The sequence below is a fragment of the Cololabis saira genome, chromosome 9 (assembly GCF_033807715.1).
Source record: "Cololabis saira isolate AMF1-May2022 chromosome 9, fColSai1.1, whole genome shotgun sequence".
Taxonomy (NCBI): Eukaryota; Metazoa; Chordata; class Actinopteri; order Beloniformes; family Belonidae; genus Cololabis; species Cololabis saira.
In genome coordinates this window covers 22,652,265-22,766,142 of record NC_084595.1, presented here as the reverse complement: position 1 = coordinate 22,766,142, position 113,878 = coordinate 22,652,265, and the positions used below count along the sequence as shown (strand labels likewise).

The window sequence follows — 113,878 nt, the reverse complement described above, 5'->3', positions numbered from 1 at the left end:
GTGCTAGAAAAACTTAATGTAAATTTAGTTATGTCACCTATGGTCGATTAAGACATTTCTTTTTTTATACTTTATTCTATTTCACACTTGTTATTATACCCATAGCAGGTAAATGTTATTTTTGTACTGATGTTTGAAACAAAAAAACTTTCTGACATCTTCATATTTACAAAGGACGTTTTTGAAATTATAAGCGTTTCGTCTTCGTGTGGATACTTAATCACAATAGTTTTAGATTTCTACAGAAACTCTCCTGATTGGAGGTGAACATGAATTGGGGTGTGGTTTTGTTTGGTGGGGGGTGAGGGTGAACTGAAGAAAAGAAATAAACTTAAAAGTTTCTTTGATATTTTCATGGACAATTAAAATATTCGTGTTATTTTGATGTTTTACGGGTTCTTTATTGGTCAATCCATGTTTTAATGCTATCTCGTGCTCCCTGATCTGTTGTTTAGCAATTTAAGCCTGATCCTGGCATCTTGGAATATGCCTGAAACATGAGGGAAGAAAAAAAAAAAATCAACTGATGAGAAACCTAATCATCCGTTATTTTCAGATAGTGAGCTTACCATCTCAAACCTTAAATCTGGACTCAGACGACAACTCCAGAGTCAGTCAAACTGAGATTAGCCCTTCAGCCCATCTGGTCATGTGCTCTCGTGGAACAGGTTAAACTGCTTTTTTTTTGTCCCTACAACTTGTTTTCTATCCTTTTTGTTTGTGTAGAAATGTTATTTCTCTGACTATTCCTCATTTCTGTTGGTTCTGCTGTTGATTTCCTTTGATTACATTTGAGCGAATGATATGTGATCTCTGACTGTGATCTTAGAAGATTTTTTTAATAAGTTTCCTTACTCCTTTTTTATACGTTTCCTTGTCAAAGGTCATGAATAGCTTTCCTGGTTTTTATAATGTTCTGGACTGCTCTCAACCCAAATGTAGTATTTTCAGGACTCACTAGTTTTGTTTGCTGGATCCAGACCAGTAATTTGGCTCTTTGAAAAAGTGAGCATCTTTTCAACAAATGTCTTCTGACATGGTTGTTTAAGAAATACGAAATTCCTCATAGCATCAGTTGGGTTTAAATAACTTTTACTTAGATATTTGCTTAGTCAAACCTAGTTATCTTTTTTCCACAAAGTGTATAGTTACCTTTATCTGGTATCAATATGTTCATTTATTCCCCAAGGACATGCAACAAATACACATCATACATATACTGTATTGTAAACACACATCTGTCATATTAAGCAACCTTTGAGTTGTACAATAAAGAAACAGCAAATAACATGTAACATAACACTATAAGCTCATACAGTATATTTCTAAATATTGACACTAACTTTGCTGGTCATTTTCAAATGAATATGTATTTGTCAAACAGGCCAAATAAAAGATTTGTTCAGTCAGGCTATTTCAAGCTCACTTTTATAATTAAAGCACAGCACGGATGTATATTGACTTCTAGAGCATGATAGAGGTCATATGCACTAACGGTGTTATATTAAAGAAGTCATTATCAAGTTGGCCGCGTAGTCATCTCCACAAACCATTAGCAACCTACAAATGGTTTAATTAGCAAAACACGCTGAGCTGATGAGATCTTAGCCCTCACATCGGTTTTGTTCCCCCTCCGTTTGTTCTTTGTAGCTCGCTGTGGCCTTGTACCTCTCTTTGTTCCAGCCCACCCACTCGCAGTACAATCTAAACCATGGTCGTCACGAAGAATAAACCATGGTCAGCATGTGCTGAATATCCTCCGATTTAAAGCAGCCAATACAACACAGCACGCAAAGTTAGAAATCATGGCTCTAGTGTAGCAAGACAAAGAGGACCAATTGTGCGGCCCACGGTATTGATTAGGAAAGCGTGACAATTAAGACTGGTTGCAGTTGCCGGCAAAAGACCCCCAATTAGTACTAAAATGACCCCCTGGCAAAAACAATGTCTGTTGAGATTGTGACAGTTTTAGGCAGAGAATGAAATAAAAAAAAACATCAATTAAACACCAGAAGAAACCTTTCATACACATAAACAGATAAACCTCCATTTTCCACATAGTTATGTTCATGATTAATGAAGATGACATAAATTTGAGAAGTTTTATTAAAAGTTCATTTCATGGATGATTTCTACAAATCTAATTTAAATTTAGCAAGTACACCCCGAACCTTTTTAACTCATCATTTTATCAAAGTGAAAACTACAATTATGAGAAACTGCTTTCTGGCGAGCTACACGCAGCCTTTGGAGCTGAGCCATGAACGTGTTATCTTTCACCTCATACAAAAGAAGTACAGACTCAGTGACCGACTGACTTGCTATTTGCCCCTTCAGTTGGACATGGGGCCCTGTATTGTAGGGGCCTCATTAGAAAAACCTGTTCAAGCAGCATCCATTTAGAAACGGCACGCAATGCTCTGAAACCATGTCTGTGCTCACACAGTGATGTCACTCAGCCATCCCTGCGACCAACTGAAATTGATGAATTACTTTAAATATAAGCATGAAAACAGTTTAGATAAAGCAAACAAGACCACGAGTATATACAATGAGCAGGTAGTATGGTCCAATTGAGTTCAAACGTCGCCTTCATCCACTGTCTGTCCAGATTTTAGCTTCATAATCACCTATAAAGAAAAACAACTGAGTTAGTGTGACTATTCCAATGTTTTCCAGAAGACCAAACAAGGCTGACTCAAAGAGCATAATGATTGCATGCACCTCTTTCAGCTGGGCAATTTCTTTGCTTTCCACATTTCTCTGAGCGTTGTTGGTTATGGCCTTCACCCTTGTTGCGTAACTGGAGAGATGGCCGCATTCAGGTGCTATTCAGTAGTTTGTTACCACCACAGCAAACACAATGTTTCTTACATAAGAGATGTGATAGTCTCATCAAGATTGCATTCTGAAGGGGAGATGTTGACAATCATGAGGGTTTTGGCATTTCCACCCAAGGAGTCCTGCATCACCTGAGAAAGATGAGGGGCACAGCAAGTAAGAAATTACAAGTAGTTTATACTGTAGTTAAATGCTGCATTTTTTTTAAAATCTTCTCAGTTGCTTAAAAGTGCATTAGATTGGATGGCTGGCATGTATTTCTTATCATTACCTGTGTCAGCTTGCTGTTCCTGTATGGCACATGAGGAAGTTCTGCAGACAAAGCTGAAATAACATCCCCCAAGGCACTCAAAGATTTGTTGATGGAGTTAGCTTCCTGCAGAGGAGACAAGAGGAGGTCATATGAGACATCTTGTGCGTTCCTTTATCGTCAGGGTAAGACATGAGAATATGAGCAAACCTTCAGCTGGTGGTCCTTAGCACCAGTCTTGGCTGCCCTCTCACTGCCTGCCAGATCCACAAGGCTCAGCTTCCCAGTGCAGACGTTGCCATTAGTTAGATTCCTGCTCTCAACCATGATGCCGACAATGAGATGGGAGCGCGAACTCTCCACGTTCATCTCTTGTAACATGTACAAAACACCAACAATTGAGAATCACAATCGAGAGCCCAGAAATTGAGTACGCTGTAATATGTTGAGCATTTTTCACACGTAGCCGTGTTTCTGTTATTAAATCCTCAGATTCTTTAAAAATATATTATCCTGCTTCTCTAACCCAACCTTTACCTTCACTCTAACCCCTATATTCATAATGATACTCTGCCACACAGCCCAGTAATGATGTACATATCATGAAAAGTACAACTAACAGGATTAATCCAAATCATTCAGCATGACCTTGTTTGGACTGGGAGACTCACTGGTGGCAGAGATGTGTCGGTTGGCGCAGGCCTGCTGAAACAGAGCATAGAGCTCCTGGGCACTGGAGGCCTGCTTTGTCTCTGCTCCTTGGGCGAAAACAACCCCCTTTCTGTTCCTTTTGATTTCCACCCGCTTGGCCTGACCGTGGAGATGAGTCTGAGCTTGGGCCTCGCCGCCTTGGCTCACCAAGAGGTCCTGCAACCTGTCATTGTACAGTTCCAGCATGTAGGCAGAAACCTGAGGTGAAACGATAGAGCGATACAGGAAAAAGGAAAAAAGGAAAGAAAGGGGAGGGGTACGAGAAGAAAGCTGTGTTATGAGGTCGCCATTGTAACTTTGTTCATGGTGCTGTCTGCTACCTTGAAGTAAAACTTAGGACTGTTTTCCTGCAGGACGTTGAATATGGTGTTAAAAGATCTGGGCATGAGCCCAGGGTTCTTCTGATCCTTGTCCCCCACCATGGTGAATGTCTTCCCTGAGCCCGTCTGGCCATACGCAAAGATACAGACATTGTAACCGTCGATAACCGACTGGATCAGCCTGTAAGAGAAATATCCTTTGAGCTGCTCAACTGACAGAAATTAAGTATCTTTCAATCTTCAATTATATGTATGTTTTGGGTCTCATAGTCTGTTTTATGATTCATTTATAGATATTCTGAACAGGATTGAATTTCCTTTGGAAGAATAATTCCCTCTAACCTGTTCGTGTCGTGAAACAAATCTTCCTGAGTGGCTTCAGCACTAAACACTCTGTCAAACTGGAACTCTCTGGACCCTCGAGGGGTGGCAACATTTATTGAATAATCATCTAATTTAGCCACAACAGTGGCGCCCCCCTGTGCAGCTTCACTTCTGTTCATTGGACGAATTCGACAAAACACCCTAATTTTCCCTATAAGGGGAAAAAAAAGAAAAAACCTTAAAAACAATCCAGCAGCTCATACTGAAAATGCAAAAACATGTGTTCCAAAAACATCGGCTTACCTTTCATGTCTTCCACCATATTATAGTACTTCCTCCTCAATGTCCTTTCTGCAGTGTAGCTCTCTATTATCTTCTTTTTCTCCTCTTTTTCTTGCTTCAGCTTGAGATAAAAGCATGATAGCACACAGCTGTGACTACGTGATTCTGATAACATTATACTGTACCTGTCAACCAGGGGACATTCAGGGTTAAAGTAATCAAGCTCTCTGGGTGGACATTGGATCTTTATTCTCCTCTCTGCAGCTTCTATATTTGATTTTCAGCCTTAATGGGTTTAATGGGACACATCTTTCTTTGAGCTGTGTGATAAAACACTAACCTGATCCTGCAGCGAGAGGAGCTGCTGACCGACACTCTTTACTCCGTCTTTGCTTTGGATTGTCCTTTCCTCCAGCTCTGATATTTCACGGTCTGAGCAGAGAAGAAATGTTAACTCTGGCTATGATTCATCAGTGAGCTAAATGAAACGCCTTCACAAGACGTTTCTGCAAAGCTGATCTATAAAGACAAACTTCATGCACTGTATGATTACAGTGTGATAAACACACATAATGCAGGATGCATGTATAAAGTATATACTGTATATATATATTTACCATTGATTACAGGGCTTTCTCCAGATTTGATGCAGTCTAAAGCAATTTTGCAGACTTCATACTCCCTCACTATTTCTTGCAGGTAAGAAAGACTTGAAGCACTTTTTTGTGAACTGTAAAGTGGAAGAAAATCAACTTTCACCCAGTTGTTAATTGTACACAGTTACAGAATAAGCATAGTACCGAAGTTGCCTAAATGCATCCTGCTGTGTTGAAACACAGTAAAGGAGAAGCAATGCTTATTAGCAATCTGGTTGTATGATCTCTAACCTCTCCTGGTTAGTTGCCCTCTCTTTGTCATTGCTGACTTCATTAATGTTGTGCTGGTGGGCCAGTTTGTCTCTGGCTTCAACTAGAGCACCCTGATTGTCCTCAATCATTTGGTCCAAAAAAGCTCTGGTTTCAGGTACTGCACTACAAATTAGACAAGCCTAGAAAAAAGTAGTATAGGATTAACATAACAGCCTTAAATAAGAGTTTACAAAATAAGATACCACTGTAAGAATAATTTGCTTTAAACTGCAAACCGCTGCAGATATAGATATTGAAAAATATATAATTGGCTCTCTTATTGAAACCTTGTGTATGACAATGGGAAGCAGGATGGTGCATGGTGGCTGCGGGACTTGAGGGATGGGGCTTCTTTCAGCTTCCAGCAGCTCAGTGATCTCCCTCTCCTTCTGATACAGGCTCTCCTTCAGCTCCTCTAGACGGGCATTAGCTCCCTCCAGTGGAAAGTCTGAGTCACTGCAGGTCTGAGTACAAATCAAAGTTCAAAAAGACCCAGATATTTAGTTATACAAATAGTTTAGTATGAGAGATATACATATCTGATAGTTTTGCTGCTATCACAGAGTTGTCAGGTAATTTATGTTTTTTTTTTAAGGGCGATCTTATTATGTTGAATAGTGAGTCTAAATGTGAAGGTTTTGCAGTTGGCTTTAGAAGTGAAATTGCTACTATTCAATCAAACCTGCTCAAATACCAGATTTGGATATATATTCCACCCCAAGGAAACGCTATAATAATAATTATTGTTGCTGTATAGTAGTTTGATAATATATCTTTGAATGATCTGTACATATATATATTCCATCCCAAGGAAATGCTATAATAATAATAATTGTTGTTGTTGTTGGTGTAAAGTAGCTTGATCATATATTTTTGAATTAACTGGTTAATGTTTTTATTATATGGAGAGTGGATAAAAATAATATCTGTTTTTATTTATTTTACACTTATAATTACTCCAAAAATCTATTTAACAAAAACTGGCCAAAACCACAATGAGGGCACATGCAATAGTAATACTGAATTTTCTGCACTAGCCAGCTGTTTCCTTTAAGAATGTTTTCAACGTTCTTTTATGAGTGCATAAAACTGGCCTTTGTCATAGTCATTACTTACATTACTACATTAGTAATAACAGCGGATTTATGTCTATACAAATCCAAGGATTCTCAAGTTTTCCTGGTAAGGTTTGAAGCATCTCTAAAGTAAGGCACATGGTGAAGCCATTCACACGATAACTGAAATGTGTGATAGGAATGAAGTTGTGTTAACTTTATTAACACATGTTCCTCCAGAAAGTTAGATCTTTATGAATAGTTGGTTATTCTGTTATCACGGCAACTACTTCCAACCCACCACAGTTTGTTGTTGAGCTGTCACTTCTTTGTTCTCTGAGCTTTCATCTTCCTCCGCAGCATCCTGCTCCTCCTGTGGTGATACCATTAACATCTCTTGGACCTTCCCTATTTCTTGTCTGGTGATCTGTAGCTCCTGGAGTGCTGTCCAGTTTCACATGATATTGTTTTACATTCAAAGGTTCGTGATTTTATTTCATTTTTTAACAACTCTAACAAATGCTACTAGACTCACTGGAGGCCTGGTGGCAGTGCAGTGTATCCAGCCTGTTGGAGAACAGCTCCAGCATTTTGCTCTGATAAAATAGGTAGACAGAATGTATCTGATGATTATTTTGTTGTACTGTTTTGCTCAAATTTGTCCACAAGAGTGTGCTCTAGCTCAGAAGTTATGATGCCTGCCACACGGCTCTCTAACCTTTTCCCTTTGCCACTGCATAGCCTCCTCTGTATTTCTCTTCCTTTCGGCTCTCTGTTCTTCCAGCAACTGCTTGTTTTGTGCTGTCAAGCCCTGCAGTGCAAAGGACCATGCGGTGTGAGGAATACATATTAATACACAGCTATGTATGCTATGTATGCATGTGCACAAAGAAAGTAACAGCAAAAAGAAAACAAAAGAATCACATGAAAACCAGAGGGAAAATCTGCAGTGAAAAAGCACAAGGAGTTAGTAATCTTTGAATTAAAAAGGTTATGTGAGTTATAAATGACTTACTGCAACTTTCTTCTCCCAGTCAGCCCTAGACTTCTCAACCTTTTCCTGGTAAAGGTCTAGGATTCTCCGCAGAGTGTTCAACTTGTTCTGATAGTGAGATCTGACCTTCTGTATGACCCATTCCTTGTAACACACAGATAATATGTATTGTTGTTATGTTGCAGTGTGTATGCTGACTCTCATACTGACCATACTCATTGCTGTACCTGGGTCTCCTGTGCTGTGATCTGGAAGTTCTCCTGCAGGTCCTGGACTGTTTCGAGGTGTCTCGTATTCATTGCTTCCATGTCCTCAGCCATCTGGTGGCATTTTCAGACAAATACACCAAAGGGGAGAGAAAATAAAGCAATCAAAGATAAAGATAATCACATACTGATATCACAATGCTGACTGAATGCCTTGGAGGTACCAGCATCAGGGCAACCATGTGAGTATGAGTGCAAACAAAACTCAGTGTCAGACAGTAAATTCATTGTGTGTTTGTGTGCTCGCTCACTGAACAACGCCACAACAAGTCACATGTCTGTTAAACATTTATGGTTCATTATTTCATGCTGTAAATTAAAATAAAAGTCGATTTGGTTGATAATGTGGGGTGATGTACACTTCCCCTCTGGCATTTAGCTGTGTGACATCCTGCATTACCTCATTTTGTGCACATTATTTTTACCTGAGTGATACAGAGTTCGGCGGACTTGTAAGGGATGTAGATCCTGACATCCTGTGACCTCCCATCTTCTGTTGCCTGTTCTACCTCGTTGTTAACCGGGGGCTGGGATGCAGACGAGCCTGCGGAGACAATATTCTGCAAATCACTTGTTAACTTAGGAGATGCTCCAGCATTGATGGTTACTGACAAACTTTACTTCTCTGATTTCAGTATCATTGTTACGTATATTCCACTCTCATACTGCAATCCAGCCCTCAGCCATCCGTCGCAACTGTGAAATTGTTTGGATACAGTGGTACTTGAATATACAATATATATTACTTTTAATGTACATTTTCAAGTATCATTTACTCCACAATTTCATAGTTTCATACTGTCTTCCAATAACTAAAAGTCAAAATAAATTCAAGAATCACTTCCCCTTTTCTTTTCTTCATGTTCCATGTTGTACCAAATATTTCTGGTTTGGGGTTGTGAAATATGCCTCTAATCCTGCTTTACCTTTTCCTTCTTAAAGGTAGAAATGTATTAGGTTGGACCCCATTCTTGAGATATTGAATGGTTTTGTCGGCTTTAAAACCATCAAACTAATTTCTGACACTGCATATACGTCTAACATAACTCCTACCCCATTAGTTTGGACAAAACTTATTTTCTGACTTTCACGAGTGCATTAGCCAGTTCAGGAACTACAGTCTGCTTTATTGCGGGTCTTTGTTAACCCTTCAGTCAGATAGGATGACAGAATTCTTTAATCAGTTTTTGATTTCTATTTGGAAGAAATTAGTTCACATTGTTGTAATAGTTACTGCGCTGATTGACTCTGAATACTTCCTCCACCGACGCTTCCCAGACACATGATGAATCATTTCTTTAAGCACCTCTGTTGATCTCTTGTCGGCTGTGTTTTCTTTGGTCAGCACTGATCCAACGTCTGAACGCAGACCACCTCCTCATCCACAAGGTTTTCTGATGAACGACAGCTTGAACAGTGAAGCAAATGTGTTATGTTCTAGTCTACTGAACATGCCATATGAATTTTCACATACGAACTGCATTCATTTATATATATATATATATATATATATATATATATATATATATATATATATATATATATATATATATATACATGAATGCAGTTCGTTTTTATGTTATTTGAGATTTTTATTTTTATTTGTAGAAAGTTTAAAACTTCTATCTGAGAAGCTAAACTGCTGCCTTAGCCTATTAGTTCAAAAGAGTTAAACAATTGTTCAATGATATAAGCAAAATACTTTAGCGGTGGAGATGGGACTTGTCACTTTTCTTTTTGGGTGCTAGAGTCCAGAGATCACTCACTGAGGTCTATACTAGGCATGATTTTCTAATTACATTTTGATTTTAACAATCAAACAACTATAAAAAACTGAAGAAAGGAAAAAAAGGCAGGCTAGTCATTCAAGTCTTTGAGAGCCAGTGAAAAAAAATAGGCTTTTGCATTATTTTTGTTTATAAGACATTTATTACCATTTTATTTCAGTTGTATAGATGCGGTTTTGAGGAAAGAAAACACATAAATCTCAGTGAACAATTTATGCAATTTATTTATAATATTGAAAACATTTGATACATCTTCATGGGGATCACGAGTGAGTAATGTGCACTTTAATGTCTTTATATTCACGAAACTTACACTCAGAATGTATCCAGATTCATTTTATGTTTAACAAAGTAGTTAGTACCTGTTTATTTTCATTTCTAATTGCTGCAACATCATTCCCAGCCATGTCTTGAACACTAATTCATATCATAAAATGGCCCAGTTTGAATATTTCCTCATCCTCCGTCTCATACATTCCCTGGCAATCACCCACTGCCCACCCCACTCCTCTTTGTTTCGTTGCACAGGAATGTGGGCGAGTCATCATGCAGTTACTTTCCTTCCAGAAACACCTTTCACAAGAAAAATAAAAATGATGTCAACAATCAAAGGCGGAGAGTTAATAGGTTGTCAGGAAACAAAGATAGTTGTCTTCTTTCTGAGTGTGACAGCAGGCAGAAGGTGAGGCCAAAGGCAGAGGATTCAAAGCAAGGCAAAACTGAAGGGGTTCACTGCGCTGACCTGCTACGTTGTCTTCATGTCGGTCAAACTGTGTGTTTTGAATTAGTGGACATGGCCTCTCCTCCTTCAGCTCTGGTACACTGCCTGGTAAATCTTCCAACACCTGCACTGACGCCGGGACGTGAACACCCTGCGAGGACACCACAGAGTCCTCAGGGCAAGTCGACATGATAGTCGTCTCCCAGGCGACTGAGAAAGAAAACAAGACTTGGATGAGCCAAAAGATCTCAGCATGCATGTTAGGTGTAGGTAAACTGCACACAACTCAGACAGACTGCACACTATCTATGGATAGGGAAAATAATGTTTTTCTTTCGTTCTTTTTTTTAATCAGATACTTAAATGTCAATTTTATACGTATAATAAGACTACACTTTAAATTGGTTAAGCATTTTGACAGTAGCAGCAGTTTCTCCAGTTCTTCTTGAAAGAAATATTCAAGCTACACCATGCAGGCTGGAAAACATCAGTGCACAACCATTTTTAGAATTATTCAAAGATGGTGTGCCAGGTCCAAACTCACATTGTGTCCCTCCAGTACTTTTGCAGATTTTTTCCTCCCAAAATCCATTGTTTTTTAACTCTTATTGTCCAGGTTGCTGTCACTTTGAACAATTTGAAAAGCAAACATTTACTCTGGCCAAAGATCTTGAGGATTTTAGTGAAACTTTAGTCTGTTTTATTATTATGATCATGATCGTAATTATCATTGTGATTGTGATTGTGCTTATCATTATCATCATAATTTGCATTATAATTATTGAATCTATATTTCTCTTCCACACCCAACTTCAGCAAAACTTGTCCTCTGAATGATGATGCCATCACCAAGTTTGTCTTTTGGGATTCTTTTTGAATTGCTCCACACACGCAGATGGAAAGTTGTTGCCAAAGAGAGACCAAAGTTCCACCCTCTGCTCCGTCAGGTCACCAGTCTGGTTGACTTTTGTAAGAATACACTTTTGTAAAGTTCTCACTTTTTTTGCAAACACACTATAGAGGTGATCCGGAGGGCCCCTTTTCTTTCAGGTTACAGTACTTGTCTGATCAAGGTGGTTTGTCACAAATTATTCAGTTTAGATGCACATAGATATCTTAGGAAATCCACTGTTCATTCCAACTTGTGCTTAAAGACACTTTATGATGTCCATTTCCTCTACAGACATTTTTCTTTGCATTGCAGGGAATTCAAAGATGCATAACATTTAAAACAACTAAATTCTGCTCAGATGAGCTAGTTGAAGAATAATTTTACTGTTCAATCCTGCTCACTGGCAGAGCTTACTAGAAGTGAGCCATTGGTGACACACTTTGTTTCACCAGTGGTTCTCCTGCAATGACATGATAAAATTTTCACATTATACATGTCCTGAGCTGCTAAGGTGTCTTGTATCCTCCTCCACCTGATGATATGTTGTTTTGCAAGTCTATGGACAAATAACCTTGATGAATTTTTACATTTTTTTTTTTTTACTGTTGATGATTTCACAAAACTCCCCAAAAACATGTTCATTGTCATTGGGTAGCATTATGTATAAACTTATAAAACTTTGTATGCAGTATGGAAACTTACAAACCCACACAAAATACATCTGCATCCGTTTCTGCAGCAGATTAAGTGGCTAATTAACGCCAAGAGTCCACACATTTGTCGGTCAATGTGTTTGCATGTGTGTGAGTTTTAGTCTGTTACTTAAGGATCCAGCTGGTCTTCATATCCAGATCTCCACTCAGACCATGCCAGGAACAATTTGTTACGTTTGCTCTGATAGGCAGACTGCTTTGCAGTGGAGACAGCCAAGCAGCTGCAACACTTCATCTTCATCTGACTTAACCTGTCTGCAACACATTTATCCTGCCATTCAGATACAGCCAAAAAAAAAAACCAACCCAAAACAAAACAAAAAAGAAAAAAAAAAGATGCCAAACATTTCAGTGAGTAGTAATGTGTGTCCACTCAATCGTTTATGGTCAGTCATGCAACTTACTATGCTTGCTGGCAGGTGCCACTGAGTGATGTCTCCCTACTTTCTTCCCCAGGAAGGTCAGTGAATATGATCCACTTGTAGTTGCAGAAGTGTTTACGTACATTGTGCATATACGGTAACTGCTGGCTTTCACCACTTTTCTTGTGTTTGGTATTGGTAATTTAGCATATGCTGCTGTATCAGTCCAATATCTGCACAGAAAAGTAAGTTAAAAGGATTTGAAGCCCACAAAGATGAATAATGCTCCTAATCTGTGATCAAATAGGATATCTGAGCCTGCACTATGAACTATTATTCAACCCTCAAACTATCTACAGATGTCTAAAAGCTCACACAGCAGATCTATTCTGCCAGTGCAATCTTCTTTTTCATCATCTTCAAGCTACCATAAGCTCCAAGATGCTCAACAGAAAAAGTTAATAAACTTTCCCTGTTTTATTTTTCTCTCATTTAACATTGCCGTTTCTGATCAAATCTTTCATATTACTTAATAGAAACTGGCACAATCCCAGTCCTTTCTCTGAGTAGTCACCAAATTAGTTATTACGTAGCATAAGAAATCCATATAGACAAATCACAGAACATGTTATACTTACAATGGAGCAGTGGAAGGAAAATGATATAAAAAATAAAAAACAACTTTGACTTACAAGGACTACCTGGTTGGTGAAAAACAGATCCGTTTGATGTCATTCAGGGCAGTTTGGGTGCTGCTACACTGACCAGGACAACAAGGATGAGTCGATCCAGATATCTAAGGGGAACCAAACTCTCAACAGTCTTTAAATATTAAACTAGCAGGGATGAGGTTTCACCAGGTACCCACTGGTAAAAAGATGCCCCAAACAGTCCTCAGGTTTCCTGTGTGTAAGGTAGAGATTGTAACTGAACACTTTGTCACACTCAGACACATAGTTCAACATTCACTTGCTTTCGTAAGTTTCTCTTGTTTTCTTGTTTTCTTGTTTTCAAGGAAATCCTACACTTTCCTCAATTGTTAAGGTCAAGGTGACCTGTCTAAATAAATTTCACCCAAATGCAGGAACTGGGAAAATTTTAGAAAAAAGGGGGTTTTATTTTGTTTATTGTGACAAAAAGACATGAAACTAGAAATTGAAATAGAATATATATCACAGCAATGTGTCCATATTCTTTGATAAAGCTGGGGAATTTAATCAGGAACCACTGACTGGTTCTGATTAACACCAATCTCTCATGCCTTGCTGTTCTTGGCCAAGTTATTTGACGAGGATTTGTTTCCTTTTGTAACCAACAGACTCATTTGGTAGATTTGGACTCCAGCTTTAGCAGCTGTTTAACGTACCTTACTTAAAGATAAATCCACCCGTGATGCCACTTTAATGAAAATGGAGGTTTACCTTCTTTTCTCTTTCACAATCTAAACCCGGCTCTGACTGTATTCCACTGAGAATGTTTAAATTGTTGCTTTGTCAAATATGGTAACTGTGGGTTACATAAGCTGTTGCCCATAAAGTTGGAATAATTTTGCTTTCCAAAAAAATTGCTCTTTTTTATTTCTTTTTTTATTTACAATAACATCATGATAAGATGTAATAAATATTGTATTCAAACTTTATTCAGGTCTTAACGCTAAGCAGGCTGTTAGTATAAAGGCCTCGCCTGCTGCCTGTGAAAAATGTCTTCACTTTTTTATTGATCTGCTAGGGCTCTCATCTCACCTACTGTTTATGACTCCTCAATCTCCGTCACCTGCTCTGCTGTTTTTGACCAGTTCAAGCCTGTGACTCTGTCCTGTTTACAGGAGACTGCTGGTGAGTTGAGGCCCTCAGGTTCTCCACAACCTCTGTTCTTGCATCTATTATTAGCAGTCTGTCCTCAGGTGTGGTCCCTCTATATTTTAAACATGCAGCTGTACAACCACGATTAAAAAAACCTGGGCTGGATCCTGCAGCTCTGGTCAATTTCAGGCTGATCTCCAAACTGCCTTTTATTTCAAAAATCCTCGAGAAGATAGCTTGCAGTAAATTAATGGCCTTCCTGAAAGAGTACAATAATCCTGAGGTTTTCCAATCCGGGTTTTAAATCTATGCACAACACTGAATCAGCTCCTTTAAGAGTTTTTGATGATATCTTTTTAGCCACAGACTTCAGTAACTGTGTTATTCTTGTGCTTTAAATGCTTAACTGCTGCATTCAACACCTTCGACCACAAAGTCTTGATCCTTCCCTTGGAGCAGCGGGTGGGCATCAGGGGCGTAGCACTGGAATGGTTCATGTCGTATTCGGCTGACCGAACTTTCTGTGTCAGCCTTGGTGACTCTGTTGACTGTTGTTGATGGTTCCTCTGAGTATTTAGAAATTAAAATAAAGCCTGTGTCCTTGTCTCCTCTCTCATGTGGGATTCCGCAGGGCTCAATCCTGGCCCCTCTCTTGTTCTTTCTGTATTTGATCCCGCTTGGCTCCATACTTAGAAAGCCTGGGATTTTCTACCATTGTTATACAGATGACAGTCAAACTTATGTCCCTCTTAAAAAGAAAGATATTTACTCAGTCACTGCTTTAGTTTAGAGTCTTGACGACATAAAGGCCTAGATGTGTCTGAACATTTTAAACTTTAATGAATATCAAACCAACCATCACTAACCTAGGGGTGAAGGTGGATGCAGATCTCGAGTTTGACGTCCAGATCAGGGCGGTTGTCAAAACTAATTTTTATTATTTGAGGCAGCTGGCCAAAATAAACCCAATTCTTTCAAGGCAACATTTTGAAACAGTAATTCACACCTTTATCACCACTCGGTTGGATTATTGCAATGTCCATTATGTGGGGGTTAGTTAGTCCTCCATCTCACATCTCCAGATGGTTCAGAATGCTGTAGCTTTTAACTGGCACACGCAAGCATGAGTACATTTCCCCCATTTTAGCCTCACTCCACTGGCTGCCCATACATTTCAGGATTCATTCTGAAATTCTTTTATTTGCTTTAAAATCCCTGAATGGTTTTACCCTGCTGTACCTTTCTGAGCTTTATACACCTATACCAGTACTTCGCTTCCTGAGAGAGCCTAAAACTAAGCAGAAGCTCAGAGGGGAGTTGCAGGTCCCAAGCTCTGAAATGACATGCTTCAACACAGGCCTCCTCTCTGTCTGTTCCTAAATCTCTAGTCAAAACCTACCTCTTCTCCTTGGCTTTTGACACTTAGAAAGACATTTATTTATTCTTTATTTTGTTGTTTAATATTTTAGCCTATTTTATTGCTTTGATTGTTTGAATGTTACTTTTACCCATGTTTTATGTCTTTTAGCTACTTTTATTGAACATTTGATATATTTTTTAGCTGTTTTGTTATTTATCTATGGTGTTTTTTCATTATTCTGTACCGCACTTTGGCAGCTGCGGTTGTTTTAAAAGTGCTTAACAAATAAAATTGGATGGGATTGGAAATATGGGCAACACTGTATAGTCAACATACAAAAAATATTTAGTTTTACCTTTTAATTTACTTTGGAGAGCTATAAAACCACCACTACTTTTAGTGCTAAGGGCCTGTGAAGCTTCATTGTTTTGTCTGATGACAAAGTCTGTCAGTGTTGAGTTGACGTTTAAGTTGCAAAGCAAATACATCATTTGTCTGTTAATCACAGCGGTGTGAAGAAATTTACTCTTTGTTGAGGCATGTAGTTGTATCACGTCATGACATGAAATGTCATGACAACATACACCTCAAAGAAACTCATTACCTCATCACACCAAAACCAGACTCTTATAAGGAATCTATGGTGATCTTTGCTCAGCTCTCCATACATATCCTGAGATAGCCAGTGATTGCAAGTGATGAAATGTATTAATCTCTGTTTTTTTCTTTTCTAGAAATACAAACAGTATGTGCTCATCCAAATAAAACCGCAACATCATCAGACTAATGTTTTGGTTGGGGATAATCCAGAGCAGTACGGCATCCTGGGGAGGTGTCATTGAAGAGACCTAACCACCAGTCACATAAATCAATGTTTTAAGGGAACTCTTTTGTGTCGGCGTTCTAGGAAATGCCTGAGAAAAGCAACTGGCCAAAAGTGGAAAGCAAATACAAGTATTTCAATTACTATATACATAGTCTGACTTGCCCAACATATGCCTGTATCTTTGCCAGATGGGAAAAGGCTTCTTGTGTCCCAAATGCGAATGCTGTGATCGGATAGGATAGGATAGGATTCAACTTTAATAATTTCATTTAATTTCATTTTATTCTTTATTTCATTCAAAAAACAAAACAATTTAATACAAACACAAATACAAATGTTCCTAACTTATGAATGAAAAGGGAGCAGAAAGAAGAAGAATCTTATCTGATCTGCCCCTTTCACAAATAACATAAATTAATAATAATAAAAAATAAAAATAAAAAATAAAAAAAAACAACTAAGTGAATAAAAACAACTAAATTAAAATTAAAATAACATTAAATAAAATTACCACCGCCTACGGGTATGTCAATCAAACTCAACATTTTTCGTTATATTTCCTTAACATACAGGCTTTAATTGTTCTTTTGAATGTAATGTTTGATTTGGATTCTTTGTTTTCTTTGTTCAGATTGTTCCATAAATGGATTCCTTTCACAGAAACATCTTGGTTTTATAAAAATCTCTGTTCCTTTTAAGTTATACTTGCTTTTTCTTTTTTCAAATCTTTTCTGAATGTTGATTGGTAAAGTTTTTTTATGAGCTTTAAACATAATTTGCAGAATACTATGGTCTACTAGTTCATGAAATTTCAACAATTTTAACTGAATAATCCCCAAAGGGGAAACTTCATTGCCACCATGGCCACAACAACACAACATAAGACAATCAACAATACACATTAACAATATCTCCACCTATGGACAGCAGTGGATCAATACAACAGCAAAAAAAGTCCAATGTGCAGTACAAGGATTAGTATAGCAGAAAGACATGACATCAGCAGCAGTGCAATATCTGAGGCATTTATATGTCCAATGTCCAATAGTACTATATCGACTACTATCAATAAGAATAATAATAACCTCCCCCCCCCCTCCCCACACACACACACACACACACACACACACACACACACACACACACACACACACACACACACACACACACACACACACACACACACACAAACAATAAAAAACATAAAAGGAGTCATTATGTATCATAACGAATGGCATCAGAAGGCCAATTAGTTTATTCGTGTCGTACATTTCATGTATGTGCTATAAACTTATCAAACAGAGACCATTACGTTTGAATTTGCCAGATGCCAAATATCCCAGTGATTTTCCGTGAGATCAGGACTTTATGAAAGATCATGAGCTGGCAATTTCTCAGCACATGTGTTTCAAAAAGCCGCGTGGCGGCTCTAAATCTCCCGGAGAAAGCTTTCCCAGTGTTTGCGGACGAGCGTGCGTAATGTGCGTCACGGTCGGAGCTCACTGCGCTCCGCGGCGTGAGGCGGCGGCGGGGGCTGGACCCGTTACTAGGTGGGGTTTATTTGGAGTATAAATTCGACCTGTCTGTCGCCGAATCGTTCCTGAAACCACAGTGAGACAAACTTCTCCTTTCTGAAGCTTCCCGGTAAGTCCTTTATCAGATCAAATGTGCTCTCTAATGTTTAGTTTTTACAACATTTGATGAGTTTGCGAGTTGATGCGGCGTCTGTCGGTCTCTTCTTCCTGAAGGCATTGACGCAACGTATGAGGGTGTGGTTGGAAAAGTTTGGATGTTCAGGGGGTCGCACTTTTTACACATTTTGAAGAATCCGGGATATGTGTCATGTGCAGCGGAGTTGTCGTTTTAGTGTCACTATTAAGTCACGTGAAAGTAAAACTAAAACAGAATCCTGTGGTAATGTTAGTGTTGGACGTGGGTGTGGCAGAGCAGTCCACACACTGTTGTAATTATATATAAACGTCTAGTAAATTACAGGGGTTGTTTGTTGAAGAAGAGAAACATGTAGCCTATCTTTTTTATTTTCTTTTTTTTTTAATAATAATACTTGCACCTATATAGCACCTTTTCAAGGAACCAGGTACCCAACTTTTAAGAAAAGCATTTGAATCAGACAGAATAAGAGAGCAAACAACTCTTCTTTCAGTGCCATGTATGGACATCATTTCAGTGACTTCTTTCTCAGTTCTCTAATGTTCTCCTCTCCCTCTACAGACAGACAGCAGCAGTCCCACCATGTCTTTCATTCAAGCCTTCATGCAGCAAACAGTCTATCTGGGCTTGCCCGATGAGTCGGTATGTTACTCTGTAGATATGCTTTGGTTGCCAAGGCCAACCACCTCGTTTTTTTCCTTTTTTTTTTTCTCTTCCTGTGGTATGTCGGAGTGGAAAAACTGAACAAGCAGAGAGGGGAGTGGGTAAAGGGGAGGAAAAAAACGCAAAGTAGAGTGATCAATGAGTTAAAGGTGAAAGGAGGGAAGGGTGTGAGCCTGAGCATGAAGGGAAATGTCTAAATTAATGAAGATAGAGGTCTCAACTGTAAAAGTAGCTATGAAATAAGAGTAATGGTTATACTAAGAAGGGAGGATGTATGACTCACAGGAGGAATATGGGCTCCTCCCTTCTATAAACTTAGCAAACAGAGCAAAATGCTACTTCTGCTTTCCCTGCTCCTTTAAGTGAGCTGCTGGAAAGTTGGGCAAGACAAATCTGCATTGTTTTTTTTCTTTAACTCTCCAGTCACTGTTCTTTAAAGTGCACTGTTATGGGCTGTTTTTAAGGCTTAAAATGGGAAATAAAGAGTAATGCAGTTGTCCCCTGTTTATTTTAAGATGAAGAATGGATTGAGTTGATGTAATAAACAAAGCTATTTGTTTCAGCACGCAAAGAGTTTGAAAATGACTTACAGGGACATCGATTACATACCTCTGAACAGATGTAAAGTGTTAACCAAACGCATAATGATCTGTATTGCCTCCTAGGTCTTAAAGAACGAGGGAACGGTGAATCCAGCACTGAATTTCAGCGCTAGCGGAGATGCAGCAGTCTTGGATAAGGCAATCAAGACAAAAGGTGAACTTAAAAGGCTAAATCTTTTGGGCAGCTGTGGCTACAAAATGTTGCTTACCAACACCAGTGAGAATGTGTATGAATGAATAATGGTCTCTGTAAAGCGCTCTGGGTGCCTTGAAGGGCGCTATATAAATCCAAAGTAAATCTTTTGAGCAAGTGTGAACCTGTCTTTTCCCTGATCTCCAAGATCAATGTTGGTTTTTTGTGTTTTAAAAGGGTTAACACCCTCTGCTGGCTATTTAGTGTATCATTACATTCCAGTGCTTAAAGTTGTAAAAAAAGCTGTCGCCTCCTTCATAACATCTCTTTTCTACCATATGTCTGAATAAACAACTTTAATTTAACAAGAAAACATGATGAACATATTTGAACTATGTCGATATTGTCGTATAGATTGGCAGAACCATTTCCTATGTATTGTGCAGGCGTGGATGAAAACACGATCATTGAAATTCTGATCAAGAGGAGCAATGAGCAGAGGCAGAAAATCAAAGAGGCTTACCAGCAGGCCAGTGGCAAGGTAATAATAGATTCCCAAACATTCTGCCATGAGGATGTGTGCTCAAGGTTTTTATTGCACATAGATTATTACCTATTACATGATCTAAATCTGTCCCTTACAGCCTCTGGAGACGGCTCTGAAGAATGCTCTGAAGGGAGATCTGGAGGACGTGGTGCTGGCTCTGCTGAGATCACCTGCCCACTATGATGCCCAACAGCTGAAATTGGCCATGAAGGTACAAACACTCTCAGTAAAACCTAACTCATAAAAGTCAAACTACTCAGTCCTTTCCAAACCCAAGATACTGGTGAACCTCTTTGGTGAACGCTTTGGCCTCATCACCATCTTTTATTTTTGGTGCATAATGACTTCCACCCACTTCCCCACATTCATCCATTGTTCTTCTCTTAAGGGGAGGTTTAAAATGTGCAACTTTGAATTTAGATAGCAGTGCATACAGGATCTTTCACTGCACTAATCTGTCTTTGTGTCCCTGTCTCAGGGTCTTGGAACAGATGAGGACACCCTGATAGAGATTATGGCTTCCAGGACCAACAAACAGATCGTGGACATAAAGAAAGTTTACAAGGAAGGTATGTGTCAACAAAGTAGAAGCAACGATTCCCCAAACCATATAACCATTTACAACCATTTTAAATGATCTTTGTGCCAAGAATACAAGAAGGACCTGGAGGAGGACATCCGATCTGACACCAGTGGAGACTTCAGGGCTGCTTTGCTTGCCCTCTGCAAGGTACACCTGTCCACTTGTTTTCTGTCTTGTGTTGGGGTTGCCTTTTGGACTTTGTTGCTTCAGTTTGAAGCTACCGGTACTTTTACTGCAGTGAAGTAATGAGTCAAATGCAAGCACATGGCTAAGTTTTGAGGCAATATAACACGCCCTGCTGTAAGCTTACAGCATTTTCTTTTGTTTCTTTTTTAATATACAAAAACTAAAACAAACTGACTCCTTTGACACACGTACACACCTGTACTCGAAGAGCAGAAGCACTGCTCAAACCCAATGCATGTATCTTACTTAAAATAAAGTAAAAAAACTGCAGTTTTTGCTTTTTTTAAATGTTCCACAACTTTATGTTTTGTATAAGTAACAAATGCAGAGGAATGTGAGTGAGCCTGCTGTGTTGCTGCATGTGACAGGCCGGCAGGACTGAGGGAGTCAATGAGCAGCTGATTGACAGCGATGCCAGGGCTCTGTACGAGGCCGGAGAGGGGAGGAAGGGCAAAGACTGCTCCGCCTTTATTGAAATCCTGACCACCAGGAGTGCCCTTCATCTTCGCAGAGGTAATCTACCTTGCTTCCCTTTTGAATAGATTTTACTAGGTCTTACTTTTTTCTTCTGAAACTGAACCATTTTCCCCATGCTTTTCTTAAGTATTTGAAAGGTATTCAAAATACAGCAAAGTGGATGTGGCCAAAGCTATCGACCTGGAGATGAAGGGAGATATTGAAAATTGTCTCACAGCAATAGGTAAGGGCAGTAACTTGTCCACCAGCTTGATTATTTGAGCATTAAACAAGTAACTGATGCAAATACTATGGATTAAAGTGAACCAATATGTATTACTACAGTGAAGTGTTCTGGAAGCAGGCCTGCTTACTTTGCTGAGAAGCTCTACTTGGCCATGAAGGTACAGTACATATAAGCAACTTCCCACAGTGTACACACACTCATTGTACACGCATCCACACAGACGGATAGCAGTATGTCCCAATTTCCCAGCTTGACATATTTATTTATTTTTATTTTTCTTTTAACTATCAGGGTAAAGGCACCCGCAAAAGTATCCTGACTCGCATCATGGTGAGTCGTTCTGAGATTGACATGAAACGAATCAAGGATGAGTACAAGAAGAACTACGGCAAAACTCTCTACCAAGAGATTCTGGTGAGCAGAAATCCAATGATGATGGCAGTAAACAGATATTCAGTCTCTTTTGGTAGTGCGGACTAGCCATGAAGGACAAATACCAAAATGTACTGAGTTGCTGTTATTATATATATTTTTTTCTCCCTTCAGGATGACACAAAAGGAGACTATGAGAAGATCCTGCTTGCTCTCTGTGGGGGTGAAAACTAAAAGCCCATCACTAGGATCCAGCTTCCCAGCTTCAAAAAGCGGATCTCCCATTATGCCCAGCTGCAGCAAAAGCGTATCTATTTACTAGTTTTGTGCCTCACATGCTTTTGAAGAACTGTAATGACAGTTGTCTTTGTGACTGTCATGACATTTAGCTATGAGCCTAAGATTAATATAGTCGGCACTTCCTTAGTGCACGTATTATATCCTGTTAATGCATTTTTATTCCAAAATATTTTAGAAGAGTTGCTACAACAACATTACACAGAACCTAGGCTGGCACAGCTTTGTGCTCTGTTTCTGATGCTCAGAGAGGCTGGCGTCAGTTATTGGAGTGCAGCTGTTTACAGATCACCAATGTGCCCATTATTGGTAGTGTTACACTTGAAGGAGCTTTGACAAGTGCAAATAAAAGGTTTTGTACTGACCTTCTGTCTGAGAACCCTGTTTATTTACATAGACACATACTGAAAAAGTCTGTCTGCCTTTGTTGAATGAATCCACCTATTAATAGCCCGTATTTGCATATATAAAGACATTGGTTGCATGAGTAAACATTTCTTGAAAGAGATATAAAATTACAGTTCTCTAGAGACAACTTTTTGACATCTAACAAGCTAGTAATTCTAATGAAAAACGTTTTTTTTTTTTTTTTTTCTTTTTTTGTATTCATGTTTACATGGGAAATAGTTATGCAAGTGCTTGGTAACTACTTTAATCAAACAGTGTTATGGCTTCCAATATGGACACTTGAGAAATTCCATGGATTTGAGACTCAGTGAAGTGAGCCTGTTAAATACACATGAGTTGGTGGAGACATTCTGGAGAAGCAAAGTATGGATATGTGGGGACTTAACACTGTATCATATTGTAGCAAGTCTCGCTGCCACGGGGCCCGACCGACAAGATGGAGAGACACAGAGTTTTGTGCAGACCCTTTTATTCGCCAAACACAGAACACACGTGCAGCACCCAGCTCCTCAGCAGCATACCAGCAGCTCCTCCGACCCCTCTGCTGCTGTCCAGCTCTGCCTTATGAAGGCTGGCAGAGTGGAGAGGCTGATTGGGCCCACCTGTGCCCTAATCAGCCTGAGTGGCTGCAGCTCCTCCACCCTGCCACACACCCCCAACGCCAAACTCGAGCCGGGGTCCGTCCGGCCGAGCCTACTCCCCCCCCCGGCCCCCTCGGAGCGGGAGAGGAAGCCCGGAACCGCCGACTGCGCCCCGGGCCTTCCAGGCCCGGACCCGTCGGGAGGCCGACCTCGGCGTCCGGCCGACCAGCGGGAACGGTCGGGGGGTCGTCCTCGGCGCCGGGCCGACCGCCGAGAACGCCGCTCTCGGGACCGGGCCGATGGTGGCCCATGGCCAGACGGTGCGTCCAGGACCACCCCCTCCTCCATGATGTGGCCCCACGCCGGCCGCTGGGCCGCCTCCAGGACGGCGTCCTCCGTGACGCGGCCCCGCTCCGAAACTGGTGCGTCCAGGACCGCCTCCTCCTTGACGCAGCCGGACTCCACCTCGGACTCCACCTCGGACTCCACCTCGGACTCCACCTCGGACTCCACCTCGGACTCCACCTCGGACTCTGTCCCAGGAGCCGTCGCCTGGCGACCTGCAGCCACTGCCTCCCGGCCGGTCGACTGCAGCCCCGCCAGCGCTGCCGCGGTGAACCTCAGGCGTGGTGCCGGGGTGGGTCGCTCCGCGGGTCCCACCGTCTCGGGAGCCGTCGCTTGGCGGCCCGCAGCTTCTGCCTCCCGGCCTTTCAGCTGCGGCGCCGCCAGCCCCTCCCGCGCTGCTGGGGCGAGCCTCAGGCGTGGCGCAGGTGTCGGTCGCGGCTCCGCGGCCACAAGCGCTTCCAGCCTAGCAAGCTGATGCCCGCCCTGGTCCCGGCGCAGGGCGGCCAGGTCCGCTATGGCCTGGGCGAGCGCGTCCAGGGCCCGCTCCATGCCTCTCCGCCCGTCAGGCCCCACGTTGGGTGCCAGTGTAGCAAGTCTCGCTGCCACGGGGCCCGACCGACAGGATGGAGAGACACAGAGTTTTGTGCAGACCCTTTTATTCGCCAAACACAGAACACACGTGCAGCACCCAGCTCCTCAGCAGCATACCAGCAGCTCCTCCGACCCCTCTGCTGCTGTCCAGCTCTGCCTTATGAAGGCTGGCAGAGTGGAGAGGCTGATTGGGCCCACCTGTGCCCTAATCAGCCTGAGTGGCTGCAGCTCCTCCACCCTGCCACACATATACATCTCATAGACTGGACTTGAGGGGTCCATTTGATTGTCCAAATATATTGACATATAATGTGAGTATACAATACACTTGAAAAATAATAGCTAACCATTTCTTGGGATTTTTCTTGTTTGCTATATGTTTAACATCTTGACATTGTCATGTTAATATTTTGTACATAATAATGCAAACGGCAATTGAGTTGCAAAAAATCGACATCACTGGGGTAAACAGACAAAAGACGAGTGTTTATTCTTGTCGTATAAATTAAATACACTTTCCCAAAAAGCAGGAAGTTTTTTATTTTTATTTAACTAATCAATGAACAGGGAATATGTCAAATTAAATGTATAAATGACATATGTAGGTCTTTGTTGCATTCTGGAAAACATCCCAATTATTCTGTAAAGAGGCAGCAGAAGAGAAGTGATGGTAAATAGGTCACAGTAACTTGAAATACACTCTTCGTGATATAACAATTTCCATCTAATAAGTGTGGTTTTATATAAGTGACAGCAGTACATTCAGTTGTCATTTTAAGGAAGAATTTAGCAAAACTATGGCTGCAAAGAATAAAAAAACTAACAGGACTGGGTAACATACTGGACAGTGGCGACAGGGGTTGTTACAACCAAAAACGTAATAACAGCCAATAACATAACTGCCAATAATGTAATAATTTTGGCCATTTCAAATGTAATAAAGCCAATAGTGTAATAAAACTTTTGAGTCGATAACTTTTTGCCGATAATGTAAGAAGAACATATATATATATGAAAATATATGGTGAATTCATTTGACACCTCAACGCCCTCAACGAGACACTGATTTTATGAGAGAGAGAGAGAGAGAGACATATCTTGGATGAATAAATATGACGACTACCGTATATTATATACCGCAAAGACATTTTAATTCTGGTTTACCGTTCACTCATTGAATCCATTTTTACATTCAACATCTCATCCTGGTACAACTTGCTCACCATCAAACACAAAACCAGACTCTCACGAATAATAAACCAGGCCAGCAAAATATGCAGATCACAACACACCCCCCTGTCTGATCTCTACAACCGCTCTGTGATCAGGAAGGCCACTCTGATCACAGAAGACCCCTCTCATCCCCTTCACCACTCATTTCAACTACTGCCGTCAGGCAGAAGGTATAGAATTCCACTGGCCCGGAAAAACATTTACAAAAAGTCATTCATTCCATCTGCCACAACCATCCTGAACACTATCAAATAGATTGTTGCACTTTTAACAGGCACCGTCATGTCTGTTTTAACTTATTTACTGTTTTTTAACGTATTTATTCTTTTTATATTGTAACGTGTCCTTATGGGAATGTGTGAATGTGGTTGTGAGCCCTGTCCAAGAGGAATTTCTGTCACCATTGGGACAGACAATAAAGTATTCTATTCTATTCTATTCTATTCTATTCTATATGTCATCCACTAACTGCCAAAAAACTGCAAAAAAAACCTTTATTTCCAAGAGCTGCTGTCATATTTATGTGTTATTACATTATCAGCACCAGTTATTACATTTTGAAAGGTTATATTTAATACCAGGCCAATAACGTAATAACCAGCCAATAATGTAATGCCTTATTACATTATCGGCAAAAAGTTATTACGTTATTAGCTCAAATGTTTTATTACATTATTGGCACATTATTATACTATTGGCTTTATTACATTTGAAATGGCCAAAATTATTACGTTATAGGCCGTTATTACGTTTTTGGTTGTAACAGGGGTCAAGCGTAGATATACTGTATTTATGTATACTTTTTTTTTAGTACTTGTCTTCTATTGAGGAGGAGTTTTGGTTCAGATTAAATCCCTATGGTGGCAGTATTGCACTTTCGATGATGCTTGCTGCTGTAAAACTCAGAAGAAGAAGAAACACGCCCGTTCCTGCAGTTCTCCGGGTCCCTAAAGAAGGATTTTGTCACCAAACCTGGCAACTCACAGCTCGTCCAGCCCTCAACTGTAAACAAACCGAGCTCCTTCTGGGATTAAGGCTGGGCTAAGCAGCATGTATGTATAATGTCCTTCACAGCGGATGTGAATCTACTCTCTATGTGCATTTATACCTAGCAACCCACCAGATAAAACTGACAGGCGGTATAAATGTGTTTTAAAGCTGACCTAGTTTATGCTACTGTTTGTTTAATGCGGGCATTTAGCCGGGTTAAACCTGATTTATGGTCCCGCGTTACACCAACGCAGAGCCTACGTAGGCTCTGCGTTGGTGTAACGCGGAACCATAAATCAGCCGTTAACGTCAGTGTAACTGAGCTGGGTGAAGCAGCGCATCTGCAGGAGTGAACAGCCTTGTAAGGCTGTCTCACTGAGCTGCTCAAGGATCTAGCCACCCGATATGTCATAAAACTAGAATCTTAACCTACTGTCAATACGGTACTGTATTCATCAAATCAATCTAAATGCAAAAAAGACAGAGGTGATCCTTTTTTGGCCCTAAAAATGAAAGGGAAAAGATCAGCACTCACCTTGGCTCCATGTCATTGACAGCTACAAATCAAGCCAGAAATCTTGTGTGTAATTATTGACTCAGACCTGAACTTCAAAGCCATCTAAAGTCATTGCTAGAATTAAGGGGTTTCTGTCCAAACAAGACATGGAAAAACAAATTCATGCATTCATTTTCAGTAGGTTGGATTATTGCAATGGCATCTTTACAGGCCTTAACAACAAATCAATCAGGCAGCTGCAGCTGATCCAGAACGCTGCCACCAGAGTCCTTACAAACACCAGGAAACTGGACCACGTTACAGCGGTCATGAAATCACTACACTGGCTTCCAGTGAGTCAAAGGATAGAGGTTAAAATCTTCCTGCTGGTTTACAAAGACCTGAATGGTCTTGGACCAGAATACATGCTGGATCTGTTAGTTCCTATGAAGCTCCCACACCCCTGAGGTTCATCTGGATCTGGTTTGTTGTGGTTCCCAAGAACCAGAACCAAGCAAGGTGAGGCAGCGTTCAGTTATTCTGCTCCTCACCGGTGGAACAAACTTCCTGTAGACCTGAGGTCTGCTGCAACTGTAGATCCTTTAAATCAGGATAAAAACATTACTGTTTACTGAAGCGTACTCCTAAATTAAATACTTACCTGCTGTACTATACTGCCCTTACTTTTTAACAACTTGTAGTTTTTATTATTTTACCACTTTTCTTATCTTTTTTTTCATTTTATTTGTTATTTACTGTTTAATTGTGTCTTGCCGCTTTTAATGTTGATGTAAAGCACTTTGAATTACCTTGTGTTGAATTGTGCTATACAAATAAACTTGCCTTGCCTTGCCTCAGTAACCCTGATTTGCACATCTTTTCTGTCTTCTATTTTAGGTCATTCAGTTAATCCACTGGTTCATTTGAAGTCCCACCGTTAATCTAAAAGATGATAGAGACCTGACTCATGGACCACTGCAGTGTCTGCTCAAGCAGAGGATTGTTTTTGGAGGTAGACCATGAATGACAAACTTGTCTTCCTGGGCCTGCTGTACTTTGTCCAGGGCATTCCCTATGGTCTCCAGTCGTCTTTGCTCCCAGTCTACCTGCGTGGGGCCGGCCACTCTCTCACCCGCATTGGTTTCACCAAGATCCTGTACTTTCCATGGGTGCTCAAGGTCCTCTGGGCCCCTCTGGTAGACAGAGTCGGTACTAAACGTCGCTGGCTGGTGGGGACAGTGTCTGGACTTGCTCTCACGTGCCTCACCAGTTCCACCTTGGCTCCAGAGGCGCATATTTGGGGTGTAGCTGGAACTCTGTTGGCAATGAACACCCTGGCCTCAGTCCAGGATATAGCTGTAGATGGGGCTGCAGTTGGGTTGCTGAAAGGCCGTGGAGAGCTGGGACTGGGCAATAGTGCCCAAGTTGTTGGGTATAAGGCTGGGTCAGTGTTTGCTGGAGGTGGGCTCCTGGCTGTGATTGATGTGGCCGGATGGAACTGGATGTTTATGCTATTGACATTTGTGTATGCAGGTGTGGCTCTCTTTGTTTGGGGGGCCCCTGTGCTAGATGATGAGGGTGTAAGGGGGCAGCAGGCTGACTGCAGTAGGAAGGGAGGGCAGGGAGCGGATGCCGTGGGGCCATGGAAGGTGTGGAGGAAGCTGCTGGCGGTGCCTGGTACCCCATGGACAATGCTGTATGTGCTCACATACAAACTGGGTAAGTTTGAATAAAGCACCAATACTGTTTTAAATTAAAACACTTTCATAAATATTGGAAAAAAACAATATATTGATTTATTTTTTTCATTATTGAGTAATTGTCATTTATTTTCTTCATCAGTGTTTGAATTATGAAATTTGTCAAAAAAGTAAAAATGGAAATCTTAATGGACAGCCGCACATTTCTAACACATGTTATACGTGCACAGGGATCTTATCAAGGGATTTATTGATTGTTGATAAGCGGTAGGTTTGAAGATTATAAGTACCAGGTACATGATGGGGAGATTAACCTAGAATGATAATTCACAATGATAATTCATAGGTCAGTGCACACGTCCAGTTATGGCAAATGAAACAAGTGTGCACGGCAGCATGGTAATTATCACAGATTAATTGCAAACATAAATCCGATTCTCCATATATATTGGTTATAAATAATGTTTTTCTTTTTTTGGCAAATATTCACTCATTTTGAATTTGCTTGTAGCTCGTTCCAAAAAAACTGGCACAGGGCATGCTTACTACTGTATAACCTCACCTTTTTTCTTTTAACAAGACTTAGTAAGCATTTAGGAATTGAGGACACCAATTATTAAAACTTTGTTGGTGGAATTCACTCTTTTACTATGAAGCCACATTGTTGTAACACATGCAGAGTGTGGCTCGTCTTGCTGAAATAAGCATGTCCTTGAAAAAGAATGCGTATCAGCATATTATGCTCCACAACCTGTATGTACCCTTCTGCATTTATGCTGCCTTCACAGAATAGCAAATGACTCATGCCATGGACATTCATGCACCCGACTATCATAGTTCCTGGCTTTTCTCTGATAACAATCTTGATGCTCTTTTCCCTCTGTAGCCCAGAAGAAACGATGTCCATCATATCCAAAAACAATTTGAAATGTGCACTCATCAGACAACAGCACACTTTTATATTTTACATCAGTCCATCTCGTATGAACTCAGGCTCAAAGCATCCGGCAGCAGTTCTGGGTGTATATATGGCTTTCGCTTTGGGTGGTTTGGTTTAACTTGTCGATATAGTTACTACTACTACTACTATTACTGCCATTTAGCAGACACTTTTATCCAAAGCGACTTACATCTGAGAGAACAACACAAGCAAGAAATCACATAGGAGGGTACATCATGGATGAGTGCTGGTCAGACTGCTTTGAGTCCAGTTGCTTCTGTGGAGAAAATTTTTCCGGATTCTCTGAATCTTGTTTTTATCATATTATGGACTGTCGATAACGAATTCCTTCCAATTGTACATTGTGAAGCGTTCATAAACTGGACTATTTAGCCACACAGTTGTTCACAGAGTGGTGAAACTCTTCACTCTTGCTTAAGAACAATTTTCAAGGATGCTCCTTTTATACCCCGTCATGACACCCGCATATATCCAATTAACATGTTCCAGAATTATTATTATTATTATTTTTTTAGGATTTATAAACTTTCCAAGACTTTTCTTGCCCCTGCTCTGGCTTCTGTGGAATCCGCCGCAGGCGTCAAATTCAAAATGAATGAATATTTGAAAAAAAAAAAAAAAAAAAGTTGATCATTAGATATCTTGTCTTTGTAGTGTATTCAATTCAATATGGGTTGAAATAGGTTTTTTTCTTTTAAGTACATTTTACACAACGTCACAGCTTCATTGGAATTGGAGTTTAAAATACTGATACGTATGTGGGCCTGTCACAAGCTGGTTACTTGGATATAAGGAAGTCTTTTGTGCAAGGTTGTTTGCAAGGGACCTTGAGCATGCCATCGGATGACATTATTGTCATGTGCATCTTTACAGGGGGCAAGATATACCTCTGCTGCTCTACAATTGTTAAACATTCAGATTTTAAATGACCTTAGATCAAACCTACCTGACATTATGAAGGTCGCGCAATGACTTTACAAGCTGTTTAAGATCTCTGGATCTTTAAACCCCTCAGTTTAAAAGAGGATGTGGGTCAAACACTGGTCCTGAAATAGATATTGAATCATAATTCTTGAATTATTCTGGAATAAATCAGCCAATCTGCATGGTTATAGGACACAGATTCTCTTTTAAGAATAAAAAAATGTCATCTGTCCGGATGCTTGACCTGAAAATGTAGCTTATAAGAGGCAGTGAGAAGTTAGATTTCCTGTATCAGTCCATTTTGTCCCCGTGGCACTTCTGCACTGGAGTTGCTGTCCTCACGTAGGGCCCTGAGATCACCACTAGATGTCTCTGTTGGTGTTTCATTAAGAGTAAACTCACTCAGCAATTAATGTTTTTAAGAAGTTGGAGAATTAGTTGTTCAACGCAATTATTTTTTGGTCTGTGCATGTCCTGTGCGCACACAGAGAAACAGACATAAAACAGATAAAGCAGCAACTTTTAAAGTCAGAGTAACACACGAGTACAAACCTCAGGCATTTAAATGAGCTTGCAAGTGTTAGTTTGAATGCATCATGAGTGTGTGCATATAGTTTTGTATAGAAACAGATAATTCCAATAAGAACCTAAAATTTAAAGTAGTTTTGAAATATTCAAGCTTGTGTGTGTGTGTGTGTGTGGGAGTGAGAGTTGATATGACCAGAGTTTGGTGTTTGGCAGCAGAAGGGGATTATGTAAGGATTAGAGCGTCTTTGTGTCTGTGGCGTTCAGAAACTGAAATGGAATACAGCGCATCCTGTGTTTACGTGTACGTGTGTACGTGGGTGGTGGGAATATAATTGTCTCCTCACATTTGCATAGAACCTGTTTGTGTTTGTGTATGTGTATGTCTTTGCTTTGTTTTTGTTTTTTTTAATGGTGTGTGTGTGTTTGAGGTTATGTTTTTTGAGAGTGTTAAGGGTGGCTCAGTAATCGGATAAGCTCCAGCAGACAACACTACTAGACAAAGTATGAAGGCTGGCTGGACCCCCCTAATCTGTCTAGGGAGCACCCCTACCACCCCACCACCAGCACCCAAGACTCTCTCTGCCTCTCAGCACACACACAGACATGTAACAACACTCTAGCGGCTGACGCTCATCATTATAAAAATAAGTACTTCTAATATTTTCAGTACCACAAATGAGCTCTTTTTTAGTAGCACTTGTATGGCCTGTTTCCACCTTTGCAGCAAGATAGGAAAAAAAAATACAAAGGTTGTGTAATATTTTAGATTAGGCCTGGATGTACCAGCATAATTGCCTATGTGAGACAGTATTGTTTTTGTTCAAGGGCTATGTGGGTATGTTTGTGTGAGACCGGTAATCACACACACACACACACACACACACACACACACACACACACACACACACACACACACACACACACACACACACACACACACACACACACACACACACACACACACACACACTCCCTTTCCTTCATTTATCCCTAATGAACTCAGAGTTTGCGCTGTGTCCAACACTGTGGCCAATCATTGGGAGCCTTGTGTTTGAACTGTGACCCCTGTGTCATCTGAGGCCATAAGCATGATGGGAGAACTGTCTGGGCAGACTCAGAGGGACGGATGCAGTGTGTGAAGGGGGAGGAAAGTTAGCAGAAAAATAAGTAAAAAGGCTATGAAAGAGGCCAGTAATGGAGGCCTGGAGTTGCTTAAATGTTGAATACTACTTTACTAATATTTTATTACTGTACACTATTTCCATCCATCCATTATCTATACCCGCTTTATCCTTTGCAGGGTCACGGGGGTACACTATTTCAAGAAACTTAATCTCTGAGTTAAATTTAAGAGAAAATTGTTTATTTATCATAAGAAAATATCATTCAGACTGTCCTGTGGCACAACAGCCCCAAATTTCTGATGATGAAAAAATGTGAAATGGTTGGATGATTTCACTAGAAAAAGGAAAACAACTGTTCCTCCTGACATGGAAGATCCGTACAGCTATTGTTTGAAAGAAGAAGAGGAAAAAAAGCTTGTTTGGATGAACAGTTGCGAGAAAAACCTGTTTGCTGACTCTGAACTTTCCACAAACTTCCAATATATAACATTTTTGAATTATAATAATAGCGTTATGCATGAGCTCTGCAGAAAGGAATGCAAAATGCAGTACATCTCATGATATTGTAAAGGAAGGGCAAACGTGCAAATTTGGGTTTGTGGGTTTCATTTGAAAATGTCAAAGTGATTATCTGACTCAGAAATGAAGTACAGCTCATGGAAGTGACACAGATGTGTCAACTGCAGAACCTGGGTAAAAATACAACTTGACACATTTAGAAGTATCCATATTAACTCTATTATTGATAAATTCTTTGATAATAGAGAGATTAGACCAAAAACCTTAAAACAATGAAATAGCTTTTTTTTTCAAATTTGAATGGATTAATTGAATTTAGTGTTTATTATTTCAAAAGAAATGCAGTTAATTTGTTGTTGTTTTTTCTTTTTAGATCACTACTTCACTCTGTTGTTTTTTTTGTCAGCTTGTTGACATCTGTAACTTGTTTATCTCTAGATCACAAAGGGTGTAAAAACTATTAGTGCTGTGCTAAAATTGCTTCTAAATTCTTTGCTAACCCTCATAAATGTCTTAGTTAGGAGTACTGGTGCTGCTGGTAGAAAAAGTTTACATAGAGCCATGTTCTCGATTCAAAACTTGCAAGGAACTACACTATGTAGAGTAAGGGGGAGGAAAGAAACAAGGAAGTGATAAACATCTAGGTTTGACAAGAGATGTGAATGGTTATAAGAAAAGACAATCTATGGAGGAGTTAACTATGTTGAAAGAATGGGTGAATGAACAGAAAAAGGTTTATTCCAACACCCTCCTATAACATCTCTCTCAGATAATAAAAGCTTGTAAATCACACCAACAAAGTACAGTCAACACAATCAGTGAAAATTGGTGCTCAACGCTGCTCATAAGACCACCATCATCCAGAATAGTTGATGTTGAATCAGTACCTTAACAATGTCAACCAAAACTGGACTTCAGAATATTTAGTTGATACACTTGCACTGTTTTTTTTTTTATCAGAACATTTGGATCAGACTGCATTCGCTCTTGCCAGCAGTTTTTAGTCACATTGGACTAAACTCAACAGTACTTGATTGATTCACATAAGCAGATTTTGTTGCAGTAACAAACTGTTGAAACATTTGAAGTGTTGTAGAGATTGGTGTAGTTGAAATCTCCAAAAATTGCTATGAACGCATCAAGGTGTTGTGGTTGTAGTATAACAACGGATCTGATTACATCACATGCAGCATCAAACGCTTGGTGTGAAGACATACTGTAGACTTGCATCCAGCAGTTCAGTTTCTGGGACATACAGGTGCTCCTTGACAGTATGGTGTCCTGGATTATCTCATCTGCTGTTAGCCAGCACTGCTGTCCCTCCTCCATTACGTTTTAGTGTTTTGCTTGTCGTCTGTCTGTTCGTTCAAGAGCTGTGTATCGGGGAGTAGTTAGAGTTGAAAATAAATTCAGGCATTCTCTTCTTTGTGTAGCACACAGTACTTTATTCTCAACAGTCCCGGTTGGATTTCTCCATGTTATTCCATTTCCTTTGCCAAAGATCTTGCATTCCTAATGGCTATTCAGGAGAAAAAAAAGTTTGATTTGGCAATTCTGTTTCAAAAAGTTGTTGTTTTAATGAAAAAGATCAAGTAGAACATATCAAGATGTTGCAAAACAAAGCACAACATAACCAGAACTACTGCAACAGCCTTCCACCAATGTGGTGCCATTTTAACCTTTACCACATGTATAAAAAGTAGTAATTGAATATAATTTTGGCAACAATTTGGGCAAGAGTTGGCCATATTTCTAGAAAAGGAAAGGGAGAGTGGGGCTTATAAATAAATTATCAGCCACCACATGGTGCAGAGAGAAAGAGGGAGAGCGACAGATAATATGGAAATTGAATGGAAATTGAACTACACACATTTAACCATGCCAATGCATACGATCGTCTAGAGCTGTCTGGAGACCCAGTAATCTGTTTTCAATAGAGCTTGACCTCCTTGGGATTTTTAAGACCAATATTGATATTTGGTGTTGTAAAAATCCGATTCGATCTGAGATATTGGCAAATACATTGTTTTCTTACAGAAACACAACACATCAGCAGATTCCTCTGTGTGTTGTACGTGCTATGCATGAGTCACTAAGAGATAACAAAAATATAAAAATAATATAATAAAAATACATTTTAGATTACAAAATGTATTGAATATATTGTGTTTGAGCAAAATTTGTGGAGTTTCAGTTCCAGAATGTGAGTGTGTGCGAGTCTGTGTGTGAGAGAGAGAGAGTGGAAGTCAACTTAGCAGTTGATCAATATTAGATGGACTGGTCTCTGTTGACTCTTTGTCTTGAGGGAACCTTAAAGGTTGAAAAGTGTACATATGTTTTTTCACATTGGACTTGATATTTATATATATTTATGTAATTTATTTATGGGTTTTGCTGAACTCAAACCAGGCTGTCTCCATTTACCGTACCTTGCTATCAGCAGGGAGTGATAATGTCGCTCCGCGGGCTGACTGTGTCCTCGTTGATCTCACCTGTTCTGCCAGCTCTTTTGTTTAAGCTACTGCACGGACGTCAGGCTTTCACCCCAGTGTCCCCGTCAGCCTCTCACCCTAGTCTCAAGCTTATCCTACCGTGATCCTGTTCTGTGCTACACAAAAAACTTCTCCAAATATTTCTCCTCTTTTTTTTCATCATCAAATTGATAGTTTTTGGCTGAGATGTAGACTGACTAGGCAAAAAAAGAAAAAGAAGGCACATATTTTGTTGAACCATTTAGGTTTCATCTCCATACAGGTTTGTATTGGGAAGTTTTAAACCCAAGTTTAGTACTGTTTTAACAGTCTCCTGAGTTGTTTGCTTGATGCAGACCATTCCTTCTGTAACATATTTTCTCTAACCACAAGATCCATTTTCTGATATGGTTGTTTACGGGATGAGAAGATGATTATATCAGTTAAGACTTAAACAACTTGTTACTACCTGAAACTCATTAATCAGTGCTGTACTTTTCAAATGGAAGGCTCTCTTCTTTTATTAATTAAGTCTAGGTGGTCACTTATGTCTTTCTGGTGAGTCAGTGTGCAGTAGTGCGAAAACAAAATTTTTGTTAATCAATTCCAAGAGCCTGGTGACTGTGACTCTCCATGAAAAAGTTTATACTCATGGAAGGATCGGCTGATGAAAGCCGAGGGCTCAAACACATCCTTCTTCTTCTGATGTTAAATTATGATTTTTGTATCAGCTATTCTAAGTTCTCAGTTTCAGTTTCCATCAATCACATTTTTAATTACCAGGACAAATCGGGCAAAATAATTTTCCATCTTTGACTCTCTGAATGTTGAATGCTTTCATTTTATGCATACTCTGTATTTTTCCTTGGTCTCTTGTTCATTGACCTGTTGCTGTGTCTCTCTACCTCTAGCTCTCACTGTTTTCTGTACTTTTTTTTTTTTTTATATTTTTTTTCTGAAGCATTCAATTTTCTCTTTTTATCCATGCTTGTCACTCAATCTTCTTTCCTCCCTGTTCCACTCTTTCTTCCTTAGACTTTGTTAAAGCTTTGTGTATGTCTAATGAAATCCCAGCTGAAATGGACTATTGTTGCTTTGAGAATATTTATAGAAAGGAATAATCAGCAAGGTTGTGTTTGTTTGCATATTACCCCCTCCCAACCCTCCCCTTAAAAAAATAGTTAAAGGCAGCATTGTGAAAGACCTGAGCTTTGAGTTTAACAAGAGACACATGAGTATGGGAGTGCAGACCCAAGAGTAAACAACAATGGTATCATGGGTAATTCAGCTGCCATTGTTTACGTTATTACGACTGATATGGTTATGGTACAGTTGATGCAAGTCAGAACACCTCAGTACAGAGGATGATAGATGACGGAGATTAAAAGGTAATTGATGCAGCTCTCACTAAAGAGCGGTAGAAACTAACCATTCCCTCCTGATCACAAAAAAGACTATATTGGTAGGTTTTATGATAAAGGTCATTCCTTTCTTCTATTACATTTTGTTCTCTTTACATCTTTTTTTTTTTACAGTTACATAAGTTATTTGTAAACATCTCAAACCAACACATCATCATTATTTGCTGACATACATTTGTTGGTACCTTTTTTACACAGTGAATTAGTGTTTTATACCCTCTGAAAAGAAATTCAATAGTAAACAATTGTCCTGCGTATGCTTGTAATCTTGTGATATAGTTGACTATGAAAAATTATTATTTATTTTACAAGGATATTGTAAATAGGCAAGAAAAATATTACACATGTGATTTACAGAGTTGGCTTACTCACTATTTTGTAATCCGGAGTCTTAGGTCATGCTCCTGTTCACACACTGCAGGATCTGACAGCAACTTGGTCATCTGATCCATCCGTAAAACACATTTTTTTACCAACAAAATACACATAAAAATTAGATGTTACCATGTGCAAAACAAAGATTATTATTATTATTATTATTATTATTATTATTATTATTATTATTATTATTATTATTATTATTATTATTAACAAAATTAGCAAGTTTTTTGTACCATGATTTGTTAAGTAGGCCCTACATACATGAAAAAAAAAAACAAAGAACATGTGTAAAGGAATGGATTACCATATGCAGGTAGCTGAGGTTCTGTGCCACCAGCGTGTCGGAGACCCTTGCAGCTTACAAATTGGGCCTAAAATAATGTAGTCTAAAAGAGCCTTTAGTTTCATTAGTATCTTAGTATCAGATCAGATTATGTGAGGTGTCGAAAGAACTCAGAAAAGTCAGTTACCGGCAGGCAGATGGATCTGTAAGATGTTCAAACATAGGATGGAGATCTAGATGGAGGTCTGTTGCTTGGCAGTAGGCACTGTAGTGTTAACATTGTTTTCAGGGACAGCAGCATCTCCCAGTGCGGTTGGAGACAGCAATGGAACAGCATTAAGATCCATGACCAAGATGAAAGAGTTGAGGTGTGACAGGGCAGCCTGGGTCAGGAGGATGGGAGTTCCGTTTGGCTGGGGCAAGGAGAGGATGCTGAGCTAGTTTGTGAACTGAATAAAGCCAATCAACTAAACTAATTTGTCTGATCCTTCCACTGCTTAAAGCCTGTGGTCTGTGGTCTTGTACATTGTTCTGCTAGAGCTTGCCCCCTAGCTTTTTCCGGTACACCACCTCCTTCCTTGACTCTTCAGTTGTTTTTTTTTTTTACTGTCCTCAGTAAATCCCTGTCTCCCTGGAGACTTTTCTTTTTTCCTTTTTAAATCAGTGGTGATCCAGGATTTGTTATTGGAGGACCACCTCACTGTTCTGGTGGGGATGATGATGTCTACGCAGAAGTTAATATAGTGTGTAATGCACTCAGTCATGGCATCAATGTCATCTACACGTGGCTCACAGAGTGCATTCCCAGTCTGTAGCCTCAAGACATCCTTATAGAGTCTCTTCAGTTTCCTGTTACCACCTCCTCACAGTCCTTTTGGTCACAGGGTGGACAATTGAAAGCCCAGATTATGATCTGCCTCGCTGACAGCAGGTAATGCAGACAAAGCTGTATGCATCTATAATGTTTGCATAGAGAAAAAAAAAAAATCTACGTTTATTTTATTTTGTGGAGCAATTGAAAAACTGTTGAAATGTGTGAAATGAGAGAGAGGCATTCTTGAAATTTCCAGACATCTCTACTAATGCGATGGGGTGTTGTGAATATGACTTAGAAACAACTGAGCCATTTACATCATGCATCATTGGCACCAGCTGATGGCAAGCTGTATAATGGTACTAAAATAACCCCGGTGAACTCTAACCGTATGCCAGGCAGAGAGACGTTGAAGTCAGAATTATTCTCCTGCAGTCACGTCTTGGTGAAACGCATCACGCATTCCCAACATACTCTGTCACCACTCCAATGTCATCCGTCTCATTTGTGAGAGATGTTGCATTCCCCATCATGATTTGAGGGAAGAGAATGTTTAAATTTATACCTTCTTTCTCTCTCTCTTTTGCTCCCACTCTGCATCTCCTCTTCAGCTTATCAAAGGTTTGGTTTCTCAATTTGAATATTATTTGGGCTTTTAACATTTCAATCAGCTGCTCCAGCTTGTAAACAACTTTTTTCGTTGCTATGGTTACTCATCATAACGGGTAGGTAAAAAGTGTTGGAAACCCTGAAGCTGCACAGCATCCAAACAGGAATGAAATATTATTACCAAAAATCTTGCGTTTTTCAATGAAAAAACAATGATGAAGAAAACAAAACTCAAAAGTTATGAATTGTTAACAACATCTGGAGCTACTGCAACAATAATGTTTAGTTTAAGGCTTCCATGTTACATTGTGTTACTTTAATTATGATGGTTTTAGTATTTTTATTATTAAAATTTTGTATTATCCAGCAATGGATAATATTTAATAATGTAGCAATGCTGAATATCTGTCGTTGGCTGTGTTGTGGTCGTGTTTGCTTATTTTGCTCAGGTTGTTGTAATTTTTCTTCTTTAAACTATGTATGACAGTTTGAATATTCTACATTTATAATTGCATATCCTTCGCTATTCAAATGTTGCCATCCTATTGGCAAAGTGAATTTTATGATAAATATCATAGTCAGTCCTGTCTGTGTATTACATGTGTCATTTTTCCAGCAGTAACACGAGTGACAGACGTGAGAAACGAGTGTTTGCTACAGAGAGAATCCATGTCTTTACCCACATTTCTGCTTGGTTGTCACTCCACCATTACAGCGGTGACACTCTAATGCTGCCGCTGCACTCCCTATCACTGGGAGCCCCTCAGCTTTCTCTTATTACTTTTTTTCCTCCCAGTCTGTTTCATCTGTCTCTTTTCTTTTTCCTCTATTTTTGTTTGTCTCTTGGCTGGCTGAGTGAGTGAGTGAGTCGTCGGTTGTGTTGCGTCGTCTTTGACAGCAGTCTGGGAGCCGAGCTGTCACTCATACAGCTCCTTGGTCCCACCATCTTTCTGAAGTCAGTCTCCATTAATATAATAATGCCGTGTAGTCGGCACCACTGAATATTTTACTGTAATGTTCAGCAGAACATTACCCCCCACACTCAGCGCCACACAGAGAAAGTCTAACTGTCTGATAGAAACTTTTTATTTTAACTGAAAGGTCTGTGAGGTCTGTTTCATCTATGGAAGTTTTTGTGTTTTGTTGTGTTTTCTTTTTTGTGCTTTAGGGAAAGTGCTAGGCCCTTGTTTGATAAAGTGACTGAGGGTATTCTTTTTCTTGTCAGGCATCTATTATTGACACTTTCCAGGAATAAGCCTAGGTGTACCACACGCATGAGTGCTTCATTTGATCCTGCAGTCATCATCTCAGAAAAAAACCCATGTTTTTCAGGTTTGCATGTTAAACAGTTTAATACAACTTCCTAGTCCTACTTGACTGGGATTGCTATAGGCATGCGTATTCAGGTAGTCTCTCGCATATTTACTGTAGGTGAAAAATAGTTTTGCTTAGTCAGAGATATACAGCATAATGCATAGTGAATCGACTACTGTTTCAATTCACCCTTCTCTTCATTCTACTAATTTTTTCCCCTTTTTTTTCTCTTTTCTTTAAACTTCTTCACCGTCTCCTGTCACTGTGTGTGCAGGTGAGCAGGGTGCAGTTACAATGTTTCCTCTTTTCCTGTTGGATCATCACATGACGGCCAGGGAGCTCGGCTTCTGGAACGGCATCATTGCCATGGGCTTCTCCATCTGTGGGTCGTCGCTTGGAGGCCTGCTGCTCGCGCAGTTCAGGTAGTCTTCATCACCTGTGATGGCTTTCAGTGGTGCTAGTTTTCATTTTTGTAAATTGGTTTGTAAAAATGCTTATAAAGTCAAAACATTTTATTGCATCACACTAAATCCACATTCTTGTACAGAAACTAATATCCCTTAGGGGATTAAATGTAATATTTTGCTTTTAGGGTTGATTTTTTTTCATTCTATTTCCTTAATAAAAGTTATAGCATATTGAAATGATTTGAGAAGTTATTTTCAGATGTATTCCTTTGAACAACTAAGAGTTTAATATAATAAGAAACATCCTTCTCCCACTTCTGTAATGTGAGTGTTTGGAAAACCTTTTTTTTTTGTCCATGTCAATTCTGCAACACACACTTGCATTCATGCCTATGGTGGAGAAGATTGTATTAAGTGAGGAAGACCCAAAGGCACAAATCTGTAATATCTGTAACATGTTCAAACATTGGATGGAGCTCTGGATGGAGGTCTGTTGCTCGGCAATAGGCACTGCAGTGTTTATATTACTTATATTTAGCTGGTAATTTCATAATTAATTAAAGCTGCAAGCAGCGATGAACGGGCCCTCGCACCCTTGTGCACGTTCAGGCGTGCTGCAGTGGAAGCGCTTGTATGACTTGCATGTCGATGTCTTCAGGCCTGGACATTTAGCGGATGACACCAGCAGAAAATCCAATACCGAGTCCGATGACACCGCCCACGACTCTCTATGTCAAACTATTCAAAAGTTATAGCAGAAAATATGGACAACCAATCAGAATAAGAGGGGGGCTAATTTGCACCAATTACGGTCAAGGACTCAAAACTGAGTCCGATGACACCACCCACGACTCTTTATATCAAACCATTGAAAAGTTATGGCAGAAATTAAGAACTCAGGAACTATCAAATATGGAACAATCAGATGAAGGGTGGGTGCGCTTTTTGGCATCTAGTGTTGCCACGGTAACGGTTTTGACTGAGAAAAGTAATGTGCGTTGTCGCAGGATGGAGACGCACATTTTGATGTATAACACACCTGGGTGCACGTTACGGTTCGGGCCGTATTAACTGCCAAAGGAATGGCAGAAGTTGCGCCAAAATTACACGATTAATTCAAAATGGCCGACTTCCTGTTCGGTTTCAGCCATGGTGCCAAGAGACTTTTCTTTAAGTTGTGACATGATACAGGTGTGTACCGATTTTCGTGCATGTACGTCAAACCGTATTGTGGGGCTTGAGGCACAAAGTTTCCTAGGGGGCGCTGTTGAGCCATTTTGCCACGCCCATTAATGCAAACCAAATAAATATAAAATTTTTCGCCAGGCCTGGCTTGCGTGCAAAATTTGGTGACTTTTGGGGCACGTTTAGGGGGGCAAAAAGGCCCTCCTTTCGTCAGAAGAAAAATTCCTACAGATACAATAGGGCCTTCGCACTGTAAGTGCTCGGGCCCTAATTAACTGAACTCAGGCTACACCAGTGGTTCCCAAAGTGGGGGAGGGAGAGAGGGTTGGTATGAATCTTTGAAAAAAAAAAAAATGAATGCTTGGACACTGTCTGGAATGCTTGGCATCATGGACAGGTTTTTGACGGGACTTATTGGACGGGGAATTGTTCATGTTTTTAAACACATTTTGCACAGAGGTTATACTGAACATAATTACGCTAAGAGAAAAGAATACGGAGAGACAAATAAAAAAAAGTTACACTTTACAGTCACACTGTAAATGTAGTTTGTTTTGTTTTTTTACACTAGAACCGCTGAGACGGTCCCACGGGTGGTTAGGGCTTTTGTGATGTGAATAACTTTGTCCAAATGAAATCTACAGGTCTGTAACTCCCTCACGTTTTGAGCATTTTGTATTTTCTGAAGATTTAAATGTATTAAATACAAATATTCTTATAAACCAAAGGTAGGCACGGCAGAAAAAGTTAGGGAACCAATAGTCTACACTAACATAATGATGTTGTGTTGTTGGGTCCACTGAAGCTACATTTTTTATTTACTTCATGCAAAATGTGCAGTAACTTGTTTGAGTCTTATCTGTATTCAACTGAGAAATTGTGTCCTACGAGTAGTAATCTTTAAAAAGCCAAAATATGAATAATACAGTTTATGTAATGATTAAAAAGATATAATAAAGAAAAAAAAGAACTATGCAGACTGATGTCAGATGTCCTGAGTTTTAAAAACTGCAGGACACAACTTAGCAAATATCAGAAATCAGATGGGCCTAATTGGTGCATCTCTTCACAATTGGAGATAGACGGTTTCAATTTTGGATAAAAATATTGTTTCATGCTGCATGTTCACCGCCAAACAAAAAAAGAAGCACCTACAAAAACAAACAACAAAATAAGAACATAAAATAAAAAAGTCAAGAATAAAGAACAAATTTCAGTCCACTGCATCTCATGAATAGCGATCTTAGTGCCTTGTGTGCTGTATGCAATATTCTATGTGATGTCGCATACGGCAACATTCTTATTTGTTCTTCTCTAAATAGCTTGTGTGGTCTGACTTTTACTTTCATACTGATATTTCCTTTATCTTTTCTTTATCACTGTTGTTCATGTTCTTTTGCAAACCTTATTGGCTTGTGTATACAGTATATATGTGTCTTTCTATCCAACAGTGTATGTTCAGTAATTTAAGTAAACATCACCTTGTTTGAGAGCTCAGAAGGCCCCCTGTGTGGTGTGTTGTGTGAGAACAGCATGAGCTGCAACCCATCACACACACCTTTGTGTGCAGAAAACACAAGACACCCCTCAGAGCTGGTATACACTCAAGTGAATGTAAATGTCAGATCTACTGAGATACAGATGCCAGCATTTTAAGTAACATTTTATCATTATCACTGCTTGGTTCTCTTAAAATGTTAAGAATTTACTCTACTACTGCTATATACAGTAATAACCAACCAATACATTTGTAAAACAGCTTATGCACAGGTCATAATGCTTCGTAGGTGACTGGCATGCTCACAGTAGAAAGTAAATGTTGAATTATTTGACTCAATTTGAATTCTTGGGTCACAGCTCAGTTGGAAGTTGGTTTGATAAAACATACTCTGGGTTTAGAATCATTAACCCCTTTTACATTTGCGAATACATGTGTGTCATGTGCTCCTTTTACATTGAGCAATGCCCAGGACTTAGAAGACTGAAGAAGAGCACTAGGTGAAATAAAAAAATGTTTGAATTCCTGATTCTGACATGGACTACTAAAATTCTCAATGTGAAACTCGTAAAGGACTCATAGAAAGACAAGACAGTGATGAGTGCAGTGTGTGTAGTGTGGTGATTAGTGTAGTGTTTGTGTGATGTGTCCCAGTGGTGAAATCTGTTGCAGCAAAAAGGACAGGCATGTTAGCATAAGACAAACAGACTTGAAAAGAAAAGGATGAACAGAAAAGAGACTGTGTGTGTGTTTGTGTGTGTATGTGTGCGTGTGTGTATGTGTGTGTGTGTGTGTGTTGCATGTAAGTCTATGAGGTCTGTAAGTATGTTTGAATGTCTGTGTTGCATCCATACATGTATGAACATATATCCAATTATAAACATGCAACCATGCACTCATACATATTTCGTATTTTCCGCACCATAAGGCGCACTTAAAATCCTTACATTTTTTCCTAAATCTGCAGTGCGTCCTATAATCAGGTGCACATTATGTATGAATTTTTTTTGTGCTTACTGACCTTGAACCAATTTTATTTGGTACACTGCGAAAATCTGTCATAATGTTTTTGTGCAACTTGCGTGAACATCAGACCATTCCCAGCCAACACAGGGATGTTGTATTAAAGTTGGACATTGATTGGGTTTGGGTTTCAGCGCCAGACAACGCTAGATAACTGATTATTTAGTGCTGGCAAGCAACCATCATTAAACATCCATGTTACCTTACATCAAGACATCAAGACATCAAGCCAACGTTAGGTTTTTAGTGTAAACCCTATTTTCAAATCTATATCATAATCCAGTTATAATCAAATGTTGGAATACAACGTTGTTCCAACTTCACACTAACTTCAGGTGTCTGCTATTGCTGGCAATGCTGTACCAATCGGAGAACAGGATGAAGCACGATTCTTACCTCCTTCACTTTGTATTTGTGGAAGACTAATGATTTAAAATGTGAGTGTATTTTTCTGTATTTCTTACAACTAAACGATGTTCTCAGTTATTGTGAATGAGTTGAAAAAACTTCAACTTACCAGATTGTTTTGTTTTTGCTTTATAAGTGTTTTATTATGCCCGGTGCGCCTTATGTATGAAAATAGACCCGTTCATTGATATTGTGCCTTATAATGCGGTGCAACTACTTGTCCGCAAAATATAGTATTTATATTTGTACATATACAAATACACATGGAGAGCAAGAGGTACACATAACTGTAAATATACCCTTATAACAACAACAATTATGACAATTAATAATAGTGACAGTGAAGACATCTACAGCAACAACCACTAAGGCCAATAATAATGTTAACAATCCTAGTATCATTATTTCTGGTATTATAATTATTAATAGTGCTACAAACAATAACAAAGGTAGTTATTATCATCATCGCCACCCACAAGGGCCACACCCCCACCGACAGGAGGCCCAGGCCAGGACTGGGATGGGGCTGCACCAAATCCACCACTAGAGCCGCGCTCCAGCCCTGCACACTCCCTTCAGGTCCCCACCGCAGGTGAAGGTCCCAACACCAGACACACAAACCAATAACCCAGGCCCCTAGGGCCCCGGGACCCGTAGCCTGGCAGAATAGGGCCCAAACAACCCCCACTAAAACAATAAAAGATATTCCAAAGCTTTGACTTGGTGTCTAGGAATGATGTTGCAATACAGGTTCTTTGTAAAATAAAAAATAAAAAGTAAAATTAAAATCTCAATGTGAAATTAAATCTGAAATGCAACATTAAATATTATTTAAACAAAGTCTTGCTAAATCTCTACTACCATGTTTAGTTATCCGCACTGTACTCAGTTTCTGTCTTTTATTCTATGTGTGTGTTATATCTTGCCTGTTTGTTTGCCCTCTTTTAATGTCAGTCTATTTGCCTCTCTCAGGTTTTCTACTATTGTAACACTAATAAGCATCTGAAGTAGCACTAATGAGGACAGAGGAACTCTCCCAAGGCCAAAGTTTACTTAAGGGAAAGCATTTCAAAATATGTTGTTGTCACATTTTAGCTTCTGATCTTTCACTCTGCCTCCACTTCACTTGTACACCGCTATAAGTGCTAAAAAAAAAAAAAAAATCACTGTTGGAGCTATACACTATTTTCCAGAAGCATTCTCAAACTGATAGTGCTACATCTGAAATTGCCCAAAGGTCTGACGCCCAGTGTGCTACATGATGGTCACTAACAGTTGCTTTTTTGGCACACTTGTAATGTCTGTCATGTTAAGCAAGTGTACAGATATGAGTATAAGCAGATTTATGAGAGCGTAATTTACTACTTTTTAACACAGAATAGGCTTGTTTACTCAGATTGAGGTATTCTTTGACTAGATTTATTATTTTGTTGTTTTTAAAAAGTACAGTGTATGAGCTTGTATGCTTTTCTGTATTGAAACATCTGTGGCTTGCTCAGGATTTACATAGACACAGATATCTAAGATATTGCACCTTAGATATTTAATCAAAAGCACTTTTTTTTTTCATTTTTGATTGTATGCACAGTATCTTCCAGTCCAAGTTGAAGTGTTTTTCTACCTCGGCTATTATCACCCACACATTCACACACAGAGAAGAGGGTCTGGCCACCTCTAAAAGCTCTGTTGGAAGGTTTGTCCTCTCCGCCATCAGAAATGGCTGAGTGGTCAGCGAGTGACCCTCTTTAGAACCATCACTGGCAACCTGAGAACATGGTTATTCTTATCTGGGCCTGGCCCATGTGAAGTGGCAGCCAGGGAGGTTTTCTTTCTCTCTCTCTCACACACACACACACAGAGAGAGTGTGTGATATGAAAGGCTATCATTGAGAAGGGAGGTAAAGGAGCAGCAGTGAGAAGAATGTCTTTAGCATGTGAATGGTGCAGGGTTGATTTTCCAGTCGAGAGAAACGGCAACGCTGAGCTGAGAATTGAGAGCGATATACTGTACAAGAATATACATTACAAAGGAAATAAAACTCATGACGTCTCTGATTAAAAGGGATAAAATACAAATAAATTGGTTTTAGCTGTTGCAATTATTCTCTTAAATAATAGATTCTACTTTGAACAGCAACTCCCTTTTTTCCCTCACAACCTTTTTTTACACATAAATAATTTCATGAAATAACATAAGCAGTTCTTTGAGTGGCAGGTATCCCCTGAGTGATTGGCATTGTTAATCCCTGTTGTCATTCAACTGTGTGTGTCAGTGCATCTGTGTGTGTATTAGTGAATTTGTATTTGTATGTATGTTAACAGTGATTAATTGTCTCTCTCATGCTGTGATCTCCTCAGGTTATTGATTACGTCATGAACCATCCTCCCAGGGGGATGATTTTCTTGCACTAACGGGGAATCAATTAGTGTCTGGCGACTTGTTTACTTATGCACATGCACACATTTAAGCGGGTGTTTACATTTATGTATTAGTGGTTTAGTTGTGTCTTGCATGAAAAGAAGTGGAGGATGCCTTTTAAAAGTAATGATAACAGCCCGGAGTTTCTGCTATTTAACACCTGATATAGAAGTTATCAATTATCTGATAACAGGCTTTTTTGCTGGTTTTCCTCAGCATTGGGGCCATGATGCGACGTGTGTTTGTGCTGCGTACCATCAGCATGGTCTTCCAGAGTTCACTGCTCACTGTGCTGGAACCGTCACCGCTCATGAAAGGTGAGGAACAGACTGTAAACTGAAACCCAATGTCAGCAAACCACCAACTAGCTGAATACAGTCCACTGGGTAAGGTGGTTTTCTGTGCGATGTAGATTAAATCCCTTGAAAAATGTAAATATCTTTAAAAGTGTTTAGAAACACCATACAGGTTTTCAAGTGGACTACTGTGTTTTCTCTGCTTTATATTTCAATTTGTACACATATCAGATGTTTATTCTGGGTGCAGGCCTCATTTAAGGAAATTATTACATTTTATTCATTTAACACTTTACACAGATAAAAGTCACAGTGCTTTACAAAGTACAGTATTATAGAAAAAAAATATAACGGAATTATGTGACATATGATAAATAATAAAGATAAAGTAAATAAATTTGGTTAAAAAAAAAAGGCAGCTTAACCCACTCAACTAAAATCCTATCTAAATAAAATGGTCCTTAGCTGTTTTATTTTGTTTGTTTGGATTTTTCTTTAGGCAATTATCAGATTGAGCAACACGACAGGGATGGGGCATTTGACTTGACGTGAAGATAGGAGAAAACTGAGAAATTCTGGTGACAGAGAATGCAGGGAAACGTAATAACATGACCAAAACCTGAAAGATAAAAAAAATCTGCATGATATGAGTTAAAGAAACAAAAAAATACATACATAGTCATTTAAGATGGAGTAATGAATGAAATTGTGAAATCAATGTGGTCAAAATGAAGAAACAAAGAAATGATATGCAAATACATGGTAAAGACAAAATCACTTTAAGTCAGTGAAGTGTCACAAAAAATTTTAATAAAGAACTTTAATGGTCATCCTTTAATGGGCTTTTTTTTATTTACAAAGTTCCTTTATTTTATGGCCATCATTGAAATAGTACACAAGGCTGGGAAGAAAGGGTGGGGGGGGGGGATGAATACACCAAAGACAACCGAACTGCACACAGCAGCAACACTTCCAATTTTACCTATTAAAATCCACAAATGCACACATTACACCCCCAGAAATGAGTGCAGATGGGACACTAGTGACAGTCTCATTTAAACATAAGGGATATATATCAGATCTAAGGGGGTTTTTCTTTTATGTCCGTTTTTTGATACAGACAAATTTATTGTGACCCTCAAGTTTGAGTTGCACATCTCAGAAATAGCCAGGATCATAAATGTTGCAAGATGTGTTTGCTTCAGATGTTGTTTGATTCTACACGATTGTTAAAGTAGCAGGGAAAAGAAGTAGTTTCATATAAAGGCATATATGACAGATTTTTTGAGATTTCAGCACAAGTCAGTGATGCAGGATGTTTTGGGGCTGGAGAGGTTTCTCTGTAGAGAGCCATTCAGTTGCACTGCCAACCGGGTTGCACATCTGTACCATTCATTTCCATCCGACATGCTTGTTCCCCTGAACAAAACTGCAAGTTGAGGCCTCTCCATCTTCTGTTTAAAACTCAGAACAAAGATTTCACAAAAGGAAAAAAAAAAAAACCTAAAACAGAAAAACATTCAGTATCAGATTTTCAATATTACATGATAGCGCTCCGCTCCCCTCTTTTCCAGTCTGATCAGGCGGTGTATCTGTGTGACTCCAACAGTCTTCTGTTGCTGACTGAAGACTCCTATTCTGCAAAAACTCTGGCGGCTGGAGTGAATAATTCAGTGTTCATGGGAGCAGTGACAGATAGGCTCTGTGGTTCCTCTGTTACCCCACTAACTCTGCTCTGCCGCTTCCCCTCAGAGGATAATACTGGATGTGTTTTGGGGATTGGGGGTTGGTATTTTAGCAGCTTACCTTTTTCGTGCTGCTTTGCGTCTCTGTTTTGACTTTTACATAAAATGGAGAGAGGGTAACGAAAGCAGACAACAGAGTAAAACATGTCATATCTGTTTTTCTGGCAGAAAATGAACCACTTGAATTTCTTGTGGACTTTTTATTTCTTGATTTTGAATCATTTTTGCTTGCATGTTTTCTCAGGTATGGCAGTCCTGAGCATGAGTGTTCAACACTTCCTGGGTGGTCTTATCACCACACTCACCTTCACTACCATGATGTATTGCACTCAGAGAGCAGAAGAAAGCATTCAGGTAACAAAGACTTCGCACATTCCTGTCAGCAGGTTTCATTCAAGAGAGCTACAACAAATATGCCTTCAAGCCACCACTCTTTGACGTTGATTGTATATTATGCTTGTGTTACGTCATCTCCTGTGGTTTAACAAACAAAAGTCTTTGCTTCGAGCAATATAGTATGTCTTCCCTTTTTTTGTCTTGCATCTCTCTCAGCTGTCTTGGCTTAATTGTGCTCTTTTGTAATGTAAGGTCATTTCCTTTTGTTGAAAAACAGAAGCCTCGGAGAGGAGTCGTCACCGCACAGTGCCACACCTACTTTTACCTTTACATACCTGCTCTCGTCACTGATTTCCTCCTTGAAAATCTAAAAAGAGTAAATAGATCCAGTGTCTATTTGTTGTTTGCTTGTGTGTTTCATTCCTCTCACTGACTTTGTGTCTGCAACCACCTCGCTCTGTTTCTTTGTATTTCTGTACAGTTTTCATCTAAATGCTTTCTTTTCCAGCTTTTTCCTCTTCTCTCTCGTTTTTCTCCTGTTTGACATAACGCCTTTTGTCCCCGTTGTAACTAGGGCATCATTGCCTGGAGGTGATCCTTGTTCACACAGCCATTCAGATGTCAGTCAGTCAATCTCTGAAGGTGACAAATTATCATTTATATCGCTGTGAGGCTTAAAAAAAAAAAAGAAAAATCCGCGGTGTTCAGCTCATACTGCACGCCCCGTATGAACTGAGATGAATGAGAAGAAAGAACAACCACAACATGTGTTGAGAGGACAACATTCAATGTGAGATGTTCTCAAGACATATATACTGTACGTCTCTGTTGTCTCTTTGCGATACTGTGCGGGTTCACATTTACAGGACAGGAAAGCATCAACTTGCCCGTGCTCGGCATACATGTGTGTGCCATTGAAAGTAGTGCTATCCAGTAACAGAAAACTGATAGTTTGAGTGCTTGTTAACGATCCCCAAGAGAAAGAAACCAAGTCTGTTAAACAAGTTGCTCAGAATAGACACTCTGCTTAGCTGTGGTCACCCAGGCTCTCAGAACTCTCAGCATCAATCTGAAGATCAGAAGCACAAGTTTTTTGAACTCTTTAAGAGCTCCTCCACATTTACCATATTCATTTCATTGTAAATGAAACAAAAAAAAAAAGCTTTTTCTTTGCTGTAGAGGATAACTTCAAAACTACGACATGACACAACTCTCTCTGTTTGAGATCATCTTGGTCTGAAAATATATCTTTCAGTGGACGGTTACGGTTTGCAGGACTTTTACGTCACAGACCCAGATCAGAGTGGAACAATCCAACCTCTTCACTTCCGTTTCATTTATGAACTCCACCCAGAACTTCAAATCATGCTGCGTTGACTCAACCTCACAAGTGGGAAGTTGCTTCTTGCCCTTAAGGCGCTCTCACACCTACATGCTTCAAAACAAACAAACACACACACACACACACACACACACACACACACACACACACACACACACACACACACACACACAAAACTAAAACAGAGGTTGTGAAGTGTCTCATCTGACACATCTGAGTCTGAGTGTGTGTAATGCTGTTTAAAGCCATGTTTGAACAGTTGCATTTTCTCTCTCCAGATGTTTTGTAAACTGGCATATAAATAGTATTTGTGCCTGAAAGTATACTGCTGTGCAAAAGTCCATGATCCATCTGAAAAGGGCCCCACCAGTGGTAGATGGAGAGAGAAGTCAAGAGGTTGACTCAGCAATGAAATAGTCACCAATTGATGGTATGCCCACTATCAACTCATTGCCTCACCTGTTGCAACTTTAGTTTAAAAATGGAGTAGTAAAAGAGAAAACTCACCCTTTTTTTTTTCACCCAGTTTATTTACCCCAACAGACAATTTTTTTAGTGATTTTAATGATGATGAAGCTTTTGAATTTTGCTACATTTAATTGTTTTGTAAGATTGGTTTATTTGTTTTGTCAATAAAATGTCAGATTTACTTCTTTGACAGTAAACGCTTCTCAGTGGTGTGCATGTAACTAGAAACCTGTTTTTTGTTGGGTTTTTTTTGTCAGTATTACCTTCTGAATGTGATGCTCACAGGCAGAAGGAGGAAGTTTGCAGGTATTAGGTAATCTGTCGTTGTGTTTTGCCTTTCTTCCATCACTTAATCATGAAAGCCTGAAGGCTTAGATCAGATTCCCCTCCTCACCTGGCCTGATTCCATCATCTTAAGTTAGCTTTTATATTATTGTTATTATTATTATTTTACATCTATTCTTTTAGACTTGAAACTTTTTTCCCTACATATTTTGAAACATGCCTTTTCTTAATTTCTCTGAATGTTGAAACCAACGACCATTTACTGTATGAAACTGAACCTGCTCTTGACTTCTGTTCACAATGCTTATGTTTTTTTCCCCTTAACTCCCACTTGGTTTTTTCTGTGTACATGTAAGATTGATACTTCCTTCCCCCTAACTTTTCATTCTAATATCCTTTTCATCATCCCCCCTCTCCGTTTTATGTCTTCCTAACTCTTGGCTTTCATTCTCCTTTTAGGCCACCCACTACAGCTTCCTGGCGACTCTAGAGGTGCTGGGGAAGCTGATGTTTGGCGCTCTGGCTGGAGGATTGGTGGATTGGTTTGGTTTCCAAGTTGCCTTCCTCTTCTTCCTCACCCTCTCGGCGGGAACAGCCCTTCATGTGTGGACAGCTACTTACACCGGTGCTCTAAGGGAGCACCAAATCAAAGACCAGCCCAAATGACATCAGGAAAGTCCTGATTCTGGTCAAGCACAGGTACAGAAAAAGATGAGATATTTTTGAGTTTTACTATGAATAATTGGACATGGTTCTTGAATCCTATTATATGTAACATAATTTCAGTGAAGTGTTTCAGTATGGATGATTTATCGAAAAAACATCAGCCATTCTTTAAGGAGAAATCAGCCATGCGTTTAAGTCCTCTGTGGCAAAGTGCACGCATTTTCATGACTCTGCAAAAGCTTTTTTTTTTGCAATGGCCTTTAACAACTGGCTTATAATTTATTTGAAAAAGTCTTAAACATGTATAGTTGGGTAATGAATACTTTGCAGGTTAACATTAACATGATCAGCTGTATTCAGTATTAAGGGCCGTCCACACGAGAACTTTTTTTAACAACTTTTTTTTAAATTATTATTTCTGTTGCTTCTGTTTTAAACCTTTTAAAGCACATTGTGTGGCACAAGTTGTTTGAAAAGAATGTACGAATAAAGTTTGATTGAATGAATGATTGATCCACAGAACAACTTAGGGATAATCACACCAATACATGCATTCACGCAACTGACCAGTAATGTTTTGTAAACATTAGGGATCTGCTGCACCCTTCACTGGTGCCCTGTCCGAAAAAAGTGTTAGCATATTTAACAAGATATTTTTTTTTTTTTTTTTTTTTTTTAATGATTCTCACAGTCCACAGCAGCATTACAAAGTCTGCAGTGTGTATAAAGTACATATGATGAAAATGGAAAATTGTATTCATACATGCAGTTTGTATGAGCAAAACTCAGTTTTAAATTAGTCATTTTTTTTAATGTAATGTTAATTCAGTAATAGGAATAGTCTGTAGCTAAAACTGCTTACTTCCTGGGATAAGTGTTTCCTGCAATATCAGTTGGTCAAAGTAGTCGTAGAAACATCCAGTGAGACATCAGTATGTGATGTGATTGGGGCTTTATCTAGTTTTACTATAAAGAATATGAATGAAAATGGTGTAAAACAGCATTATATTATCATCAAGTGGTTTGTTAAACCTTAAAACACTTCCAATTAATAGTATTATTATTTTTTATCATGCTAGTGAAGTCTTCACTTTTTTTTACATTAACAATATTTACAGGAATCTTTGTAAAGTTTGAGTTTTAGTTCTTTGTGTGGATGCCCCTTTACTGACCGAGTGGGAATGGTGCAGCCAATAAACATGATGAATGGACAGGGATTAGTGTGTTTAGCAAGATGTATATTCATTTACTGAGAGTACAGAAGTACCATGAATCACAGGGACATATAATCAAAGCTATTTTTTTATCATCTGAGCCATTTAAATATTGTTATAAGGCAGCAATAAGAGCTATAGCCAAAAGCAATATTGCAACTTTGTTTTTTCTATCATATTATACTGTATTGTATGAATCTTAGTCATTCTCCTACATTTTATGGTTTACAGTTGTAAATGAATAAATCTCTGCTACCTCGTATCAGCACTGTATGGTACGATACTGATACACAATGTACAATAGCAGTGCAAAGTAAAGTACACACTTGTTAACACTTAACAACCATATTTTACTTAAAACAGTTAGCAAAAGTAGGTCTGCAGTTTCTGAGGCTTTCTTATAAAAAAGAGGATGATAATGTAGTTCAGTACCTGTTGGTAGTGTCAAGTCCCTTCCTTTGAAATCCTACAGGTGTTAACCTGGCACTCGTGGGAAACCTCAGCCTTACACACTGCATGGTGCCATCCTATTTCTTTTTTTGACTTATTAAAACGGAACAAAGAAACGACAAAAAAACAGTTTTCAAGAAAACTTGAATGACCAATCATGCTGGGAAATTACAGTTCCTGATAACATTGCATCACATTTGTGCTTTAAATGCTGTATTCTCTGTACTACTGTATCTCTTAGATAATACGAATGAAACATGAAAGTAGAATATTTTTCCTTTTTTGATGTTGTTTATTTTTTTGAAACAGTAAAATATCCCCATATAAGTCAAAGTATAGGTAGGAATCAAGTCTTGAATTAGATGTAAGCACTGAGGGGTGTCAGCAATGAAAGCTTGACAGCAATAAGGACATCTCAATAAGTTTAGCTAATTAAAACAGTTGGTCTTCTGCTTTCCCTCATATAAATACAAATAGAGATGCCTTACCCCATCATTACTGTTTTATTCATGTAGCCAGGTCTACTGTCATGTTCTGACTTCAGATCATTTTCTGCAAAGCACATCTCTTGTCTCAGCGCCTGTGTTACCTGCCAGAGATTTGCACAAAAATAAAGCTGCTGAGTGAAACTCGATGAGTCTGTTTTTATTAGTGGTTTTAACATCTTGTTACTATTTCACCACATTTTTCTGGTCCCAGGGAAGAGGTTTTGTGTGGTCTTTGCATACATTCCGCACTTTAAAAATCTGTGGATTATACTGTAGTACCTCTGAACACAACGCTGGCTCTCTGCGGTGCACTGGCTGAGGGCTAAAGAAGAGAATAGGGCCGGTGTCACAGGATCCATAACCCTTACAGCTCTAATGACACAACAAATGCTGTGAAGGAGGATTAAACCAGCTTACATGTCCCCTCAATACACCTCCACTTCACACTTTCTCACCCTCCCTCATTATCCGAGTGTTTTATTTGTGCAGTTCAGAGAGGGAGAGTGAGAAGAGGCTTATATGATAATCATCGACTAGTTCTCTGAAAAGAGTGTGTATCAAAAGCTGTTTAGTTTGATGTGTTTTGAAATGTCTCATGAACTTATTTCAGTTCAGTTAAATTCACTTCAGATGTCCCAGGAAAATCTGCACAGCCAAGTTTTCCTGTGGGGAGGTGAATTAATTTCCTTACAACTTACGCAACTGAATCATATGAAGACTTAAAATGATTATCAGTGATGGTGTAAAGATTAACAGATATGAGCTGGAACCCCATTTATGGTGCTTTAAAACATCATGTAAATGTAAATGTAAATGTACTTTATTTGTATAGCACCTTACATCAACCTGAAGGTGAACCAAAGTGCTTTACATAACATACAACAAAATAAAACAAGATGTAGACCCCTGGATTGCCTGAAATGCAGCATAAGCCGGGTTGGTAAGCTCGGAGTCCCTGACAGAGTTCAGCATCTCTGTCAGAGTTAGACAGAGTGAGTTTCTACTGTTATGAAGCCAGAGCGTGGTGATGGTACAACACGTGATTGAAGTATGGGTACTATTGAAACAACGCATCATTCGACCCACCGGTTACAGTGGCACACTGACACTATTAAAAATGGAAATAGAAATAATTACTTAACATGTAGCTCTGTTTATTAATGATTTACAATTTTACATATTGGGTGACATGATCTGGGAGTTGTGGTAAAATACATCAACTGCATTTGATGGACAGTTGTGTGCCAGATGTGTACAGTATATCACCTTCCCATGCAGTTGAAAGGAAACAGAAAAACAGACCTTCCTATGATTTCCTGGCGTGTGTGATTTCACTGGGTCTCTCTTTGAAGGTTCCCCAACAGTTGCCATGTTTTAGAAATGGCTTGTTATGGAGAAGGAATATGTATGTCAAACAAATGTTAACTATAGGCTGCACCCAGTCAAATACAAATGTGTCGTCTCTAAATTGTGTTGTACCAGATATAGCGTAATACGTAACATCATCATATAGTAATCTTAAATAGTAAACAGCTGTACTTTGAATGAGTTACTCAGCAGATGTGCGTAATAAGCGCCCTGTGTTTTCATTTATGTTCATCACTTGATTCAGTTTTGGCATCAGACACTCAACATGGGAATACCTGAGAATATTAATGAATGAACCAAATGTGTCTGTTTTTAAGGGCGGAGATTTACCACGCAAGTTCAGTTTCAAATTTAGGAACATCCTCAAAAAAGGATCCTTGACCTCACTGAAATGTTCCCTGTTGATGTTTAATAACTTTTAGTAATAGGTCCATGTACATTATGTGTGTGTTCTTTATCTGTGTGGACAGAGAAAGTACTGTAAGTGGATCCCACAGTACTTGATGCAAGTAAGACCTCCTGCTGTGGTTGCCGGATTGCCAGAAACCCCCTGCAGAGACCGTGTGTCTTGATGCCACCCTCCCTGCCACCACTGCAGTGATAGATAAGTGGATTTGAGGTGTGTGTTGCCACACATCAACCCCCAACTTTGTGGACTAACAGGCATGGGAACTGCTTAGGTGTTGCCAAGTGTGAGTGACGATTGTTCAGTTTATCAGGACAGTTCCCTCAAAAGTCTTGTGTTTATACAGTTCTCGCTTTTAGCGCAAACCTCTCTTTGACACAGCAGGACACATGACATTATATTTATTTGTCTCCATGCTCATTCCTGGGCTGTTATCAACAGAGTCAGATTCCCTTTGTAAAAGGGTAAGACTAGATATTTTTTTTTCATTCTTCCTTTTTTTTCTTGTAGGAAGCTATTCTGTTTCCTTAACAATCAGGCTGGGGCGCAAGTCTCGTCGGATCACCAACTTTATACCAATATCACAGGGGAGGGAGAGCAAAAGGACAGCTCCTTTCATTTACCCTGTGCCAAGTCCCCCTCCTCTTTTGTCTCTGCGCCTTGGGGTAGATAAAGGTGTTGGTTTTTATGCGCAGCTTTTGTCTGGAGGCTGACTGAATGGTCTCTTGAGAAACCAAAGTGTTCAGGTGGAGGAGCCATCAGCAGCATCAAGTGTCGCAGGGTTTCCTCTGCCGGTGTTTACTTTTTGTTTGTTTGCAAAATGAAAGAAATGGACACCTCTTTTTCTACTGAACTCTACTCAGTTCTTCTTAATCTCCCCATTACTTTGTTCTTTGTCCTTTCCTGTTTTGGTTCATTAACCAACGTTCACGAAGTTATGGTTTGTCATGTTTGCGACTCTGAAACAAGGATGCACACAGAGCTATGATGGACGAGTTAAAGAGTCTGGGGGTGTGATGATTAATGAGATTGGCTGCAGTGAGATGCAATCAGTTAAAGGTACTCAATATATAATTCTCAAATTATTTAGATGTACTACCATCTTTACTGCAGATGCATAGTACTGTACCTCTGGCTGTGGCAGTATAAGCTTCTTAGTTTTTTGTTGTGGTAGCTGGTCAGGACCCGAGTCCATGTTGGTGCATATAGTGACTGTAGTTTAAGTTTAAGCTGGAGGGGATTTTGCAGATTTTCTTCAACAGAAAAGGAAAAGGAAAATTATATATATGTAAATAAAAGTCCTCCCACAAACAGAGCGTCAGCATTGCTCTGGAGATGAACAGACAAACGAGTTGGTCTTGGGTGCGTTTTAGCTCAATTTATTTCAGTTTGGTCTAAGATGCTCAAATAGTTGTATTTCAAGGCAGAAATGTCTCATAAAATCTACTGGCAATGTGTGCTTGCTTTGTATTTGTAAATCTGATGCATTTGTGGCACCCACACGAACTCACACACTCTAAAATATATGCAGAACATGACGATTTATCCTGTTTTGTAATTTTAAGGTGTCTCATAATGGTGTTTCTGGAAAAGAAAAAAAAAGTATATAGGAGATTTATTTGAATTCAGTTAATTAGATTTTTTTTTTTAAATCACAAACATAATCCCCTTCACTTAATTTAGAAATAACCATTTTTCCACCCTGCTGAGAGCCCGGGTTGATTTTCCAATTAGCTTCCTGTAAAATGTTGTGTGTTTACCTTTATGTCGCCTCTGAGCGACAAGCCCAGACCCGCAGAAAAACACAATGTGAGCATAAATTGTATCTTCTGCACTCATTTCATTAATAATGTACAAACAATTTATTTACAAGATCCCCATTTCCTGCCAATATAATCATAGTTGTCTATTTTTAGGTCCAGGGCTTTAATTGGCATTAATGTCTTCCAATGAGAGACAGTGAAGTGTAAGTTAAAGACGGTAGTGCAAACACTGCATGGTTTTCTGGAGAAAAGGAAAAAGAAAAAGCAGTAGAATGTGAAACATGTTTACATGCAGTGACACGTAGAGTACACAATTGCATGTAAAGTATTTGAGACGGGAGCTTTTTTGTTTTCTCAAAGCTTTGTGAGTAAATATATTGTAGTCGTCATTTACCTTTAGCATGATTCAGCATCAGTTCTTTTCCATCATGGCTGACTGACGGATTGGGAGTTCATACTCAAACCAGCCTTAAGAAAACTGTTTATTTATATATTTAATGATTTTTCCTGCTGCCTATAGCTGTGGCAGAAAACTCTGCCATGTTCAGAACCTCATTACAGTAAATTGTTTATTAATAAACTGAGGCTAATGCATTTCATCAACAGAAAACCCAACATAACAAAAGCAACCCACTTGAAATGGCTAAGAAAATACTTCTATATACGCTCTGCTTTAAGGTGGTGCATCATTTAGGAATCGCAATAGATCAATAAAAGAACAATATGAAGTAAAAAAAACCAACAAAAAACAAACATTTATTTGTTTATAGATATAATAACTGGTCCCCAGCTTAAATAATCTGATGACATCTGTCACAAAATTGAAAATGAGCATTATAATTTATACACAGCATCCCAATTTGGAAGCAAGATTGGTGCTTAGGAACCGGTGATATTTGTTCAATCAAGAATGAATGGCTGTTGATGGTGTGAAGAACTGGTCCAGACCTGGTATCTGCCTCAAAGGAGTCCTGAGACTGCCTTGGCTGAAAAGGCTTTTGTGACGGTAGTGCCTATCCACAGATCTAAAGATATACTTTTGCTGTATAGAAAGAAAGAAAGAAATCTGAGAATGGGCCGCTAAGCGTCTCGCTGTAACTTTCTTTTCTTCGTTCATTTTGGTTTCAGGGTTTTACATCATTTTAATAAAGACTGATTAATAAAGACAGATTTAAGATGTGTCTGAGTGCCGATTGTGATGAAGGAGCCCACAAGGAGGCTCAACATCCATTTAAACGATGATTATAAAGAGATATATATCGATCTCACAACAATCTAATTCTGGGGGAGTTCATATAAATGCAGGATAAAGATAGATAAGAGTGTCATCAAGTGAAGAGAAAATCCGAAGTGCTCAGGGAATTGTTCAATCTTGAAGGTGCTCTTTGGTATTGGGGAAAAAAAACACAATATCTTGTCAAAAAAGGGAGTCCAAGGCACTCTTCTTGTGGAAAAATATTAAAAAGCCTTTATTGAAACATGGCTAATAAGCCATAACTAATAACCCTGCTGTGCAGGGCAGGTGTATATCATTAGGAATTCCTGTTTGAGCAGTACCTTGAAGAAGGCTTGCGCCGAAACGGGTGGGTCTCTGCTCCCATGTTTTTAAACTTATTAGCCATGTTTCAATAAAGGCTTTTTAATATTTTTCCACAAGAAGAGTGCCTTGGACTCCCCTTTTTTGAAAGAGTGTATTGTGTTACACACCTTTAAAAAAACCCAACAACTTAAACATAAAAGATTGACTCAGTCCCACTCCAGTTCAAGCTAGTCTGCTGATCATAGTTTTTATCCTGGAATACATTAAAAGTCACATACGCCGACATTTCTCCAAAAATGATTAAATCCTCAAAACCACACGTGTGTCTGAAGTGATCGGCGCTGCTCTGCGGAGAAACAGGCTCTGCTATCTAGTTGTTCGGTGATGGGCAGGGATGTGACAAGCTGCCAGCTCATATGGTGTTGAGTCTGAGTCACAAAGCTCTGGTCTGCCTGTGTCTACAGACTCAGACCCCTTCAGCCCAGCCCAGCCGCATCCCCACTGCCTGTCCCTCAGTCTCGGCCCCACCACGTACAACCCCCCTATCCTCATCCCCAGCCTCATTTGGACCATTAGGGCCAAGACAGGAGAAGCCTCGTTCTTGTGCACACACCCCACTCCTTCTCTATCATTCACTGTCATCTTTTTTTTTTCGATGCTTCCCGTACATTCCCCCATCTCACTGCACTCACATGTGGATAACCCGTCCGCACTAGTTGTTGACGGGGGGGGGGCTAACAGTGAATTTCAGTGGCTGGTTTGTCTGTTTGTACGTGAATGATTTGTCTGTTTCTTTGGCTATTCATAACAAGTGTGAGGAGGCCTTTAACTGCTCACCGAGGAGTTTAAGCAGCAGACTGGATCATATCACATTCCAGGCCTCTATTATTCCCAGTATCTCTCAGGGAAATCTCTCTTTCGGGAAGTTTGGCAGAAAAATCTTAGAGTGCTGTCACTGTACTCAAATTTCACATTATCCCATATCGGAATATCTGTGTGCTCAAATTAAGGCTATGAATGAAAGGGAAATGTCAAATTTGTCACACTGATATCACTTACGAAAGTTTGTGCTGTAATGTTACGATAAACACACCTGAGCTCCTTCTGGTACGAAAATATTATAACTTTTTTTCCCAAAGACAAGTTAAGTCTATTTATTTAAACATATAAACACTATACACAGTAAAGGGGAACTTAAATCTGATTAAATTAATTGCACGGTCTCTGACATGGAATAACTAAACTCTAAATAAACACAAATACAACATAGAGTTCATATTTGGTTTGTGTGGGTAGGTAGAAGGTCCAAAAACCTGCCATTCTCCAAAACTGGTGACCATGAGGGGTGTGTTGATGCGGATAAAACATGAAGGCAGGAGGGAGGTTTGATGAGGGGAGGATAAACGGAAGGAGGATAGGACGGAGGGGGGAGATACAGGACCATTATTACACTGTCTGACATGGCCGGCGGTTCAGCCTCGGGCCACAGATACTGAAGGGGGTCTCTCTGTATCACTCTCCCTCTATCTCGCACACACAGTCGTATTCAGGCTGCACATACAGTCAGAGTTTCGTGCACGCTTCAGTGCTCAGATCTCTAGAAGCAGACACATGTGAATACAAACTCACAACTGAGCCGCCATGTCCAATCCAATAGGATTTCAGGCAGAGTCTTAAATAACACATTTTGGACTCTCTGCTACGTTTTGGAACCTCACTCTGTTTCTTAATTTTGAGGCAGAGCGGCACTACTAATTTTCATCGAAATGCTTCGATACATACTCCAATAGCATATCCCTGCTGCTTCAGAGGGAATCTAGCCTTCTACCGCATTCGTGTAAGTGTTGATGTGTCACAGGTGAAACAAAAGAGAACAGCTTAGCCCTCCATCTCTTCCTGTACCTTACACCACTACTGTGTCCCTGCAGCCTTTAAATGAAAAAAAGCTTTCAGTGACATGCTGCTGAGAAAAGCCAACTCATCCCCACCAGTATTTATTGTTCTCTGCTTAATCTAATTCAACAGCGAAAACCAGTGTGACAGCCGTTCTTTGCTTCAAGCACTAAATTATAGTCTTACAAGGAAATGGCATCCAAATAAAGATGAGAGGGAGACTGGGCAGCGAGTAGAGAGTGACAGAGAAGCCAGTGCATCTAGATCAAATGAGATGCATGTGGGATAGGGAGGATGCGATGGAGGGATACAGTAGTGCCCGGGGAGGGGGGGTATCTGGTGGGACCATCAAAGAGACAGAGCAGGGACTGATGGAGACAGCTGGACATGGACTTTTTAATCTGTCTAAATGCAGGCTTTTCTCCCAAACAGCAGGCCCATCGCTGGGGTTGTGACAGCCAGACGACAGCAGGGAACCACATCACTCAGAGATGACACCGATGTGTGTGTCTGTGTGTGTGTATGTGGGTCTGTGTGACGGAAGGGGAGAGAGTGAGCAACGTATATGAGAAGAATCAGGAGAGTCAAACACTGATCGTATCCAAAAGTCTGCCAGAAATGTTACACAAACTTTACCTTATATGCCAATGACAGATATAAGTATTCAGGTGTCAAATGATGATCGTTATTCTGAAGTAAAGGTCAAACAGCAAAGAGAAATTACAGCAACTCAACATATTTGTAAATGGCATGCATTTAGAATGTTATATTGATTCATATTTTTTGGATCACCATAGTCTTAAGCAGCTAGTACATGCAACACGTTTTTCTTTGTCTCAGTGTGTTCGCGTGTGTTTTTACTTATGATATAAAGCTAACTTTTTTGATTTAATTGCCTACATTTACTGGCTTATCAAATAAAGTACAATGATGAACCACAACAGCCAAAATGCATATCCATGCCGTGATAATGAGTTTTTCCCTATTTTCTTATACACAAAGAGCACATCAAACAAATGGAACAAAGATTTGATTTAGGTATATGAAGGCAACTGAACACATTTCAAACATCAAGTGATTAAGTGAACATGAAAAAAGTGAAAAGACCACCGGAGAAATAAAGTATAACCTCTCTGTGACAAAAACTGTTAACAGACTCAAAACAACAAAAGAATAACTTCAATTTGTAGACAGTCCAGCTTTAAATTCTTACTTTTGTTCTTTTTCATAACTGTGAGGGTATTTGAAAAGAATGAATACATTTACTGACATATACATATATCAAATAAAACAAGCTTTACAGTTTGGCTCCTAAAAACACCTGTGCATTAGAGAGACCCAGCCATTATTCAATGACTTCCATTCCCACCTCATTCTATTTAGGATATACCTTCTGTTTGTCAATCTGTCCCCAGGCGTGAGGCAGGGTGCATCCTGGGCAGATCTCCAGTCCATCACAGGGCAATTCAGACGACCAACTCTGACTACAGTGATGTTTGTGGAGCCTCAGAGCAACCTCCACACAGAAAAGGTCCAGTTGGGATTTGAACAAAGACCTGCTTGCTGTTAGAGACAGTTTTTCAAGTCATTTCCAGTCTGCAATGATTTATTTAAGTCTTGAAGCAATTTTTCTTCTCTTTGCTCACTTTTCAAGTTTGCAAAGAAGATTCCTCCTTTAGGCCTAATGGATCTAAATCTAAATCAGCATCTGCCCTCCACTGAATACTATGATTTTAAGCTATGTGCACCATAGTTGACTGGCTATGTCAGCCTGGCCTACTGTCATCTCTGTCAGACAGGCTAACAGGCTTTCGGGGCCCGGGGACCCAGAGATGGTGATGGAAACACTGTTTAATTGGGGTAATCGGCGCACTTTTAGGGACCAGCTTATTAAGAGAAACCCTCCACACACACATGCGCGCCTCAGCAAAGACGGTCAGACAAGCAAAGTGACAGCTATGCTTCACCATCCACTGCCTTCACCCACATCCCTGCATTAAAGACCCCATATCAGCAGGCAGGGCATGTAGTGCATGATCATGGAAGTGTGAGCGCATGTGTGTATGTGCATGTCATCTCTGCAACACTAATGATGTTTAACAATATTTAAATGTGTCAGTGATACAGTGACTTAGCCAGAGGGTGAACGGGGGTAAAAGGTGAGGAGGTTATAGTAAGCAATGAATACTGGGACATTTCTCACAATTTGAAAATTAATTAAAAATGTATTTGGTGATTTTATTACAAATCTACTGTTAAAATCAAACAATTTTGTCAAACATTAGGTACTTGATGCTCTCGTTAGCATGCAGTCACAAACAAACATGGAGTATGCCTTAGAATGGTTTTATTTCAAAATGCACACTATGAAACAACAAACAACAGTTTAAATTCATTGTCTAGAGCAACAATGACTCTGATTGTTTTTATCTTGTCTCATGATGCATTATTGCTGTTAGAGAGGGGTGTATGGATTAGACACTGTCTGACTTGCCCCCAACAGTACACACACACACACACACACACACACACACACACACACACACACACACACACACACACACACACACACACACACACACACACACACACACACACACACACACACTAACACACACACAACTTCATGGAATTCACACAACCTTTGCCCAACCCCCACTTGCACAATTATTTCCCCCTCACATGTGATTTGCTGCTATAATGTGAACAAATCTTTTTTTCCTGCCGTTTGACCTGCTAACACTAATTAGAAATTGAATAATTTTCACTCCAATGAAACTACCACTTCCACCTAAAATCACAACCCTCCAAAATGTTGACACAGATTGTTGCCACATTGCATCACATTATCATAACGTGCTCGGATATAGTCGACATCTTACTCAGCATTATTTTGTATAAATATTTTCATCCATTACTTCACTTCATCTTGTCACTCATGCACATTTAAATCTCTTGTTTAGGTTTCCTCCCTCCTGTCCTCCCATCAACCATGCTCTCCTGAACTTTCGAGAGGCAAGATGGGAATCCTCCATGATTCCTGCTTCCTGTCATCACTCTCACATTGTAAGACAAAAGGTTCTTTATTTTATGCCCTGTTTTTCTGGTGGTCTTACATGTAGAGATGTTGCCCCGCCATGACCGAGGGTCAACACATATTGTTTATGAAAAACAAAAGGATGATGACGTGATGCCATGTCTAGACTCCATGCAAATGAACAAGGTTCATAAAAAAAAGTCTTGTAAGCCTGCGTACAGTAATTTCAAATCTACATGATGACACACACACAAATATCCAATAAACTACACAAGCACACACACTTTGGCAGACAAAGTGGGAATGATTATGGTAATGATAATAATGATGGCTGTCATCACTGTCTCCTCCACCGTGGTAAAAATTAATCTGAGTTAACGGTAATCCACGTCTCCTCATTAGATTACTGGTGTAGGGGGGAGGCTCACTGGCCATCTGTACATCATTAACGAAGTCTCAGTGACAGCTCTCTCCTCTACTCTCAACTTCCTCCATCCCTCCATCCCTTCAACATCTCATCTGCCCCTCTGTTTTGGTAGAGATCCCTGTTTATCCATTCCATCCTGTACCACTGTCGTTCAGCGTCTTCTTCCTCTCTGTTTTCCCCCCAAATTATTCAGTATGTCAGTCTCGATGTGCGTCATGTTCACAGAACTGGTGACAGAGTGGATTGAAAATCACAATGATGTGAGACTGTCTCTCTGTCTCCCACAGGTTTCTACCTGGCATGATTTTCAGTTTTTGTTGCTATTACATCTGATTTCTTATGTAATTAGACATTGTTGCATCTGAGGCTCCTTCCATTCCTTCTGGTAGAAAGAAAAATCCAGTGATTTCTGTAAAAAATACTATTTTAACACTGGAGATTGGGATGTGTTGTGCCAACAGCTAAACTGACACAGCTATGACTTTAATTGCTACAGCACCAAAATGTGATGTTTTTCTTTCAATCTACAATCAAAACACTGCAGCTGTTCTTAAAGAAAAAAAAAGGTGTTGCTCATGTCACAGGAACAAGCATAGACAAGCAGAAAAAATAGAAACTGAAGGATATGCTGGGAGATGTGCATAAAAAAATGACATTGACTTGCCATCAAAAGTCGTAGAGATAAGAGTTTGTGATTCCATCCAGAAATGTCCTTTCAGTTAAAGGATAAAAACATCTTGATGGAAAAGCTGAAAAATTAAAGAAATATTGGAAAAAATAAGTCATACTTAGAGGGCATGAAAATGGTACAATACAATAAAAATGACAGGTAACTGTGACCAGATGCAGCGGCATACACGATGTACAGAAATCAGCAAGCTTTTCCAGGAGCATATACTTTTATAATGATTTGTACATAAATTGTGATATTTTTTCTACTATGTTGTCTATCACTGTTGTAGGCTTTTAACCTGAAAATGTTGTCTTTGTTTTTCCTGACTATTGAAGTTTGATTGTCGCCCATTTATTTGCACACCTCTTCTTCTGCAGTTCTGGCAAAAAAAACATTGAATGAAATAAAATGAACAATGATAATAATAATAATTACAAAAAACAATGATAAAAAACCCGAGCTTCTTTACCACCGATAATTGAACGTTGTTAGAATTCGCCATTTTCAACATTTTCAACATATTCAGATGAAGATTCAGATGATTATAAGTACTTTTTATATGTATGTGTTTATAGGGTATCTCAACATTTAGATATTTGCAAATACGTACATTTCTTAGAATTTCTATTTCAAAAGTAAATACATGCCCCACCCCCCATTCTCTGTCTGTACAATCTGTATGATGATTATAAAACCTCCATCCGCAGCCATGACAGGAGCCATCTTCAGCTGAGTTTAAACCGAACAGAGTTCAAGGATGCCTGTTGTAACTGGTTTGTAAATGATAACCTTATATAAAGTTCTTCCAGAAATGTATTGTAACCATCACAAACCAATGCAACACTTTCACAGATATTACAATAATGAAAGAGAAATAAAAAGGTCATAAAAACCTAAAACACTTCCAACAAAGATCAAAGTCAATCTGAGTCATGTCAACAGATGCAGTGTCCTGCTTGAATGATGTGTCCACCAATTCATTTCTGGATGACGGCCAGAAAGCATGATATCAGCAGCTCATATGCTTTAATTCACAAAGTGTATCATAGTTGGTTTCTAACAAATGAGATGTAACCCAGGTTTTACAGTATGCCTCAACATAAAGGATTACTTAAATCTAATATCTTTAGCATTATAAAAAGCCTGCAGAAAAATGTGGAGACAGCTCGCCTGAACCTGCTCAAAGGTAACTTTATCCTAAAAAAAACACCAGTAAAGCCTCAGGTGTTTCAAAAGACACAATGTTCTACTACTGTACATTTCAGATATGTTGGGGAATTTATTGATGAGTTATAGCCATAACACAACAACCCTGCATAATTTAAATAACAAAAACGTATACTATTTATCTGTGAGTTCTGTGTTTTGTTATTCTTGAGACATGTATCAAAAAAGCTGCAATCAAATGTTAACGATGAAGAACTGAAAATGGTATGGTCTTATAGTCTCAAAAATGCCGAACTGTTTCTTTAATAGAATTATATGACAGCAGATTTGACCAAATTATAATTAAGCAAGAGAAATGGGTGATGGGCATAGATGGTACAGTAAAAGACTGCAAGGCCCTTGATAATTGATAACATCTGTACCTTTATTTTAAGTGTGGAGTAAATCTGCTCAGAGGTCTGTCCAGCTGAGGGCAAACATTCTCCACAGTCTACTTATTTACAACCAGACACACCTACGGCAGTACAGCGCAGAAGTGCATCAATGAGCCCCGTTTTCTGAGTGGAAATTGCCACCCAGTCATTTTTCTGCCGGAGCTTTTGAGCTTTTCAAGTTCTCAACTCAAAGCATAATCCCACACAGCACAATGCGCGGCAACCGCTGAACGGAATTAGCATGTGAGTCCTAAAGTCTCAGGTGTGGCTTCACATCACTTTAACCTCAGCAGGTTCTCCGGGGCTCTCATCTCGATGAGCGTGTGGGATGAGAAGCTCATCAGCTTTTTATTGTGACATCTGCCAGAGAGGAAAGTGTGAAAACCAAAAAGAGTTGAGGAGTTCTTCCTGCAAGTCCTTTTGTCCCAGCAAAACTCCACTGACTTCGAGCTTTTCATATTGTTTGGAGGTGGAGCTAACAGCACTTACAGCGTGTGTGTGTGTGTGTGTGTGTGTGTGTGTGTGTGTGTGTGTGTGTGTGTGTGTGTGTGTGTGTATTGACAGATGGCTGTCATTGTATGAGAGCTGGTTTGCACATTCATGTAATAGAGGCAGAAAAAAACACAACAAACATATGCAGTGGGCAGCAGGACTGGAACTAAAGGAGGTTATTTTCCTCACAAAAACACTTGAACACTCTGTTTATTATGCTGGTGTAGATTCTCAGTCATCCAGGTCATCCTAACCCTAAAAAACTCAAGCAGAAGGCAAAGGGACTCCTTATACTGGCTCTTGAAAATGTTTCACCTCTCATCCAAAAGCCTGCTGCAGTTCTCTCAGTTCACTCCACAGTTAACACAGAGGTGAAATGATGTTTTCAAGAACCAAAGAAAAAAAACAAGTCAAGTTGCCTTCTATCTAATCTTCTTTTTAGGATGAGTAGTCTGACTGGGATGTGGAAAGGTTTTGTATGAGTCATATGCTGAGTAACAGTGACATTTTCCTTTTTCTTTATGCCTTTTTCTCATGGATTTTGCCTCATGCAGAGCGGTTAACAATGTCAGGGAATGCAGCTTTAAAAGACGAAGGGATGAGAGGGCTGTATCAGGAAAAGAGTGACACGAGTCAGTAAAAGTTTGAAGACAACAATAATAAGCAGATGTGACGAGAGAGCTGAGAAAATCTTTCCAACCATGTTAGCAAATAAACTGAGACGTCATCATGAAAGTTCCCGGACCAACGCTCTGTATGATTATTCAAGTTTAGTGTGTGTGAGTGTGTGTGTGTGTGTGTGTGTGTGTGTGTGTGTGTGTGTGTGTGTGTGTGTGTGTGTGTGTGTGTGTGTGTGTGTGTGTGTGTGTGTGTGTGTGTGTGTGTGTGCATGCGTTAAGGCCCCACCACTCCGGCTCTGCGCAGCAGCCTAACCGTTCCTGACAGCCAATGGCTCATTAGGCTGCTGTTCTATGCTTCAACTTCCATCCGCTGCTCCCAGTTTCCTGGGCCCAGCCCCCAAAACAATAGGTGTGTGTGTGTGTGTGTGTGTGTGTGTGTGTGTGTGTGTGTGTGTGTGTGTGTGTGTGTGTGTGTGTGTGTGTGTGTGTGTGTCAGCTGGCTGCTCTCAGGCCGGAGCCTGGACAGGCACGGTGGGCAGTGGGGATGCGAGGGGGGGGGAGTCAAGGCCTATTCATGGGCACAAAGACATAATTAACCAAATTGGCAAATGGTTCGAGAAGCCGCCTCTTGAACGCTGTGTGCTAACCCTCGGTTGCTATAGCAACTCTAAATTTGCGTCCATATCTGTGTTGGTTTGTCTGTTGTGTCCAGTGTCTGTATTACAAGTCACAAATGCTTATCAGTCGATTCAACCCAGATAACACACGTGTGTCCGTCACAGAGGATTAATGCTGGTCATACCTTAAGTCAACCGCTCAGCCCTAAACATATGCAAAAAGGCCAAATGGTATCACTCAAAGACATTTTTATACACAGAGTATGTGAAAAACTTCAAAATTCATTGTTAAGACTGCTCTTTGTGCACATATTTGCTGCAGATGTGTCTGTTTGTTTCATCTCTGATCACAAAGCAGGTGATTGCAGCTGCATGCATCACATGGGCTCAAACATCTCATTTTGACAGATGTGTGTCTGTGGGCATCTATGTTCATGTCTGTGAGTTTCCATGTGTGTGATTGCACACTGTCAGTGGACCCCCGTAAGTCAATGAAACATTGATCACCCTGACAATGGGACAGACATCAAGGACAAACTATTTGTGGATCAATAGTTGTGACTGCGCTCTGTGTGTGAGTGCTTAAAGCTCGTACTGCTGAAGAAAAATAAAATGATGCTTAAATGACAGATACATAAGGCATAATCTTATCAAATATACATTTCACTTCAAAATTAAAAATGTGTTGTATTTTAAAGTAACGCAAAGTTTCAATTGTTTTCTGGAGTTACAGTAATGTTCCAAGGTTTGTTTGTTTGTGTAAAGTTGTTTTCCTCCCGACGACTCCAGCCCTGTTTTGAGGTTAGTTTCCGTGAAGTTTTGCCTTTTTGGCACCAAGCAGCATTGTGGTTTGGGAGCTCGAAGCTTGGTTAAAGATAAACTTCAGGTCTGACTGAAGAGTTCACTCTTTCTCGCTCTTTTCCCCTCCCTCTGTCTCTCTCTGTCTGTTTCTTCCCCTCCCATCCTTCGCTCAGCCCCAAGAGTCACAACAAGAAGCAGCAAACAGCTTGTGCATCCCTCGTACCAGGAGAAAATGCCCCATTTTCATCTGTTTGAATCTGACATTTTTGGCACATTAAATATTGGACATTAATAAATTAAATGTAATGAACTTACATGAAAGACGAAAAAAGTCCATTGGTACAATGCAAGAAAGTATAAAAGGCAAGAGTGTGAAAGAAAGAAGCACAAAAACAACAACAACAGAAAAAAAAAGCTAAAACTTTTTTCTTTAATTCCAATTAACTATTGCCTTCTGTAGCCATTGGAGATTATTTTTCATGTTCATTTATTCAAACAAATATTGAATAATTTATAGTCACGGGAATAACAACATTAGAATCACAAGCCCTCGGTACCAGTGGGGGGAAAGAGGCCTGTCTATGAGGAGTGTAGTTGAGGAGCACTCTTAATAAGCACGACTTATCGGTCATTTAATCTAATTAGACCTCCGCTGGGTGTTTTGTAACATTGAAATAATCATAACAGCTTGAAGAAAGCTGATGCAGCTGATCTGTGACCAGCAACCGCACTGATTTATATTTGAGTTAAGTCATTGCAAATTACAATTTTGAGCCATCATTACACGGAAATCTGTCGGATCTTTGCTGTTGTGTTGGCTATATTGTCACAAACTGCAAGTCATTATGTGCAGCATAGGTCTTGCATTTTTAACACCTGTATCTATGTGCGTTGATCAGTCGTATCTGTGTCAGCATGCGCATGTGTGTCAGTGCAGGTATGTAGGTCGGTGCAAGTGACACCAGTGGTCACACCCCATGATTGTGTTGCATAACACATTGACTTCCACGGATCCCATAGCCCTCGTCTCTCCTCCTCTCCTATCAGCCGTTTCCTCTTTGTGCGAGATTCCTCCGATATGTGCACCCTCTTGTTTCCATCTCACTTGTTGAACATTTTTACTAAACTTAGGCCTTGGAATTAACATAATGGCATGTTTTCTGCATGAAGTTTAAGAAGTCTTTAATATCCCCCAAAAGTGTCTCCATATTATAAGAGCCTGAGCTGAATTTGAAGACTCCGGTATCACTTGTCTACACCTTTCTGTTCCAAATCAAGACTGAAACAAAATATTGTTTGTAATGCGATTCTTTGACAAATTAAAGAGCAAAACTATTATTTGAGACAAGATAAAAGTAATAAAATCAAATCAGACCTTGTTGCAGATATAGAAAAGACATATTTTTAAAGACAACATTAGAAAGTTGCACAAGAGTACCAACATCTCAGAGCTAAAAAAAAAAAAAGCCCGATGCTCCAAATGTAGATTCTGGCCAGTTAGACGTCAGGGTTAAGGTATTTCCACACTGACGTTTTTCCCATGTGAGGCCACATCGATCTATTTATATAAGATGTGATCATTCATTTCAGCTCATGACGCACACCGCGTTGCTTGTACTGTATCTTATGTTAGTCAGTTGTATTCTTTGTTCCTGTTGTGTTTATCCAGATCTGTGTATATCAGAATAGTGACATAATCAGCTTTGTTGCAACATAGTGTTTACTTTTGTGCATTTCTGAGTTTAATCTAAGCCTTTACAAAAATGGAACTCCGTCCCCTGAACTAAACTTAATGTGGGCTGAGTATGTGGTGGGGTAATAACAGACAGGAGTGGGATGAAGGGTGGATGTTAAAGAAGCTTTTAGCAGCAGCTCTCCTGAAAGTACTCCGATAATGCTACAGTCAGATCTGCCTGACATTAAACTAAATCATGCTTCACTTGATAAAGACAGCAAAGTCTACAGACACAGCCTTAAGGTTTGTAAATATGCTGTTGAACTATTACCCATGTAAATGTGTCTTAACACTGATGTGAAAAGAAGAGACTGAGGCAGCACCGGTAAACGACTTACAACTGAAGAAAGGGGGAGTATAAATCTTTAGAAAGGTGATGTGACCTAGTGCATGAGTCCAGCTTTTCAATTCAGCAAGAAAAACTGTTCATATCTGTTAGCACATGTTGTCATTTGAGAGTGAATGAAAAGACTTGGGTTTTGCAGATGTATGTGAGCAATCTTCTCCCGGCTGTGCAGACGGTACCATGATTTACAACATCTTGCAAAGTGTAGGTGCGAGATCTCTGGGTAAATTGCACCGGCTGTGTGCCAGTGTAGCACCTCAGGACCAATTACCTGTTCCTCTCATCCTCTTCTCTGAGCAGACAGCCCCATTAGAGGTCAATAAAGATATCACAGATAGACCAGAGACCAATTAGGCTTCCCTAAACGATGAACAGGTAGAGCAAGTGACGAAACAGGCACCAATCTACATCTCACAGCAGTACGTGTCATGTCGTGGCTAACAAAGCCCAGAGGCCTGGATTGCACTGCTCCACTTAACAAAACCTGTAGACAACTACATCTCTGAAGACAAACTAGAAGAGTAAGGGTTTTACACATTTATAGGCAAGGAAAGAATATCTTATAGACATTGAAACAAATAAAAAAGTAATTTTATCTTTTCTCAAGAATGTTTGCTTGTAAAAAATACTGCAATATTGTGTTCCCATGATGTTTTAGCAAGTATTACTTACGAATGCATCGCAATGAATTAATCACATATTCAAAGGTAGTCATTTTCTTCAGCATTTCTGCAGATTTCACTGAGAGAATTTGGCTCCAGCTCACATCCATGCTAAAAACAGATGCCAAAAAGAGGCACCAGAATCCCAAATGTCCCACCTCCACCCGTCCTCTCCTCCCAAACCTCTCCCGCACCGTCCTCTGAACCACGCATGCAGAGGGTAAGATCATGTCGATTGTGCAGGGATAAAAGAATCGCAATACACAAGCCCAACGACCAAACCAGAAGGGAAACGAGAGGAGAGAGACGAATGGCAGCGATAGAAAGGAGGAGGAGGAGATGGAGGGGAGAAATGGACTTCAAAAACAACAACAACAACACCAAGAAAACAAACAACAGGGAAAAAAGTGAGAGAAAAGAGAGAGGAGCAGAAAAAGCTCAGAGGGACCCAAGGTCCTCATACTAATTAAGATGATTTGCATTTATGTATGAGGTTTAATGAGCAGCTTTTCAATAGTTTGTTTTCCCCTAATATGAATATTTCTTTTTCATTATCTTACATAGCTGAAGAATCTCATTCTTTCCAATAATCACATCCTGGCTTTTCTGTTTCTGCAGATATTGTATCACATGTTTGTTTATGGCTGATAAACTTCCAAGAGTTTACATGTTATTTAGTTATTCCTTTTTAACATTTCTTTCAAGTTTTCTCAAACTTTTTGATTTGTCAGTGACTACCAAAGGTCTGATGCCTGACGTAGTTATTGACCACTACAGACTATTGTAGGACAACAGTACAACCAGCAGGTCAGCATCTTTATATTCATGTGAAAAGCCTCAAATATGGAATTAGAATGAACTTATTCAAAAGTTTGTGCAGATGCTTCCCAGAGGACGGAGTATATGTCCTGATATCTTTAAAGGGATACATCAACATTTTGGGAATTTGCTTGATAATAAGTTGGACTCCCGGCCGAAGTCTTTCTGTGAGGAGTTTGCATGTTCTGCTTGTACTTGTGTGGGTTTTCTGCGGGTCTTTCTGCGGGTACTGTACAACCAACATGCACGATAGGCTGATTGATGACTCTAAATTGCTGCTAGGTATGTGTGTGTGTGTGTGTGTGTGTGTGTGTGTGTGTGTGTGTGCTTGTGGTTCTTCCATATATGTGGCCCTGCGATGGACTGGCGACCAGGGTGTTTCCTTGCCTTTCTGTCTGTAATGAGAGGGATAGGCTCCCCCGCAGCCCCGTACAGGATTAAGCAGGTATAATAAAATGGATGAATGATATGTGAAAGTGATTGTACTTAGTCCAGTGTTGGAAAAACCCACTAAAACCAGTGATGGAGCACAACCAAACTCCAACTGTGAACAAACACAAATGTTTTCATCCACTAGTTCGACTTGCATTTCCCAGTCCCACAAAACATACCTACAAAAAGTCGTCTCCCACAATATTTCACAGTGTGAATGTGAACTTCTGTTACACTTATGGTGCTAAACTAATAACACTATCCTTCCATCTATTAACTATACCTGCTTACCCATCCCACCCCAGTTGTCTACATATATATTAACAGTTAATGCCACATTTGGAAATACCTAAAAAACAGGTTCTATAAAGAAAGGTTTTCCTCTGGCTGGAAAGCATCGAGGAGCCAAGACCTCATTTGTTACGCCACCAAAGCGGAAGCAGGAAATACGTAGAATGAGCCCAAATTTCCTCAGAGAAACAACAATGGAAAGTGAATTTCAGTATTTGCAGACATTGATCTTGGTCCTAAGCATCCTGTTTGGAGTCTGGAATTGACTTCATGAAACCTTCGGCCATCAACATCCTGGTCGCCCCTTCAAACTTCTCTTGTACCTTAGCTAAAGACCAGAGAGCGAAGAGAAAATTAATTTCCTCTTTGCTCCACTGCTGCTTTGATTTACTGTTTGCTCTTGTAACTAAACTAAACTCAGAGAGGTTGTTTAAATATGGCCGTTACATCGTTTAGGTTGGTTTCAATAATCACGCCCCCTGCCTGTAACACAAAGGTTATTGCAACTGGTCCAGCAGACCACCTGAAAATACTGAAGTAATGACAGAAGACAAAACAAGAGGTGACCAAGCAAGAGACCAAATGACAGTAATTCATGAACATCATTGTAAAATCAATCTGTGATAACACTTATACAGCAGTTCCTTTGTGTCACATTAAGATTTGCAATCATTCATCGGCCGGTAAATAACTATTCTGAGTTATAAATGAAAGGTCAACATTGCCCTGATATTTGCAGCGTGCTCATGATTAGTAAACTATATTTCCTCTAAATCAGTGGCTCCACAGTTTGTTTGGGAGACATGGATCTACTGTTTTGAGCTACATTTTAATCGTCAGGAAAAAAAAAAAACAGGGAACAAATTTCCCAGACGATGTTATTCATGTTCCTGTTATACGGAAGGACAGATTTCTGAATATTAAAAACAAAGACCATATTATGTAGCCATACTGAAGTGTGCACCAGATTTCATGGAAAGCCCCATGGCAGTGCGCCGCAAAATGAATCAGTGAATGATAAAATGAATCCACAGCAACTCTATTGAATGTTTACTCTGCAGTGTGTCTGTGTGTGTTTTCATCCTCAGAGCTGAACCCTCCTGACATGACCAACAGTCCCCATGGCCATATGGCTGACTGTTATTACACATAATACTCCTCTCTGTCAGGTTTGAGGCTCTTTTAGAGAATATATGTTAGTGAAAGATTGCTGAGTGCGTGTGTGTGTGCACAGGATTTCCTCTGTGGATATAAGATGTGTATGTGTGGGTATGCACGGCAGATGGAGGCAACAGTGCCATAAGAGTCGCAGAGGGCTGCATTAAATCTTGTTTTGGATCTCCTGAATTTATTCAGTCCTTGTGGAGTTATTTACAGGGATATTTATATCTTTCTTTACTCTTCTCAGTAATTTCTTAAAACCAATACGCTGAAAGGCAGAATGATTACATACATACATTAATATTGCTTATTGCAGACATTTCTGTGACTATAAATTATCATGACATTGCACACATACTTTCAAATTCTAATTAAGTCCAGTGACATAATTAGTTTGACATTGTTTGACATATAGTACAAAGATATTTCATCTTTCGGTTTTTAATACAATGAACCTGTGATCTCAAAGAGGTACATTTAAAGAAAAACAAAACTAGAAGACTTTGTCAAATAAAAAATAAAAAAGTGTACTAACCTAACTTTCATTTATGGGACAGGATAGTATTTGCATATTCTGTGGTGGTATTTCCTGTCTGTTGTGCTCCTGGGCATTCAAAAAGATATTTCTTGTGAGCGCCATCTCTTTTTGTTATATTACAACTGTGTCTGTGTGCTCTTTTTGACCCAGACCGCTACAGCTCATGAATATAATTCATTAAGCGGCAAAATAGTTTATTAAAAATACATTTATTTTCCCATTGAAGGTGCACAAATGACAATGCCTGGTTATCACTAAATGTAATGGAATCACCCTCACTTTTTTGTGCATCTACATGAGTGCTTTAATGTGTTCTGAAAATGCATTCACCCCAAAACATTTAAAAAAATGATTGAATAGGGAACAAACAGACGGAATAACAAGAACTGTGAGATCAGCCATATTGTAGGTTTGCTGAAGAAATCTTTTGTAACGTCTTTCTCCTTTTACTGAGCCACGTCATGATGCAACAAATAAGCCTGGAAATGGGTTGGAAAACTCCCACTTTAGCTCAGTTACCGTAAATTAGCCATCCTAAGACACATCGCTCATCATGCAGGTTAATTACTTTACTTTCACCCTGATCAAATCTATCCAAATATCCTCATTTTTGTCAAAAGACTAGACCCCCAATGATTCATAAATGTGTGGCTTTATATGATTTTTCCTACAGTTGCCATAGATGTGAAATCCTTCCATATAGCACAAATCATTTTTGAAACTGGCTTTAAAAAATTCTTATTTCTGCCTCAAACTTGTACATTTTAACAAGGGGAAAAAGGAAATTACCAGTCCCCAATGTTCAGCAAAGAACCTACAATTTTGGTTTTGCCTCTGACTAGCAAGCCTTACCCCCCCGGACACAAAATTAGGCTAAAACAGAAAATGTGAACAAAACAAGGCAACCACCATGCACATTGTCTAAAGAACTTTTAGGCCATAACAGAGCTGTTAAAACAGACCAATTGTGAATGTACGAACTGTACGAACTGTCATGATTCAACTTGTTGACTTTCACAAGTGAACATGTGGATTGCCACCGCCATCATGTTATGATGAAAGTGTGTGTGCTTTTAATTAAAGCTGACTCTTCATAGAGTGTGTCATCTTTCCAGGATGTACCTGAGCTGGACGGCAGCTACTTGACATGAGAGATGGGGTTAAAGGAAATTAACAGGCTGTTTGCAATAACTGAGGGGTCACAAGCGCTCCTGCCTCGCCCACTCTGCTGTGGAGTCTTGAAGGCCTTGATTTTATAAATAAGCGCATATATTTCATAAGACTGTCCATAATGTGTGTATGCCTTTAATGTGATTTATTCTATAGTCTCTTCAGTGTGTGTGTGTGTGTGTGTGTGTGTGTGTGGGTGTGTGTGTGTGTGTGTGTGAAGGTGATGAGTTGTGACAGGTGTTTTAGCCGCTAGTGCTGTAGGAGAAGGTGGAGGAGGAAGAAGGGGAGGAAGAGGGGAGGGAGTAAACGAGAGCAACACAGATGATTATTTAATTACAGTCTAATACTGTGTGCACCCTCCTCCCCCTTATCCACTCCTCTCTCTTCCCTTTTCTTTCTCTCCCACTCACACAAACACACAAACGACTCCCCCTTTTCATCCTTTCTTTATTAATGAACAATCCAGGCCTTTCTACAAATCCACCAGGGCTTACTCTACCTCCCACCCCCCAGACACAGTGTGTGTGTGTGTGTGTGTGTGTGTGTGTGTGTGTGTGTGTGTGTGTGTGTGTGTGTGTGTGTGTGTGTGTGTGTGTGTGTGTGTGTGTGTGTGTGTGTGTGTGTGTGTGTGTGTGCGTGTGTGTGCGCGTGTGCGTGTGTGTGTGTGTGTGTGTGTGTGAGTGTGTGTGTGATTATAAGAAGGGGGTTAGTCGCCTTCTCCCTCAGGAAGACACCCCCTCTCGTTCTCACACTCGTACACAAATGCTCAACACACACATGCACACAGACTTTTGCAGACTGATCAGTGCACTCATTCATTGTGTCTTGTATTCATGTGTGAGAGTGTTTCATAAGGGAACCAACATATTTCATTTGTGAAAGAAGGCATTTGCATGTAGTGTAACTGTATACTATACATATTTACAGGTCTACACAAATGCACTTTTACCTGTGTCTCAATATTATGAGCCTCTTACTACATATATACATGTGCATGTGTGTGTGCTTTTGCATACTCATGTGACACCGCAATTGGGTGCATCTGTGTGTGGTGTCGCTCCAACCAAATGATGTCCTCCTCATAGCACTCAGGTGTACAGTACATTATAGTCTTGAGAGTGTGTTATGTGACATCGGGTTTTGCCAGTCTCCACAGTAACAATGCTAATGTAACCAGTCTGATCCTGCACAGTAAACGACAAAAGGTCAATGAGGAGAAGAGTATCACCTATCAACTCTCTGTAATGCAACACGGGGAGGACATAAACATCAGCAAGCTGTAACACATTTCACACTTATGTCAATATTCATGGAAACAATGATTTGAATCTTGATAAAATACTGTAGCAACTAACTCTTATGGTAAACACGACCATTTTTTTAGATAACCTTTCTGCTTTTACAGTAGTTACATAGTAATGTAATGTAAAACGCACAAGGATCAATTTTCGCACCATCAAACGTTGTTGTTTAAAATGTTCTTTCCTTTTTTTTCCTCAATAAAAGCTCTTCAAAATCTCAATAAGATACATTACTTTAGTTTATTCAGTATTGGGCTTGTTACTCAAAGAATATTATCAACCCGTCCATCTATTTTCTACATGTGTTTTCATCCTAATCAAAAGTAACGAGGATATGCTGTCGCTGGGTAAAAGGAGGGGTACACCCTGGACAAGTTCACAGGGTCACACAGAGACAAACAGGACCTACAATCATGCATCCTCACACTCTGTTGCACCATATTGCATCACACAAAATTGGTAATTGCATCCTTTCTTCTCAAAATCCAGACTGGCATGCACATCTGTGAATGTGCAGCTAATGCTTTGTCTGTATAAGATAAGTACAACCTGTGAAATTCATGTAACTTTTAATGATAATCCTTATTATAAGAACAGCTCCTTAAGGTTAGTCATTATGACGAAAACAACTTTTTCTACAGGTGTTCCCTCTCATGTGGTCACATGCCACAGCAGCTTTTGTGCATCACAAATTTGACCCATTGATAACCTTCAACTTTAATGGTTAGATCAAATATTTAACATAAGTGGAGACATGGTACTGGAAACCTTTGGTACCTATGCGCAATTTACATAAAACAATAAAGTTCTGCACAAAGGTTTTTCCTAAAAAATCAAAGTGATGGGCATATTTCCTACCGTTGAACAGGATTGTTTCCTGTGCTTTTGCATACTCATGTGACACCGCAAATGGGTGCATCTGTGTGTGGCGTCGCTCCAACCAAATGATGTCCTCCTCATAGCACTCAGGTGTACAGTACATTATAGTCTTGAGAGTGTGTTATGTGGCATCGGGTTTTGCCAGTCTCCACAGTAACAATGCTATTGTAACCAGTCTGATCCTGCACAGTAAACGACAAAAGGTCAATGAGGAGAAAGGTATCACCTATCAACTCTCTGTAATGCAACACGGGGAGGACATAAACATCAGCAAGCTGTAACACATTTCACACTTATGTCAATATTCATGGAAATAATGATTTGAATCTTGATAAAATACTGTAGCAACTAACTCTTATGGTAAACACGACCATTTTTTTAGATAACCTTTCTGCTTTTACAGTTGTTACATAGTAACATAATGTAAAACGCACAAGGATCAATTTTCGCACCGTCAAAGGTTCTGTCTGATCTTGATTGCTGGAGCTCTCACAGGTTAAGCTATCTCACAATATTACAAAGAAACAGTCCAGATTCATGCATAAATGTGTTGTATTGCTCTTTTTGCCGACAGTCCATCGAGTTTCACAACATTTGTTGTGGGTTTTTTTTTACTCATGTTGACAAACAGGTAAATGAACTGGGAGATAAATGTAATGCTATAAAACAAAGTTCTCACATAATCCACTGTGAAAAAGAAATGGACACATTTTAAGCATTTTTTAAGCATGCTATACTGCTGTTGTGCTGACTGCTTAAATTTCCAAATATCATGAATATTATTTTTCGTACAAAACAATTGCCAGTTTGATAAATGCCTCCTCTTATCCCAAAAGGGCTTTTTCATTTAAAACTGAAGCATCCTTCCATTTTATGTATTTGGTCAATCCTGTCCTAGATCACCAGGAGGATGGAGGTTATCACTAGTCTCCTGGGGTCCTGGAGGACAGTACACCCGAGACAGGTCATTAGTCTATCATTGGGCCTCACAGAGACAAACATCTAAGGATATCCACTCCTTCGTATAATTTAAATGATTTGTGTCACAAATCACAAACATGGATGGTTTTAGATTGTGGGAGGAACGACTGTAGGATTGTTTCCTGCCTTTACCTTCTGTTCTGCACTTTTTTAACATGTTGCACCTTGTTTTGCAAAAATCAATAAAAGTAATCATTTAGATTAATCATCATTAATCATCAGATTATTTCATAAAATTAATTAAGTTAAATTAAGTTAATTAAGGTAAATTAAGTTAAGTTAGAATAATAGAATTCTATTTTGTTACCCTACTCTACGCCTTAGTGCTGTGTTACTGCCCAATACTCGTGTGAACTATCCTATTTAATACCAATGATTAATACCAATGATTATGAAGTCTTTGTTTCTGATTATATTTGCTTTTATTTTGATGTCAATTGATTAAGTAAATACTTGTTTCTGTTGTATTGCCTTGCAGAGCCGTGGTAATTGAAGCTCAAAATTCAGTCGGCATGCCTTCAAACTGTTCAAAGTCTCTGTTGCAGTAGAGCTGGCAAGGCAATAAATCAACTTCAGCAGTTACTAATAAATACCAACAACAGCTTAGGAGGTTTGTATCAGTGCAGAAACTGTTGTGAAAACCTTCTTGCTGTCCACACCTCGTGCTTTTCCTTCTTTCACCCTCTCTCCATCTCTCTCCCACCTCTCCTGTCTCTTCTCACCTCATTTTTCTGACTCCCTTCTTCCTCACCTTACCTCTCACCTCCCTGCTACATCTCCACACCTCTCTTCCACACCACAGCACTCCCCTCTCATGTCTCCTCTCCCCCTGCACTCTCATGTCCTCTCACCTCCCGCTCCCCCTCCTTCCCTCTCCTTCTTCCAATCGTTGTCTTCTTCCCTTATTTCCCTTGTTAATAATTCAACAGCAGTGCACACATGAGTGGTCATTGCGGCGCTTCACATGGGGGATCTGGAGGACAAATGAAGCATAAGGGTGGAGGAATTAAAAACTTCCCCACGGCTCCACCACAGGGTCAGAGGAATCTGCTGCCTGCCTGGTTAAAGCCCGTCTGTGCGTCCTCTTGTTCTTTTTTCCCCTGCCACTAAATGTTAGCACGCCTTTTTCAGGGCGGGCTGGTGGGTTATTGTGGGGGAGCTTTAAATGCTAAGTATGCCCTGAGTTGGGAGGTGGCCGCGTGGGGACTGTCTGGTGACATTTTGTCCCTTCACACTGCTTGTTCTCCAATTAGAAACCTACAGAAAAAACTCTTTGTGTCATCAAGAGACGCAGTCATTTGTGCATCAGAAGACAAAGAAAAAAAAAGAAATGTAAATTGTATATACTTGCACATTCATTGATCTTTACTAAACTACCCACAGTGAGTGGAAATACGAGCTATATCGATTCTCACAAACAGTAAAAAAGAAAAAGTGAAATATTCACTTAATTTCATATTTTTGGGGATTTTTATTGCATATCCTCCCTCGATCATACTTTTTTTTCTAATCATTCACTGCAATCATTTACTACACATTTACAGAGCTGAACAAGATGAATCTCTTGTTTGCATTGTGTTGTTTACCTGATAGTTACCTTTTAAACATTGTCACCTGTCAATTCTCTAAACACTTTCAAAGCTCATTCCAGTATTGTTTTCACAATACTGGAATGTACAAACATATTTTTGACTTCATTTCTCGGTACATCTTTGTAATGACTTATTAATGGTTTCACCAATAAGTCTTTCAGTTCAAGCCCTTCTCATCCCCAGCTCATCACGTACTGGTCAGGATTCAGTGCATCAGTTTTACACACACAGCTTAGCTTCAAAGTAACATTTTTAGTGGGCAGAGTTTCCTGAGTTGTTAACATCCTGTCCCTGGATACATTGTGATGGCTAACTTAAAAAGGTTAGCAAAGTTTGCAGCAAATAAAATGTGTTTTATCGTGTATTTTAGCAGCCAAGATGATGTCATTCCTTTAACTGCTCAATTTGAACCATAACCCTAAACCAAGTACTTTTATTTCCAAACCTTAACCAAGTGTGTTTCTTGTATAACTAATACAGTAGTAGAGTAAGGGGCGTAAAAATAAATATGGAATGTATGAAAAAAGAAACTATCAAATGCATGTTTTACTAAGTTTTGGAAAAAGTTACTTTTTTAGTGCCTTTTAAAGTCTAACAGGTTTCTAAAAAGTTGACAATGTGTTTCTTAAATTACACAGAAACACTACAACGGTCTTTCTTACATGTGTACTCAACCTCTGTCTCCTGAACCCTAAGTTTCTAGATGAAACCTAAAAAAAAACTGAACCTTTGTCATAAAATACGATTTGGTGGATATTTGAAGGTGATGCTTCTCAATTACATCCAAATATAAGATACTTGACCGGGTGGCCTCAGTATCGCATCTCTGCTTTTTACAGATGACATGGTCCTGCTGGGTTTGGTCCAGTCCCGATCTTCAGCCTTTACTGGAGCAGTTCAGAGATGACCTTGAAGCTCTCAGTTAGTGTCCAGAGTCGTGCTCATGTTTGGGGAGAAGAATGAAGCGAGAGATGGACAGGAAGCAGTTCATTCCACGGTTTTACTCTCCTTTAAGCTGGTTTCAGACTAACTTATGTTCAGAGTCAACTAATCTTGGTCAATTCAGATTACAGGGCTTGTTGTTTTGTAACTGAGATACTTCTTTACTTGTTCCCGACATGTGATTGATCACAGATGAAGCATCACACCCTATTGGATCTTCCAGCAACTCATTCAGTCGACTGCTCTCTAAAACCACATTTTACAAACAGAACACAGGAATGGGTGAAATGAGTCATAACCACACTCAAAACACAGATGATTATATGAAAATGGCGTGATTGAGGAAACAAATGTTGCAAGCTGTTGCAATGGCAAAAAAAAACACAAGATGAAAAATATGGCTAAAGGACTGAATTAATACATGGATTAGTAAATATTGTGCTTGGTGAAGGTGAGTTAAAAAAAAAAATTGTAATTAAGCAGCTGGCTGCTGTATGGTACATCGTGTGTCTCCCCCTCCCTTTGGTGATGTGTCCGCTGGGATTCCCGTCCTCACGATGACCTCACCCAAAGCTTTGCTCTGTTGCCCAAATATATCTCATCACAACCTCAGATGTTTGGCCTGTTTGATATCTATCGGCTGTTGATAACCACTTTAGGATGGATGGATGGATGGATGGATGGATGGATGGATGGATGGATGGATGGATGGATGGATGGATGGATGGATGGATGGATGGATGGATGGATGGATGGATGGATGGATGGATGGATGGATGGATGGATGGACGTCAAGCACTAGTTCCCAACCATTCCGTTGACATGCACTTGTTCAGTTCAGACCCATTAGTGTGCTTGAGGTGCAGAAACAACCCTTGACAACCCTTCAAAAACAATTGCCTCTTACTAACCAGTTGAAGCAGGTGCCACGGATATCAGAGCCAAAGGTCCTTTCCCCGTTGACAAAACAACAGGACTGTGCTTTTCAAAAAAGGTCAAGCAATGTCATTCAGAAGCCCCAGAAGAGCTAATTGATGGTCTTTCAGGGACGTTTCCATTGCTAACTTTTGCTTCAGAGGTCAAGACCAGCCTTTCATTTTCTATCTCCACTGTTTTTGGTAACAGACCCCTGCGAGCACTTCATATGCAGATAATAAATGAATATGCAGAGGCAGTATTGTATCTTCCATTAGTTTCTTTCTGTCTCTTTTCTCTCCTGCCTTTTATCAGACTGTCTTGATCAGACTTACTTTTTAATTCAGGGAGAGCACCTGACATCTTCAGTATACCTTCCTCACACTAATTCAACAGCTTCCTTCCTTCTTCAGGCTCACACAGGGCCAATGAATGTTGAATGTTTATGTGTCAAGTCCATTTCTTCAAACAGACTTGACACATATCTTGAATGATGTTAAAGATTCCAGGCAGAAACATGCCCATCTCGACCCACTTGGCTGTTCCCCTCCACCATTGCTGCTTAGATTTGCAATAGGGCTAGGATTCAGATCAGGCCCTGACAAGCAAATTTCACCAGCTATACGGCTTCATTACTGATAAGGTCTTTTCTATTTTCACATTTTCCATAGTTGTCCAGTGATCTTGCTTTGCCTCTTGTTGTGCAATTTGAAATGAGAAGATTCAATGAGAGTGACAACAATTCTGAGAAAATTGGAGGTACATGGAGTATCCTATAGGGTTTTTGTAGTCTGACTTGTCTTTGAGATTTGATCGCTTTGCGATCAAAGAGAGAAGAGGTGCAGCGTGTTTCTACTTGTCAGGATGTAAAGACAAGTAAACAAAGATTTTTCAAAACAAGAAAACATAAAATACTCAAATCGCTTGACTTCTATTTGTAATTTTTACCTTTATAAACAATGCACCATACACAGGAAGATGTAAGGCTTGTCGTACATTAAAAGAACAAAGGAAGAATGAGTGACAGATTGAATGTCACTTGGAGGAAGGAAGAGGAAGAGGTGTGATTTGTTCTTACATCCTTGGGATTCACCACAGCAACAGTCCTGTCAGTCTGGAAGTCAAGAAAGAGGCACTGCAAAGTCAGTTTGGCAATGACACGCACACCGAAGGCTCAATGTGACATGTGGAAATACAACAAACAGACAGATGGCCCACACACATACACACAACTGACTCTGTGAGGCATGATCACACAAACAAACAAATTATAGCGTATTATGGAATATGCACATTAACAGCCATACGCATACCCGGACTTTCAATATTTAATTTTTTGTACTAATTGGTAGGCTGGAAGTACTTACAAAAAACAATGATGCTTTCAGTTTACTGTTAACAATGACAAAAACCTTATTTAAGAGCTAAGTTCACTAATGACACTAATGACAAACAGGCTGTGTACATGGTAGAGAAGTCCTGAGCAGACGACTCTGAGGAGGATTGTGTGCTCTTAGAGGGAAAGCAAATGAAGACACTTATCTTTTTTATTCCAAATAATCAAATACTTAATTCAATGAGAAATTCAAACTAAAATTAAGTACAATCTGTAATATAATATACTGGAAAGGCTAGAAATATGTATTTTACACCTCTTAAGGTGATAGAATTAATAAATAGCAGGAGCACAACCTCCCGGATTACCACGGCACGGCTTTGTTACATCACACACTAGATGATTTCCACTCTTTTCAGTCAAGCCATAAGCTAAACTACTGTCCTTTTTCTTTATCTTCATATTTAAAAAGCAGATAAAGCACCGGACTGCTCAATTAAACATGCTTTCCTGGCCAGTGATGGAACTCAAGTGGCACTGTAACGTTACGTCTATTCAACCTTTCAAACCTTAATCTGGCTAGTGCTACATTTCCTACACTGCACTTTTTCCAAAGAAAATTTACTCTATGTAAATATAAATTTCATCAGGCAGATTTAAACAGTGTGATCTGAATATGAAACATGAGCGCATGTCTGATATGACTTCCTATACACAGACAAAAGCCGCAGGAGCAAAGGGAGAGGATAGTGCGTGATTAAACCCCACTCATTTTTCCTTGTTTTGTGTCCCGGTGCATACAGTGTGTAACAGTTATGATAGTCCATGCATTTGGATACACCTTTTTCCAATATCTGGCAGGTCTGACAATAATCTCAGGGGTAATCTAAGACAAGACACCTATCCTATTGTGGCTGAGGTGGAGAAGAGAGAAATCACAAGGAAATCATAAGGAAAATTCTTCATTGTCCCTTTGAAAGGAAAACAATTCCTTTGTAATCTTTTCCCAGAAAAGGTGTTTTATAGCACATGAGTAAATGAGCTGCAAAAACAGCGTAGCCAAGAGTAGGACACCATATAGTCTCAGGTGTGCAGCTGCTAAGGAGCTGTTTTAAGGGTTGGGTTCAACGATTTTCTCCATGTTCCCATCCAATAGCTTCCGGGTCTGACAGTGTGTCTGTATGTGCTCTATCTAGCAGAGAGATCCAGCTGTACTGAGGCTAGACGCTCTTAAAGCGTTGCCTTCAACCCCAAGGCTGTGGAGCATAGTCTATAATGAGCAGCTGAAAACAGGAGGGAAGGAAAGAAAGAAAACACCAAAATAATAGTCTTTTATATGAATCATTAATCTTTAACTCATACTCTTCACAGGACACATTCAGTTTGTACAGAGATGATGATATTTAACCTTAGTTTTTGTACCACAGCAGACATCTTTTGCCGTGGTACAAAGAGGATCCTCATTTAAGTTTTATAACATCTAAGTACAGTATGCCCTCCTGTATGGCTGTTAGAGAGCTGATGCAGAGAGAGTAAGAAAGAGGTTCACATTCTGTGAGAGCATTTGAACTAGCTGTACATGCAGGCTTGTCTAGACATTCAGTAGCACTTTACAGCCTCATCCTCAAAGACTCCCCTCAATTGAAAACCTCCCATATGAACCTTCATCTTGCAAAAAGACACCGGTGACCAAAGGAAGCTACTACATATTTGTCTGAAAGCTTTTTTTTTCCAAGGCAACAATTCCAATAGGCCTGGTACCACACTCTGGTGTCTCTTGTCTTGCTTTAGCCTTTTAAATACTAGGAAAAAAAGAGGAAGAGCGTAGGGAACAAGTGACACTACCAAGGTAAAGAATATGCATTGTTAGTTGATGGGGCTCATTAGGGTGCTCATCTCTCAGTTGATTGGAAGCTGGGGAATTTGGAGGACACCATTTAGAGTCACTTAAAACACTCCTGAAGAGTTTACGTTGTGAAACGAACTGTATTGTTATGCTGAAAGAAACCACTGGCACCTGAGTTTACTGTTACTGTTAAGTTACATGTGGTCTGCAGCAAGTGTACAAGCAAGTGCATCCACATCAATGCAATCCAAAAGCTTCCCAGCGTGTCATCACACTGCCTACGTCAGCTTCCCATCCTCCCATATGTGCACCCTGCTGCCATCTCCCACCCTTTGCTGCTTCATGTGTTGCTCCTGCTTGAACTGCTTTATGCTGGTCGTAATCACTTCATACCAGCACCACCCAAAAACACGGGTTTTATTGTGGATTCTCTGATCCAGTTATCAAACCATCACAGCCTGGATTATGTTCAAATCTTTTTACACTTACTTATTTTTCATGCTTCCAACACAACAACAGCAGGAATCTACAGTTCACTTCCAACCTGTTGTATCATAGTTACGTGCAAGTGTGCTGTGACGGACCAGTTACCTGCTCACAGTGTAAACATCCTTTCATCAAGCTGATTGAAGCTGTTTGGAAAAATGAATGAATTAATAAGTTTAATGAGATCAGCCTTAGTCACCTGTCAGTTATATTAATGGTATAGTTGATTAATGTAGAAATGTAAACTAAACAGATAAATATATTTGTCATCAGTTGAAAATCTTCAGTCTCATTGACAGTATTACTATTAGAATTAAAAAGCAAGAAAGAAGAAATCCTCACAGGACAAATTTCTTATCATGCAAAACCAGACTTAAGATATAAGTTGAGTCAGGCCCAGATGGGCCTCTAAAAAAGTTGTAGTAAAGTAGTTGCAGTAAACACTGCACAAATATATTGACATTAGAAACAATAGTACTCAGGTTGGAAGGAAAAAGTTAAGTACCACTTCAGGTGGCTGCTATGTTGAATTTGCTCTAAAGATGTTTACTGGTGAAGCAAGACAGAATAACCAACCGTCCTAATTCTTTCCCTCTTCGCTACAAAGGGTTAGTCCGGTTCCTCTAGATTCGACCATGAATGCCAGGATGCCGCTCTAGCCAATGAAGAAATAAACTGCCCCTGGACACCGTTGGATAAGGCATTCAACTAATCGGAGAAATGAAGCATGTGACACAGGCAGAGTAACAAACATAATGGTGTCAATGAAAGACATCCAAAATGTCCTGCAGCAGAGTATGAACGCCGGTCAAAGATGGTTTGTGGTAAAAACTTGTTCATCCAAGATACTATTTGCACTCATGCAGACATCTTGGTTGTCTTGAATACTGACCTTTGGAAGGTCCTGTAGGAGTCGTACAAATCTCACCATCAACCCTGTCTCAGCTGGTGTAGCACACTGCACCAGTGGAAATGACTGTGAAAGTGAGGGACACCAGACCCGTTTCACAAGAGTTTCAGGGGTGTGGCTGGCCAGGCTAGGATAGAAATTCATTAATGACCAATTGATTGCTCAAGCCAGGATGTTCATTAATGGGGAAAATAAAGCTGAGCTCATGTTATGGGTATTGATTTTCTCACTAATCGGACAGGAAGGGTGCTTGTGATTAACTCATATTCAGATGTTCTCCACACGTCCACTGGCTCCCCACAAGGGTGGTTCTTATCGTCTCTGCCCTACATCCTTTACACCGACGACTATTAATCCACTCAGCCTAACTGTTACTGGGTGAAGTTTGCCAGTGACCCAGTCCTGCTCTCCTTGCGTCTTGTCCCTACATTACATCACATGCTCTGCAGAAGTTTGTCACTTGGTGTGACAGTTATTGTCCTGAACTAATGGCCCTTTTCCACTTGTACCTACTCAGCGCGCTTCTACTCGCCACGCCCCCGTCTTGCGCTTTTCCACTACGGGCCGCGGCGGGTGGAGCCGTACCAAGCAGATACTTTTTCTGTACCGAGGCTGCCGAGGTTCTAACCGGGCTGAGTCGGCCTTGGATCTGACGTCATCACAATACAGGCCACTGATTGGTCGGGGGGCGGGGCCATCAGACATTTGAATCAGGAAGCGGGAATCAGGGCGGGAGCGACTCGCGGCTCGAGGCGATTTTATTATACAGCGCAAACGTCTGTTTGGTGATCCAACTCTGAGGTGCAGATGTTCATAAACCTGGTGGCTGACGAGAGAATTAAAAAAGGGATGCAGACGGGCTGTTTTAAGCGGGTAGAGGCAGTACGAGGCAGTACGAGGTGGTACGAGGCGTGACGAGGTGGTACGAGGCGGTACGAGGCATGACGAGCCGTCCCGAGCCGGGGCGCGCTGAGTAGGTACTAGTGGAAATGCGCCATAAATGTAAACACACAGCTATCACTGCTCTCTCAATGTCCAATCAGGATCCAGGCTGCATTTTCCAGGGTACAGAACTCAACGGAAGAGACACTTTTGGCGCTTTTCCACTAGTACCTACTCAGCGCGCCCTGGCTCGGGACGGCTCGTCACGCCTCGTACCGCCTCCACCCGCTTTGTCCTCGTTTGTTTTTCCACACCCAGGTGAGAAGTGGGCGGGTTGGGGTGAAGCTGCTGTGACGCACACGATTGCGCAACCCCTTTGTTTGTGTCGGCGCTGCTGAGAAATCAGCTGGAGCCGCGAGCGGCTGAGAAGAAAACAGAGCTCCTGGCGTCTACATCTCTTTTTTAATTCTCTTGTCAGCCACCAGGTTTATGAACATCTGCACCTCAGAGTTGGATCACCAAACAGACGTTTGCGCTGTATAATAAAATCGCCACGAGTCGCTCTCACGCTGATTCCCGCTTCCTGATTCAAACATCTGACGGCCCCGCCCCCCGACCAATCGGAGGCCTGTATTGTGATGACGTCAGATCCAAGGCCGACTCAGCCTGGTTAGAACCTCGGCAACCTCGATACAGAAAAAGTATCTGCTTGGCACGGCTCCACCCGCCTCGGCCCGTAGTGGAAAAGCGCAAGACGGGGGCGTGGCGAGTAGAAGCGCGCTGAGTAGGTACTAGTGGAAAAGGGCCATTTGTCCCCACAGCAGCTCAGTACCTGAACCCTTCTCTGTTCCAGTATTGTGATGTCTCCTTGCCTCATTTCCCCACAGACAGTTCCTCTGAACTGCTCAGGGCACTTGAAGTCTTGTCAGACAACACTTACATGTTTACTGTCTTTATGTTTATTTGTCTCTATGTATGTTTGGATGCCATATTTCTTATGTTAACTATTAACAAGAATGACTGTTATTTTGAGACCGGCTGGAGAATTTTTTTCTGCACTTCAGCTGATAAAGCTCAATTAGTACATTTAAAAATATGATTCATTTCAACAAATATTTTCTTACTTAGCAACCTAAGAGGTAGCTTCATGGTGTGATAATGTGTTTGCATTGCCACTAAGACTGGCTTAACGACAGGTCTTAATTGCAGATTGTGTCTTAATTGTTTGAGCAAGTTGGGGGTATCCTCGTGTGCGTCTGCGAGTGTGTGCTCCCTCCCAGCTCTGTGATTGAAGTAATCCATTATTGATGATGTCCTGATGAGATCAATCAAGCCAGAGTTTTCTCGTCTTATGGCTGCTGAAGCTGATCATGCCTTTATAACATACTAATAGACATGTCATGAATATTTAAATCACAAGGAACACACATTCCATATTCATGACCTTTCTGGTTTTGTCTTTCTTTTTGTTTTTTCTCTTGTCTGGAGTCCCCTTCTCCTTCTACCACCATCATACATTTCTCAGAGTATATTGCTTTTATTAACCAGATACCATCACCTCCTTATATGATGTGAGACAAATCCCTGTTAGAGTTGAGATCAGACCTACATAATAAATCAAATCTGTGTTTTTCTGCATTTGCGTTTCTCTTCAGCCGTGACCAGAAGTCCACAGAGAGTCAAACCACGTCTCTGTAGCATCGCTCATATCCGGCTCTGCCGCCGCATTGTTGTTTCATGTACCTCAGAGACAAACACCATATTTATTCATGACTCTTCACAAAATGCTGGTAAAATAAACATTTGTTTCCTCCTAATGAAAAACATGTTTCTGAAATGAGTTGTTTTGTTTTGTGCTCGACCCCAAACAAGTTTGCTCTCAATAAAACAAATAAGTGTGAAATTTAAAAGGCAATAATGTGCTTGGTTCCAATGTAAATGCATTTGTTCCAGAAGCTATCCTGTGGAGGCAGGCGGATCAGTAATAATTCATAAACAAAAGAGCTAACTGTGTTCATAATTCATAAGAGGAGAAACATATACACCCCACTCATTGCTGTGGCGTGCTGGGCCGATGTGACACAGAAGCTGCTTAAATACTGCCTTACGTGAAGGTTTAAAAAGTGGCATCAGCAGGATGTTTCTTGGATTGAAAAGTGTACAGGAACACAAATAAAAACAATATAACAGCCTACAAATATATTCCCACATTTGCAGTTACAAATAAACTCATCACAATTAAAGACAGTTGGGGTACAGAATTTTTAGATTTTTTTGACACCATATGAAAGAAACTGTGTGTTAGTTTGTCTTCATCAATGCTGGATACCACAAATGTCTCAGGCCTTAAATGGAGGCAGACATATTAAATCTTCACTTCTTCTCAAGAGAGGCTTCAGGCACTCACACTCACACACACACACACACACGCGCGCACACACACACACACAAACGGGCACACAGAGCACCAACCCCACCATTACCAACACCAAGGCTATGAAGTGCTGTGTGGGAATATTCACACAACATTAAAAAATAATAAAATGAGAAATACCAAATATGGCATTTATGTGCGTGGGTGTGTGTGCGTGTGTGTGCGTGCGTGCATGTATGCATCCATGTGTGTGTGTGTGTAGTGTTTCCTATTTTGAAATAACTTATTGCATCTGGCACAATTAACTTCTTAATCCAGTGATCCATATTTGCAGCTATTTGAGAAATGTTCTATAATTGTCATATTGAATTATGAAAGATTAACATTTTGTGAAGTTAAAGATTCATTTGACATTTCATCAAGAGTCGGAGCATTACGAGTCGGGTGAGTGTGGGACTCTTGGTTGAAATACGGCATTAAAAAACAGCGGGGTGAAAGAGGGACCTAAATGTGACATCCCCTTAACAGAGCTGTCTAGCCCTCTTGTAGTTGCAGTGACATTACAAGTAGCTTTTACACGTACACACACAGACACACACACACACACACACACACACACACACACACACACACACACACACACACACACACACACACACACACACACAGACACACACACACACACACACACACACACACACACACACACACACACACACACACACACACGCAAACTTGCTCCCAAATTTAAAACTCATGTTTTGTTTGTGTAAGTCGTACAGGCGGCCTTAGGCATTGACTGTTTATGCTGAAGTCACAGACAGAGAGGTCTGATGGAAGGATGGATGGATGTCAGGCATTACATTACATGCTGACTGACCACAGAGGTGGAGGTCGGACCCTCAGGGCAGCAGAAGGATGTCTCTCTCTTATTCCCTCTCTTCTTGCCTTCAGTCCCCCCACCCATCTTTATACATGCTCTCTATCAAATGATTTTTGTTTCATCCCGATGAACCACTTTTACTCAGTTATTCAAGTAAACCTGAATACTTATACTGTCAGCAGCATAAGTGAGATCAGCATTTGGGTTAATAATCCTGTTTCACCTCAGCAAATTTTAGCGGACAGCTTTCAGTTTACTTACTTAATTTTAAAAAGCAGTTATTAACAAATAAAAAGATGGAAAAAAGGATTTGGGATGTGCCACAGCTATGACGTAAGAATCTACCCTGCGATATCGCGGTTTTGGACTGCATGAAATTTAGATTTTTAAATGCAAACAATCCAGTGCAGTTGTTGTTTAAGTTTTAAATTACTAAACTAAGTGTTTTATTTTATCTAGATTTAGAATATGTAAAGAAACTCCAGCACAATGATTTTATTTCTCCATAAAAGTAAGATGAAAGCTATTTCCTGATCAGTGTTAGGTTAAGACAGACTGATTTTTGTTGAGTTTCAGAAATAAATAAACCACATTTTATTTCTCTTGCAAACAGCTCCATACTCCTATACATCTCTGGCTCCGCAGTCACGCTGTCTGCAAACATACAACCTCCACACACACACACACACACACACACACACACACACACACACACACACACACACACACACACACACACACACACACACACACACACACACACACACACACACACACACACACACACATTCTCTCACTCCATCAAATCTACTTTTGATAGGCCAGAGGGGGTTCCATTAGCCTCTACCTCCTGCTGTGATACACCCACTCCTCCTTTCTCCCCACACACAAACACACACGCACACAATTGTGCAGAAATGTACTGTCTCACTATTACCTTCTTTTCTTTATAGAAAACCTTAACGTTTCAACAGTGAATTTCATCTTTTTTTTCATGCATTTCTCTTTTTTTTCGCTTGTGAGCAAACATCAGTTGCAAAAAACAGATATTAATTATTTTACACAGCTGAGGAAAATAATCTAAGCACACGAAGTAATGAAGCTTGACAACAAAGACAAGTTCTAAAGTATAATTGTAGCCGTAAAATGTTTTTTTTTTTACTTAAATATTGTTTTTTTTAAATGCATTAACATTTTTGTTAATATGTTAATGCATTAAAATGCAAGAAATATGTTAATATTTTATCTCTTATGGCTTCAATCGGTCTTGCTGAGGAGGTTAATCTTAAAACCTTTAAGTGCCTAAAAAAATTATCTTTGAACATTGCAAATACAGAGTGAGATCACAATGTCCTTTTGTTGCTCATCTCCTTCCTTCTGTAATAAATCTAAACATACTGCATCTCATCATTTGTCACCCTTTTCCTCATTATTCCTCTATTCTTCCCTTCTTTGTTTTCCTTTTCTACCCATTCCCTCACTGGGATTTTCTGCCTCTCTTCTCTCCGTCCTTCCAGCCCCTTCCTCCCCTCCATCTCTCTCCTGTGCCCCTCCTCGGCTCAGTAACTGTGGTGAAGAAGGGACGATGCGCTGCAATTACTCTAATTGGTTGTGACTTCTTCATTTACATGACAAGTGCGCAGCGGTCCTGGGAACCAACGGCCTGCCCTCTGCATCCTTCTGCAGCTCTGGTCAGCCCGTTCCTCAGGTCCTGTAGGTTTGGGGGGGGGGGGCTTCATGAGGAGCGGTGGTGGGAGACAATGGGTGGGCATGGTGGGGGCTGTTAATGTTACAAGGTTTGACGATCCCCTTATAGATCCAAAGGACAGGGGGTCCCAGACTCATGGGAGTGGGTGGTGTCAAAGGGGAATCTGCAGGGTGATTGGAAGTTTTTGTTGAAAGCCTCCCAATGGGGTAGGTAAAGTAGCTGCTCAGGGTTTTTAATGACTGAGGCACAGGTGGAAAATGCTGGTTCTGGTAGGGACCCAAGAGGCTAAGCCAGAGAAGTCCTGATACACCTGACCAAGGAGGTCGAGGAGGAAGTTTACACACAGACTGTCAACTTTCGGGGGTTTAGTGTGGTGGGAGTTTGGATGGACGCTTCAGAACAATATTGTCTGCTTCTCGACATTCCTGTTGCTCATCGTCACAGAGACGCTGCGACCTCCGCCCATAACAAGCCGGCAATCTCACACAGTGAAACCACTCATTAGCGTGGCTGCAGTGCGCGTATATATGCGTGCATGAGTGTGTGTGTGTGTGTTCTGCACTGTTAGTTTAAGCATTATGAGTGTACTCAGCTGAGCCATTCTTATGGTAATTCAGGGGTTAGGTATTCATTCAGTGGGCGGCTCTAATGTTTGCTTTGCAGATAAAAAGGGGGTTTTATTACCAGCTAAAGTTCACTTGTCAAGACTAATCTCATTTAAACAGCTATTCTGCAGGGCAGAGAGGGTGAGAGGCAGTGCACACATACTCTACATTACTCAACAGGCTGCTGGTATGGAGCATGGTGCTGTTTGTATATGAAGATAATAGCCTTACAGGCTGAGAGCAAACACATCAGCCTTAAATAAGTAGAGCTATGTCCGTCTTCATGCATGGTGGAAAACAAGTCAAGTTCCCATAAGGACACTGAAAGAAATTAAATTGAGGGATGACAGCTCCAGATAAAGAAAATGTAAAAAACATTTTCTGAATTTCAATTGAAGATGATATGAGGCCAAGATATAAGCTATATGCACAGAGCGGCGTGACGTATTTCCGGTAAAATCACAGATTGCACTAGAAGTACATTGTTTTGACTTCAATCTCTGATAAGTAATCTCAGATTATTGTGTGTTAAAAAGTTAAAATCAGTGTTCTTCTTTGTTCATCTTTTTGTTTTCTTTTGTATGGTTGCGTGTGTTCAATATGACATCCAAAAAAATAAAGTTTACATTGCAACGGAGACAAGACAGCACATCCAGCTACCTCTGTTGAGTTCCAAGATGTTCGTCTTCAGTGCGGTGTTTACTCCACCTTCACGTTCCCGAAAAATGCCGAACAACGGAAAAAGTGGATGATTAATATTAGAAGAGATCAGTTCGTCGTAAGTCAGTGGATGTGATCCAGTCCTTAGATCGATCAATTCTTCCATGCTTAAATATTTCTACTTTCGAAGCTCTGCAAGGAAACACTGTCCAGAGAGAAGAGAAACAAATAAATAAAAGGAAGAGCACACGTTATTTGAAATTCTGACTACGGTACTTCTAACTTTAACTTTTTTTCTCTTCATTTTGTGTCCAAATGTCTATCCAATTTGTCAGGGATGCATGCAACTCATACGTGCTTAACGAGGGAAGATGGGAGGGGGAAGGGGGTATAGTCAGTGAAGTCATTCTTGACCCGCGCTGACCTCTGCAGAGACACTGAGGGTGAAAACAACAGTGATCTTTCTTCAGGGGTCAAAAAGAGAGGAACAAACAACAAGAGAAACACAACCCACAGTTAAGTGTGCTTGTCTGTTGGTTGGATCCTCCTCTTTGCCTTTAAACCCTTGAACTTAGACGGAAAAAAGAAAATGAAAAAAAACAGTTGAGTCAATGATGGAGGCATAAAACAGTTGAATTTATGTGGGGAAAATGAAGAAACCGACAAAGGGAAAAGTGTGAATAAATGCTACCTGTGTTAAAGAAAGTGCTCTTTATCAAGTGACAGTGTTGCTCCTCCCCTTGTGATGAATATCTAATTAGACTTTTTTCAATATACTATTGAAAATCCAATTAGTCCACGCAAAACGGAACATTGCTCTCCCAAGGTGACAATAGATTAAAATAGATTGGCAATTTCATCTGATCCTTAAGAAAATGCTTCATCTTATTTTTTCTCATTACAGGCAAATGAAGCTCTTCCAGGCATGAAAAAAAGAAAAAGACACTATCACCGCCATCAATACTTCCACGAATTATTTACTACAAACATGCTTTATTAGGACTTCCTATCCATCTTTCCTTGAAAAACAAGGGTGTCAATAATAATTCTAAGTAGTTATACTGATATTTTGTATAGTAAAACTCCAATTAATACTTTTGTTCAATCAGCAGATGTACTTTGCCACAGATTGCCACAAGATTCATAGAGGTATCGATATTTGCAAACACACAACCGTCAAAAAAGTATAGATAGTTGGCCATAGTGTAAGGACGGAGAAAGGATGTAAGGTTGGTGTGGAAATATTTTACAAGATGTATGCCCTTTGATTTGTGAAGAAAAATAAAATGTTATATCGTCGTCTACTCGGATAAAATGTAATTCTGAAGAAGTCCTGTCTTTTCTTCATTTCGTCAAATCCTGGTGAGGAGTTCAGCGTTTCAAGTTATTGAACTTTGTGATCTGAGTTTAATTATGTGCATGTGAAGTCCTCAAAATGCATTGATGAGGCTGAGAAATAATGGCCACTCCTCTCCAGAGATTTAGTGCTCTCCTGTTTATCAGTGGTATCTTTCATCGTAGAGGGGGTACATGCAACAGATCACCTGCGTTAGTTGCTGTCTACATGCAGCTGTGACCTGCTTACATGGAGTTTGGAGCATTATTGCTTAGAGCTTGCATCACTTAGACCTGCAACTGTGTTTGCATGGCTTCCTCACTTTGAGCTAATACGGCTATCAAAGACAACATGAGAAAACCAGGCTCGCTCTGCAGCTCGCTCAGGGTTTTGTGCGTATGTTCAATCAAACAACACAACCGGGTTTCAGTCCTATCTGTCTCAGACTAAACAGAAACTTGTGATGTTTAAAAAAAAAAAAAGTGTCTTTTTGTGCTCTTCCTGCTCCCTGCTTTGCCTTGAGGATGCTGTTCTGTTGCAGCCACAAATGCCAGTATCACTGCAATATAAAGGAGTGATTGTTTCTTTATTCTCGGCAGGCTTTGTGTCCTGCAGAGATGATATTCTAGGTGTGTTCTCAGAGAAACCATGTGTCTGTGAGTGTGTGTTTTCTCATCTATGCTTTTGTTGACTGTGTGAAACAGACACTTTTTAAAGTTGCCTTTTCAAGAGGCAGCTCCTCAGAGAGAGCAAAGCAGCGAGCTTGGAGAGAGTGACAAAGCAAAAGGTAGGAGGTGTGCTGCTGGACAGAACACGCAAGCGCACACACGGACATGTGATCACCGAATAACGCTTTTACTCCCGGCCTCTCAGCAAGCTGCCAAATTCCCTGCTGAACAAGCCAGGGATGAAACCCAAAGCTAACGCGTGTGTTCTCGCTCTGACCACAGCTGCTCCGCTCTCACGCTCCCTGAGGTGTGTCCCTCACACACACACACACACACACACACACACACACACACACACACACACACACACACACACACACACACACACACACACACACACACACACACACACACACACAGAAACATGCAGATTGCAGCGACAGGATAGCAACTGGAGATACAGAAAGACATTTTTTTCCACCCCCTCTGCCAGTCTTGTCTCTGCTCTCATCATGGTATTATTCAGAGCCAGGTCACAACCAAAGCGACATCAGAGATGAACTCCCAGTGAAGCCACAGAAAGAGAGGGAAGGAGAGAGAGGTCATGACCAGGGTGCCACAGAAATGAACCCTTGACTGCCTTCAGGAGAGGCAGCGATACAGAGAGGAGAAAAAGAGAGAAGTATTGCTAACAAATTAGTTTTGGCTCGTCTTTAGAGATTGGCCATTTTGATTGGTTCCTGGAGTCTCTTTGGCACACAGCAATTAGGAACCACACAACCTCTGCTCTCCACAGAGACAAAAGCTGGAGACGGCGCCCCTGCTCTGCCATGCTGACTGAACCCTGGCTGCCTCCTGCGCGGGCAAATGAGGATAAAGAGAAACCCAAATAAATACATGTTTCTTAATTGTCCTCAAGAAAACACAGATTGAAAGATGACACAAGGCATCTTGTACTTCTTGGTTTGTCTAAAAGTCAATAAGGAGGATACTGAGACTTTTGCACACATGGTTATTTACCATCGGCACATCATATGCACCATTTTCAAAAGTAGTGATTGTGTGACAGTATTGATGAACAATGTAACAACATTTTGCTATTTTATTCTCGTAATTACTGTGAGCCCGTTAAGTACCAAGAACAGGGGTGGGTCATAAATTGTCTTCAACATAAAGCCATTAAACTAAACCGGCACCGAATTCATCAAGTTAATTGGATAAAGATTTTATGATTTCTGCGGTTGAGGGGGCTTTATAGTTGATTTTACACATTAAAAAACAAATATCTGAACTAATTGTAACACGTGGTGAATACTTGAAAAAAGAAAGAAAAAAGAAACAAAGTGAAAGCTGAGTGCAGATGTGCTGAGACACTACTCTGCTCAGATTTTGAGTTTGAATGGTGGAGTGGAGTGTCTCTGATGGGTATATGTTCAGTGTGAAACATATGCTGCTCTGTGTTGAAGGTGACCATGTCCTTTGTGCATGCATGTGTGAGTGTGAGTGTGTCTTGCTCATTTTCAGTCCGAGCTCCTGCAGGGCATCGCTGGGTGGTCACTGTAGGGCGTCCTACTGTCCTCCCGTCTCTTCAGCCGCGCCACTGTAACCCAATCTGACATATTCACTGTCCTGCGCGTGTTAACATACAGTATGTGTGCATGTGCTGAATGTTTTGAAGATTCTCCACACTTTTGCTGGTGATAAAAATGTGTATTTTCCACATACTGCAAGAGGAAATAAGGTAGAGGTTGAAAAACTCAAGATTTTTTTTTTCATTAAAAGAGATGATCTGGAGATTAATAATTTTGAAAAACAATCTATAATTGCAGCCCTTTCAGTGTCTGTTTCTCCGTTTTAAAAGTGGCTGACTGGCACTTATGAAGGATATTTGGGCTGTGCAGTACAGGATTGTTGGTTCAATCACCCGCTCCGGTCTAGTGGACACTTCTTGCTTTCAGTAACTTCAGCTGTGTGGATGTGTGGAGAGACATGTGTCTGCAAAAGCTAAATGCAGCTGCAGTTTAATCCACTTCACAAGCAAGCTCCAAACGGAATAAATTGTGTCCATTCTGTTAATTCTCTTCTTTTTAACCTGTCGTTTACAGCTTTGCAAAAAAGGAATACATATTTTCTATCTTATTGATGTGATTATTATTGTAACTCACCAGTTTCATTGTTTTGGCTGCAGTTTCCAATGTTCAATATGTAGTTCAAAAACTTTTTTTCAAAAACAAGCTGAGTAATCTGAACTTGGGGAGAAAAAAAAGTCTGAATTAACTTCCCATGCCAATTATATTTTTTTCATTATCACCTTATTTCTGTTTCCCTTGTCCTAATTCTCATCGCTGCTTCCTCTCCCCGCTCTTTTCCTCCTTATACATGAGGAAAGTTACAGAGGAAGTTCGCACAACTCCTGTGGCTTGGGTGGCTTCTCATTGTGTTCTTTATTCATGTGTTATTTGTTTATGTGGATTAATAATTAAAAATTTGGTGCATTTTACAAAGGTTTAAGTCTGCAGATAATGATTCCTCTCCATTCTCTCCCGATGGGTTATGTTTGTAATTTTCTTGAATATAAAAGTTGCATAATTCATGTGTATCGGCGGGCCGCATCTATTAATTATATCAGTCTTTTAGGTGCTCGCATCTTTACCACATCTTCCTCTCCTTTTATTTCTCTATTCATTCTCTCTCTGCGTCATCTTCTCTGAACAGCGATAAAGGCTTTCATTGCTTCCCGCTCTGTTTTTCTCGCTGATAACTCGGTTTGTGAGGGTCAAATGGACGGTGTCCAAGTTTCATCTTGACAAAGATGAAGGAAAAAGAAAAAAAAGAGACCGGTGAAGAAAAGGAAAAAGTTTGCAGTGGCGCTGTGATGTAAATGCCCTTATTTAGTAATTTATAGAAGAGGGAATTGAGCACAACTCTGTGGAGATTCATAAACTATTGATGTGTCTAATCTTTCAGATCCTGCCAACATGATGATCATGATCTGTGTTAGCGTGAGATACTTCAACCACCCCCCACCCACCACACCCTCCCATTCTTGCTCCTCTCCTCCATCCGCCCCTCCCTCCCACCGCAATTCTTGTTTCTGTCACTTTCTCCCGTGTTTCCTCTTTGCCTTCCCTTTAAATCAAATTATTCAACTCTCTGCTGCTCATCTAGATCACTCAGTGCCAGTAATCAAGTCCGTGATGTTTTATCGCTTTATTGCTTTTTACCAGTGCTGACGTACCTCGGATATGTTTTCTCAAAGTTAACATAAACAGATCTCGTGAAAATAAATGTTTGTCATTTGTTTAGCTTTTCTTTAAAAAAATTAAGATGAACCATCAACCTTCATTCTGACAGATTTTCATGTGAGCTGCTTTAAAAGACAAATAAGTAAAGTGTCTGCATAGAACTGATGCCTGATTTTGATGGAATAAGAGGCTCTGCTTGTCTCGTATTGAGACTCACCCATTATTCTTTATTTATCTGCATATGCAATATGTTACCAAAATTTAAATAAGGAGTCATTGTTTATTAATGTTCCAGTAAAGTATTTTATTATTTTTTTCTACCCCAAATAATTCCCCACAATGATAATGATCATCTAAAATGATTTTAATTCCTTAAACAAGTCAGTAGCTTAGTGTGAAAACATGGTTTGACTCCATTGTCTGCTGAGGTATAATGCATCATCAGCCACATGTGCTGCAGAGTGTTTTTTCTTCTAAATAGTGGATTTGCTGACCAAAAGTGCCAAACCAAAAGTGCAAAGGGCTGAAAAAGTATTTAATCGTGATTTATATCAAGTTGTCTTTGCAGAAACTGAGTTCTTCTATTAGACAAAGTAACTTTTCCACATTTAGCTGTGTCAGTTGGCTTCACTCCTCTCAGGTTCGACGCTCTTCCATCCATCTCTGGAAATAATGAGGCGCAGTTAACAAAAGCAACAGCAGGAAAAGGGTTAGAAATCTATACGCTTCTAAATAATACAACCAATAGAATATGCCAAATCTCTCAGGCTACAATCCCTCCCCTAAGGGTGCACGCCTGAAGCTCATTTGTATACAAAACAAATCTAATGTATGCTTTCAACACATATTTAACATATGCCATTCACTGCTAAATTATTCAAGGGGCTTACATTTTTAATTGTCACTATTTCGTCTTCCCAATGAAGAAAGGGAAAAATGGAAGACTTTAGGTCAGAGGGAAGAAATGAAAATATTTCATTGATATTACAGTTTTTCTCAATCACTTTGGTACATTTTTCCAATCATTCTTGCAATTTGCAGAAGATCAAGTGCATTTCTCAAAACAGTTTGAACAAATAGCAAAACACTGTGGATCACCTGCAAAAGCCAGTCTTTTGCTCAAAATCCTTAGTCCATCCCTCAAAAGCAAGTTTTTGTGTCAATATACTTGTCAGTGCCATCAGAATGTTTAATCATTGTGTCATTGTGTACAGATAAGACAGTCAAATTCATTAGTCATGTTGGCAATTGAAGGCACTTTGAAGGGACATGTTGATGTAAAATGTGGTTTAGGTGTGATGACAAGTGTTGTACATTTGACCTCATATAATGTATACGTGTAAGATTGATTGGAAAAGACAAGATTCACATTTACAGAATGACTTCTTCATTGGCAAACATTGTAACTTTCTATGCTCTGGTTACCTATATACTCCCCAGTAGATTGTTCATGAGATGCTCCCTTGAGCTCATTCAGAAAACTGTCGATCATTGGTTGATCAACTCTTTTCATTAGAGAAAGTCTAGATTCACCTGGGAGGAATTGACCAATTTAGATCATATTTACAGACAAATGTCTTATGGAAATGTATATATGCTTGACATGTTATGATGGCTTGGTAAATCATTTTGCATGTGAAGACTTATATGATGAACTATAGCCTAAATGTTTTGGGGAAAGAGACTATTTGATAGATTCCTATAACAAAGCATTTTGATTAGCATGACAAAAGCAATTGATAATGTACGAAAAAACTGAGAATTGTACACAATCATTTGCATGGATGGACAAAAGCATTTGCAATTTGTTCAATGCAATGAGAAACTGCCTTTTTCATCTGCACAAATGGCATGATGATGTGAAAACTGAACAAGAACTTTTGAGAATTTCAATTCTGATGTGAGAAATGTACCAAACCAATTGAGAAAAACTGTAAGTACATTCTTTCAAACCAATTTCCAGTGTCTTTGCTCTTGCCACTTTACCTCTTCTGCATTTCTCTCCTCTGAAACACTTCGCACTGTTAAAAAAAAAAAAAAACACATGTTTAGGAAATAAAGGTGCTTGGAGAGTTTGATACAGGGAGATTCTTCCTCTTCAGGAGAAAAGGCATTAACGTCAGTGAACTGCAACTGCACACTGACAAGAAGTCAATCAGATGATGAACCATGAAGATCTACTATGATCTATTGCTCTACTGTGTTACTGTACCTTGATTGTATTCTTCTTTTGTAAAGTTCTTTTGGATAAAAGCATCTGCTAAATGTAATGTAAGGTCATTTGCATTCACAGAGTGATATGTGACACACGGCAATTCATAATGCAATCATACAAACACTTGTTCAACTATAGTATTCAGGTGCATAACACAAGATAATTTGGGAGCAAGAGGAACCATTTGCAAACACGTGTGTAAATTTAATTGCTTAAATACATAAAAACAGGAACTACACAAACATATAAAAACACACCTGCACTCTGGCAAGAAGACATGATGAAAAGGCTCTTTGAGTCTGTCTTTCTTCCAGATGTTAGCTTGATGCATTTTTTAATGCCTTTCATCTCTGCTGAAGGCATGTTTACTCATACATGCACATTCCCTGAAACGCTCAAACACAAGCATGTGCAGAACTGTCACAGACGCACTCATGGATGTACACATGCAGTCCCTGTATGCCTTTGCCCTCAGCATGCCTGGTACGTCACGTGATTGTGACAAAATTGAAGACAAACATTTCTGACGTGATGTCTGTCAAACCAACATGGAAAATAACTGAAAATATCACCTTACATTCCTAGATAGATAGATAGATAGATAGATAAATAGATAGATAGATAGATAGATAGATAGATAGATAGATAGATAGATAGATAGATAGATAGATAGATAGATAGATAGATAGATAGATAGATAGATAGATAGATAGATAGATAGATAGATAGATAGATAGATAGATAGATAGATAGATAGATAGATAGATAGATATATGCAGTCTATAGGGTCAAAGTTGGATAGATGTTCTGTAGCTTTTCAAAAATAAAAAAGTAAATAAGCACATAATCTTCATATTTCTTCTTCTAGAGTGAATAAAAGCATAAAACAAGTCCCAGATTTTGGAGGAATTTAAACTTGACATTTTGTAACCTCTCATCCCTCAGATAGCACTGGATCAATCACTCATCATCAGTCTGTGTACATTTAACACATTGATAAGAGATTACTTTGCAAAACCTTTGTCAGACTACAAAATAGATGTACATGCACAAATACCACTTAAGCTTTTAGTGCACAAAAGACAAGAAACCAGAAGTAATGGAAGGCACATGCAGCGGACCACACACCTCAATACAGGTCGATGAAACCCATTCAGAGGGCCTTTGGAGCTCAAATTTAAGGTGAAAAAGTTTCCCAGTGTTGCGTTAATGCAGAAAAGTACACAGATATTTTAGGAAAGCGTATGCTGCTTTCAAAGCCACAACTTGTCCAGGGATGTCCATGCTTGTTTCAGCCGACATAAAACAACTGTCTGGACACGTTACACAGCCTGTCTCAGTGAGAAACGAGAGAGCGATTTGGTCTGGGCTGCCAGCAGCAGCCATCCGTCCCAAATAAAGAATGTGTGGAGAATTTGGGGTCGGAAATAAAGATGTTGACATATGTTCTAATTACAATTTCATTTTTAAAAATATTTAAAATAAAACTTACGAGTGTTAAAAAATGTATAAATTGCTATGAAAAAAAAAAGTGATTTAGTTATGTATAAATTGTGTGTCACCTGATCAACATCTGGACAAAAAAAAGGTTTTGGCATATATGTTTCAAACTTTTTTCATATAAAAGAACAAGTACACTCAATGGCCCACTGCCCTAAAGCCTGAGAGGGATTTGCACAAGACTTAGCAACCACAGATCAGCTTGGAGTATAGAGGGACGCACAACAAAAGAGCTAATAATGACCCTTTCCTTACAATAACATGTCTTTGTTCTTTTTGCCTCCATCCTTTCATAATTTTTTCTTTTACTAAATGTTTGTAAGGTCTCCCCCTCCTTTTGCTTTTTGTCCTCTGTCATTGTGTCAGACTCTATCGTTCGCCACTCTCCAGGTAAGAATAAGGAGCAGAACTGCTATTCAGACGGGTAATTACATTTCTGTCCTTTGTTGGAGCTGGATGTTTTTTTTCCATTACGGGTTGGACATATAAGCAAGTCTTTATGGGGCCAATAATGGTTGGAGTTAGAGGAGATGGTGTGGTCTGGTGTTAGCCTTTTTCAGAGGCGCTGCAGAGCTTTCATTAGTCAGGAAAGTGTACAAACCTAACCCTGCTGACACTGAACACCACATATATGGATGCAAAAGAAAAAATATATATTTCCCAAAAAATGTGTAACAACGTATCAAATATAAATAAAAACAATGCATTCATTTAAGAAAGAATACACCCTAAAAGAATAACAAAGAATTGAAAATGCATACTGATGTTAATGAAATAAAAAGTAAACTTTCTGATTCTCATTCCCCAAATCTTTCAGAAAAATGGTGGGGAAAGGTTCACTTGAGTAAAATGTGCGGAAAACTACAGCTCACATTCTCAGAAAAGCTCGTAGGTTTTCTCAAAGTGGAATATGTGTTCAATTAGCGGAAAACAGGATTTCAATTGCTTAACAGTCTGTAGTCGTCATCTTCTGATTTTCCTCTTTATGTTGTACTGTACACTTTCATTTGGATACAGATCTGGGCGCAGGCTAGTGGAGCCAGCACTCTGGTTTATAAAGCTGCGCTGTTTTAGGATGCATAGAATGAGGCCTGCCGTCGTCCTACTGAAACGACCTCAGACATCACCTTGGTAGCGCCATACAGTATGTCTCCCCTGGATTCCAGTAGAGACCTTCAATAGCACCTTTGCAAGTGTATAAGTTACCCATGCACCTATATACCATCACAGACACTGGATTTTAGCATATTTTGCTCATAAGCTGGATGGTCTTATTCTTCTTTGACATGCAGAACCTGAAGTACTTCTCATAATGAAAACCTGTGGTGTCACATGAAGCATGAATCTGCCTTTATTTCAATTTCAGCATTTGACAAGTTTGTCTTTTTATTGCGTGGAAATAAATTCAAGGTTTAGATTATTTACAAATAATAGCACATTGCTTTCATTTTATTAGGTGTGACAATTATTTTTGGAAGTGGGGTTTTATTTATACAGGTACATTTAAATAGAGAATTGTGCTTTCCCCTCCACACAGCCGTCATCAGTCCCAATCACCATTCAGAAATGCAGAGAAGTAGGCCATGGTGATATGCTGATGCAGAGGTAATGCCTGCTTTCACGGTATAATTAATTCATCCGTTGTTTGCAAAATGCTGTATGAAATATAGATGGTCTGAGTTTGGCTTTAATGTTTCATACGAGCAGGACTGTGGGAGCAGGGACTCAGGGACAAGACCTCTGCCACACACACATCAGATAAATGGATGTACGAATGGAGGGTGATGGGCTATCACTGGTTTTTATTTTTATTCTTTTTTTGTATACCTGTGTCATTGCAGTGTTTTTACTGTGTTAGCATCTCCCTGAATATTTACTTTGATCGAGACAAACAAATGGTTTGCAAAACCAACGGTGCACATAAACGTTTAGTTCAATGTTTTAAATGAGAGGATTCAACAAGTTATTATGCGGTAAATCCTCCTAACAAATCAGGAATGTTCTGCATATGACAGGCCAGGAGATTATGTTCTTGTATTAGTGAGTATGGAGACAAGAATTCATCATGAAGAGTATAAAACACTGAGAGTTGAAGAGTTAAATCCTGAAGTTTAGCAAAGATTACAGATAACTGAATGTGATCAGATTTTTTTCACTGCACTATAGTTGCTATAGCTTTTATCCCAGCACAGAGAAGACGGATGATTACAGCTGCTGATAACACTCCTGCATGTGTTGTGATGCTTCATCACAACCATGTACTTATCATTAAGGTCACTCAGATACATTACATGTCTTCTTATTTACTAAACCAAACCACAGGATTAATATACTTCAATTACCTCAATCAGGTAAAGAGAATTGGGGTAATTATTCCTGTATCTGAAATAACTGGGTTTTTGATGTAGCTGCTACAATGTTATTCACATCACATTTTAGTTGCTCTTTTGGATGGATCAATGTCAGGAAAAAAATAATTGGGTTGACAATTAAGCATCACTGATTGTCTGCAGCTGTGGGATTCCCATGAGGCCTGAGCATGAGTCGATCAATGTGCTGAGATAAAAGTTTCAAACCTGAACCTGCAGCTAGTATTACACACATACACTAATGTTGAAAAGTTAGTGGCTCCTCTTTCATTCAAAGTTTTGCCAAATCAGAACAATAAACCCCATGACGACATAGCTTTTAGCCATTTAAGTCCTGATTTGTCAAACCCTTGAATTAAAACAGGGTCTACTAACTTTTAAACATAACTATAGGACACGCAGAGATAGTAACATGTAACATGTCATGACACATCTTTGAGCAAAAAAGAATACATTTTCTAGTGTTGTCCGAGCAAAAAACTTACATAGCAACACAACACACAGCCACGTAGCGTCGCTTGAAGAAAGCATGATGGGAAGTGACAGTGGTGCCTGAGGCACCGTGAGACAAAATGGAGATGGGAAAGCAGGAGATGAGGTTAGCAATACTATTACATCAGTTCAAGGTGCACACATGTATTATAGCACAGCAGGACATGAGGTCAGTGGGACGGGCCATCTCCTGGTCTGCTGGTTTCACGTGGAGATAGCGGGAATAATATACCACACAGGAAGGTTTGGAGGTGCTCAGGTCCAACAAATGACATGAATTTCAATTAGTGGCCTTTGCACGGTGGCTCACTAGCTGCTTTACCAAGCTGCCAGTGTTTTATCAGAGTTAAGCAAATGTCTTCTTCCTCCAACTACAAATATACCAGAGACAGATCAATTTAAGCATGTGACCCAATACTCGACTGGTTCCAACTGGATCTGTCCGTGATCGACTGTTGCTGGGCTGCATTTTTGATAGAGACGCTGAAAAAAAACCCAACAATATCAGACCTCATTTGAGAAAAATAAAAAACAAACATATACATCTGAGTGTGATGTCTAAAATGAGTTCATTGGTGTTATAAAGTACTCCTGTTCCCAGTTGTGCACATCCTTGAAAATCCATTGATAGTAGGTTTAACAAATAGCCGTTGAGTCACTCTCAGGGCTTTAAAGAGGTATGTAAGTGCTTCACTTGTGTATGTTAGGTTATGTTACGTTATTACTATGAGTGCAGTGACATGGATACAGGCAATGGAGAAAAAACATGAATCCTCCAGCCTGTCTTTAGTGTTGATCTTTTTTAAATAAGAAAATGAGTTTAAATGAGTTGCTTTTAGAGTATTCATTTCATGTTCTGGTTTTACATGTTAAAAATTCATTTAATGTTGCAAACCTTATAACTTTACATGTTATGTCTGGAATCCCCACCTTTATTTAAAGCAACAACACCAAACACAAGCTTATTGGGGTTATGATACTATATACTGATTTAAATTACAGATTCTTATATTTATTTTCTATTTATTGGCCCAAATGCTACTAGACACCAGTGGATCTTAACATCATCAATCTAAACATTTATATATCAGGACATAAATGCCTAAAAACTGTTAAATCATGGTTTTGCACTCTCTGTTTCTGCTGTTTGACTTAGTTTTGGTTGAATGAATAATGACACACTGTAATACATTGTTCATCTGAGGTTGTATTTACCTTATACTTTATGTAAAGCCTTTGTATTGAATTAGAGGGTATTAACTTTTGAGCATGACTTAAATAGTTAAAGACGAAAAAAGAAAATATTGCCCTCCAAAATACATTGAATTTGGTATGAAGGATCAAAAATTGGGAATGCTGATGTGAAACACATGTACCTCAAATTGTTTTGTTGTTTCCATAGAAAACACATAAGGTAAAGTAATTAGTTTTATTCAACAACTGCAGTTGTTCTGGTCTTACACACGCGACAGTGGTTTTAATCCTCCAATTCAACCTTTGCTAGAAAAACAAAGTGAATGAGAGAGTTTATTTTCATAAACATCCGTGCTGAAATGTGCATGGCTTTTGTCAGCCAAGAGTTTCAGATCAGATCAATACTGCATTAAAAGTACCCGTTCTTGAATGTCAATCATTCACGGTGAAAATGGACTGAACTTTCTTTCTATCTGTCAAACAAGTTCAAACAATCTTATATTGAAATGCAAAAAAGGACCCAAGAGATCCCCCCCACGAAGCATATTTCCTCTTTTTATTTTCCTTGTTTGACGGGCTCACAATACTGTTTATGAAATGTGTGGAAATTTGACAGGACTTTTGTAGTTACTGTAGTGAACAAAATATCACTGATGGATCACATGTTTCTTTTCCCTTACTTACACTGAGCGCAAGTCCAAAAAACTACGATTTGCATGCTGAGAAGATGCAAAACTATAAAGATGCAAAAAGAAAACGACCCTCATGGTAAAAAACAAACTCTGATGTGAGAAGATGTCAAAGAGTCAAAGCACTAACATGATCCATTAAAAATGCAGCATAACATCTCAGAACAGAGCTGCTCACACTAGTAAGGCGTAAAAAACGATGTCTTTCATCCCACACAGTTGAGTTTTGGGGAAAATGTGGTATTATACCCTGAAAGTCAAGTTGTTTGTTCTTAAATCAAGAAGATGGGTGTGATTGATTACCAGTAGCTTATGATGAGTACCATCTACCTCCACTATTCTTATTGTACTTGCAAAGGTAATATTGAAGAGTAATCATAACAACAAGTGTCATTCATAATGCCCTGTAATGAGATCTCCTATCACACGTTCATCACTTTCACGCTGTTGCAACCCTCTCAAACACATAAAAGCTGAAATTGGTTTGGCATCAAGAGTTACTGGGAAAAAAATGAAAAAAAGAGTTAGACAAAGATGCTGGACTGTTGTTCTTTCACTTCCCCTGATGATTTTTCTCATCATTATTACAGAATGATATTACTTGGGCACTATGAGATGTGCAGAGAAAGTGTTTATATGTCTGTGTTTGCCAAACCCGGTGCATAATATGTGCACATGCATAGTGAGTTAATGCACATCCACATATGCATGTGTTCAGTTTATGTGTGGCTGCAGATCACACTTCATTTATCACTGCCATTTGAGCATGGTTTAATTTCCAGAACACATGATTTCTGTATCTTTAAATAAGGTGCTATCTTTACAATCTAAGGGAACAGAATTACTCTCAAGATGGAAACCAGTTTGTGTGCTTTGCACCTTATAACCTGTTTGCTGCATGTCTCGTGTTAGAGAAAGCTTGAAGTTTTCGTCATTAGTGAAAAAAGAGAAGGCCTCGGTGCTTTCAACCCACTAGACTTTATAAATAAAGGAGGAAAGACAAAAAAGATAGACAGGAGCTGGGAGGGATATTACAGAGAAAGTAGCAATGACTGATTCACTGCGAATGACTTATTACGTTTAAATGAAAGGAAAAAGGAAAACCAATGTGAAAGCAAAGTTAGAAAATAAGTTACTACCCTGCTGAAGGCGAGGATAAATGAGATAGACCGGGCAGACAAAAGGTAAGGTGAACATGAAGCTACATCACAGGATTTATTTGTCCTCTAAAAGTCCATATGAAGATTCACTTTTCACCCACTTCCAAACTCGTACAAACAGTGATGTTTTTCATGAATGCTGACAGAGCACATACGTACCATAAAACAAGGCTAGATAGATAGATAGATAGATAGATAGATAGATAGATAGATAGATAGATAGATAGATAGATAGATAGATAGATAGATAGATAGATAGATAGATAGATAGATAGATAGATAGATAGATAGATAGATAGATAGATAGATAGATAGATAGATAGATAGATAGATAGATAGATAGATAGATAGATAGATAGATAGATAGATAGATAGATAGATAGATGGACAGCTGGATCGATAGAGGATGAGATGGAGGGAAACATGGGGTCAGCTGAATAACAAACACCCAATCACACACACGTACAGTCGTGTTTATATCATTTCAGAGGACATCACTCTGGCTTACACGGATATGTACATCCACGCGGTTCAAACACACACACACACACACACACACACACACACACACACACACACACACACACACACTCTCTACATGAGTAATACAAGTACAAATGCGCTGTCACTCCATTACCCTTCCCCACAGCATGTCCCACCCTGCAGCACCCACTGCCATACAGATTCCCCCCTCCCCCCAGTAAAAACACAAACACAGTTACACTAACTCACAAATATACATTCACTTACATGCACATACACACACTCAGCCACATGCACACCATGTGAAGTGTAATTTCCATTTCATATTTTATGGGTTATAACATGTATCCAACTCAGCAAGGAAACGTCCCAGAATTAACCCTGGATTTGCATGCACGCTCAGCTGAAAATTTCAGATTCATTTAAAGGGCCGCCCTGTGGTCATGTTCGCCCTGTTGTAAATATCAGCTCCCAAATACTGGCATTTACACTGACATTTCTATGACTGTTCTCTCTTCACAGACGGCGTTAATGTTTTTGGTGATCCGCAGTGTGCCACAAAGCCTCCTTATAAAAACTTTGCCCCTCAGCCTTTTTTCTTTTTTTCCCCCCACGTGTGTGTTTGCATTTGCTCTGCACAGACACAGACGCACACATTCCACAGTCGGGCAGTCAATGGAGCTCCAGCGTGGTGCGGTGATTGTGCTGGTCAATGTGCTCCGCTGTGTGACTGCATGCCCCCAAGACTGAGGCTGAGTCTAGACACGAGTCAGCCAAGCCGCCCCGCTGACCTATATCCTACAGTTACACTAAGTGAGAGACACAGAGAAGCAGAGAGAATGGGAGAAAAGAGAGAGGTGAAGAGTAAGGGAAAAGAGAAGCAGGGATGGGATGGAGGGAGGGGATGATGTGAAGAGAGGATGCTGAAAGTGAAAGGCTCCACTGAAGTAAGAGAGCAAATTCAGAGAAGGCGGTAAAAGAGAAGACGAGAGACAGAGAGTAAGCTAACATGTAGACGGGGGTGGGGGGGAGGTGGGGGGGAACGAGAGAGCGATGCGGCTATAGATAATTCAGAAAGAGTTAAAAGGGGGAAGGGAATGGAGGAGAGGAGGGATTGGAAGTGGCAGCTACCAAAGCAAAGAGAGAGATGGCTAAGTACAGGATGTAAAGCAAAGGAAACAGAGGAGAAAGTGCTGGAAAAATCCCAAGAGAAGGAAGACAGCAACTTAAATGAATGGCACAGTACTGTAGAAAAACACAGAAAATGTATTGATACATCTTTTTGATATTGATTATTTATTGATACACATACTGTATATGTGTGTGTGTGTGTGTGTGTGTGTGTGTGTGTGTGTGTGTGTGTGTGTGTGTGTGTGTGTGTGTGTGTGTGTGTGTGTGTGTGTGTGTGTGTGTGTGTGTGTGTGTGTGTGTGTGTAACATAGAATGCAATACATTTCTGACTTATTTATGTAAGCAACAGAATAAGGTTTGTGTTTAAATTATCAAGTGTTACTTTTCACAGCCAACAATTAACCATTTATGAACTTTAAAACTCAGTTCCATGTGTAACCTACTGTATGTTATTGACTGTTGCCAGTAGCATCAGAGACTTACTAACGAGAGACCTCTTATTTCAGGTGCAAGTCATCCTTTTGTGGCGGTACAAATGAAAACATCCACACTCAGTAAAGCCACTATCAAGTGACTTGGTGTTTACCTTCTCAACCATAAACCTCAATGGACATATCATCATTTATGTCTTTCCGAGTTTTTCCTTCTCTTTTTGCCATTACTCTTCCTCCCATCTATGGGAGAATGAATAGGCCCAGACAGACAAGGACAAAGACTTAACATGTTTTTCTGTCTTTTCTTCTGTGCATTGAGAGGATGAGCTGGACTGTACTAATAGTCTTTGTGTGTGTGAATGGGACAGAGGGCTTTTTGTGTGTGTGTTCCAGACAGCAGCGCATAAGGCAGGACTTAAGTAGATGTTCGCCAAAGCGTACGTAATGCCAGGGAAATATCAACTAATCCCTACACTCTTCTACCCTTCACCCCTCCCTCAACATCAGTTCTTCTCCTCCTCCTACTCACCATTAGCATCCTTGCCATCATCATCCTACTGTTCGGTTACACTAAACCCTCAAAGTGATTTTTCTCTAGTGGTCTCTAAATCCCATTTTGAAATTTCAAAGAAATGGCAGAGCAAAAATCAAAATTTTGAGCTATAGACTTAGACAGGGAATTGCACACCTACTGTTCCGCACTCTTTCCCTCTCACCCAGAGCACTCTCCATGGGGGTTTGTTGTTGTTTCTTAATCCTGGTGGATTAACAGACTAACAGACTCATTTTACCTCAGACCAAACAAAGCGAGATTTCAAATCATCTACCCAGCACCAGAGGTGATGATTGCGTTAACATGTGTGCTTCTGCATGTTTGTAGGGCAAGGATGTGATGGTGGGAACTAGTCTCATATGATGAAAAAAAATAATAATGAAAAAGCTTAACATTTATAACGCCAGTAATAAATAGTGGATATACAGAATCTCGCTCAATTTTTTTTCATAATATATATATTAATAAATACACTGTCATTATTTTTTACCAATCTAAGCCAAAATCCTGAAGCAGTGGGTGGAAAAACCCAGTTATTTCACAGCTTGTATATTCAGTTTTATCAGCCACAACTTGGAGTGATGATAGTTGATCTCTCAAATTACTGTGGAGGAATTTTGGCCCACACTTTTTTATAATATTGCTTCAGTACTTTAAAGTTTGCAGACATTTGTCAGCATTTCAAGCATTTCATTTTTTTTCTTGATTGTTGATTCTTTTCTTTCTGAGCCATGCCGTTGTGGATTTGGTGGTGTGTTTGTTGTTGTTTGTCGTTTGTTGTTTCTACAACTGAACTTCAGTCAAGCTTCACCTGTCACAACGATGCTCTCACGTTTGACTCCTGAATTGCATTAAATGCGGCACAAAAGCAAATTGTCATGCTTCCACTACCTTGCTTAACAGCTGGTATGGGGTGTTTGAGCTGACATACTGTGTTTGGCTTTTACAGTCTGGCTTTAGGTGAACTGGCTGGGACATCCATTTCTAGGAACAAAGAGAATTGCTGTGAATATATTTTGCTTGTGAATAACTTTTCTCACCACATACTGGGCAGCTGCACTTGCTAAAATCTTTCCTCTTAGTCATTGAGTTAACTTTTGTTTGTTGAGGTGGCCACACTTAAGGATGATGAATTAATCAAATGCATTTGATTAGCAGCTCGGCATGAAAGCAGCGAGCCTGTGCTTCATTGTTTTCACACCCTGCTTTTATATTTCAACTTTTCCCCTGAATAAATGATAACACAGTGGAAATGTATCACAAGTTGTTGTTCATCTGCAGTCTTATAACATTTATTTAAAGGGGCAAAAAGAACCAGTTGTTTTTTATGATGTCTCAAAACCTAAAGCAATATGAAGGTTTACTTTTTCATGTGACTGTACATGCTCGTATGCATCAAGCCACAGAATTAAGGCAGCACTCTGTCATTAGCCAATGTGCTAACTCCAATATTCTCTTAGAGCTGTGAATATAAACTGCTTAAACACGTAATCTTATATACTCCATAGGAAATGTCACATTCTGTCAAACAGTGGTGCTGTAGAGTTTCCACTAATCCACATGCTAGACTCCAGATTAACAAGAGGGGATGGAGATGTGGACAAGGGAGGGGTTAAAAAACAT

At 39.8% G+C, this 113,878-nt stretch overlaps 3 protein-coding genes across 6 annotated transcripts; 2 read left to right on the top strand and 1 right to left on the bottom strand.

The window, feature by feature from the left end:
• Nucleotides 1-2,579: 2,579 nt before the first annotated feature.
• Nucleotides 2,580-4,768, bottom strand: si:dkey-96l17.6 (uncharacterized). The gene is made up of 9 exons (XM_061730221.1): nt 4,750-4,768; nt 4,465-4,657; nt 4,123-4,303; nt 3,763-4,000; nt 3,302-3,462; nt 3,113-3,217; nt 2,875-2,972; nt 2,725-2,803; nt 2,580-2,630 (listed from the first exon to the last, which is right to left on the bottom strand). Exons 1-9 carry the CDS (start codon nt 4,766-4,768, stop codon nt 2,580-2,582), a joined length of 1,125 nt encoding a protein of 374 aa, XP_061586205.1.
• Nucleotides 4,769-17,922: 13,154 nt separating this feature from the next.
• anxa1a (annexin A1a) lies at nt 17,923-22,536 on the top strand. The gene is made up of 12 exons (XM_061730842.1): nt 17,923-18,058; nt 18,647-18,727; nt 19,414-19,504; nt 19,930-20,024; nt 20,128-20,241; nt 20,509-20,599; nt 20,681-20,760; nt 21,168-21,312; nt 21,404-21,499; nt 21,601-21,659; nt 21,794-21,916; nt 22,049-22,536. Exons 2-12 carry the CDS (start codon nt 18,668-18,670, stop codon nt 22,106-22,108), a joined length of 1,014 nt encoding a protein of 337 aa, XP_061586826.1. The 5' UTR covers nt 17,923-18,058; nt 18,647-18,667; the 3' UTR covers nt 22,109-22,536.
• Nucleotides 22,537-26,244: 3,708 nt separating this feature from the next.
• On the top strand, nt 26,245-64,447 carry mfsd3 (major facilitator superfamily domain containing 3). 4 transcript variants are annotated; one of them, XR_009783175.1, is made up of 7 exons: nt 27,717-28,534; nt 40,139-40,286; nt 47,021-47,121; nt 49,090-49,199; nt 51,736-51,975; nt 55,933-56,081; nt 62,480-62,560. XR_009783175.1 is itself a non-coding variant. In XM_061730838.1 (6 exons), the coding sequence occupies exons 2-6, from the start codon at nt 27,835-27,837 to the stop codon at nt 51,940-51,942; spliced, it is 1,266 nt and encodes a 421-aa protein (XP_061586822.1). In that variant the 5' UTR covers nt 26,245-26,381; nt 27,713-27,834; the 3' UTR covers nt 51,943-54,235. The 4 variants fall into 4 exon arrangements, 3 of the variants coding, with proteins under 3 accessions (XP_061586822.1, XP_061586823.1, XP_061586825.1); XM_061730838.1 differs by lacking the exons at nt 55,933-56,081; nt 62,480-62,560 and adding an exon at nt 26,245-26,381 and having other exon boundaries at nt 27,713-28,534; nt 51,736-54,235; XM_061730839.1 differs by lacking the exons at nt 55,933-56,081; nt 62,480-62,560 and adding an exon at nt 26,261-26,381 and having other exon boundaries at nt 27,722-28,534; nt 51,736-54,235.
• Nucleotides 64,448-113,878: the final 49,431 nt, after the last annotated feature.

Bases quoted from the DNA above. Each gene is read 5' to 3' on its own strand.
- si:dkey-96l17.6 (XM_061730221.1), bottom strand. The intron at 3,218-3,301 runs GTTTGCTCATAT...TCTCCTCTGCAG, and splicing joins CTAAGGACCACCAGCTGAAG to GAAGCTAACTCCATCAACAA. The intron at 2,631-2,724 runs GTGCATGCAATC...TTTTCTTTATAG, and splicing joins AAATTGCCCAGCTGAAAGAG to GTGATTATGAAGCTAAAATC.
- anxa1a (XM_061730842.1), top strand. From the start codon at position 18,668: ATGTCTTTCATTCAAGCCTTCATGCAGCAAACAGTCTATCTGGGCTTG. The intron at 18,728-19,413 runs GTATGTTACTCT...ATTGCCTCCTAG, and splicing joins TGGGCTTGCCCGATGAGTCG to GTCTTAAAGAACGAGGGAAC. The intron at 19,505-19,929 runs GTGAACTTAAAA...TGTATTGTGCAG, and splicing joins TAAGGCAATCAAGACAAAAG to GCGTGGATGAAAACACGATC.
- mfsd3 (XM_061730841.1), top strand. From the start codon at position 27,835: ATGAATGACAAACTTGTCTTCCTGGGCCTGCTGTACTTTGTCCAGGGC. The intron at 28,535-40,138 runs GTAAGTTTGAAT...CTGTGTGTGCAG, and splicing joins TGTGCTCACATACAAACTGG to GTGAGCAGGGTGCAGTTACA. The intron at 49,200-51,735 runs GTAACAAAGACT...TTCTCCTTTTAG, and splicing joins GAGCAGAAGAAAGCATTCAG to GCCACCCACTACAGCTTCCT.